Source organism: Bombina bombina, chromosome 3 (genome assembly GCF_027579735.1).
Source record: "Bombina bombina isolate aBomBom1 chromosome 3, aBomBom1.pri, whole genome shotgun sequence".
NCBI lineage: Eukaryota > Metazoa > Chordata > Amphibia > Anura > Bombinatoridae > Bombina > Bombina bombina.
In genome coordinates this window covers 1,000,750,569-1,000,894,747 of record NC_069501.1, presented here as the reverse complement: position 1 = coordinate 1,000,894,747, position 144,179 = coordinate 1,000,750,569, and the positions used below count along the sequence as shown (strand labels likewise).

Here is a 144,179-nt window from a genome sequence, read left to right as displayed (position 1 = left end):
GTCACCAACTCCTCTGCAGAGCCACGCATTCCATGCTTGGCAGCCATCAGCAGGTTTACCCAATGCGCAGTGTAGGTGTATCAGGTATCAGTGGTCAGATGGACCCTTGCCCCAACACTGTGTGCCAGACATGCCATTACTTCCTTTTGCACAATCGAGTACAGGTTGGGGATTGCCTTTAGTGCAAAGAAATTTTGGCCAGGTACCTTCCACTGCGGTGTCCCAATAGCTACAAATTTTTGGAACACCTCAGACTCCACCAGCTTGTATGGTAAAAGCTGGCGGGCTAAGAGTTCAGACAAGCCAGCTGCCGGGCAAGGGGGTGACTTTGTGACATTGGCTTCTTACGCTCAAACATGTCCTTGACAGACACCTGACTGTGGGCAGATGAGCAGGAACTGCTCAAGGTGAGAGACAGAGTGGTGGATGTTTGAGAGGGGGCCTAGGAGGACAGCAGTGGTTGACATGGCTGAAGATGCTGGACCAGGAGGAGGATGGCGGCTTTGAGTTTGTGTGCTGCTTGTACTCATGTATTGATCCCATAGGCGTTTGTGATGTGTGATCATGTGCCTTCGCAAAGCAGTTGTACCTAGGTGGGTGTTGGACTTCCCATGACTCAGTTTCTTTTGGCACAGGTTGCAAATGGCATCGCTGTTGTCAGAGGCAGACACACAAAAAAAATGCCACACTGCTGAGCTCTGCAATGACGGCATTCTGGTGGTGGCAACAGCATGCGTTGATTGGTGTGCTGTCTGGCTGACCCCGGGTGCCGATGCATGCTGTCTGACTGTGCCACTAGCTCCTTGCGACGACCTCCCCCTGCTTCCAACTCGTCTCCTCCTCCTCTCTGTCTCCCCATCTGAACTTTCCCCCTGTTCTTCTTCTCTTCTAGCGGGCACCCACTTGACATCCATGGACGCATCGTCATCATCAACCGCTTCACTTGTATCTGACAACTCAGCAAAGGAAGCAGCAGCGGGTACAACATCATCATCATCACACCGTACGTCCATGTGTGTAATGCTGCCTGACTGAGACATGTCCCTGTTTTCTACATCCTCTGGGAATCATGGTTGCGCATCACTCATTTCTTCCAACTTATGTGTAAATAACTCCTCTGACAGATCAAGTGAAGCGGCTGTGGTGCTAGTGTTGGTGGTGGCGGCAGGCAGGCGAGTAGTAACTTGAGAGGTGCCCAAATCTAAGCTGGAGGAGGATGGTGCATCAAGGTTCCGAGCGGAAGCTGTAGAAGATTGGGTGTCCTGTGTTAGCCAGTCAACTATGTCCTCAGAACTTTTCGAGTTCAGGGTACGTGGCCTCTGAACACTGGGCGTTATTCTAGGGCCAAAGGGAATCACAGCACCACAACCACGACGGCCCCTGCGGGGTGGCCTGCCTCTGCCTGTAATTTGTTTTTCGATTAGTGGTACTATGCGTGTAAGCTACTGTGACAACAGATATGAGTGGCACTGTGCACTGGCAGAAGTTGGCAGAGTAGACGCTGTAGGCCTGACACACACGCTTGCAGACAACTAACTGCTATTCAATCTATTACAGTCAAAATTGTAATTTTTTTTTTAAATGTACACTACTGTTACACCAGATATGAGTTGCACTGGGGTGACACTGTGCCCTGGCAGGCCCTGAAACGCACATGCATGAAGGAAACTGGCTGCTATTATTTCACAGTCAAATTTCTAGTTTTTTTTAATGTACACTACTGTTACACCAGATATGAGTTGCACTGGGGTGACACTGTTCCCTGGCAAGCACTGAAACGCACACATGTGAAGGAAACTGACTGCTATTATTTCACAGTCAAATTTCTAGGTTTTTTTTTTAATGTACACTACTGTTACACCAGATATGAGTTGCACTGGTGTGACACTGTGCCCTGGCAGGCCCTGAAACGCACATGCATGAAGGAAACTGGCTGCTATTATTTCACAGTCAAATTTCTAGTTTTTTTTAATGTACACTACTGTTACACCAGATATGAGTTGCACTGGGGTGACACTGTTCCCTGGCAAGCACTGAAACGCACACATGTGAAGGAAACTGACTGCTATTATTTCACAGTCAAATTTCTAGTTTTTTTTTTTAACGTACACTACTGTTACACCAGATATGAGTTGCACTGGTGTGACACTGTGCCCTGGCAGGCCCTGAAACGCACACGTGTGAAGGAAACTGACTGCTATTATTTCTCAGTCAAATTTCTAGTTTTTTTTTTAATGTACACTACTGTTACACCAGATATGAGTTGCACTGGTGTGACACTGTGCCCTGGCAGGCCCTGAAAAGCACACGCCTGAAGGAAACTGACTGCTATTATTTCACAGTCAAATTTTTAGTTTTTTTTTTTAATGTACACTACTGTTACACCAGATACGAGTTGCACTGGTGTGACACTGTGCCCTGGCAGGCCCTAAAACGCACACGTGTGAAGGAAACTGACTGCTATTATTTCAAAGTCAAATTTCTAGGTTTTTTTTTAATGTACACTACTGTTACACCAGATATGAGTTGCACTGGTGTGACACTCTGCCCTGGCAGGCCCTGAAACGCACACGTGTGAAGGAAACTGACTGCTATTATTTCACAGTCAAATTTCTAGTTTTTTTTAATGTACACTACTGTTACACCAGATATAAGTTGCACTGGTGTGACACTGTGCCCTGGCAGGCCATGAAACGCACACGCGTGGAGGAAACTGACTGCTATTATTTCACAGTCAAATTTCTAGCTTGTTTTTTTTTTTTGTTTTTTTTTAAATACATTTTTTATTGAGGTTATAATAAAAGTTACATAACATATTCATCCAATGACAATTAGGTCTTACCTCTGAAAGATACATCTCTGTAATATAAACGTAGTCATACAGCAAAGAAATAGCGAATTTTGGGTTAAATACTGTATGCCTTTGGAGAGAAACGTGCACAATAGTCATGGAAGATACATTCATGTCTCGTATTCATAACCCCCCTATGGAAGAATAAATAATAACAACAAACAAGGGGCATATGAGATTATTAAATTTAACCGGATAGCATAGGGATGTCAATAATAGAATATGTGTTCACGCATGAAATTATGGAACCTCAGTTTTATATTTTATATCTAATAAATGGGGCCCATACCTTACCATATAGAGAATTTATCGGTTTACCTATTCTGAAAGAGTCAAGGCAGGTGTGGGGCAGTATTTGTTTGAACGCATACAGACCAGAGTGGTCTAGAAAAGAGAAGAAAAAAAAAAAAGAGTTCAGCGGGCAAGAGCCGCTTGTATTAGAAGAGGAGGGGGATAGAAGGGAATGGAATGGGGGGGGGAAGCGGAGCTATCTAGAATGTCGATTTAGTAATGTGAACGGGACTGTTGGAAGGCTTATCATCTAGTTGCTGATTTACCGGTAAAGTTATGCATAGGGGAGACAAATATAGAAAGATATGGTGTAGTAGCTATGGGCGAGATCATTCCTTTTCCGAAAAATAAAATTAGGATAGTTAGGGCTATTCAACAAGTAATGGGGGACTATACCATTTTCAGCCTGAGGATATCAATGAGCATTAGTGACTAACCTGTCTATTTAACTAGCAGCCCGTAAAAAGCTCTACATAAATGCAGCATCAAAGCATTAAGCATAAAGCAACTATAAGATTTCATAAGCACAAGAAGTAATGTATGGGACTCCTATAAGCTAATGGTCAGTCTTATACCCAATATCCAGTTATAGGCAATCAGGAGGCCATTTGACCACTAAGAAGGCTGTAAGCTAAATATTAGATGTGTTAGGGGATTTATAGAACCAGATGTAAGTGAGATAAATATTGGCCCGGTTAGTAAGTTCTATCGATCACTACTACATTATGTGGACAGCTTATAATATTTTGGTGAGAGCTAGGGCTAAACCAGTCAGAGGAGATAGACATAGACCTATGCACATGCCCCCAAATATATATGCAAATATATACGCAAATGTAATATACAACTGAGCCCGTCATAGACAAGCATAGAGATAAAACTTGGGAGTGCATACATATTTAAATCTGTATAGTAGAGGTTTCATAAAGGAGTGAGATATGTCTAGGGAACTGGGACAATATATGTGAATGAACGATAGCTTGTGCACACATAGAGTACATATCACACCATAGCATTCAAAGAGGGTAAACCGTTTTTAAAGGTGTATGAGTAGGCAGGCATGAAGTACATCCTGTATAAGTGCGATAAACATTATACCTGTCATGCAGTTTGCTATATTAAGTGATAACTGTTATGAGACTGGACATTTCTGTTGTGCAAATCTAGGTCTCCTGCTTGTTATTGGATGGTTATGAGCTGTGTACACTGTCAAACATCTACTAGAACAAACCCCAGGATGAGCGTATGCATAGCTAGGGGCCTCCAGATATAAAGTCATGCTCATGAATAGGCTAATATACAAAAGGAAATGAGCGAATACAGAACTCAAGCACTAAAAGTAAACAGTTACTGACTTGGAAAACAAGCTAGTTATTATAAACCCTTATGTAGGGAGATGTTAGGTAGCTGTAAAAGCTTGCCTATGGTATGAACAGGGTGTCATGCAATAGACACAATTAAATATGCACTCATGACTAGGGCTATCTGTTTAAGCAATGTGGCATGTATCTGTAGACCGGAAATAGAGGGATCAAGCTAAATGTGGGACTGAGCTCATCAAGGCTATTGTGAGAAACTGAGCTCTAAGTGCATAAACATGTATATGTTTTAAGAGAGGGAGGTAATTTTTGTTAAAACGAAGGAGTAACTATACTCTGGCTAGGACCTTGTGTATTATAGTTTAACCACCTAGGTGTAGTGTCTTGTATTTATGAGCCTATCTCATGGATTCTAAGAGAGACTGAGCAGAGTGCGTATAGGGAGGAGAAAGGAAAGGGAGTCACTGGAGTGACCAAGACGTTATGAACCATATACATGACATCATTAATTAATATAATAACTTAAGAAACTTAACAATAGAGATACGATTATGCTATGAGTTATATGCTTAAATGCAAGAAATTTGTATGTGTAAATATTTGCAAACATATGACATTAGGCAGAGCTTCTCCAGTAAAAGTGGTATGGTATAAAACATATTAGTAAGTCCTCTATAATTAACTCTTGCTCGGTTTCTAACAAATCTTAGTAAATTTAACACCTTGTAATAACTAAATAGGAACCTGTGTATAAATCATCATGCCATATAACTAAGAAATCCAACAATTTAGAAACTAGGTGGTAAAACTTGCAGCGCAGAGAGAAAACATGAAGTCTCAAATAAAGTTATTCTTTCCCCGATTCCTAGCCTGCAGCATGATGTGATCCAAATGACTCTAGGATCTCTCACCCCCAATACAGGTGGCTGTCTCAGGCTTCTTGAGGCTGTGGTGAGACTTGAGAAATGTGCTGCTGCTAGGAGGCTCAAACTGTGTCGGGACTGCAGCGGCCACAGGGAAAACTCCCCCGTGGGTAACATATCAATCCGGAGCTCCATACAGGCGTTTATGACCGAGGAGCTAGGTGACAGTGATGCTTCCGCAGGATGTGTGGAAGTGTTGAGATGAGCGGTCTCAGACATAAGTAAGGTGAGCGCATCCCGCTCCACATAAGTGCCGGCTCCTGAAGAGATGTCCGCTTGCGGTCTCAGCCCGCGTTCTAGGGCATAGCTGGGTGAAATGGCGGTGATCTTTCCACTTGTACCGCCAACTAGGAGCCCCACTGTTTCTTCCTGCTCTGCAGGATGTACGCCTCTGCTTGAATTAGAGTTTAGAGCCAGTGTGGGGGAAGGTGTGTTCCGTTCAAGCCAGGTGGCCTCTTTCAGATGAGTAGGTTGATGAGCCGTCATAGTTGGATGAGTGAGGCCCGTGTCAAGCTCCGACCCTCGTGGTTGAGAGGAGGAGGTGGCGGCAGAGAGATTGCTAATAAACAGAGGCGGCTTAATGTAGGGGCAGCTTTCTCCTCCTGCGGTATTTTTCTCTAGGACTAGCTCCTCCTGCGGTATTTTTCTCTAGGACTAGCTCCTCTCGCAGCTGAAGGAAGTGAGAGTCTAGTTTGGCTGCAAGCTGTTGTAGTAAGCGTAGGGGTGTCGCCATTTTGAAAGAGTTTCAGCTCTCGTGCTTGTCCCTCAGAAAAATTGTAAATTCTCCTCTAGACCACCGAATCCCCCGCTGTTCCTCAGCCCCACAGTTCCTGTTATCCCTTCTGGGGTGAACGTGAAAAATTTGATGCTAGTATTTGGGGATAATAGCTAATGTATAGTAAAAAATGTCAGGAGCTTCATCGGAACATATCCTGCTTCTTCAGTGGCTAGCTCCGCCCCCCTAGTTTTTTTTTTAAAATGTACACTACTGTTACACCAGATATGAGTTGCACTGGGGTGACACTGTGCCCTGGCAGGCACTGAAACGCACACGTGTGAAGGAAACTGACTGCTATTATTTCACAGTCAAAAAAGTGTTTTTTTTTTTTTAAATGTACACTACTGTTACACCAGATATGAGTTGCACTGGTGTGACACTGTGCCCTGGCAGGCCCTGAAACGCACACGCGTGAAGGAAACTGACTGCTATTATTTCACAGTCAAATTTCTAGTTTTTTTTTAAATGTACACTACTGTTACACCAGATATGAGTTGCACTGGGGTGACACTGTGCCCTGGCAGGCCCTGAAACGCACACGTGTGAAGGAAACTGACTGCTATTATTTCACAGTCAAATTTCTAGGTTTTTTTTAAATGTACGCTACTGTTACACCAGATATGAGTTTCACTGGTGTGACACTGTGCCCTGGAAGGCCCTGAAATGCACACGTGTGAAGGAAACGGACTGCTATTATTTCAAAGTCAAATTTCTAGTTTTTTTTTAATGTACACTACTGTTACACCAGATATGAGTTGCACTGGGGTGACATTGTGCCCTGGCAGGCCCTGAAACGCACACGTGTGAAGGAAACTGACTGCTATTATTTCACAGTCAAATTTCTATTTTTTTTTTAATGTACACTACTGTTACACCAGATATGATTTGCACTGGTGTGACACTGTGCCCTGGCAGGCCCTGAAACGCACATGTGTGAAGGAAACTGACTGCTATTATTTCACAGTTAAATTTCTAGTTTTTTTTTTTTAAATAATTTTTATTAAGGTTGAAAAATAAAAACAGTACAGAAATGCCGTGTATACAGCCATTGCAAAACATACAGGGGCCTAGTTATCAAGCCGTCAACCTCAAATACGCTGGAATTCCGCAGCGTATTTGTGGCGAGGCTGATTCGCCTTAGTTATCAATGGCTAGAGACCGGCAAAAGTAGAATTTTGTGACGTAAGCTTCGATCCGCCAGACTCAGTCCAACACAGATCGATTCTTACGTCACTCCAGATGTTCCGCACACAAGTGCGGCACAATCTGACTACTTTTGCTAGTTATCAAAAAACTAGCAGATACGCTCGGCACTTTTACGGCCCAGCGTACCTGGTTTTCAATCCTCCGCCCTGGAGGCGGCGGATCCCATAGGAATCAATGGGAGTCTGACCATAGCGAAAGTACAAGTTCGCTGCTGACAGACATCCCATTGATTCCTATGGGAGCTGTCTACACCTAACACCCTAATATGTACCCTGAGTCTAAACACCCCTAATCTGCCCCCTACACCGCCACAACTAAATAAAGTTATTACCCCCTAAATCGTTGCTCCCAGAGCCCACCGCCACTATAATAAATATATTAACCTCTAAACCGCCGCTCCCGGAGCCCACCGCCACTATAATAAATATGTTAACCCCTAAACCGCCGCTCCCGGAACCCACCGCAAGCTACTCTATACATATTAACCCCTAAACCGCCGCTCCCTGACCCCGCTGCAACTATAATAAATGTATTAACCCCTAAACCGCCGCTCCCGGACCCTGCCGCAACCTATATTAAATTTATTAACCCCTAATCTGCCCCCCCCTACACCGTCACCACCTATAATACATTTATTAACCCCTATCCTGCCCCCCACTACACCGCCGCCACTGTAATAAAATTATTAACCCCTAGACCTAAGTCTAACACTAAACCTAACACCCCCCAACTTAAATATTAATTAAATATATCTAAATAATATTTATATTATGAACTAAATTAATCCTATTTAAAACTAAATACTTACCTATAAAATAAACCCTAATATAGCTACGATATAAATAATAATTATATTGTAGCTATGTTAGGATTTATTTTTATTTTACAGGTAACTTTCAATTTATTTTAACCAGGTACAAAAGCTATTAAATATTTAAGTTACAATTACACCTAACACTACACTATCATTAAATAAATTATTCCTATTTAAAACTAAATACTTACCTGTAAAATAAACCCTAAGATAGCTACAATGTAATTAATAATTACATTGTAGCTATTTTAGGATTTATATTTATTTTACAGGTAACTTTGTATTTATTTTAGCTAGTAAGAATAGTTATTAAATAGTTATTAACTATTTAATAACTACCTAGCTAAAAGAAATACAAAATTACCTGTAAAATAAATCCTAACCTAAGTTACAATTAAACCTAACACTACACTATCATTAAATAAATTAAATAAATTAAATACAAATAACTACAATTAAATACAATTACATAAACTAACTAAAGTACAAAAAATAAAAAAATAGGTTACAAACATTTAAAAAAATATTACAACAATTTTAAGCTAATTACACCTAATCTAAGCCCCCTAATAAAATAACAAAGCCCCCCAAAATAAAAAAATTCCCTACCCTATTCTACATTAAAAAAGTTCAAAGCTCTTTTACCTTACCAGCCCTTAAAAGGGCCTTTTGTGGGGCATGCCCCAAAGAATTCAGCTCTTTTGCCTGTAAAAGAAAAATACAACCCCCCCCTTAACATTAAAACCCACCACCCACATACCCCTAATCTAACCCAAACCCCCCTTAAAATAACCTAACACTAATCCCCTGAAGATCATCCTACCTTTAGTCGTCTTCACTCAGCCGAGCCACCGATGGAACTGAAGAGGAGATCCGGAGCGGCAGAAGTGATCCTCCAAGGGGCGCTGAAGAAATCTTCCATCTGATGAAGTGATCCTCCAGGAGGCGCTGAAGAAGTCTTCTATCCGGGCGATGTCATCTTCCAAGCGGGGTCTTCAATCTTCAATCTTCATCCTGCCGACGCGGAACATCCTTCTTTCCCAACGGACTACCGACGAATGAAGGCTCCTTTAAGGGACGTCAATCAAGATGGCGTCCCTTCAATTCCGATTGGCTGATAGGATTCTATCAGCCAATCGGAATTAAGGTAGGAAAAATCTGATTGGCTGATTGAATCAGCCAATCAGATTGAGCTCGCATTCTATTGGCTGATACGATCAGCCAATAGAATGTGAGCTCAATCTGATTGGCTGATTGGATCAGCCAATCGGATTGAACTTCAATCTGATTGGCTGATTCAATCAGCCAATCATATTTTTCCTACCTTAATTCCGATTGGCTGATAGAATCCTATCAGCCAACCAGAATTGAAGGGACGCCATCTTGGATGACGTCCCTTAAAGGAGCCTTCATTCGTCAGTAGTCCGTCGGGAAAGAAGGATGTTCCGCGTCGGCGGGATGAAGATTGAAGATTGAAGACCCCGCTTGGAAGATGACATCGCCCGGACAGAAGACTTCTTTAGCGCCGCTTGGAAGATGACATCACCCAGATAGAAGACTTCTTCAGCGCCGCCTGGAGGATCACTTCATCGGATCGAAGATTTCTTCAGCACCCCTTGGAGGATCACTTCTGCCGCTCCGGATCTCCTTTTCAGTTCCATCGGTGGCTCGGCTGAGTGAAGATGACTAAAGGTAGGATGATCTTCAGGGGATTAGTGTTAGGTTATTTTAAGGGGGGTTTGGGTTAGATTAGGGGTATGTGGGTGGTGGGTTTTAATGTTGGGGGGGTTGTATTTTTCTTTTACAGGCAAAAGAGCTGAATTCTTTGGGGCATGCCCCACAAAAGGCCCTTTTAAGGGCTGGTAAGGTAAAAGAGCTTTGAACTTTTTTAATGTAGAATAGGATAGGGAATTTTTTTATTTTGGGGGGCTTTGTTATTTTATTAGGGGGCTTAGATTAGGTGTAATTAGCTTAAAATTGTTGTAATATTTTTTAAATGTTTGTAACCTATTTTTTTATTTTTTGTAACTTAGCTTTTTTTATTTTTTGTACTTTAGTTAGTTTATGTAATTGTATTTAATTGTAGTTATTTGTATTTAATTTATTTAATTTATTTAATGATAGTGTAGTGTTAGGTTTAATTGTAACTTAGGTTAGTATTTATTTTACAGGTAATTTTGTATTTCTTTTAGCTAGGTAGTTATTAAATAGTTAATAACTATGTAATAACTATTCTAACTAGCTAAAATAAATACAAAGTTGCCTGTAAAATAAATATAAATCCTAAGATAGCTACAATGTAATTATTAATTACATTGTAGCTATCTTACGGCTAGATTTAGAGTTTTGTCGGTAACGACCCGCGTAGCTAACGCATGCTTTTTTCCCCCGCACCTTTTAAATACCACTGGTATTTAGAGTTCACAGAATGGCTGCGTTTTCAGTGCGTTAGGCTCCAAAAAGGGAGCGCAGAGCATAATTTATCGCCACTGCAACTCTCGATACCAGCGGTGCTTACGGACGCGGCCAGCTTCAAAAACGTGCTCGTGCACGATTCCCCCATAGGAAACAATGGGGCTGTTTGAGCTGAAAAAAAACCTAACACCTGCAAAAAAGCAGCGTTCAGCTCCTAATGCAGCCCCATTGTTTCCTATGGGGAAACACTTCCTATGTCTGCACCTAACACTCTAACATGTACCCCGAGTCTAAACACCCCTAACCTTACACTTATTAACCCCTAATCTGCCACCCCCGCTATCGCTGACCCCTACATATTATTACTACCCCCTAATCTGCCGCTCCGTACACCGCCGCAACCTACGTTATCCCTATGTACCCCTAATCTGCTGCCCCTAACACCGCCGACCCCTATATTATATTTATTAACCCCTAATCTGCCGCCCCCTACGTCGCCGCCACCTACCTACAATAATTAACCCCTAATCTGCCGACCTGACTGCACCGCTACTCTAATAAATGTATTAACCCTTAAAGCTAAGTCTAACCCTAACACTAACACCCCCCTAAGTTAAATATAATTTAAATCTAATGAAATAAATTAACTCTTATTAAATAAATTATTCCTATTTAAAGCTAAATACTTACCTGTAAAATAAATCCTAATATAACTACAATATAATTTATAATTATATTGTAGCTATTTTAGGATTAATATTTATTTTACAGGCAACTTTGTATTTATTTTAACCAGGTACAATAGCTATTAAATAGTTAATAACTATTTAATAGCTACCTAGTTAAAATAATTACAAAATTACCTGTAAAATAAATCCTAACCTAAGTTACAATTAAACCTAACACTACACTATCATTAAATAAATTAAATAAACTACCTACAATTATCTACAATTAAACCTAACACTACACTATCAATAAATTAATTAAATACAATACCTACAAATAAATACAATGAAATAAACTAACTAAAGTACAAAAAATAAAAAAGAACTAAGTTAAAAAAATAAAAAAATATTTACAAACATTAGAAAAATATTACAACAATTTTAAACTAATTACACCTACTCTAAGCCCCCTAATAAAATAACAAAGACCCCCAAAATAAAAAAATGCCCTACCCTATTCTAAAATTAAAATAGAAAAGCTCTTTTACCTTACCAGCCCTGAAAAGGGCCCTTTGCGGGGCATGCCCCAAAGAATTCAGCTCTTTTGCCTGTAAAAAAAAAACATACAATACCCCCCCCAACATTACAACCCACCACCCACATACCCCTAATCTAACCCAAACCCCCCTTAAATAAACCTAACACTAAGCCCCTGAAGATCTCCCTACCTTATCTTCACCACACCGGGTATCAGCGATCCGTCCAGGCTCCGATGTCTTGATCCAAGCCCAAGCGGGGGGCTGAAGATGTCGTGATCCGGCTGAAGTCTTCATCCAAGCGGGAGCTGAAGAGGTCCATGATCCGACTGAAGTCTTCTATCAAGCGGCATCTTCAATCTTCTTTCTTCCGGATCCATGTAGTTCATCCCGCCGATGCGGAACATCCATCTTCACCGACGACTTCCAGACGAATGACGGTTCCTTTAAGGGACGTCATCCAAGATGGCATCCCTCGAATTCCGATTGGCTGATTGGATTCTATCAGCCAATCGGAATTAAGGTAGGAAAATTCTGATTGGCTGATGGAATCAGCCAATCATATTCAAGTTCAATCCGATTGGCTGATCGGAACAGCCAATAGAATGCGAGCTCAATCAATAAGAATGCGAGCTCAACCAATAAGAATTTTCCTACCTAAATTCCGATTGGCTGATAGAATCAGCCAATCGGAATTCGAGGGACGCCATCTTGGATGACGTCCCTTAAAGGAACCGTCATTCGTCGGGAAGTCGTCGGTGAAGATGGATGTTCCGCGTCGGCGGGATGAACTACATGGATCAGGAAGAAAGAAGATTGAAGATGCCGCTTGATAGAAGACTTCAGTCAGATCATGGACCTCTTCAGCTCCCACTTGGATGAAGACTTCAGCCAGATCATGGACATCTTCAGCCCCCTGCTTGGGCTTGGATCAAGACATCGGAGCCTGGACGGATCGCTGATACCCGGTGTGGTGAAGATAAGGTAGGGAGATCTTCAGGGTCTTAGTGTTAGGTTTATTTAAGGGGGGTTTGGGTTAGATTAGAGGTATGTGGGTGGTGGGTTGTAATGTTGGGTGGGGGTATTGTATGTTTTTTTTACAGGCAAAAGAGCTGAATTCTTTGGGGCATGCCCCGCAAAGGGCCCTTTTCAGGGCTGGTAAGGTAAAAGAGCTTTTCTATTTTAATTTTAGAATAGGGTAGGGCATTTTTTATTTTGGGGGTCTTTGTTATTTTATTAGGGGGCTTAGAGTAGGTGTAATTAGTTTAAAATTGTTGTACTATTTTTCTAATGTTTGTAAATATTTTTTTATTTTTTGTAACTTAGTTCTTTTTTATTTTTTGTACTTTAGTTAGTTTATTTCATTGTATTTATTTGTAGGTATTGTATTTAATTAATTTATTGATAGTGTAGTGTTAGGTTTAATTGTAGATAATTGTAGGTAGTATATTTAATTAATTTATTGATAGTGTAGTGTTAGGTTTAATTGTAACTTAGGTTAGGATTTATTTTACAGGTAATTTTGTAATTATTTTAACTAGGTAACTATTAAATAGTTATTAACTATTTAATAGCTATTGTACCTGGTTAAAATAATTACAAAGTTGCCTGTAAAATAAATATTAATCCTAAAATAGCTACAATATAATTATAATTTATATTGTAGCTATATTAGGGTTTATTTTACAGGTAAGTATTTAGCTTTAAATAGGAATAATTTATTTAATAAGAGTTAATTTATTTTGTTAGATTTAAATTATATTTAAGTTGGGGTGTGTTAGTGTTAGGGTTAGACTTAGCTTTAGGGGTTAATACATTTATTATAGTAGCGGTGTGGTCCGGTCGGCAGATTAGGGGTTAATAATTGTAGGTAGGTGGAGGCGATGTTGGAGTATGGGACCTAATCCCCCAGTGTCGGTTGAAAACAAGTGGTTCTCATCATACCTAGAGGAGCTGTTTCTATTAGTGAAGGACAGCTGGTTCTATCCCACTCCAAGTCGGGGAGGCAGGTCAGCATTATCTTAGCTTGTTCGCGTTCGCCGCGGCGGGCGAACATATGCGATGTTCTATCCGCCCCCTATTCGTCATCATTGAGGAAACTTTGACCCTGTATCTCACAGCCTGCAGACACATTTGAGCCAATCAGCAGCAGACACTCCCTCCCAGCTCCTGGGCAGCAGCCATTTTAGATTCATTACGATCTTGCATTGTTAGTGAGAGGAGGTTTAGTGCTGCTGCTGCTGATATTATAGGGAAATAGATAGCTAGGCTAGTGTATTTAGTGTCCACTACAGTCCTGAAGGACTCATCTAATCTCTGCTGTAAGGACAGCACCCCAAAAAGCCCTATTTAGGGCTAGAACTTCAGCCCAAAAAGCCCTTTTTAGGGCTAGAACTTCAGTCGTTTTTTTTTTTTATTTGTAATTTTATTTGCATTTGCCTGGCTGTCAGCCTGTGTGTGAGGCTCACAGCATATACTGTGATTAGTGCCACCACTGATATCTGCTTAACTTTAGTGTAAATTTTAAAAAAAAACTTTTACATCATTTTGCTAGTGCAATCTAATTTCATTTTCTATCAGGCCTGTGTGTCAGGCTCACAGCATATACTGTGATTAATTGCTCTGTGCCACCACTGATATATGGTGTAATATTAGTGTAAAATAAAAAATAAAAACTTTTACATCATTATGCTAGTGTAATCTAATTTCATTTTCTATCAGGCCTGTGTGTCAGGCTCACATCATATACTGTGATTAATTGCTCTGTGCCACCACTGATATCTGCTGTAACATTAGTGTAAAATTAAAAAAAAACATAATTTATGCTTACCTGATAAATTCCTTTCTCCTGTAGTGTAGTCAGTCCACGGGTCATCCATTACTTATGGAATATATCTCTTCCTAACAGGAAACTGCAAGAGAATTACCCAGCAGAGCTGCTATATAGCTCCTCCCCTCACCTATCATACTCAGTCATTCGACCAAAGCAGACGAGAAAGGAGGAACCATAGGGTACAGTGGTGACTGGAGTTTAATTAAAATTTAGACCTGCCGTAAAAACAGGGCGGGCCGTGGACTGACTACGCTAAAGGAGAAAGGAATTTATCAGGTAAGCATAAATTATGTTTTCTCCTGTTAAGTGTAGTCAGTCCACGGGTCATCCATTACTTATGGAATACCAATACCAAAGCTAAAGTACACGGATGAAGGGAGGGACAAGGCAGGAACATTAAACAGAAGGAACCACTGCCTGAAGTACCTTTCTCCCAAAAATAGCCTCCGACGAAGCAAAAGTGTCAAATTTGTGAAATTTTTAAAAAGTGTGAAGCGAAGACCAAGTCGCAGCCTTGCAAATCTGTTCAACAGAGGCCTCATTTTTAAAGGCCCAGGTGGAAGCCACAGCTCTAGTAGAATGAGCTGTAATCCTTTCAGGAGGCTGCTGTCCAGCAGTCTCATAGGCTAAGCGTATTATGCTACGAAGCCAAAAAGAGAGAGAGGTAGCCGAAGCCTTTTGACCTCTCCTCTGTCCAGAGTAAACGACAAACAGGGAAGAAGTTTGACGAAAATCCTTAGTTGCCTGCAAATAAAGAATTTCAGGGCACGGACTACGTCCAGATTATGCAAAAGTCGTTCCTTCTTTGAAGAAGGGTTAGGACACAGAGATGGAACAACAATCTCTTGATTGATATTCCTGTTAGTAACTACCTTAGGTAAGAACCCAGGTTTAGTACGCAGGACTACCTTGTCTGAATGAAAAATCAGATAAGGAGAATCACAATGTAAGGCAGATAACTCAGAGACTCTTCGAGCCGAGGAAATAGCCATCAAAAACAGAACTTTCCAAGATAACAGCTTGATATCAATGGAATGAAGGGGTTCAAATGGAACACCTTGGAGAACATTAAGAACTAAGTTTAAGCTCCACGGCGGAGCAACAGACTTAAACACAGGCTTAATCCTAGTTAAAGCCTGACAGAAAGCCTGAACGTCTGGAAATTCAGCCAGACGTTTGTGTAGAAGAATAGACAGAGCAGAAATCTGTCCCTTTAACGAACTAGTAGATAAGCCCTTTTCTAAACCCTCTTGTAGAAAGGACAATATCCTAGGAATCCTAACCTTACTCCATGAGTAACTCTTGGATTCGCACCAATGTAAATATTTACGCAATATCTTATGGTAAATTTTTCTGGTAACAGGCTTCCTAGCCTGTATTAAGGTATCAATAACGACTCTGAGAAGCCACGCTTTGATAGAATCAAGCGTTCAATCTCCAAGCAGTCAGCCTCAGAGAAATTAGATTTGGATGTTTGAAAGGACCCTGAATTAGAAGGTCCTGTCTCAGAGGCAGAGACCACGGTGGACAGGACGACATGTCCACTAGGTCTGCATACCAGGTCCTGCGTGGCCACGCAGGCGCTATCAGAATCACCGAAGCTCTCTCCTGTTTGATCTTGGCAATCAAACGAGGAAGCATCGGGAATGGTGGAAACACATAAGCCATGTTGAAGACCCAAGGGGCTGTCAGAGCATCTATCAGCACTGCTCCCGGGTCCCTGGACCTGGATCCGTAACAAGGAAGCTTGGCGTTCTGACGAGACGCCATGAGATCCAGATCTGGTTTGCCCCAACGACGAATCAGTTGAGCAAAGACCTCCGGATGAAGCTCCCACTCCCCCGGATGAAAAGTCTGGCGACTTAGAAAATCCGCCTCCCAGTTCTCCACGCCTGGGATGTAGATCGCTGACAGGTGGCAAGAATGAGACTCTGCCCAGCGAATTTTCTTTGAGACTTCCAACATCGCTAGGGAACTTCTGGTTCCCCCTTGATGGTTGATGTAAGCCACAGTCGTGATGTTGTCCGACTGAAATCTGATGAACCTCAGAGTTGCTAACTGAGGCCAAGCTAGGAGAGCATTGAATATTGCTCTTAACTCCAGAATATTTATTGGGAGGAGTTTCTCCTCCTGAGTCCATAATCCCTGAGCTTTCAGGGAATTCCAGACTGCTCCCCAGCCTAGAAGGCTGGCGTCTGTTGTTACAATCGTCCAATCTGGCCTTCGAAAGGTCATCCCCTTGGACAGATGTGGCCGAGAAAGCCACCATAGAAGAGAATCTCTGGTCTCTTGATCCAGATTTAGTAGGGGGGACAAATCTGAGTAATCCCCGTTCCACTGACTTAGCATGCACAATTGCAGCGGTCTGAGATGCAGGCGCGCAAATGGTACTATGTCCATTGCCGCTACCATTAAGCCGATTACTTCCATGCACTGAGCTACTGACGGGTGTGGAATGGAGTGAAGGACACGGCAAGCATTTAGAAGTTTTAATAACCTGGCCTCTGTCAGGTAAATTTTCATCTCTACAGAATCTATAAGAGTCCCTAGAAAGGGAACTCTTGTAAGTGGTAATAGAGAACTCTTTTCCACGTTCACCTTCCACCCATGCGACCTCAGAAATGCCAGAACTATCTCTGTATGAGACTTGGCAGTTTGAAAACTTGACGCTTGTATCAGAATGTCGTCTAGGTACGGAGTCACCGCTATGCCTCGCGGTCTTAGTACCGCCAGAAGTGATCCTAGAATTTTTGTAAAGATTCTTGGAGCCGTAGCTAATCCGAAGGGAAGAGCTACAAACTGGTAATGCCTGTCTAGGAAGGCAAATCTCAGATACCGGTAATGGTCCTTGTGAATCGGTATGTGAAGGTAGGCATCCTTTAGATCCACTGTGGTCATGTACTGACCCTCTTGGATCATGGGAAGGATGGTTCGAATAGTTTCCATTTTGAATGATGGAACTCTTAGAAATTTGTTTAGGATCTTTAAGTCCAAGACTGGCCTGAAGGTTCCCTCTTTCTTGGGAACCACAAATAGGTTTGAATAGAATCCCTGCCCGTGTTCCGTCCGTGGAACTGGGTGGATTACCCCCATTAGTAAGAGGTCTTGTACACAGCGTAGAAACGCCTCTTTCTTTATTTGGTTTGCTGATAACCTTGAAAGATGAAATCTCCCCCGTGGAGGAGAAGTTTTGAAGTCCAGGAGATATCCCTGAGATATGATCTCCAACGCCCAGGGATCCTGGACATCTCTTGCCCAAGCCTGGGCGAAGAGAGAAAGTCTGCCCCCCACTAGATCCGTTTCCGGATAGGGGGCCCTCTCTTCATGCTGTTTTGGGGGCAGCAGCAGGTTTCTTGGCCTGCTTGCCCCTGTTCCAGGACTGGTTAACTTTCCAGCCCTGTCTGTAACGAGCAACAGCTCCTTCCTGTTTTGGAGCGGAGGAAGTTGATGCTGCTCCTGCCTTGAAGTTACGAAAGGCACGAAAATTAGACTGTTTGGCCTTTGATTTGGCCCTGTCCTGAGGTAGAGCATGGCCCTTACCTCCCGTAATGTCAGCAATCATTTCTTTCAAGCCGGGCCCGAATAAGGTCTGCCCTTTGAAAGGAATATTAAGCAATTTAGATTTAGAAGTCACGTCAGCTGACCAGGATTTAAGCCATAGCGCTCTGCGCGCTTGGATGGCGAATCCGGAGTTCTTAGCCGTAAGTTTGGTTAAATGCACAACGGCATCAGAAACAAATGCGTTAGCTACAGGTAAAAATATCCCAATAAAGGGATATAAAAGAGCGCTGATATTATAAAGGAAAACAAAAAACAATTTAAAACTAGTTATTGTACTTTGAATATAGTAGATCAGGTCTACCGTATTAGTCCTGTTTAATGTCCATATATTGGTGGTAAATAAGGGGTACAGATGTCCTCTTGAAAGAGATGATGATGAATCAGGCTGCTCCTCTTGATCCCAGAGAGTATGGAACAACTGTTGAAGAAGAATAGAAAGAGGGCGCCACAATAGCGTGATATCGTCTGGAATGCAGGTATAGATAAAGGTAGATATTTATGCTTACCAGATGGTGTGGCACTGTACTGTGACCAGTGCAAGAGAGCAGGCTAGCACTTAACAGTGGCTAGTACACTGTAGGAGTCAGGCTCCAAAGGCACTTGCTCTGGTTGCAACTTGGTGTTTGTCTCCTGATGTCTGGACTTCAGGTGCTGCAAAGGAGTGATCTTATGTGTGTTGTTCAGTGGATATATATGAACCACAACACAGACAACTTCAAATAAAAAAGACTTTTAATATTTTATGACGCGTTTCTCAACCTACAAGGGTTGTTTCATCAGATAAAACAACCCTTGTAGGTTGAGAAACGCGTCATAAAATATTAAAAATCTTTTTTATTTGAAGTTGTCTGTGTTGTGGTTCATATATATCCACTGAACAACACACATAAGATCACTCCTTTGCAGCACCTGAAGTCCAGACATCAGGAGACAAACACCAAGTTGCAACCAGAGCAAGTGCCTTTGGAGCCTGACTCCTACAGTGTACTAGCCACTGTTAAGTGCTAGCCTGCTCTCTTGCACTGGTCACAGTACAGTGCCACACCATCTGGTAAGCATAAATATCTACCTTTATCTATACCTGCATTCCAGACGATATCACGCTATTGTGGCGCCCTCTTTCTATTCTTCTTCAAATGCGTTAGCTAGCTTAAGTGTCTTAAGCTTGTTGATTATTTCATCCAATGGAGCTGAGCGAATGGCCTCTTCCAGAGACTCAAACCAGAATGCTGCCGCAGCAGTGACAGGCGCAATGCATGCGAGGGGCTGTAAAATAAAACCTTGTTGAACAAACATTTTCTTAAGGTAACCCTCTAATTTTTTATCCATTGGATCTGAAAAGGCACAACTATCCTCCACCGGGATAGTGGTACGCTTAGCTAAAGTAGAAACGGCTCCCTCCACCTTAGGGACCGTCTGCCATAAGTCTCGTGTGGTGGCGTCAATAGGAAACATTTTCCTAAATATGGGAGGAGGGGTAAAAGGCACACCCGGTCTATCCCACTCCTTGCTAATAATCTCTGTAAGCCTTTTTGGTATAGGAAATACGTCAGTACACACCGGTACCGCATAGTATCTATCCAACCTACATCATTTCTCTGGAATTGCAACCGTGTTACAATCATTCAGAGCCGCTAATACCTCCCCTAGCAATGTGCGGAGGTTCTCTAGCTTAAATTTAAAATTGGAAATCTCTGAATCCAGTCTCCCTGGATCAGATCCGTCACCCACAGAATGAAGCTCTCCGTCCTCACGTTCTGCAAACTGTGACGCAGTATCTGACATGGCTCTCATCTCATCCGCGCGCTCTATCCTTAACCCAGAGCTATCGCGTTTGCCTCTTAATTCTGGCAACTTAGATAATACTTCTGTCATAACAGTAGCCATGTCTTGCAAATTGATTTGTAAGGGCCTCCCTGATGTACTTGGCGCCACAAAATCACGCACCTCCTGAGCGGGAGGCGAAGGTACTGACACGTGAGGAGAGTTAGTCGGCATAACTTCCCCCTCGTCGTCTGGTGATAATTTCTTTACATGTAAAGATTGACTTTTATTTAAAGTAGCATCAATGCAATTAGTACAGAAATTTCTATTGGGCTCCACATTGGCCTTTAAACATAGTGAACAAAGAGATTAATCTAAGTCAGATATGTTTAAACAAACTAGCAATGAGACTAGCAAACTTGGAAATACTTTTCAAAATTAATTTACAAGCAATATAAAAAACGTTACTGTGCCTTTAAGAAGCACAGAAAAACTGACACAGTTGAAATAACAATGACCAAAATAGTTATAGCAACCAAATTTTCACAGTAAATGTATTAAATTAGCAAAGGATTGCACCCACCAGCAAATGGATGATTAACCCCTTAGTACCCAAAAACGGATAACAATTATATAATTAACGTTTTTCTCACAGTCAAATACACTGTCACAGGACTGCTGTGCCTGATTACCTCCCTCAAAATGGATTTTGAAGACCCCTGAGCTCTCTAGAGACGATCTGGATCATGGAGGATGAAGTAGACAGATTGTGACTGAATTTTTACTGCGCAAAAAAAGCGCTAAAATAGGCCCCTCCCACTCATATTACAACAGTGGGGAAGCTCAGAAACTGTTTCTATGCAGAAAACAAAAATGGCCATGTGGTAAAAATCATGCCATAATAAGTTTTATCAACAAGTACCTCACAAAAACGATTAACAAGCCAGTAAACGTTTTAAACATACATTTGAAAGTTATGTATTATTATTAATAAGCCTGCTACCAGTCGTTTTTACTGCAGTTAAGGCTCATACATTATTTCAGTATTAACAGTATTTTCAGAGTCAATTCCATTCCTTAGAAAAATACATTCAGTGTACACACACACACACACACATCAGCCTGATACCAGTCGCTATCACTGCATTTAAGGCTGAACTTACTTTACAATGGTATCAGCAGTATTTTCTCAGTCAATTCCATTCCTCAGAAAATAAATTACTGCACATACCTCATTTGTTGCAGGGGGCCCTGCATGCTATTCCCCTTCTCTGAAGTTACCTCACTCCTCAGATGAGAACAGCCAGTGGATCTTAGTTACGTCTGCTAAGGCCATAGAAAAAAACCCAGGCAGATTCTTCTTCTAATGCTGCCTGAGAATAAACAGCACACTCCGGTGCCATTTAAAAATAACAAACTTTTGATTGTAGAAATAAACTAAGTTAAAAAACACCACAGATCTCTCACAGCTTCCTTTTTAGTTAGGCTGCAAGAGAATGACTGAGTATGATAGGTGAGGGGAGGAGCTATATAGCAGCTCTGCTGGGTAATTCTCTTGCAGTTTCCTGTTAGGAAGAGATATATTCCATAAGTAATGGATGACCCGTGGACTGACTACACTTAACAGGAGAAAAAACTTTTACATCATTTTGCTAGTGTAATCTAATTTCATTTTCTATCAGGCCTGTGTGTCAGGCTCACAGCATATACTGTGATTAATTGCTCTGTGCCACCACTGATATCTGCTTAACTTTAGTGTAAATTAAAAAAAAAAAAACTTTTACATCATTTTGCTAGTGTAATCTAATTTCATTTTCTATCAAGCCTGTGTGCCAGGCCCACATCATATTCTGTGATTAATTGCTCTGTGCCACCACTTATATCTGGTGTAACATTAGTGTAAATTTTTTTAATTTTTTTTTTTTACATCAGTCCTCTTCTAGTGTTATTTAATTTTAGTTGCCAGGCCAGCCTGCCACTAGTGCCAGCCTGTGTGTCAGGCTGCCAGCATATACTGTGCCTACTTCCATCCTCAGTGCCACCACTCCTATCTGTTGTAACATTAGTGTAACTTTTTTTAAAAAAAACTTCTGCTAGTGTTATTTAATTGCAGTTGCCTGTCTGCCAGCGTGTGTGCCAGGCCCACTTTCCAACTAGTGCCACCAATCATATTTGTTATAACAGTAGTGTAAATATTTAAAATAAAAACTTTTTTGACTGTGAATCATCAGTCTGCTAGAGCAATTAAATTGCAGTTGCCTGCCTGCCAGCGTGTGTGCCAGACCCACTTGCCAACTAGTGCCACCAATCATATTTGTTATAACAGTATTGTAAATATTTAAAATAAAAACTTTTTTGACTGTGAATCATCAGTCTGCTAGTGCAATTGAATTGCAGTTGCCTGCCTGCCAGCGTGTGTGCCAGGCCCACTTGCCAACTAGTGCCGCCAATCATATTTGTTATAACAGTATTGTAAATATTTTTTTTAAAAAACTTTTTTGACTGTGAAACATCAGTCAGCTAGTGTAATCTAATTGCAGTTGCCTGCCTCCCAGCGTGTGTGCCAGGCTCACTTGCCAACTAGTGCCACCAATCATATTTGTTATAACAGTAGTGTAAATATTTAAAAAAAACTTTTTTGACTGTGAAACATCAGTCTGCTAGTGTAATCTAATTGAAGTTGCCTGCCTGCCAGCGTGTGTGCCAGGCCCACTTGCCAACTAGTGCCACCAATCATATTTGTTATAACAGTTTTGTAAATATTTAAAATAAAAACTTTTTTGACTGTGAATCATCAGTCTGCTAGTGCAATTGAATTGCAGTTGCCTGCCTGCCAGCGTGTGTGCCAGGCCCACTTGCCAACTAGTGCCATCAATCATATTTGTTATAACAGTATTGTAAATATTTAAAAAAAAAAACTTTTTTGACTGTGAAACATCAGTCAGCTAGTGTAATCTAATTGCAGTTGCCTGCTTCCCAGCGTGTGTGCCAGGCTCACTTGCCAACTAGTGCCACCAATCATATTTGTTATAACAGTAGTGTAAATATTTTTTAAAAAAACTTTTTTGACTGTGAAACATCAGTCAACTAGTGTAATCTAATTGCAGTTGCTTTCCTCCCAGCGTGTTTGCCAAGCCCACTTGCCAACTAGTGCCACCAATCATATTTGTTATACCAGTATTGTAAATATTTAAAATAAAAACTTTTTTGACTGTGAATCATCAGTCTGCTAGTGCAATTGAATTGCAGTTGCCTGCCTGCCAGCGTGTGTGCCAGGCCCACTTGCCAACTAGTGCCACCAATCATATTTGTTATTACAGTATTGTAAATATTTAAAATAAAAACTTGTTTGACTGTGAATCATCAGTCTGCTAGTGCACAGTCTGCTAGTGCAATTGAATTGTGTCAGACTCACAGCATATACTGTGATTAATTGCTCTGTGCCACCACTGATATCTGCTTAACATTAGTGTAAATTTTTTAAAAAAACTTTTACATCATTTTGCTAGTGTAATCTAATTTCATTTTCTATCAGGCCTGTGTGCCAGGCCCACATCATATACTGTGATTAATTGCTCTGTGCCACCACTTATATCTGGTGTAACATTAGTGTAAATTTTTTTAAAATTTTTTTTTACATCAGTCCTCTTCTAGTGTTATTTAATTTTAGTTGCCAGGCCAGCCTGCCACTAGTGCCAGCCTGTGTGTCAGGCTGCCAGCATATACTGTGCCTACTTCCATCCTCAGTGCCACCACTCCTATCTGTTGTAACATTAGTGTAACTTTTTTAAAAAAAAACTTTTTTTACATCAGTCTGCTAGTGTTATTTAATTGCAGTTGCCTGTCTGCCAGCGTGTGTGCCAGGCCCACTTTCCAACTAGTGCCACCAATCATATTTGTTATAACAGTAGTGTAAATATTTAAAATAAAAACTTTTTTGACTGTGAATCATCAGTCTGCTAGAGCAATTGAATTGCAGTTGCCTGCCTGCCAGCGTGTGTGCCAGGCCCACTTGCCAACTAGTGCCACCAATCATATTTGTTATAACAGTATTGTAAATATTTAAAATAAAAACTTTTTTGACTGTGAATCATCAGTCTGCTAGTGCAATTGAATTGCAGTTGCCTGCCTGCCAGCGTGTGTGCCAGGCCCACTTGCCAACTAGTGCCACCAATCATATTTGTTATAACAGTAGTGTAAATATTTTAAAAAAACTTTTTTGACTGTGAAACATCAGTCAGCTAGTGTAATCTAATTGCAGTTGCCTTCCTCCCAGCCTGTGTGCCAGGCCCACTTGCCAACTAGTGCCACCAATCATATTTGTTATAACAGTAGTGTAAATATTTTAAAAAAACTTTTTTGACTGTGAAACATCAGTCTGCTAGTGTAATCTAATTGAAGTTGCCTGCCTGCCAGCGTGTGTGCCAGGCCCACTTGCCAACTAGTGCCGCCAATCATATTTGTTATAACAGTTTTGTAAATATTTAAAATAAAAACTTTTTTGACTGTGAATCATCAGTCTGCTAATGCAATTGAATTGCAGTTGCCTGCCTGCCAGCGTGTGTGCCAGGCCCACTTGCCAACTAGTGCCACCAATCATATTTGTTATTACAGTATTGTAAATATTTAAAATAAAAACTTTTTTGACTGTGAATCATCAGTCTGCTAGTGCACAGTCTGCTAGTGCAATTGAATTGCAGTTGCCTGCCTGCCAGCGTGTGTGCCAGGCCCACTTGCCAACTAGTGCCACCAATCATATTTGTTATAACAGTATTGTAAATATTTTTTAAAAAAACTTTTTTGACTGTGAAACATCAGTCAGCTAGTGTAATCTAATTGCAGTTGCCTGTCTCCCAGCGTGTGTGCTAGGCTCACTTGCCAACTAGTGCCCCAATCATATTTGTTATAACAGTAGTATAAATATTTAAAAAAAAACTTTTTTGACTGTGAAACATCAGTCTGCTAGTGTAATCTATTTGAAGTTGCCTGCCTGCCAGCGTGTGTGCCAGGCCCACTTGCCAACTAGTGCCACCAATCATATTTGTTATAACCTTAGTGTAAATATTTAAAATAAAAACTTTTTTGAATGTGAATCATCAGTCTGCTACTGCAATTGAATTGCAGTTCCCGCCTGCCACTCTGCCAGCATGTGTGCCAGGCCCACTTGCCAACTAGTGCCACCAATCATATTTGTTATAACAGTATTGTAAATATTTAAAATAAAACCTTTTTTGACTGTGAATCATCAGTCTGATAGTGCAATTGAATTGCAGTTGCCTGCCTGCCAGCGTGTGTGCCAGGCCTACTTGCCAACTAGTGCCCCAATCATATTTGTTATAACAGTAGTATAAATATTTGAATGTGAATCATCAGTCTGCTACTGCAATTGGATTGCAGTTCCCGCCTGCCACTCTGCCAGCGTGTGTGCCAGGCCCACTTGCCAACTAGTGCCACCAATCATATTTGTTATAACAGTATAGTAAATATTTTTAAAAAAACTTTTTTGACTGTGAAACATCAGTCAGCTAGTGTAATCTAATTGCAGTTGCCTGCCTCCAAGCGTGTGTGCCAGGCCCACTTGCCAACTAGTGCCATCAATCATATTTGTTATAACAGTAGTGTAAATATTTAAAAACAAAAACCTTTTTGACTGTGAAACATCAGTCAGCTAGTGTAATCTAATTGCAGTTGCCTGCCTCACAGCGTGTGTGCCAGGCCCACTTGCCAACTAGTGCCACCAATCATATTTGTTATAACAGTATTGTAAACATTTAAAATAAACACTTTTTTGACTGTGAATCATCAGTCTGCTAGTGCAATTGAATTGCAGTTGCCTGCCTGCCAGCGTGTGTGCCAGGCCCATTTGCCAACTAGTGCCACTACTCATATTTGTTATAACAGTAGTGTCAATATTTAATAAAAAAACTTTTTTGACTGTGAAACATCAGTCTACTATAGTAATCTAATTGAAGTTGCCTGCCTGCCAGCGTGTGTGCCAGGCCCACTTGCCAAGTTAGTGGCACCACTCATATTTGTTGTAACAGTACTTTTAATATTTAAAAAATAAACATTTTTGACTTTGAAACATCAGTCTGCTTTTTTGTGTCAGGCTCACAGCTTATACTGTGAACACTTGCCCAGTGCCACCACTCATAATTTGTTTAATAGTACTGTAAGTGTACATTTAAAAAAAAATGACAGGCAGAGGCAGGCCACCCCGCAGGTGCAGTCGTGGTTGTGGTGCTGTGATTCCCTTAGACCCTACAACTATGCACAGTGTTCAGAGGCCACGTGCCATGGACGCGAAAAGTTCTGAGGAGGACCTAGTTGAATGGCTAACACAGGACACCTAATCTTCTACAGCTTCCTCTCCTAGTCCTAACCTTGACGCACCATCCACCTCAGCTTCGGGCACCTCTCAAGTGACCAGTGCCACTCGCCCACCTGCCGCCACCACCAACACTAGCACCACAGCCGCTTCACTTGATCTGTCAGAGGAGTTATTGACACATCATTTGGAAGAAATGAGTGATGCGCAACCATCATTGACAGAGGATGTAGATAACAGTGATATGTCTCAGTCAGGCAGCATTACAGACATGGACGTACAGTGTGATGATGATGATGATGATGTTGTACCCGCTGCTGTTTCCTTTGTTGATTTGTCAGATACAAGTGAAGCAGTTGATGATGATGTGTCCGTGGATGTCACGTGGGTGCCCGCTAGAAGAGAAGAAGAAGAGGGGGAAAGTTTAGATGGGGAGACAGAGAGGAGGAGACGAGTTGGAAGCAAGAGGAGGTCCTCGCAAGGAGCTAGTGGCACAGTCGGACAGCATGCATCGGCACCCGGGGTCAGCCAGACAGCACGCCAATCAATGCATGCTGTTGCCACCACCAGAATGCCATCATCGCAGAGCTCAGCAGTGTGGCATTTTTTTTCTGTGTCTGCCTCTGACAACAGCGATGCCATTTGCAACCTGTGCCAAAAGAAACTGAGTCGTGGGAAGTCCATCACCCACCTAGGTACAACTGCTTTTCGAAGGCACATGGTCTAACATCACAAATGCCGATGGGAAGAACACATGAGTAGAAGCAGCACACAAACTCAAAGCCGCCATCCTCCTCCTGCTCCAGCATCTTCAGCCACGTCAACCACTGCTGTCCTCCTTGCCCCCTCTCAACCATCCTCAGTCTCTCTTACGTAGCAGTTCCTGGTCATCTGCCCACAGTCAGGTGTCTGTCAAGGACATGTTTCAGTGTAAGAAGCCAATTTCCCAAAGTCACCACCCTTGCCCGGCGTCTGACAGCTGGCTTGTCTAAACTCTTAGCCCGCCAGCTTTTACCATACAAGCTGGTGGAGTCTGAGGCTTTCAAAAAATTTGTATCTATTGGGACACCGCAGTGGAAGGTACCCGGCCGAAATTTCTTTTCACAAAAGGCAATCCCAAACCTGTACTCGATTGTGCGAAAGGAAGTTATGGCATGTCCGGCACACAGCGTTGGGGCAAGGGTCCATCTGACCACTGATAGCTGATCTGCAAAGCATGGTCAGGGCAGGTATATCACCTACACTGCGCATTGGGTAAACCTGCTGACGGCTGCCAAGCATGGAATGCATGGCTCTGCAGAGGAGTTGGTGACACCACCACGACTTGCAGGCAGGCCTGCTGCTACCTCCTCTACTCCTCCTACTCCATCCTCTTCCATAACCTCTTCCTCAGCTGAGTCCTCTTCTGGGTCTTGCTCCACATCAACGGCACCCCCAAAGCCCCCCAGGTACTATTCAACATCCCAGATACTTTTCTGAAAACCGAGAGTCACACCGCACCAGCACTCCTGTCTGCCCTGAACGCACAGGTGGATCAGTGGCTGACTCCGCACCAACTGGAGATTGGCAAGGTTGTTTCTGACAATGGAAGTAATTTGGTGGCAGCATTGAAATTGGGCAAGTTTACACATGTGCCGTGCATGGCACATGTGTGTAATCTGATTGTACAACGCTTTGTGCATAAGTACCCAGGCTTACAGGACGTCCTGAAGCAGGCCAGGAAGGTGTGTGGCCATTTCAGGCGTTCCTACACGGCCATGGCGCACTTGTCCGATATCCAGCGTCGAAACAACCTGCCAGTGAGGCGCTTGATTTGCGACAGCCTGACACGTTGGAATTCAACACTCCTAATGATCGACCACCTGCTCCAACAAGAAAAAGCTGTTAACGAGTATTTGTATGACCGGGGTGCTAGGACAGCCTCTGGGGAGCTGGGGATTTTTTTCCAAATTAATGGACGCTCATGCACAATGCCTGTAGGCTCATGCGTCCTTTTGAGGAGGTGACAAACCTTGTCAGTCGCACCGAAGGCACCATCAGCGACATCATACCATTTGTTTTCTTCCTGTAGCGTGCCCTGCGAAGAGTGCTGGATCAGGCCGTAGATGAGCGTGAAGAGGAAGAGGAAGAGTTGTGGTCTCCATCACCACCAGAAACAGCCTTATCAGCATCGCTTGCTGGAACAGTGGCAACGCAGGAAGAGGATTGTGAGGAAGAGGAGTCAGAGGAGGAATGTGGCTTTGAGAAGGAGGAGGAAGATCAACCACAACAGGCATCCCAGGGTGCTCGTTGTTGTCACCTATCTGGTACCCGTGGTGTTGTACGTGGCTGGGGGGAAGAAGATACCTTCAGTGACATCAGTGAGGACGAGGAACGGGACATGATTAGCTCGGCATCCAACCTTGTGCAAATGGGGTCTTTCATGCTGTCGTGCCTGTTGAGGGACCCTCATATAAAAAAGCTGAAGGAGGGGGGGCGGAGCCTAGCCACGGAGCTGAATGGCAGCAGATAGTTAGAGCTCCTAGGCCTGGCATATGTAGAGGGCCAAATATAATAGTAATGTGGCTGAAAATTATAAATTAATAAGTGTGCAAACAACCTGAATACCGGTACAATATAGTAGAGGCAAGTGCTAACACACACGGGAGTGACTCACCATCAATCATACCTAACGATCATCCAGAGGGCCGGGAGCGGTCCGGGCGCAGGTAAAAAAAGTGCGCAACAAGCGCGGCTACATCCTCTCCCTTTTTTATCTCAAACAGGACACTGCCACAAAAAGAGGGTAGCAAAGACACATTTGACCGCAATTTTAATATTGTGACTTACCGGACACCTGTGAAAGGAAGACTGTGTGTGGGGAATGAAAGACTATCTCCTCTCCTGCCCTCAGTGATCCCAGTGTTACAGATATCAGTGCTTCTACACCTGACATAAACTTACATGGTCCCAGATAAAAGATACAGAACACACAATTACTCTGAGGACTGATATGCCACTAAGGAAGGGACAGAAAATGGATAAGGGGGCTAGTAACAAAACGATGGGGCATTATCTGAAGCCTATAGAGCATACTACACCTCTTCAATCTGAAGTATCAGAAGAAAGGCAGATAACATTAATTGCTCAAGAACCCATAATAGAACCATTGCCAACAGACTATGTAACTAAAGCTGATCTGAGCTTACTATCCTCTAAAGAGGACATAAGAGTAGCAATGCATGAGGTCAGAGTCTTGTATAAAGATCTTCATAAAGACATATCCAATCTAAAAGGCAGAGTTATGACGATAGAGGAGCAAACTACCTCGAATACCTCTGAACTCAAACAGTTTACTAATACAGTGTCTTCACAAGAGAATTCTATTGAAATACTACAAGAAAAGATAGAAGACTTAGAAAATCGCAGCCGCCGTAACAACTTGCGGATTAGGGGGACCCCAGAAACCATAGCCCCCAATGCGATTTTGGGATATATACAAGATCTGTTCCGGACTATTAAAGGGACACCTGGGGCCCCAGATGTTCCTGTTGAAAGGGCCCATAGGGCAGTCCGGGCCAAGCCCCCGCCTAAAGCACCCCCTAGGGACATTATCGTTAAACTTTTACATTTCCCTGACAAGGAAGAAATATTACGAAACTCGAGAGCCAAGCAAAGTATCCGCCACACGGGGATTAACCTCCAAATATTTAGTGACATCAGCCCTACAACTCTGCAAAAACGCAGGTCACTTTTCTTTCACACAATGCTCTGCAAGCAAGCAAAATACCCTACAGGGGAGGATTTCCCGTTTCTATAATAGCAAACAAAGATAACAGGACAGCGATATACAAAACTAAAGAAGACCTCGTCCGGTTTTGTTCTCAACTTTCCATTGAGATACCATCATCACCACAGAGGTTAGAAGAGATAACAAGTGATGTACAGGGGGCAGCAGGCGAGGAGGATGGCCCCTCTGTGCAGGCTACACCTGCGCCAACAGGGACAGAAAACTAGAGCAGACTGGATAACGAAGGCTTTCTCAACAGCCCTAACGTCAGCCCTCAGAAGAAACCCAACACTGCTCTGGAGTCGCAAGTATCTTGTTTAATTAAAAAATGTATAGTTTGTTTGCTTAGATAAACTAAGTTTGACATAGAGACTATGAACATTATGGTGACAACAGCACCCCATAGAACAGAAACTTACAGAGTAACAAATCTATGTATTGACTGTCATCTGGGAGACCAGATAGAATAGAAGCTAATCATGGGCCAGCTGGAAAGGGCACCAACCCAGTCATCTTTATTGTTGTTCATACTGTTATTTTAGTTAATATTAAGTTAATTTTTGAGATATTAGAATCGAATTGATGTTGCACCTCACTGTACAATGTTAAGTTAATATGCGGTTATATTATTTGCCTTGCAATGTTATTTTGAACTGATTAATGTACCTTTATAGTGCTGGAATATGAGCGAAATGGTAAACAGGACTTATAGGGTTAATAGCTGCAACTTTTTACGAAACATACCAAGGTGACACTGAGAAATTGGCTTAGGTACCCCGCTAACCGTTTAGTCATATATAGATAAGCGCCAGAAACAGATATTGTACTACTAGTATGGTATGTAAACAAATAACGAACATATTACATTAGCAGCCAAAGATAGGTTTTACACCTTAACTACACACTATAGAATAGAGCAATTCATTGTAAAAATGCGCGAAGCCACATATTAAACAAAACTTAAACACATAGTTAACGGCCCTCTAATGTTGCCAGGACACATCCCCAGTAGTGTACCACCCTTCTTAGTACACTCTAGCAAGGAGAGTATCCTTTGCTCACTTGCACTATCATCCTTTTGGATAGTTTGATAGGTAGACCAGATCGTTAATTTAGCTAACACCTTTACAACGCCTGGTTACCAGGATTAGAGGCTACCTGCTTTTTCTTCTTATTTCTTCTACTTTCTATTAACCTTTTTACCTCTCCTCTTCTCCTGCTACTCCCCCTTCTCCCTTCCTCCTTCCCTTTGTTTAACTCCTCCTTTTTTTTTTTTTTCTGTTTTGTTTTGTAGAATGAGTGCACCTAACACCTGTAAACGGGACCACACCCTGACTTTATTAACAATCAATGCACACGGACTGAACAACTCTGGAAAGCGCTCTATAGCAATTTGTGAGTTTTCTAAACTACACAGCTCAGTGGTCTTCATACAGGAGACACATTTTCAACGAGGTAGGGAGGCTAAATGGCTCACACAGAAATACCCCACAGTTTTTTTTGCATCAGGTTCCCAAAAAAAGAATGGGGTTGGCATTTTTTTGCACAACTCCATAGATTTTCAACTGTCATCTATACACAAAGACACAGACGGCAGGTACATACTAGTGGTGGGCCTCCTTTTTGGGAGACCAATCATGCTTCTAAATGTTTATGCGCCTAATGTGCAGCAACATCTCTTTTTTAAAAAGATCTCTGGGCTAATTCTGGACAATGCAAAAGGTACTGTCTTGCTTGGGGGTGACTTTAACATCCCACTCCACCCAACACTATACACCGCAAACTCTAACTCTAGTGTCCCCACAACGATACTAAAATCGATTAAAACATCTTTGTCAAATCTAAACCTCCATGATGTGTGGAGAACGCTGCATCCAACAGGGAGGGATTACACCTACCTCTCCAATGTACATCATAAGTATTCACGCATTGACTACTGGTTCACAGACTCAATCAGCCTCCCAGTCATACGGTCATGTCACATAGGGTCTATCACTTGGACAGACCATGCGCCAGTGATGTGTGAAGTGGTCTGGCCAGAAGCACCACTAACTGACTATATATGGCGACTAGACAATTACATTCTATCTGATCCTATAGCGGCGAGTACACTAGACAAAGCCTTAAAATAATTCTTTTTATTTAATGACCACAATGATACATCCCTTCTTACAAACTGGGAGGCTCACAAATGTGTTCTTCAAGGGGAATTTTTAAAGATAAAGGCAAACAAGATGAAAGAGAGGCGGTCTCGGTATGAACAAATACACGCCACAATAGCCACACTGGAGAAAACGCACAAAACAAACCCACAAGATAAAAACACCACCAACAACTTACGTCGAGCTAAGACTGAGCTTAGGGATCTCCTGACAGTTGAATCACAGCAGCAAGCCCTATACTTGACACAGATATATTATGACCAAGGGAACAAGCCAGGTAAAATACTGGCAAGATCAATAAAACGTAGAAGGCTTAAAACTTTTATTCACACAATTGTAGACAAAAAGGGAGTAGCAGTCCAGGATAGTAAGGGGATAGCAAACACACTACGTGACTTCTATCACAGTCTATATAACCTAGACCCCCCAATATTAACATCTGACACCAAAAGCAACATAAGCACTAGAGAAATGCTAATAAAAAAATATCTCTCAAACTTACCATTACCTACACAGTCAGCGGAGGACTCTGGCTATCTGGACTCTCCCATTACTTCAGAAGAGATTGGCGCAGCGATAAAAAATTTACCAACCGGGAAGAGCCCGGGTCCAGATGGCCTAACTCCCAAATATTACAAAGTATTCAAGGAAACCCTGGTCCCCCATCTACAGGCCTTATTTAACGAACTAACAGAAACCAAAACCCTTCCTTCAACAATGCTTGAGGCACATATAACAGTACTGCCGAAGCCCGGAAAGAAACCAGACAAACCAGAGAATTTTAGACCAATATCTCTTTTAAACACGGATGTTAAAATATTGGCAAAAGTGTTAGCGACCAGACTCAACAAACACCTACCCAATCTCATATCCACTGACCAAGCGGGGTTTGTTCCAGGCCGTGAGGCCAGGGACAATACCCTACGAGTCCTCCAATTGATCAGTTACGCCAAACAAAACTCTATCCCATTAACATTATTTTCGTCGGACGCCAAAAAGGCGTTCGACAGAGTTAATTGGCAATTCCTTAGAGAAGTATTAATTAAAATGAATTTTGGCACCCCCTTCCTCAATATGGTATTCTCCTTATATTCCAATCCCAATGCAAAAATTAAGACTAATGGCACGCTATCAGACTCATTTGTTATCACGAACGGTACACGACAGGGATGTCCCCTTTCCCCATTATTGTTTGTCCTATCCATTGAAGCCCTGGCTGTCTCGATACGGCTTAATCAGAACATATCAGGCATTACGGTAGGGGACAGGGAACATAAAATGATTATGTATGCGGATGACATACTATTTACAATTTCCAAAACAGAATCTACCCTCCCAAATATCTTAGCAGAACTCCAAAGATACGGACAAGTCTCAAACTTCCATCTAAATGTCACAAAGTCCGAGCTATTAAACATATCAGATACCCCACAAACCATTGCACAGGTGGAGAACACCCTTCAGATACAGATAGCGAAAACACATACGAAGTACCTTGGGATTAACCTAGCTAGTAAGGAAAATGACATTATTTTCCACAACTATCATAAGCTTAGAAAGGAGATAGCAAATGACCTGCAACTATGGAGCAACAAGCCTATATCATGGCTGGGTAGATTAGGCATAATAAAAATGAATATCCTACCACGGATTCTATATATATTTCAAACTCTGCCTATACCATTACCCTCAGCATATCTCACCCAGCTACAAAAAACTATTGACAACTATATATGGCAAGGAAGGAAAGGAAGAGTAAGTAGGCAAACATTGTATCTACCCAGACATGCAGGGGGATTGGGGCTCCCTAATATCAAATTTTACCGCAGAGCAATTATACTACAACACATAGTAGACTGGAGCCACAACAACACACAAAAGGCTTGGGTACATCTGGACAACCAGATTTTTTCTAAAGGTAACATGGCCACACTCGTGTGGATAGAGCCACATCATAGACCCCTGATCCTGAAACCCTACTACATCACGCAGGAAACACTTAGGGAATGGGACAAAACCATCTCCACTTCTAATAACATTTCTACACTGTACTCCTCACTGATGCCCCTAAGAGAACATCCCGGTATCCCATTAGCCTATCAAAAAATAGCACATAGACAGAGGTACAGGTTAAGAGATGGGATCCTACACTCAGCGCTAGACAAAGGAGTTATAGCCTCTAGGGAGTTTTTCCAACAGTGGGATGGGACCCTATTTTCATCTTGGTTTGCATACTCACAGGTCAAACATTTCATTATTACGCACAGACACAAAGACAAATTAAATAGGGAACTCACCCCTTTTGAGCAGTTGTGTGTTCAGCAGTGTCTACCAAGGCATACTATATCTCTTATTTATAAACTGTTGTTGGTAAGAGATGACCAGGTACTGCCCACCTACACACAAGCATGGGATAGAGAAACTAATGCAAACACCCAACCCGATGACTGGAGACTGGCTTTCCGGATTGCAGTAAAGACATCCTCATCTGCAAGCACTCAGGAAATGCACTTTAAAATGTTAAGCAGAGGTGGTATCTTACCCCTGCGAGACTACACAGAACTAATCCACAGATTTCAGATTCATGTTGGAGGGGCTGCGGCCAGGGCGGGACAATGCACCATATCTGGTGGACCTGCCCGGTAATAGCGGCCTACTGGGAGGCAGTGTTCTCGGCGATCTCAGAGATCATAGAAGCTACCTTACCCCATCAAATGTATATTTTGATGTTTCAGGGTCTTCCTAAACTTCAAAATAAAGCTCTGAGGGCATTGCTTCCATTGATGCTCAACGGAGCAAAAATGCTTATCCCAAAAAGATGGAAATCAATAACACCCCCGACGGTTGATGACTGGCGGGCGCGAGTGTCGGACCTTCTTGTATTAGAATGTTACCACTTTATGAAAACTAACAAAACAGACTTGTATTACCTGATAGTGGAGGTGTGGAACCGTTACCATCCTTAAACACGACTGGCAGCAGACCATCAAACGTGTCATGCACCAAGAGATTAGTGCACATATCGGGGGGCCCCCTAGGCAGATGAGTCAAGGGGAATTAACATCATTAATATCATTATTCTTAGTTTTTTTTTTTTTCCCCCTTTACCTCACCCTCCCTCCCTCGCTCCTCAGTATGTCTTCCCCCTCCTCTAGTCAACTCTTTTCTTTCTACTTTATTCAGTCTTGAAATAATTAGGCGCAATCCATGTTTTTACTTATGTGAGAAATGCAGTATATCCTACAACACCTAAGGACCACAACATATCTTATACATTACCATCAATTATTATGTCACTAAAATGTGTTGGATAATTTTGTATTTGTTGAACATGGCACTGCGCAATTGTTAATTTTCTCAGTTTGTATATTGTATCTTTGAAATTCTTAATAAAAACTATTAAAGAAAAAAAAAGCTGAAGGAGAACGACCTGTACTGGGTGTCCACGCTACTAGATCCCCGGTATAAGCATAAAGTGACTGAAATTTTACCAAATTCCCGCAAGTCGGAAAGGATGGAGCAGTTCAAAAATAAATTAAAATCTATGCTTTACACAGCATATAAGGGTGATGTCACAGCACAACGGGAATCTAACAGGGGAAGAGATTAAAGTAATCCTCCTGTTCCTCCCACGACCACGCCGGCAAGGACAGGATGCTTTCCAGACGTGTTGTTGATGGAGGACATGCAGACCTTTTTAACTCCTATGCATCGCCACAGCCCTTCGGGATCCAGCCTCAGAGAAAGACTCAACTGACAGGTAGCAGACTACCTAGCATTAACTGTGGATCTCGACACTCTGAGGAGCGATGAACCCCTTGACTACTGGGTGTGCAGGCTTGACCTGTGGCCTGAGCTATCCCAATTTGTAATCGAACTTCTGGCCTGCCCCGCTTCAAGTGTCCTGTCAGAAAGGACCTTCAGTGCAGAAGAAGGTTTTGTCACTGAGAAGAGAAGTCGCCTAGGTCAAAAAACTCTTGATTATCTCACCTTTATTAAAATGAATGAGGGATGGATCCCGAAGGGACTGACATTGGGCGATACATTTGAGTAAAAAAGGCCTGATGAGCTGAGCTGCCTTGGGCTACAAATGGTACACACGCTGCTGTATTTTATCTTCGAATGCCGAATGACTTGCGTGACTTATCCGCCAACAACTAGTGTTCAAGCCGCAAAGTTTTAGTGTACTTTCTAACTGTTTTACAAACATACATTTTTCTGGCCGCTGCTACAGCAGTGGCTGCAACAATACCTAATTTTTCAGGCATTTGGACATGCCTAATTTTTCTGGCCTCTGGTGCTGCACTGTGGCTACAAAAACCAAACAAAAAAAAGGCACATAACAGTGGTGAAACTGTTAAGAATAGTACTCATTAGCACACCACTCATATCTAGTGGCACAGTAGATTGCACGCGCAGTGCCCCAAATTTGAAGTAGGAGGACCGACCAAGCATCTTTTTCCATCTCCCGGTTCCGAAAAATTATCTCCGTGTTCCTAAAAACAATGCTATACCTGTACTCGATTGTGCAAAAGGAAGTGATGGCATATGGGGTCTTTCATGCTGTCATGCCTGTTTGAGGTCGTGGACCCTCGTATAAAAAGGCTGAAGGAGAACGACCTGTACTGGATGTCCAAGCTCTTTTTCCATCTCTCGGTTCCTAAAAATTATCTCCGGGTTCCTAAAATCGATGCCATACCTGTACTGGATTGTTCAAAAGGATGGCATTTGTGGTGTTTCATGCTGTTGTTTCTGTTGAGGGTCCGGGACCCTCGTATAAAAATTCTGAAGGAGAACGAACTGTACTGGGTGTCCAAGCATCTTTTTCCATCTCCTGGTTCCTAAAAATTATCTCCGGGTTCCTAAAATCGATGCCATACCTGTACTGGGTTGTTCAAAAGGATGGCATATGTGGTGTTTCATGCTGTTGTTTCTGTTGAGGGTCCTGGACCCTCGTATAAAAAGGCTGAAGGAGAACGACCTGTACTGGGTGTCCAAGCATCTTTTTCCATCTCCTGGTTCCTAAAAATTATCTCTGGGTTCCTAGAGTCGATGCCATACCTGTACTGGATTGTTCAAAAGGATGGCATATGTGGTGTTTCATGCTGTGGTTTCGGTTGAGGGTCCTGGACCGTCGTATAAAAAGGCTGAAGGAGAAAGACCTGTACTGGGTGTCCAAGCATCTTTTTCCATCTCCCGGTTCCTAAAAATTAACTCCAGGTTCCTAAAATTGAAGTCATACCTGTACTGGATTGTTCAAAAGGATGGCATATGTGGTATTTCATGCTGTTGTTTCTGTTGAGGGTCCGGGACCCTCGTATAAAAAGGCTGAAGGAGAACGAACTGTACTGGGTGTCCAAGCATCTTTTTCCATCTCCCAGTTCCTAAAAATTATCTCCGGGTTCCTAAAACCGATGCCATACCTGTACTCTATTGTGCAAAAGATGGCATATGTGGTGTTTCATGCTGTTGTTTCTGTTGAGGGTCCGGGACCCTCGTATAAAAAGGCTGAAGGAGAACGAACTGTACTGGGTGTCCAAGCATCTTTTTCCATCTCCCGGTTCCTAAAAATTATCTCTGGGTTCCTAAAATCGATGCCATACCTGTACTGGATTGTTCAAAAGGATGGCATATGTGGTGTTTCATGCTGTTGTTTCTGTTGAGGGTCCTGGACCCTCGTATAAAAAGGCTGAAGGAGAAAGACCTGTACTGAGTGTCCAAGCATTTTTTCCATCTCCCGGTTCCTAAAAATTATCTCTGGGTTCCTAAAATCGATGCCATACCTGTACTGGATTGTTCAAAAGGATGGTATATGTGGTGTTTCATGCTGTTGTTTCTGGCTGAAGGAGAACGAACTGTACTGGGTGTCCAAGCATCTTTTTCCATCTCCTGGTTCCTAAAAATTATCTCCGGGTTCCTAAAATCGATGCCATACCTGTACTGGATTGTTCAAAAGGATGGAATATGTGGTGTTTCATGCTGTTGTTTCTGTTGAGGGTCCTGGACCCTCGTATAAAAAGCCTGAAGGAGAATGACCTGTACTGGGTGTCCAAGCATCTTTTTCCATCTCCCGGTTCCTAAAAATTATCTCCAGGTTCCTAAAACCGATGCCATACCTGTACTCTATTGTGCAAAAGGATGGCATATGTGGTGTTTCATGCTGTTGTTTCTGTTGAGGGTCCGGGACCCTCGTATAAAAAGGCTGAAGGAGAACGAACTGTACTGGGTGTCCAAGCATCTTTTTCCATCTCCCGGTTCCTAAAAATGATCTCCGGGTTTTGAAAATCGATGCCATACCTGTACTCTATTGTGCAAAAGGATGGCTTATGTGGTATTTCATGCTGTTGTGCCTGTTGATGGTGGTGGACCCTCGTATAAAAAGGCTGAAGGAGAAAGACCTATACTGGGTGTCCAAGCATCTTTTTCCATCTCCCGGTTCCTAAAAATTATCTCCAGGTTTCTAAAATCGATGCCATACCTCTACTCGATTGTGCAAAACGATGGCATATGTGGTGTTTCATGCTGTTGTTTCTGTTGAGGGTCCTGGACCCTCGTATAAAAAGGCTGAAGGAGAACGACCTATACTGGGTGTCCAAGCATCTTTTTCCATCTCCCGGTTCCTAAAAATTATCTCCGGGTTTCTAAAATCAATGCCATACCTGTACTCTATTGTGCAAAAGGATGGCATATGTGGTATTTCATGCTGTTGTGCCTTTTGATGGTGGTGGACCCACGTATAAAAAGGCTGAAGGAGAATAAACTGTACTGGGTGTCCAAGCATCTTTTTCCATCTCCCGGTTCCTAAAAATTATCTCCGGGTTTCTAAAATCGATGCCATACCTGTACTCGATTGTGCAAAAGGATGGCATATGTGGTGTTTCATGCTGTTGTTTCTGTTGAGGGTCCTGGACCCTCATATAAAAAGGCTGAAGGAGAACGACCTGTACTGGGTGTCCAAGCATCTTTTTCCATCTCCCGGTTCCTAAAAATTATCTCCGGGTTCCTAAAATCGATGCCATACCTGTACTCTATTGTGCAAAAGGAAGTAACCTTACCATGGGTCGCAGACCACATGTCTTGTTGTTATATTTTGTCAGGGTAATCGGGCAGGCCATATAGACCTCCCCCGATAGGGGGAGTAAAAGGGATTAAAGTGCTAAGAATAGTACTACTCAACACAACCTTACCATGGCTCCCAGACCGCATGTCTTATTGTTATACTTTGTCAGGGTAATCAGGCAGGCCATATAGACCTCCCCCGATAGGGGGAGTAAAAGGGATTAAAGTGCTAAGAATAGTACTACTTAACACAACCTAGTTACCATGGGTCCCAGACCGCATGTCTTGTTGTTATACTTTGTCAGGGTAATCATGCAGGCCATATAGCACTCCCCCGATATGGGGAGTAACAGATATTAAACTGCTAAGAACAGTACTACTTAACACAACCTAGTTACCATGGGTCCCAGACCGCATGTTTTGTTGTTATACTTTGTCAGGGTAATCATGCAGGCCATATAGACCTCCCCGATAGGGGGAGTAACAGTTATTAAAGTGCTAAGAATAGTTCTACTTAACACAACCTAGTTACCATGGGTCCCAGACCACATGTTTTGTTGTTATACTTTGTCAGGGTAATCATGCAGGCCATATAGACCTCCCCCGATAGGGGGAGTTACAGGGATTAAAGTGCTAAGAATAGTACTACTTAACACAACCTAGTTACCATGGGTCCCAGACCGCATGTCTTGTTGTTATACTTTGTCAGGGTAATCATGCAGGCCATATAGCACTCCCCCGATATGGGGAGTAACAGATATTAAACTGCTAAGAACAGTACTACTTAAAACAACCTAGTTACCATGGGTCCCAGACCGCATGTCTTGTTGTTATACTTTGTCAGGGTAATCATGCAGGCCATAAAGAACTACCCAGATAGGGGGAGTAACAGGTATTAAAGTGCTAAGAACAGTACTACTTAACACAACCTAGTTACCATGGGTCACAGACCGCATGTCTTGTTGTTATACTTTGTCAGGGTAATCATGCAGGCCATATAGACCTCCCCCGATAGGGGGAGTTACAGGGATTAAAGTGCTAAGAACAGTACTACTTAACACAACCTAGTTACCATGGGTCCCAGACCACATGTTTTGTTGTTATACTTTGTCAGGGTAATCATGCAGGCCATATAGACCTCCCCCATTAGGGGGAGTAACAGGGATTAAAGTGCTAAGAATAGTACTACTTAACACAACCTAGTTACCATGGGTCCCAGACCGCATGTCTTGTTGTTATACTTTGTCAGGGTAATCAGGCAGGCCATATAGACCTCCCCCAAAAGGGGGTGTTACAGGGATTAAAGTGTTAAGAATAGTACTACTTAACACAACCTAGTTACCATGGGTCCCAGACCACATGTTTTGTTGTTATACTTTGTCAGGGTAATCATGCAGGCCATATAGACCTCCCCCATTAGGGGGAGTAACAGGGATTAAAGTGCTAAGAATAGTACTACTTAACACAACCTAGTTACCATGGGTCCCAGACCGCATGTCTTGTTGTTATACTTTGTCAGGGTAATCAGGCAGGCCATATAGACCTCCCCCAAAAGGGGGTGTTACAGGGATTAAAGTGTTAAGAATAGTACTACTTAACACAACCTAGTTACCATGGGTCCCAGACCACATGTTTTGTTGTTATACTTTGTCAGGGTAATCATGCAGGCCATATAGACCTCCCCCGATAGGGGGAGTAACAAGTATTAAAGTGCTAAGAATAGTACTACTTAACACAACCTAGTTACCATGGGTCCCAGACCGCATGTTTTATTATTATACTTTGTCAGGGTAATTATATATCTATCAAATCGATCTATTTATCTTCTATCGATTCTATCTAACTATCAATCTATGTATATCTTTCTATCAAATCTATCTATCTTGTGGCCGGACTGATTTGAGACAGCCACTTGTGTTTAGGCCAAATTTGAAGTAGGAGGACAGACCAATCATCTTCTTCCATCTCCCTGTTCCAAAAATGCAGGCCATATAGACCTCCCCCGATAGGGGGAGGAACAGGTAGTAAACTGCTAAGAATAGTACTACTTAACACACCATGGGTCCCAGACCGCATGTCTTATTGTTATACTCTGTCAGGGAAATTATATATCTATCAAATCTATCTATTTATCTATCGAATCTATGTAACTATCAATCGTATCTATCAAATATAAATTGCATCTATTGATCTATGTAATTCGTATCTATCAAATGTATATTGCATATATTGATCTATGTAATTTGTATCTATCATATGTATATTGCATCTATTTATCTATGTAATCTATGTATCTATCTATCAAATCTATCTATCTCGTGGTTGTGCAAATGGACTGTTTGCAGTTGTTTGCGGTGCGTTAGACGGGGAGTTTGGTCTGTCACTGTGAAGCGGGCGTAACCCTTACGCTACCTGATTGATACAACATCATACCTGATGTTTTAAAGCACGTTATTCAAAAAAAAATTAGGAATGTTAGGTGATTAAGGCCCTTTATGGGTTAAAACCAGACTCTGCATCAACTATGTAATTTTCCATGGGAGTTTTGCCATGGATCCCCCTCCGGCATGCCACAGTCCAGGTGTTAGTCCCCTTGAAACAACTTTTCCATCACTATTGTGGCCAGAAAGAGTCCTTGTGGGTTTTAAAGTTTGCCTGCCTATTGAAGTCAATAGCGGTTTGGGCGGTTCGCAGGTTCGCAACATCACTAATGACAAATAGCTGACAAATTCACTTTCCAAAAGCTGAAGTCAAACTGATTTAAAATGGGTGAGTTTCCCATAGTCTCCCACCTCCCTATGCAAGGTTAAAAGTGGATTGGACAAACTTGTATGGGAGTAAATGCCTGACTTGCCTTAACATCAATATTTAGTGATACTCTGTCAGGATTGGACAGGGAAGTTGGAAACAAGAAAGGTCATACTCCCTGAGCATCACTAAGTCAGCAAATGAAAGAGCTAGTTAGCCAAATTATTTCAGCCCCTTTTCTCTGCTTTGTTCCCCCTTTTTTTTGCAAAAAAACAAAACAAATGCAACCGACTAACAAACATGCAAATTTGAATTTCTCATCAGTGTTGTTCACTGATTCATTTACCTATTTGGGATTTTAACAAACGCCTGAATCGGCCAAAATTTTGTATGAATCCATTTTCATCTGCAGCCAAATGCAGGTCGTCTTCACAATTATAGGTCTTTTGTTTTAAATCATCTCTAATTTGCATCCAAAAGACATGACGTTTTGACACCACTAACTTGCAACTACCATATAAAACGTTGTCATGCCCACTCTCTTGCATTTTCTCTTCTTATCATCCAAGCTTTAATTTCCTCTCACCCAACCTCTCACTGATTCTCTCTCTCTCACTGCCCCTTCACTCTCTTTATTTCTCTCCAACTCTCACCCAACCTCTCACTGATTCTCCCTCTCTCACTGCCCCTTCACTCTCTTTATTTCTCTCCAACTCTCACCCAACCTCTCACTGATTCTCCCTCTCTAACTGCCCCTCCACTCCCTTTATTTCTCTCCAACTCTCACCCAACCTATCACTGATTCTCCCTCTCCGACTGCCCCTTCACTCCCTTTATTTCTCTCCAACTTTCACCCAACCTCTCACTGATTCTCCCTCTCTCACTGCCCCTTCACTCCCTTTATTTCTCTCCAACTCTCACCCAATCTCTTACTGATTCTCCCTCTCCAACTGCCCCTTCACTCCCTTTATTTCTCTCCAACTATCACCCAAACTCTCACTGATTCTCCCTCTCTCACTGCCCCTTCACTCCCTTTATTTCTCTCCAACTCTCACCCAATCTCTTACTGATTCTCCCTCTCCGACTGCCCCTCCACTCCCTTTATTTCTCTCCAACTTTCACCCAACCTCTCACTGATTCTCCCTCTCTCACTGCCCCTTCACTCCCTTTATTTCTCTCCAACTCTCACCCAATCTCTTACTGATTCTCCCTCTCCAACTGCCCCTTCACCCCCTTTATTTCTCTCCAACTCTCACCCAACCTCTCACTGATTCTCCCTCTCTCACTGCCCCTTCACTCCCTTTATTTCTCTACAACTCTCACCCAATCTCTGACTGATTCTCCCTCTCCGACTGCCCCTTCACTCCCTTTATTTCTCTCCAACTCTCACCCAACCTCTCACTGATTCTCCCTCTCTCACTGCCCCTTCACTCCCTTTATTTCTCTCCAACTCTCACCCAATCTCTTACTGATTCTCCCTCTCCGACTGCCTCTTCACTCCCTTTATTTCTCTCCAACTCTCACCCAACCTCTCACTGATTCTCCCTCTCTCACTGCCCCTTCACTCCCTTTATTTCTCTCCAACTTTCACCCAACCTCTCACTGATTCTCCCTCTCTCACTGCCCCTTCACTCCCTTTATTTCTCTCCAACTCTCACCCAACCTCTCACTGATTCTCCCTCTCTCACTGCCCCTTCACTCCCTTTATTTCTCTCCAACTCTCACCCAATATCTTACTGATTCTCCCTCTCCGACTGCCTCTCCACTCCCTTTATTTCTCTCCAACTTTCACCCAACCTCTCACTGATTCTCCCTCTCTCACTGCCCCTTCACTCCCTTTATTTCTCTCCAACTATCACCCAAACTCTCACTGATTCTCCCTCTCTCACTGCCCCTTCACTCCCTTTATTTCTCTCCAACTCTCACCCAATCTCTTACTGATTCTCCCTCTCCGACTGCCCCTCCACTCCCTTTATTTCTCTCCAACTTTCACCCAACCTCTCACTGATTCTCCCTCTCTCACTGCCCCTTCACTCCCTTTATTTCTCTCCAACTCTCACCCAATCTCTTACTGATTCTCCCTCTCCAACTGCCCCTTCACCCCCTTTATTTCTCTCCAACTCTCACCCAACCTCTCACTGATTCTCCCTCTCTCACTGCCCCTTCACTCCCTTTATTTCTCTACAACTCTCACCCAATCTCTGACTGATTCTCCCTCTCCGACTGCCCCTTCACTCCCTTTATTTCTCTCCAACTCTCACCCAATCTCTCACTGATTCTCCCTCTCTCACTGCCCCTTCACTCCCTTTATTTCTCTCCAACTCTCACCCAATCTCTTACTGATTCTCCCTCTCCGACTGCCTCTTCACTCCCTTTATTTCTCTCCAACTCTCACCCAACCTCTCACTGATTCTCCCTCTCTCACTGCCCCTTCACTCCCTTTATTTCTCTCCAACTTTCACCCAACCTCTCACTGATTCTCCCTCTCTCACTGCCCCTTCACTCCCTTTATTTCTCTCCAACTCTCACCCAACCTCTCACTGATTCTCCCTCTCTCACTGCCCCTTTACTCCCTTTATTTCTCTCCAACTCTCACCCAATCTCTTACTGATTCTCCCTCTCCGACTGCCTCTTCACTCCCTTTATTTCTCTCCAACTTTCACCCAACCTCTCACTGATTCTCCCTCTCTCACTGCCCCTTCACTCCCTTTATTTCTCTCCAACTCTCACCCAACCTCTCACTGATTCTCCCTCTCTCACTGCCCCTTCACTCCCTTTATTTCTCTCCAACTCTCACCCAATCTCTTACTGATTCTCCCTCTCCGACTGCCCCTTCACTCTCTTTATTTCTCTCCAACTTTCACCCAACCTGTATATGTATAGTATGTATAATGTATAGTAGAACTATGATGTGAAGTCATCTCTCATGCCTCAGTTTTCTATTGGCTGTTTATGATTTCAATTCCGTGAAGGTTTGCTAAAGGTTTAAGAATGCCATGAAAGTATGAGATAAACCACTTAAAGGGACATGGCAGTCAAAATTGTTATATTATGTATGTAACGCTAAAATGTATTACAAGTATTTTTTGCTTGAAAAATGTTCTTTCATTTTATATGAAACTAACAGGAAATGAATGTGTGTGTTCAACTGAGTCACGGTACTCTAACGCTCATTGGCTAATAGGGACCCCTCACACAGAAAAAGTTGGTTTGATTCAGCACAGGAACTTCTATTTTTAAACAAACAAACAAACCTATGTAATTTTGAAAACACAAACATTTCTGAGCATCACGTGCCTTTAATGCAAACATATACCTGTTTTTTTTTTTTAAAAGAACCATTGTAGTAAAAAAAATTACATGCTCTAATTCATTAGAACATGTAATTTTAAAACTAGTGACCCAGTGATTGTATGTGTTTAACTCCGACAAATGGGTTAAGGACATAGAATCCACAAAGAAAATGTCACTGACCCAATCAGCAGCATTTGTTACTTGACCCAGCTGTGCGACTAGTGCTACTAATTCAGACAACGGCAATTTCCTCATGGAACCAGCAGTGCTCTGCGGCTAATTTATTTTTACTTTTTTATTAGCGTTTTGACAAAAATACAAAATATAATTTAAATATTACTTAGTCTATATTTCATGTTTGTTACATTTCCAGCCAACATAGCATAAGTCATTATATCATTAAAAATAATAATAGATGTGCTTTATTATCACAATAGGATATGCTGACCCTGTCAGGGTACCAGGAACCAGACAGAGACGTGAAATGCAAAATTAATCAAACCTTTATTAAAACATAACAAAAAATTATAAACATAAGTCCAAAAGCCAAATGACAAGCCAGGGATGAAGCCAGAGCAGATAGTCAGACGAGCAGGGTTAGGAACCAAAGCGAGTAGTCAGATGAGCCGGAGTCAGTAACATGAAGATCAGCGAAGTCAGAAACAAGCCAGGGATCAGGAACCAGAAGGGACATCAAACATGCGAGGTTATACACAGAGACAGGAATTTACAGAGAAGTCAAATACAACGCAAGGGCAATGGCAAACAGGACTAAGGCAGTTAAATAGGAAAGGATGACATCATCATTCTGGGACTGCGACCTCTCTCTGATGATGTTTTGCATTTTGGCCATAAGAGGGAGTCTGGGAGTAGTAAGCAGTGTTACACACTCTGCTATAGGCAAGGAGAAGACACAGGTAAGTCTAAAATGGCAGCCAAGATAAAAAGCTGCAAATAACTTGTAAAGTCAGGGTGAAACCCTGACAGTACCCTCCTCTCAACAAACCCTCACATTCTTTATGGTTGCCTATAGAAATCGAACGGGGCAACACAGTGGTAAAACAATTGCAAATCAATGGTTTCAGTAGGGAGACATGAAAAACATTGGATATGCGCATTGAAGAAGGAAAGTCAAGAGATCAAGCAACCCGATTGACTAGTAGTGGTATTCGAAAATGCCCAACATAATGGGGAGAAATTTATTGGAAGGCACAGCCAAACCCTCTTCCTGACCAGTTAGGTAGGCACGGGTAGATGCCTACAGTCAGTCTTTTGGTGCTGCTTTGACCGACAAAGGCAATCCTGAATCTGCACCCAAGTGGAATGGAGATGCTCCTCCAAAGCCGGAATACCCTGAGACATGAACGAATCCGGCAACAAGGATGGTTGAAACCCATAGTTGCAAGCACTATTATGTGTGAACTCCGCCTAAGGTAACAGGTTAGACAAGTTATTGTGGTGATCTGAAACATAGCAACAGAGGAACTGTTGCAGAGCTTGGTTAGATCGTTCTGAAAGCCCCATTGGATTGAGGAGAAGGAAAGCTTGATCCCTATTTGGGCACAAAAGTTGCACTAAAATCTGGAGACAAACTGGCTACCCCCTCCTTGAGTAACCTATGTAAACGGAAGGCCCTAACGCACAAAAATTGAAGCAAACTCCTGAGCGGTAGGCAGCTTCTTCTAGGGAATGCAAAGTGATATTTTGGAAAAACGGTCTACAATCATTAGGATAACAGTATTGCCATTGGAAACAGGAAGGTCGACAATGAAGTACATAGATAGAGGTGTCCAAGGATGCTTTCCATTGGCAATAGATTGGAGATTTTTTTAGGAAAATGGTGTGTGTGATGCGCTAGGCTGTGCCCACCTTGCCTTTCTACAATTACCGTCTCCTTCCTAGACAGTATAAGCTAGAGATAAATTAGAAAATGTGTGTGGCGTAGAGGCGCTTACAGCTGTGGGTAAATGTTCTGATGTTTATAGATTGTATCTTTGTAAAAAATATATATAATAGTTACACTGTAGGGATTATTCAAGTTTAGTTCCAAACTATAGGATAGTAGATCATATCGTTCAAATTCTATAAAAATATTCTCTTTCCTGACAAAGTTAGTATCACATAGAATTATTTATTATAACACAGTATATAATAAAACAATACAATAGTTCATTAACACTTCACATTCATACTCTCATTCATAAATAACGTATCTAAAACCGGCTATATCCAAATCTCTGTGCTACTATTCAAATTTATGGCAATGTCTATTATAAAATGCAGCAATATGTCACAACAGATAAAATATATAAGGAAATATATAAGGAAAGTCCCAATATTAACTCCAAAATCTCGCTATTTAAGCGTTTGGCAAAAAATGGCTTATCTGACCGTGGTTTTAAATGTATATTTCCTTTAGTCTTTAATGCTTAAAACCATTTCTTTTCAACATTCAGGTCACAGTCTTTGGTCTGGTAAACCAGCTTTAGGCTCACTGATCAAAAGTTCAGTTGTTGTTTATTGCACTAAATTGTACAGGTGTTACCTTATACTGGATTATGTCAATCTCCAAAGGCTTTCTTACCGCCTTGGTTCAATCTTCTGCCTGCTGCTCTCGCTCGCAGGTCTCAACAGATGCAGCTTCACACTCACCGGGATTCTTCACGCTTTTAGTTTCAGCGTCTGACGTCACCGGTTACCCTCAGCTGTGGATTCTTGAATTCCAATATACTTGCGCAAGTATTGTTTCCTCTGGTAGCCCTCCGCAATTTCACTCTGCTCTTAGTACTCCGTACGCAGAGATCACTCGGGCTCAAAACTTTATCCTCCTTCTGTTATGTAAATCAAATGTGCAGTTTAAATCCGTGCAGATTACACCAAGTGTTCAGTATTTCTACGCGTTTCACCCCACTTTTACCAGGGCTTTCTCAAGATACTGTTTACACTCACACCTGCTCCTTAAATACCTGTTTTCAGATCTGGTGCAAATTAGGAGATAATTAACTTCCTTAGGTTCTATTTCGTGGGAACCTTATGGGTCTTTTTCGCCATTTCTTGCCATACTTATTTCTTTGGAATTTTAGACATAAAAAATATAAAAAATTTAAAAAATTTAAAAAAATCTATGATATTATAATAATTCCTTTCGTCTTTAACTATAAGACTAAGTGATTATATATACACTGATTATATTGTCAGTCTAAACATATTATAAACAACTATTTTTTATAAAGACTATCTGTATCGTCTCACATCCATATTAAATCTTATTAAATAGCCTAAAAAACATTAATACAATTAAAATTACAGTTACTAGTTTAAAACACAATCAATTCTAAAACCACAATCAATTTTTTAAAAATATTATAATGTATCGTATGTATATATGTAAATTCTTCCTATACCAGTGCTTGCTAATTTAATACCCCTACTATAACTAATCTCTATCAATGGGATAACAGAACTCCTATTGAAGTCGTCTTCATACAGGGGGTGTATAAAGTGTGTATAAATTAATCAAATTAACACTATTAACTATATACACTACTATTATTGTACTTTCACTATTGCAATATCCACTTATATATAATTTTCTACAGGGCTTCCTAATCTGGTCATTTAAAACTTTATTTTAAAAAACTTAAAAAACAACTTAAAAAACTTTTCATGGTCCTATCTATTGTATTATTTCAAAGGTTAACTATTTGCATTAATCTTCCATATTTCATAAAAATGGTGTAATTTCTATCTCAGAATTAAGTCCATGGGGGTACAGTGAATTAAAATTGTAAATCATTTCTGCTTCTTTTCTTAGGAGTTTATTTTCATAGTCTCCCCCTCTCCAGTCTCCCTTCACTTTACATAGACCCCAAAATTTAAAGTCTTTAAGATTATTATGGTGGACTTCTCTAAAATGTTGATAGAGGTGGGTTTCTAGTTTCCCTTTTTCAATATTCCACAGTATCCCTACAGTGTAATTATTATATATATTTTTTACAAAGATACAATCTATAAACATCAGAACATTTACCCACAGCTGTAAGCGCCTCTACGCCACACACATTTTCTAATTTATCTCTAGCTTATACTGTCTAGGAAGGAGACGGTAATTGTAGAAAGGCAAGGTGGGCACAGCCTAGCGCATCACACACACCATTTTCCTAAAAAACATCCTTTTATCTTCCACAGTGTGAGTGCAGCAGGGCTGTAGAATGGAGATTTTCTCATATAGGGATAAACTGCTAACAGAACTCGCAAAGAAAGACTTCCAGAAACCGATGGAAGAGGTTAATAAAGCAGATATGCAGAAACTAGTAGGAGATTTAGAAAAAGCCCTAAATAGAGAATTAAAACAGAAAATGGAGTTAATTTTCCTAGAACGGTATCTGGACAAAAACATCCTACCTAGGGGCCTGAAATTAAAGAAAAAATGTTCCTTCAAAGTAAGTGACATTCTACAGACAGAATGGAATGATGTCTTAAGTGAGGCTTCAAGAAAATTAATAGGGATTATTAAAAAATCACGTAATAACAGCTTAGAACAAATTGACAATGAGATATTAGAAATTAAAGAAAAATTGGAGATTGTGAAGGAGGATAAAAGTTTTAAAGAAAAACAAAAAGTAGTGATCGAAAGGTTAGAAAATATCAAAAAAGATATTCTGGTAATAAAGTATAAAAAATTGGAAAGAGATACGAACGAAGCCTCAAATGTACAAATAGAGGACACAGTAATAATTGAAAGAACAAACACAAATACACATAAGAAAGAAAATTTTGTTCAAGAACACAATGATAGAAGGTTCAATGCACAAAATAGACCCTATAATCAAAGGGAGGGATGGCACGAGAACCAATATAGAAACTATGGGAATAGGAACCACAATAGAGATTGGTCTTAACAAAATAGAGATTTCCACCATAATAGGGGCTTTTATCAAGAGAGAGGAAATAATGGATACAATAGAATGAATTATTGGAATAGAAATGACCATTATTATGGCAATTGGAGACAAAATACCTACCCCAATAGAAATAAAATTGATTATAGAAGAAATGGAAATAAAAATACATATCAGCACAATGAAAATATGTATAGGAACACAGACCACTTAGAAAGAACTAATGGAGAATTTAAACACCAAGATAATTATCAACATTCCAGTGATAGAAGGGATAACAGGGGGGACAATAGGCAATGGTCAATTCCAGTTAAAAATAAATTTCTACCACTTGAAAATGAGAAAGAGGTACAGCTAACTAGAGAAGAAAGTTCTTTTTTAGGACTGAACTCCCCAACGGAAGGCCCATCATTAAAGAGTATAAAAGGGCAAGAAAAAGAAATAAAAGGACCAAGATTAGGAAAAAGACAAATAGAGGAGTCAGAAGAGGAAGAAGAAAGAATGGTGTCAAAAAGACAGAGGTAATAAATGATAGAACTGGAATATTCAATTTAAGTAAAAAAGTTTTAAAGAAAGAGGAGGAAAGGGTCCTAAAATTAGGCCTATCGTTTGCTCCATCCAAGCCCATGAACAGGTTCAAAACACATATAAACATCAAAAAATTTGTACGTAATCAAACATTAAAAAGACACTTTCTAAAAAATCCAGTGGAGAGATATATAAGAGCTGAAACTATTAAGAATGAGGAAGATAACTATAAACACACTAATTTAAAGTTAAAATCAAAATTTTACCCCAAAAATGACAGGGGGAGTAATTTAGAGACATTCGAAAAGGTAATTTTAGCTGACTTAAGAAAGAGTGAAAATACAAAAGAAACATGGAAGAAGAATTTAACTAGAAAGGATAGAGAAATATTGAAAGGGCTCCAAACAGATTCAAACATAACAATTAAAATGGCGGATAAGGGAGGAGGTCTAGTACTGATGTATACTGAAAAGTATATATTAGAGGCGGAAAGACTGTTAAGTAAAAAGAAAACATATAAAAGATTAGATCTAAACCCTACAGACAAATACCAAGTGAAACTTAAGAGAATCCTAGACAAAGGTAAGGAAAAAGGTATTATAACTGATAAAGAATATGCCTACATTATGCCATCATTCCCAAAGATACCGGTATTTTATTATTTACCGAAAGTACACAAGAGCCTTACCAATCCACCAGGTAGGCCAATAGTTTCAGGGATAGGGTATCTCACAGCGAACCTCTCTGAATATGTCGACAAATTTTTGCAAAAATATGTTGTAAAATTAGATTCCTATTTAAGGGATACCACCAGTGTCCTTAGAATTATAAGTGACTTAGAATGGAAAAAAAGAACATCTTTTAGCAACTTGTGATGTTACGTCACTTTATACCAATATCAACCATCAATTGGGACTTGAGGCAATAGAAAATGTTCTAGAAAGAGATAAAGATATACCGAAAGAACAAAAAGAATTTATTCTGGAATGTATCCAGTTTATACTAGAGCACAACTATTTTACATTTGATAGTAAATATTACCTGCAGGTTGAAGGAACAGCGATGGGCACGAGATTCGCACCGAGCTATGCAAATCTATTTATGGGAGAGTGGGAACATAGTTTCCTATCCCATGCAGAGCTCGGTGCGAATCTCGTGCTATTTAAAAGATATATCGATGATATTGTAATTATATGGAATGGTAGCGAAGAGTCCCTTAAAGACACCTTTGGTTTAATGAATAATAATGATAGGGGTTTGACATTTACTTATCAAATTAGTCGAGAGAATATATCATTTTTAGATTTAGAGATAATGGCAGATAAGAACAAATTAGTCACCAAAACATATTGTAAACCCACAGATGCAAACAACTACATACATGCCACCAGTTGCCACTATTCCAAATGGAAGAGCAACATACCTGTAGGCCAAAGCCTTAGAATAAGGAAGAATTGTACGGAGCTAAAAGATTTTGAAGAACAAATAAAAACTGTGGAAAACAAATTTAAAGATAGAGGCTATAAAGAGGATAATATAAAACAAGCAATAGTAAGAGCAAGGAATACAGATAGGGCCTCACTCTTGAGCTATAAAGTAAAAAATCAACAAACAGAGGATTTCAGCATACCATTTGTTACTGAATATAGCGATAATCACAACATAATTAGAAAAATTTTACGTAAACACTGGCACATAGTAAAAAATGACCCTATTCTAGGGGATAAATTACCACCCTACCCCAAAATAGTATATAAAAAAACCAGAAATTTGAAAACACTACTGGCACCGAGTGAGTTCAAAAGAAATAAAGATAAAGATCTATGGGGGAAAGAAGTAAGAGGATTCTTCCCTTGTGTAACATGTAGATCATGTAAATATAGCTCAAAAAAGAAAATTCTAAAAGTCCCAAGGATGAATATAGACTTTGAAATAAAGGATACTATTAGGTGCAATAGCAAGGGTGTGATTTATGCGATACAATGTTCTTGTGATATGATCTATGTAGGAGAAACTACCAGGATGCTGAGGGATAGAATGAGGGAACACCTGTGGAATATTGAAAAAGGGAAACTAGAAACCCACCTCTATCAACATTTTAGAGAAGTCCACCATAATAATCTTAAAGACTTTAAATTTTGGGGTCTATGTAAAGTGAAGGGAGACTGGAGAGGGGGAGACTATGAAAATAAACTCCTAAGAAAAGAAGCAGAAATGATTTACAATTTTAATTCACTGTACCCCCATGGACTTAATTCTGAGATAGAAATTACACCATTTTTATGAAATATGGAAGATTAATGCAAATAGTTAACCTTTGAAATAATACAATAGATAGGACCATGAAAAGTTTTTTAAGTTGTTTTTTAAGTTTTTTAAAATAAAGTTTTAAATGACCAGATTAGGAAGCCCTGTAGAAAATTATATATAAGTGGATATTGCAATAGTGAAAGTACAATAATAGTAGTGTATATAGTTAATAGTGTTATATTTGATTAATTTATACACACTTTATACACCCCCTGTATGAAGACGACTTCAATAGGAGTTCTGTTATCCCATTGATAGAGATTAGTTATAGTAGGGGTATTAAATTCGCAAGCACTGGTATAGGAAGAATTTACATATATACATACGATACATTATAATATTTTTAAAAAATTGATTGTGGTTTTAGAATTGATTGTGTTTTAAACTAGTAACTGTAATTTTAATTGTATTAATGTTTTTTAGGCTATTTAATAAGATTTAATATGGATGTGAGACGATACAGATAGTCTTTATAAAAAATAGTTGTTTATAATATGTTTAGACTGACAATATAATCAGTGTATATATAATCACTTAGTCTTATAGTTAAAGACGAAAGGAATTATTATAATATCATAGATTTTTTTTAATTTTTTACATTTTTTATATTTTTTATATCTAAAATTCCAAAGAAATAAGTATGGCAAGAAATGGCGAAAAAGACCCATAAGGTTCCCACGAAATAGAACCTAAGGAAGTTAATTATCTCCTAATTTGCACCGGATCTGAAAACAGGTATTTAAGGAGCAGGTGTGAGTGTAAACAGTATCTTGAGAAAGCCCTGGTAAAAGTGGGGTGAAACACGTAGAAATACTGAACACTTGGTGTAATCTGCACGGATTTAAACTGCACATTTGATTTACATAACAGAAGGAGGATAAAGTTTTGAGCCTGAGTGATCTCTGCGTACGGAGTACTAAGAGCAGAGTGGAATTGCGGAGAGCTACCAGAGGAAACAATACTTGCGCAAGTATATTGGAATTCAAGAATCCACAGCTGAGGGTAACCGGTGACGTCAGACGCTGAAACTAACAGCGTGAAGATTCCCGGTGAGTGTGAAGCTGCATCTGTTGAGACCTGCGAGCGAGAGCAGCAGGCAGAAGATTGAACCAAGGCGGTAAGAAAGCCTTTGGAGATTGACATAATCCAGTATAAGGTAACACCTGTACAACTTAGTGCAATAAACAACAACTGAACTTTTGATCAGTGAGCCTAAAGCTGGTTTACCAGACCAAAGACTGTGACCTGAATGTTGAAAAGAAATGGTTTTAAGCATTAAAGACTAAAGGAAATATACATTTAAAACCACGGTCAGATAAGCCATTTTTTGCCAAACGCTTAAATAGCGAGATTTTGGAGTTAATATTGGGACTTTCCTTATATATTTCCTTATATATTTTATCTGTTGTGACATATTACTGCATTTTATAATAGACATTGCCATAAATTTGAATGGTAGCACAGAGATTTGGATATAGCCGGTTTTAGATACGTTATTTATGAATGAGAGTATGAATGTGAAGTGTTAATGAACTATTGTATTGTTTTATTATATACTGTGTTATAATAAATAATTCTATGTGATACTAACTTTGTCAGGAAAGAGATTATTTTTATAGAATTTGAACGATATGATCTATTATCCTATAGTTTGGAACTAAACTTGAATAATCCCTACAGTGTAACTATTATATATATTTTTTACAAAGATACAATCTATAAACATCAGAACATTTACCCCCAGCTGTAAGCGCCTCTACGCCACACACATTTTCCAATAGATTGGAGAAGACCCACAAGAATATGTTGAGGTGTCTAATTAAGTGCACAAACTGAGCAAGAGGCAACATATGCAGCAACTTTAGAACAAAGACTTGGCCACCAGAATTGTAGAGTGACAGACCAAATCATTTGGTTCTTTGCTTGGGCGACCTGCTGCTTTAGGATAGTGGAAAGTCTGCAAGTTTGGTGCGAAGATTCTCAGTTACAAAGCACTTGCCACTAGGTTTCTTTCAAGGAGCATTGGTTTGTGCAGCCAGGATCTCCTCCCCCCAAGGAAGAAGACAATTTGATATGCATGGTGGCCAAAATATGGTCAGGAGGTATAACTGGAGTGGGTGCAGACTCCTCCTTGGACAGAGGAGAAAATTGTCAAGAAAGGGCATCAGCCCTAACATTCTTACTACCAGGCAGGTAGGAGACCACATAATTGAATTGAGACAAAAATAGCGCCCATCTGGCCTGTCGGGGCAACAAAAATGTAGCTTTGGATTAGTAAGTCAAATTCTTGTGGTTATTGAGGATGAGCACTGGTACGCTAGTACCTTCGAGAAGGTGCTTCCATTCCTTGAGTGTTAAAATTATGGCCAATAATTCCCTGTTGACAATTTCATAATTGCATTCTGCTGGGGACAATTTCTTAGAGAAAAAAATGCACGGATGCAAGCAAGCGTAGGACGTTAATATAAGAGGGCGCCTTCTCCTGTCTCAAATGCAACAACCTCTAGAATTAAAGGCAGAGCAGGATTAGGATGAGCCAGAACCGGGGCAGCAGAAAAGTCAGTTTTAAGACTCTCAAAGGCCTTAATTGCAGTAGGTGACCAATGAAGTGGATCGTTCTCTTTACGGGTCATGTAATTGGCGAACTCCAAAAAACGTTGAACAGACTGAAGACCAACTGGGTGAGGCCACTGCAGAACTGCAGATAGCTTTTCAGGATCCATGGAGAACCCTGTAGCAGACATTACATAACCTAGGAAGGTGACTTGAGTTTGATGAAACTCACATTTCTCGAATTTGCAAAACAGGCCGTTCTCCCGTAGTTTCTGAAGTACCAGTGTGACATCAGAATGATGAGTCTCAAGTGTGGGTGAGTGTATGAGTCTAAGTACAACACAACACACTGTTGCAAAATATCTCATAGGACATAATTAATAAATTCCTGGAAAACAGCTGGAGCATTTCTTAGGCCAAAGGGCATTACAAGATATTCATAATGAATTTTTATTGTTTCATAAACAGGAGTAGGTATACAAATGACTAAGTTTTGGGTCACATACCCTTAGTCATGTCAATTATACATGTGCAAAATAACACCTTTAAATACCTTAACATGGTGGACTAACTCCTCCCCTTTAACTCTTCCTTCTCTGCTTTACTCTTAGGTCATGCAATCTCCCTCTGCTGGAAGGAAAGTGAATTTACTATTAAATTAAAAACATACACAAATATATTCAGATATGTAGCAGGTTATCTATTACAAAATTACAAATGAGGCAATATTGTTATAAAATATCCTATGCATAGACCTATTACACAAATATACCTAGGTTAAAATCTCTATTTATGCCTTTTGGGTTTAGAGAATTTAAGGTAGAAATCCAAAACATTTATTTTCTTTTTAATAACAGCTCCCTATTACCCCCTCTCCTGGGTATAGGGACCCAGTCTATTATTTGAAACCTTAACTGTAAAATTTCGTGGCCTGCCTCTAGAAAATGACAGGCGACAGGGGCTTCTTTATCTCCCCTTCTAATGCTAGATTTGTGTTGTACCCTCCTCTCTCTTACCCTTTGTGTCGTTTCACCAATATACATTTTGGTACACAGCGTTTAATTAGGTATACAACAATTGTAGCATTACAGGTGAAATACCCATTGATTTTAATTTTTTTACCTGTTGTTGGATTAAAGAAACTGTCCCCTTTAATTGCACTATTACAACTAGAACAGCCTAAACATGGAAAACAGCACTTATTTTGTGTACTAAGATAGCCAGGAGTATCTCTCCTTAGACTACCCAGTAGGGTCTCTTCCCATTGGGTCTCAATGGACTTTTGTAGATATTCAACTGTGAGCACTATTATATCTAAGGGGCACTTATTTAATATCTGTTTGAATTTTGTGCAGTATTCCTTGTTGTTTGCTAGTTCTTAGACCTTTTGTCATGCAATCCTCTTCTTTCATCAGAGATACTGGTGATTTTTTGTTAAAAATGTATGAACTATCAGGGAATTATGAAAAATGCATCCTCTACAGTCTTGATATTGTCAGTCTATATACATCAATTACTCACACAAAAGGGATGGATGTTATTAAGACTTCCGGCTGGAGGAGGGGTGTACAGGTGACTGCAGGTAGCTGCAGGTGTATCTGGAGCTCCGCGCCTCTTTGAGTGGCTAATTACATCACCAGCCTATGTTGTTACCCTTGGCCGGTTCTAGGCTCGGGTTCTAAGGACGTTTTGATCCTACATTTGGAAGTCTGAACATTCAGCCTAATTGTGCACGCTGGCTGGTGCACACCATTTTTTACCCGGTGTTTTACAGAGCTGGGCTATTCAATACCTGATTACCTTACCTATCTAAAGTACTCTTGCACCGGTTTATGGCTCCCGGGCACAGCTCTAACTTGCTATTCTAACAAGGACTGTGCGGACATTGAAGCTCCTGCCCCCCGCCAGGGAGCCATTAGATGCTGAGATATGCCTAGTCCATCGCTAAACATACCTGCCTGAGTGGGGACGTTGCCGGTGCTCATGACTGCCTGGGGGTTCCGGTTTGCACTTTGAATTGCCCCTCCGGTTGCTGGCGCTGCCGCGGATGGTGTGGTCCGATTCTGTGGTCGCATTGGTCGGAGCTATGACGTGGTGGTTCGGCGGTGCCCGAACATGAATCTGGCCTGACTTCTGTGCTGAGTGTGCTGGCGTTGGGGGAGGGCCCCCCGGCTACATCAGCGATTCGCCTGGAAGGCGGGTTACGTTTGCCTAGGGGTGCCTGGTTATACCCACAGAAGAATCGGTCTGTCAGCCTACCTGGTTGGGCTATGCGGAAAGTAGTTCCGGCCGCTGATTCTAACCTAGAAGTGCCTGAAGTCTGACTTGCCTGGTCTTTACTTTCTTGCGTCTGGTGATCTCTGGCTCTGTGGGTCCCGTAGTACATCAGGAGACAAGACAAGACGTCAAGTGCCCATAAGCCATCCCAACAAGCAGGCAGGAGAATGTGGAGTATAAGGTTCAATGCGGTTCCTGCCCGGATAGCAAGGTACTTTACGGCCCCAGGTAAGATTTGTATGGGGCAGAAGTCATTAGAGAGAATCTCAAAGGACACTTTATAGGTGGACTTGGGTGATCTGACTCTCTTGGTGTCCAGTGGGAATAATTGGAATACGGCAGAGGGTGCCTAAATATAGCACAGGAGTCGGCTATAAGCAAATGTTGGTTACTTTGCTTTGGGAATATGATAAAGCCATTTTGATAGAACTATGTGCAGGACTTATTTCTATTTTTCAGAAGTGACATTAAAGTTATTTGCCTAAATATAGGGTCACTCTCCTGGACGGTTTTTCTTTCCTTTTGGTTTTTTCTCCTGTGATGGGACAGACAGCATATCAAATATAAAATACAAGCTATTCTTTGAAATAATACGTTTATATTAGACTGGCTAAATATTTATCTGTCTAACCTTGCTTTTTTTTCTGTTTCTTTTTTTTCTCAGTTTTTTCTGGTTTCATTTTTTGGCTTCTGTTATAAGGATAGACACTGTATATAAGTGAGTCAGTTATTTAGTTGTATTTATTGTTTTTGTGCTGCTTGCCCCCTTTTTTTCTAATACTGCATACCAGCAGCAGTTATTATGAGTACTGTTTTATTGCATAAAATATTACAACATTGATGAGGATGTTGAATTAGGGGGATGAGTTATCACCTGAGTAAGAGAAACTGAAGTTGCCTCTTAGTGTATTAGGTGTAGCCATTTGTAATTGGGTGCTTCACATCAGGTATAACCAGTTGCAACTGACTGTTCCGTGAGTCTCATCTTGACTTATTATATTATTTGGAGCTATTTTGGGCATAAACTTCGAAACCTCTATTATTCTGACTTAGCTGGGTCCCCTTATGTACTAGGTATAGGCCACATTTGTAAGCTAACGCAAAAAACAATTATTGTCACACGTACATTCGAATGTTAGAATAGGTAGTTTTGCACAATCTGTAAATTATTGATGTGTTAGCTGTAATTAAGGTTCACACAATATTAAAGTATAAGCACTTTAGATTGCACGTGATTAGGGCGTTCTTTTTCAGGGTTGCCCCTGAATTAAAGTGACACTAACAAAGTGCCAGTTGATCCTTTGTCAGTTTTGTTGTGACATAATTTTGTACTTTAAAGGGAGAAAAAAGGAAATAAAAGCACAGGCACTTTAGATATCATTATATTAAACTTAAGTTCACCCCGCTTAGGACTAGGTAAGAATATAGCCAATACCACAGTATAATTACTATAAGAAGCACCCTCTTTTGTCCCTCTTTTTTACGGGGTCAGTCAGGGTAAAATAGCACCTTTTCCTTTTTTTTTTTTTTTTTCTTTGCTAGAAGTACATGCTCTGGTTTCAGTCTATTTTTTTTTTTTTACTGGATAACCCAGAATTAATCTAATATTAATAGCTGTAATACTCCCAACATACCCTATAGCTGCTTCTCTGAATTACGCTAGAGCAGCACCACTTTTTTTAATAGCAGTATAAGTAGGAGTCTTTCTCCTTTTTTTTTTTTTTTTTTTTCCCTCAAGCTTAGAGACCTGAGGTAGTTTTCTGTTTCATGGACAGATACTTACTCCAAAAGAGATCGCCCTCCAACATGCCTCCTAAGTCTAAGGACAAGAAAGGGAGCAGCAGGACTATGGATTCTAGCATTGAGTCATCATATGACAAGGGTACTGCTAGTCCCTCCCATAATAATATGGCAGAATATGCTGCTGAAGTAGCCAAAATTTTATCCCCCCAATTTGATCTAATTAAACTTGAGATCAGGAATGAGATATCCAATCTTACGGGTGAGGTCAGACAGTTCTCAACAAGATTAGACGAAGTCGAAAATAGAGTTTCAGATCTAGAAGACAGACTCAATGTTCAAGATCCAACGATAGATATACACAGTAAAACGATCCCTGCACTACAGGCTAAGATCGAAGATCTTGAGGATCGCTCAAGACGTAATAACTTAAAAGTGATCGGTCTCCCTGAATTACCAGAATTCCAAGACTTAATGGCCTTTGTGACAATTACTTTACCGCAGGCGTTGCAGATACCAGCTCCTGCTGCTCCCTTTCAGATAGAGAGGGTACACAGGCTAGGACACCGTAGGGACACCAGTGAAGGCTCTAGACCACGGCCAGTGATATTTAAATTTGTTAACTTCCAAGACAAGTTACTGTACCTCAAGCACTATAGAAAATGTAATCCCTTTGTCTTTGGTTTACACAAATTATTCATTTTTCAAGATTTTTCCTCTGAAACGCTGACCAAGAGAAGGGACATGTCATTTTTCTATGGTAGATTACAGAGAGAGAGTTACAACATTAAACTGATATACCCCGCTAAGCTAATTGTGATGAGAGAAGGAATCTCTCGCATACTAAATAATGTGATGGAAGCTGAGGCTTTCTGTAAAGAAGCAGGTGTCCCATAATTCACTAGGGAACAGTTTATTTTATATCTTTGAATTAACGGATATGCGGATATTACTGTTAAGAGGTTTTATAGGTACTTTACACTGTTACTGGCTTATGATCGTGTATTGCTTAGCTTATTATGTGATGTATGATATATTCAAAAATGGATTCGTGGGTTTAATTAAGTGTTGTGTTGTATGTGTTTTTTTCCCTTTTTTTTTGTCTTTTTTTTTTTTTTTCTCTCTGTCGGTCCCCTCCCTTCAATTCAGAAAGTAAGGTCTGACAACTCCTAATCTTAATTTAATTTCATGGAACGTGGGCGGCATAACCTCCCCAATTAAAAGAAAATCCATAATAAAACACTTGGGGAAATTTAAGCCTGACATAGTTCTCCTCCAGGAGTTACACCTTAAGCCCCCGGAAATCCCCAAACTTAAAACCAAATGGGTTGGGGAGGTTATTGCCGCCCCGTCTCCATCTAGGAAGAGGGGGGTCGCTATTCTAATGAATAGGAATTTGGAATATCGAATTGTTAATACTGAACTAGACCCCGGTGGGCGCTTTTTAATTTTGGAAATGGAGATTAACAATTTCAAATATACAGTTTGTAACATTTATGGGCCTAATCAAATTGACCATAATTTTTGGGATGTATTATTAGTGAAGCTACACAGGTTTATAGGCCAGAATTTAATTATTGCAGGTGATTTTAACCTGACAGCAGATGCCATTCTAGATAGCTCCAAAAAAAGATCACTGTACAATAGAGGTAAAAAAGTACGGATCTTCCAGAAGATATGTTCGCAGTTAGGTCTTGTGGATATATGGAGGGTACAGAACCCAGATTCTCGTGAATACACATGTCTATCTCAAGTGCATCAAGCACTCTCAAGGATTGATTACTTCCTCATCTCAGATGCATTGCTTAAATGGGATTGGGTACCTAAAATTGAGGATATCTTAATCTCTGACCACGCCGCCATTTCGCTGATCTGTAAACCTGTTTTTAGGCACTCAGACAATAATTATGTTCATTTTCCCAGATTCCTAAGTAACAATACTAGTTTTCAGAATTGGTTACGACAGAAATGGGCAGATTATTATAGAAATAACGGGAATTATTTAGATAAAATCGAAGTGTTTTGGGAGACATCCAAGGCTGTTTTACGAGGGGAGATTAAATCTTACATGGTATATTTGAAAAAGAAAAATAGTCAGGAGGCTAGACAACTTGCTAATCATGTAAAAAATGCCCCTATTACGGAAGACGAAATCATATCGGCAATTAAATACACCAAACCCAATAAAGCGGCCGGACCAGATGCACTTCCTATTGAATTCTACCGGGTTTTACAGACCCAGGTGACCCCCTTATTGACCAGGTTATTGACCAGGTTATACAATTTTTATTTTTCATAAAACACCAGTTGTTCTTCATGTTTTGCAGCCGCAAATATTTCGTTAATTTTAAAAAAGGGTAAGGATCCTGAACTACCAAGTTCCTTTAGACCCATCTCAGTTCTCAATACTGACTATAAACTTCTAGCAGCTATTTTAGCTACTCGATTAAAACCACATAGAGGTGATTTAATACATGGTAATCAATCTGGCTTTATGCCCGGACGGAATCCGGTTAAAAATACAAGAAAACTTTTAGTGCTCATTGAATCTCTTTGGCACAGGTATAATGTTTCTATCTCACAGGAGCTCCCCGAGAATGCCATTTTAACGATTGACGGCGAAAAAGTCTTTGATCGGGTAAGCTGGGATCATCTGTTCTTTTCCTTGGACCAATTTGGGCTTACAGGGTTTTTTAATAATTATGTACGTTTAATTTATAGCGCTCCTTCAGCGGCCATCATTGTTAACAATGTAACTTCCTCAAGATTTGTTTTAAACAGAGGGACTAGACAGGGCTGTCCACTCTCGCCCTTGTTATTTAACATCAGTCTGGAGCCTTTTGCCATATTATTGCGTCAGGAGTTGGATGGCATCTCTCTGGAGGGGGAGAAATTGGTCCTGCTTTTGTATGCGGACGATTTGTTACTATTTCTTTCTAATCTGAGGACTACGCTGCCAAAGTTACAGAGTATTATCCAAGACTTTAGTGAGATTTCTGGTTTTAAGGTTAATACCACGAAATCAGAATTAATGTGGCTACACAAACGCCCCTCACTTGTTATTGAACATCCCTTCTTGGAAGGATCACAAATTAATTACCTAGGCTTGCGGTTAACCAGAAACCCGGAGGAATGGTACAAGAATAACTACGGGTTCGAGTTGGCACACTGTAGTAAAAAACTAGAAGAATGGTGCATGTTACCTCTCTCTCTATCTGCCCACGTGACATTGATTAAAACAGTTATTTTTCCTAGATTGTTGTATATTTTTCAAAATATACCGTTGTTTATACACAAAAAGGATATTGTTGAGTATAATAGGGCTTGTTCTAGATTCCTATGGAAAGGTGCCAAACCGCGGATTGCCTGTCATCGTTTGATGAACTCCAAATTGGCGGCAGGCCTAGCCCTCCCTAATATACAAATCTATAATTTAGTTATTCTTGCCAGATTCGCTCTGGACTGGGTAACTGAAAAAGATCAAATCTCTTTGTGTGCCTGGGAATCGTAGATAGTGGCACCCTTCCAGCTAACGGCTTTACTTCATTGCCCGTTAACGTCACTCCCTTCAAATGTATTTCTTTTTCTTACATTTAGAAATATTATAGTGGCGTGGCAAAGACTTTGTACAGAATTGGATTGCTCTCCATATGTTTCGCAATATTTACCAATATGCGGTAATCCGAATTTTAGCCCGGGTCTTTCCAACCCGATATTCAAAGATTGGGCATTAAAAGGTTTAAAAACTATGCATCAAATTTTGGGTACTGATGGCTACCCACTACCTTTTTCCGATATAGCGAACAAATTTGACCTCGGGCCTCGTGAATTTTACGCTTATCTTCAAGCCAGACATTATCTTTACGAGTTACTTAAAAACTATGGAAAGAACTGGTCAACAGGTGAATTACAGCCAAGGATATCTATTTATGCAGCAGGACTGTACCCAATTTCCCCATTATATCTACTTGTACTCCAAAAGTCCTCTAGTTCACAGGTCAGCGAAATGGTAGTAAAATGGTCCACCCAATTCCCTGAGATAAACGAACAAACTATAGTCGGAAGTTTTAAATTAATCCAACAGAGTAAAAATTGGGCTTCAGAGGTATTTTACCCCCGGTGCTTTATCTAAATGGTACAATACAAAGGTTCTGTGCCCTAGATGCTTGTCAACGGATGCTGACCTAGTACATTGTCTTTGGGGTTGCCCCAAAATTTTTCAATTCTGGAAAAAGATTTCTTATTGGATGAATACAGTTGTGAAGCTGGAACATGATTTGTTACCCATTGAGATTTTTTTCCTGGTACAATTCCAAGGCATTAGTAAAAATTTTAGTCTTTTAAACACAATTATATTAATAGGACGTAATCTGATCCTCAAATTATGGAAGGCCCGTGAAGCACCTAAATTTGTACATTTTAAAGCGGCCCTAATTAATCAATTTACGACGGAACAGTTTAATATACCATATCCACAAGAAGAGCATTTAGGGTCCTTTTTCAGAAAATGGGAATTGTTTGTTCTTTCCTTGCCCTTGATACTCCAAAAAAAAATGATAAAAAAATTCATTGACTCCGAGTTTGTTGTAATTAATATCCTCTCAGGTCGCTTTCCGCAAGAATGGGCACTGGATGGTGAGTAATAGGGTTCGGGGGGGCCCGACAGAGTTTTTTTTTTTTTTTTTTGTGTGTCTCTTATGTTTTGGTTTTGTTGTGTCCTGTTTTATTGTTTCAGTTTGCTCTATGTGTGGTTCTGGTTAACCAGATTTTATTTAATAATTGAAAATGGGGAATAAGATAAAAACAAGATTCTACCGTAGGGTAACGGTAATCCAAATTTTCGATTTGTTCTTTCTCGCTTACTCATATTGGTTTAACTGTTACCGACTTCTTAGAATTGTTCATTGATAGCTAATTCGCTAATAATGGTTTGTATTCTTTTTATAACATACTGTTATTGTATTTTTTTTTTTGGATTGTCATTATTTTTCCCTCATTATACAAATAAATATTAAAAAAAAAAAAAAAAAAAAAAGAGTGTCCTGGCAGCCAATGTTACCCCTACATATGCCAACATATATATAAATTGGTACAAGAACACTTACGCCTAGATTTGGAGTTTTGTCGGTAAAGACTTTTGCGTTGCTAACGAGCCTTTTTTTTCCAGCGCTCCCTTAAGACAACGCTGGTATTACGAGTTTTCTGAATGGCTGCGTTAGCCTCAGAAAAGTGAGCGTTGAGCCAAATTTAGCTCCATTTCAACCCGCAATACCAGCGTTGCTTACGGTAGCGGTAAACTGGAAAAACGTGCTTGTGCACGATTTCTCCATAGGAAACAATGGGGCTGAGCTGGCTGAAAAAAAAACAACTGCAAAAAAGCAACGTTCAGCTCCTAACGCAGCCCCATTGTTTCCTATGGGGAAACACTTTCTAAGTCTACACCTAACACCCTAACATGAACCCCGAGTCTAAACACCCCTAACCTTACACGTATTAACCCCTAATCTGCCGCCCCCGCTATTGCTGACACCTACATTATATTATTAACCCCTAATCTGCCGCTCTGGACACCGCCACAACCTACATTATAGCTATGAACCCCTAATCTGCTGTCCCTAACATCGCCGACACCTATATTATATTTATTAACCCCTAATCTGTCACCCCCCCAACGTCGCCGCCACCTACCTACACTTATTAACCCCTAATCTGCCGACCGGACATCGCCGCCACTATAATAAATGTATTAACCTCTAAACCGCCGCACTACCATCTCTCAAACACTATAATAAATTTTATTAACCCCTAATCTGCCCTACCTAACATCGCTGCCACCTACCTACAATTATTAACCCCTAATCTCCCGCCCCCAACGTCGCCGCTACTATAATAAAGTTATTAACCCCTAAACATAAGTCTAACCCTAACCCTAACACCCCCCTAAGTTAAATATAATTTAAATAAAATGAACTAAAATTACTATAATTAAATAAATTAATCCTGTTTAAAACTAAATACTTATCTATAAAATAAACCCTAATATAGCTACAGTATAAATAATAGTTACATTGTAGCTATTTTAGGATTAATATTTATTTTACAGGCAACATTTTATTTATTTTAACTAGGTACAATAGCTATTAAATAGTTATTAACTATTTAATAGCTACCTAGTTAAAATAATTACAAAATTACCTGTAAAATAAATCCTAACCTAAGTTACAAATACACCTAACACTACACTATCAATAAATTAATTAAATAAATTAACTACAATTATCTAAATTAAATACAATTAAATAAACTATACCATAATACAAAAAACAAACACTAAATTACAAAAAATAAAAAAAAATTACAAGAATTTTAATCTAATTACACCTAATCTAAGCCCCCTAATAAAATAAAAAAGCCCCCCAAAATAATAAAATTCCCTACCCTAAACTAAATTGCAAAGTAATCAACTCTTTTACCAGCCCTTTAAAGGGCTTTTTGCGTGGCATTGCCCCAAAGTAATCAGCTCTTTTACCTGTAAAAAAAATACAACCCCCCCAACATTACAACCCACCACCCACACACCCCTACTCTAAAACCCACCCGATCCCCCCTTAAAAAAAACCTAACACTACCCTCCTGAAGATCACCCTACCTTGAGCCGTCTTCAGCCAGCCGGCCACCGATGGGACAGAAGAGGACATCTGGACCAGTAGAAGTCTTCATCCTATCCGGGCAGAAGAGGACATCTGGACCGGCAGACATCTTCATCTAGACGGCATCTTCTATCTTAATCCTTCCGGAGCAGAGCAGAGCGGAGCCATCTTCTATCAAGCCGACATGGAGCCATCCTCTTCTTCCGATGTCCTAACGCAGAATGAAGGTTCCTTTAAATGACGTCATCCAAGATGGCGTCCCTCGAATTCCGATTGGCTGATAGGATTCTATCAGCCAATCGGAATTAAGGTAGGAAAAATCTGATTGGTTGATTTAATCAGCCAATCGGATTGAAGTTCAATCCGATTGGCTGATTGGATGAGCCAATAGAATTGACCTCACATTTTATTGGCTGATCCAATCAGATTGAACTTCAATCCAATTGGCTGATTAAATCAACCAATCAGATTTGTCCTACCTTAATTCCGATTGGCTGATAGAATCCTATCAGCCAATTGGAATTTGAGGGACGCCATCTTGGATGACGTCAATTAAAGGAACCTTCATTCTTCATTAGGACATCGGAAGAAGAGGATGGCTCCTCGTCGGCTGGATAGAAGATGGCTCCGCTCCGGAAGGATGAAGATAGGAGATGCTGCCTGGATGAAGATGTCTGCCGGTCCGGATGTCCTCTTCTGCCCGGATAGGATGAAGACTTCTGCCGGTTCGGATGTCCTCTTCTGTCCCATCGGTGGCCGGCTTGCTGAAGACGGCTCAAGGTAGTGTGATCTTCAATGGGGTAGTGTTAGGTTTTTTTAAGGGGGGATCGGGTGGATTTTAGAATAGGGGTGTGTGGGTGGTGGGTTGTAATGTTGGGGGGATTGTATTTATTTTACAGGTAATTTTGTAATTATTTTAACTAGGTAGCTATTAAATAGTTAATAACTATTTAATAGCTATTGTACCTAGTTAAAATAAATAAAATGTTGCCTGTAAAATAAATATAAATCCTAAAATAGCTACAATATAACTATTAGTTATATTGTAGCTATATTAGGGTTTATTTTATAGGTAAGTATTTAGTTTTAAATAGGATTAATTTATTTAATTATAGTAATTTTAGTTCACTTTATTTAAATTATATTTAACTTAGGGGGGTGTTAGGGTTAGGCTTAGACTTATGTTTAGGGGTTAATAACTTTATTATAGTAGCGGCACGTTGGGGGCGGGAGATTAGGGGTTAATAATTGTAGGTAGGTGGCGGTGATGTTAGGGAGGGCAGATTAGGGGTTAATAAAATTTATTATAGTGTTTCCGAGGCGGGAGTGCAGCGGTTTAGGGGTTAATACATTTATTATAGTGGCGGCGATGTCCGGTCGGCAGATTAGGGGTTAATAAGTGTAGGTAGGTGGCGCCGACGTTGGGGGGACAGATTAGGGGTTAATAAATATAATGTAGGTGTCGGCGATGTTAGGGACAGCAGATTAGGGGTTCATAGCTATAATGTAGGTGGCGGCGGTGTCCGGTCGGCAGATTAGAGGTTAAATAATTTTACTATAGTTTTTGCGATGTGGGGGGCCCTCAGTTTAGGGGTTCATAGGTAGTTTATGGGTGTTAGTGTACTTTGTAGCACTGTAGTTAAGAGCTTTATGTTACGGCGTTATCCCATAAAACACTTTTTTATGCTGTAGGAGTCTTGGAGGTAGAGGCTCTACCGCTCACTTCTTCCAAGACTCGTAATACCGGCGTTAGGCAAATCCCATTAAAAAGATAGGATACGCAATTGATGTAAGGGGATTTGCGGTAGCCAAAAGTCGTGGAAGAAAAGTGAGCGGTACACCTGTACCTGCCCAACTCGTAATACCAGCGGGTGTTAAAAAGCAGCGTTAGGACCCCTTAACGCTGCTTTTTAAGGCTAACGCAGAACTCTAAATCTAGGTGTTAGTTTTTTTAAAATGAATTATTTCTTCTATATGATGCCACCTTGTGGCGATATATAGACAATATTTTTGGCATATGGTGGGGTGACATTGGATCCCTAAAATATTTTGTACATACTCTCAATCTTAACTCTAGATACAATAACTTTACCCTTACATGGAGTGAGGAGAGTGTTCATTTTTTGGACACAAAGGTGTATAAACATAATGGATCATTATTAACAGATCTTTTTCGTAAAGAAAAAACCGCAACACTTTGTTGCATTATACCAATGCCCATCCTCCTTCATTAAAAAAATCCTTATCTAAGAGTCAATTGTTGAGAGTTAAAAGGATTGTGAAAGATGATACATTAGTTGAGACTAGACTAACCGTGGAAGGCATGCGCTTTATGGAAAGGGGTTACCCTGTAGAACTGATTAAAAAAAGCATAGAAAAAGTGAATAGGATTCCATGTCAAAAAACACTTGAACTTATGAAAAGAAAGGATAGGGATGAAAGAATGGTATTTGTCTCAGTATTTAACACAAATAGCTCTAAGATATAAAAAATAATCAGACAACACTGGCATATCATTAAGGATTGTCATCCTGAAGTTAAAATCTTTAAGGATCCCCCTATGCCGGCGTATATACACGTCCATCAAATTTAAGGGACATGTTAGGACAGATGTGGGTATTCTAAAAAGAGACACTACTGGCTATCTTAGTACAGAAAAGAAGGGCTGTTTCCCCTGTTTAGGCTGCTCTAGTTGTAATAGTGTAATTAAAGGGGACAGTTTATTTCATCCAACAACAGGTAAACGGTTTAAAATCAATGGGTATTTCACCTGTAATGCTGCATTTGTTTTATACCTAATTAAATGCCCATGTGCCAAAATGTATATTGGTGAAACGACACAAAGGGTAAGAGAGAGGATGGCACAACACAAATCTAGCATTAGAAGGGGAGATAAAGAAGCCCCTGTCGCTTGTCATTTTCTAGAGGCAGGCCACGGAATTTCACAGTTAAGGTTTCAAATAATAGACTGGGTCCCTATACCCAGGAGAGGGGGTAATAGGGAGCTGTTAATAAAAATAAATAAATGTTTTGGATTTATACCTTAGATTCTCTAAACCCAAATGGCATGAATAGAGATTTTGACCTAGGTATATTTGTGTAATAGGTCTATGCATAGGATATTTTATAACAATATTGCCTCATTTGTAATTTTGTAATATACCTGCTACATATCTGTATATATTTGTGTATGTTTTTAATTTAATAGTAAATTCACTCTCCTTTCAGCAGAGGGAGTTTAAATGACCTAAGAGTAAAGCAGAGAAGGAAGAGTTAAAGGGGAGGAGTTAGTCCACCTGGTTAAGGTATTTAAAGTTTAAAGGTGTTATTTTGCACATGTATAATTGACATGACTAAGGATATGTGACCCAAAACATAGTCGTTTGTATACCTACTCATGTTTATGAAACAATAAAAAGGAAGATTTTTGCATACTTCATGTGGTGCTGCCTATTGATTGAATTGTGGACTTATTGCCTCAGGTGTTTGCAGTAACCTGTTGGCGTGCACGGTGCTCTGACAAAATGCCAAAGGACATTTGGCAGACGGACATTTGGCAGACAGCCTTCTGTCAGACGGACATTTGGCCGACGGACAGAATGCCGAAGAATGTTCCAATTTCGGCCAATGGCAGATACGTTTCAGAGTGCTCTGTTCTAATCAGAGCCTCGGGCGCCGCAACTGCCTCTGGGAACCTTACCATGGGTCGCAGCCCGCACATCTTGTAATTCTCTGTCTGGGAAATTATCTATCTATCAAATTTATCTATCTATCTATCTATCGTATCTATCAAATTTATCTATCGCATCTATTGATCTATCTATCTAATCTATGTATCTATCTATCAAATCAATCTATCTAGTGGCCGGACTGTTATCTGACAGCCACTTGTGTTTCAGCCAAATGTCCGTCTGCCAAATGTCCGTCTGCCAAATGTCCGTCTGCCAAATGTCCATTGGTTAAAAGTCCGGCCACGGGTGTGCACACCTGCCTACTCTTTGTGCTAGATTACATTGGACATAAGATATTCATAATGCCCGCTCTTAGTGTTAAATGCTGTTTTCCATTTGTGGTCCTCTTTGATTCTACAAGATTGTAAGCTTCTCTCAGAACGAGTTTAGAAAAGCCAGTAGCTCCATTGAGGCTGTCAAAAGTGCCATGATGAGCGGAATAGGGTAAGCATTTTTAATGGTAAGATGATTAAGACCACTATAATCGATACAAGGTTTTAACTCGCCACCCTTCTTATTCCCAAAGAACAATATAATAAGAAAAAAGTGGCTATGAGTGGTATATAGCATATACCACAAAATAGACACCAGGGGGCGCTCTCAATACAAATGAGTACAATACATTAATGATTCTAATAATAAAAACAGAATGTCAAAAAAATAACAACCAAAGTTCTTATAAAATTCTGACTAGTCCATCTGCTGCTGGGAAGGGTTTTGTAGCATCAGAAGACAGAATTAATTTTCCCTGGATGATGTGTCAGTAATAATATACTGATAAAAAAAGCTACCAAGGCTGCAAAGATTGCATGAAAATTATTAATTTGTCCTGGGATATTTACAGCTAAACCTTCTTGTTATATTATAAGCAGCGGGATTTCCTACAAGTTTGGATTCCCACATCCGATATACCAACCGGACCTATTTTGCCAGTGCTCAGTCTGCTGGACGACTACAAGGTTCCAGCCTGCACTCTAAGCGCCTCTGTTGGTGCTCTCCCATATGTGAGTAGTGAATCTGCCTTACAATTATCCTGGGTAGCCTGACTGTACTAGGCCATTTTGGCACATTTGTGTTCTTTTCTCCATATTCCTGAAGAAGCCAGCCCCTGCTGGAGAGGAGGATTTGCGGATGATCTTCCACAATAGGGAATTGGCAACATACTTCTCCAGGGCTCTATTCTCCACAATAGACATAGGGTAAACCCAGCCAGAGGAGGAATGGCTCCAGGTTTCAAGTCAATGGTACAATCACAAGACCGGTGAGGAGGCAACATACCGGCCTGCACTTTGTCAAAAACATATTGGACTCTCGGTACTCCTCTGGCAGTTGAGATACTGAAGTGCACAATACTTTGATTGGTCTCTGGAGACAAGTGGAAATTTATTCCGGGACCATGATAATATTTCTGACCTACTAAAATTGTGTTTTTGGAGCCAGGGATAACCCAAAAAAACTGGAAAATGCAGAGAGGTTATCACCTGGAACCGGACAGTTTCATTATGGAGAGCCCAAACAGCCATGGATTACGGAGAAGTTTCATGAGTAACGAGTGCTGGCTGAAGGGGCCTGCCATCATTGGCTTCAAAAGCAAGTCAAGAGGACTGAGGATTTAATGGAATGGAGTACTGTGATACAAAAGCACTGGAGTCTACAAAAGTCTGAGTAAGTATGTAGGAGTCCACCCAGGAAAGGACAACAGTGAACAAAGTTTTCTCTTTTTGAGGTTCCGGGGATGAGGATAAACCACTCAAGGTCTGTCCCTGACAGAAACTTAGGTGCGGGAGTTTCCCAGACGTGTAGGACAAGACTTTAAAGGATGGCCTTGTAGCCCACAATAGAGGCAGACAGAGTCACTACCTCCTCCTAAAGGCCCTCTCTGCCATGGAGAAGCACGTGAATCCCAGCTGCATAGGCTCAGCAGTATCTGGTGTCTCTGAACCAGGAGGCATGGGAGGTGAGGGAGGCATGGGTGGGAATGAAAACTTAGGAGACAACTGGACAGGAGGCTTCCAAAAGCCTTCTTGAAGGAGGGTTTCTGAGTCTGATATAATTTTTTGTTACACTTGCTTTATACGTCATTATATCACCTTTTGACTATAGTGACATAGCTTTCTCAGAAATATTGGGTGTTGCAAAAAAAGACAATATAATCATACCATAATATCCCCTGTAACATAGAATAACCTGGAGATTTCTGATTCATAGAGACCTATGAATAAGCATAGAAATATAAAACAAAAAAATAAACGAAAAACTTAAAAAGAAAAGAAGCAACTGTTCTGCTGAACAATAATTCTCCTGATTATTGGGTGTCAAAAAAACAAACACCTAAAACCTACATTGCCCTGTTGTTTACCTTGGCTAAAAAATAAAATATATTTAGATACAATGGGAAGCAAAAGGTTAAAGCAAATTCCCTTTATAAACCTTCATGAAATAACAACACTATTTACTTTATATCATGTAGTATCCAATAAAACCACACCTTGTGGAAAGTTGCTACTGATTCCTGTATCCAAGCATCTTGCTCAGACATGTTATAAATGCAAAAAAGGAAAAGGTTGTAAGTCAGCACTCCTAAAATATCATACTTTATTTCTTCAAAGTTAAAACAAACACTATAAATGGAGTAGTCACAGATGATGACAGGATACAGAACGCAGCAAAAATGAACATCTGACCGGTTTCGGTCTCACAGGACCGTAATCATAGACTTGATATGATACACCTGTAGTTACCTTTAAAAAGAATTAAAACCACACTGATTGGTTAATAACAATGGCTACGTAATGACACACTCAATTGAAAATAACAGATTGAGATACATATGCATAAAATTACACACTAACTTACAAATAAGGACTGTATAAAGACCCTGATAATGTTAAAAGGTTTGGACACTGAAGGTTAATACTTAGAACTTGGGTAATGACAGACAGCATGAATAGTACATAACAATTTATTCCCAAAAGCCTAAAGTAAACAGTGAGGGACAAACGGATAAGGGAGATAGGGAAAGAGATCCCCAGTTAACCCCTTGTGGTTTCAACCCTAGGGCAAAAAATTATAATTAAAGGTGTATACACATTTTAGTAAAATATGCATATACCATAATAAGATCAAAGATTAATATAAACCCTGCTGCCTAAATCTAGCGCAAGTCTCCAACAATTTGTATTCCTATACCTAGTTTAGTAGTTCCAATTGAGGGTATGAACAGAATGTATTTTAATTAATAAAGATATATATAATGGAAGTGAAAAACAGCATATAAGAAATACAAATTAAACCTAAGAGGAGAAAATGAAATAATTAAACGTAGTTAGTACTCAAACACACCATGATTAATAGAATATGGCTAGGATAAATTACAATAAGGGCAGATAAATACTGAACGCCAATACATGTATGGAATTTATAAGATAGCAAATAAAGGGGACATAAAGTAATGAACCAATTTAATGTACCCCTATAACCACACTTGATGATAACCCTATCTGTGCCAGAAATTAAGGATATCATGTTCAGAATTGAAACCCACTGGCACCAGGCATTTAAACCTGAATATCCAGTAGGTCTCTTGTCTGCATAAATTGGACAGCCTATCTCCTCCCCTCGGTGTTCTAGGTATCTGCTCAATCGTTTGCCATTTGAAGGTTGTAACATCTCCATGATGAGATTCCAAAAAATGTCTGGAAAGGGCTGAACAAGGTTTCTCCCCAGAGATATAGGATAGATGCTCCCTAATCCTGGTTCCCACATCTCTTGTAGTTCTTCCTACATAGGACTTGAAACAACTTGTACATTCAATGAGATATACTATGTAGGTACTTTTACAGTTGATGCAACCCTTTGTATTACATCTTTCTCCAGAGTGGCCAGACTCAAAAGACCTGCCCACCCTAATGTGATCACATGAGGTGCATACACGTCTGCCACATTTGTAGGTGCCCTCATTGGGTTAGCCAGGAGCTAGTGGCAGTTGGTTCTTTCAGGAGACTCGGCGATAGTATGTTACCCAGCGTGGCAGCACGTCTCGCTACAAACATACATCCACCTTCCACTTTGCTCCTTAACTTCTTGTCGCCCATCAGTATTGGGAGATTTTTAGCAATAATATCGCAAATCTCCCCATACTGATTGGAAAATTGAGTGACAAATCTAGGTTTATTACTGCCGGGCAACTGTTTCTTTGTCATTGTGGTACCTTTTAGCAGGGATGCTCTATCCATTTTGACACCTCTGGTTGGGCTTTGAACAGCACCTCTCTGGGATAGCCCCTTTCCCTGAGTCTTCTGCTCAAATCCTTACTCTCCTTACTGAAAGCCTGTTGTTGAGTACAATTATGCTTCACCCTCATGAACTGGCCCTTGGCAATCCCGCCAAAGACATGTCTAGGGTGCTTACTCCTGGCATGTAACACAGTGTTACCAGCTATGGGTTTCCTATAGAGGGAGGAAACAACCTGATTTTCAAGGGGAATACCTCTGAGGGTAATGTCCAGAAAAGAAATTATACTTTTGTTCCACTCAAAGGTAAACCGTATGCCAACATCGTTTACATTAAGGTTTTCCACAAATAGTTCTGAGGTATAGTCCCCTGACCAGATCATAAGGAGGTCATCTATGTAACGCACATATTTGATGACATAATCATTGGGGTCTCCCTCACCACCTCCATAGACGTGGGACCTCTCCCACCACCCAATAAAGAGATTGGCGTAGGAGGGGGCAAATTTTGCCCCCATTGCAGTCCCAGGCCTCTGGAGGTAGTAGCGGCCCTGGAACATAAAGAAATTATGCTCCAAGAGAAACTTTACGGAGCCCACTATGAATTCCTTAAGCCCTGCAGACAGATCTGTATATAGATCCAGATAGAATTCAATTGCTCTCAGACCATGTGTGTGAGGGACCTTTATGCTCATCTCTTTTTTCATGTTATAAATGCATTTGATTTTATTAAATATTTACTTCCGTGTAGGCGCCCCTTCTTTCCAATGTTTCGCTATACAAGTTATAGTCACTGTACACATTATTTTATTAAAGTGATTGATATGAGTGTTGTATTCTTTCATGTGTTCATGAAGTAGGGCTTGTGGCATTGTAGTGTTAAAGCATTATTCAGAAGCTTGGTTAAAAAATCTAATTAAAAGACTATTCCATATGCGTCTAACCCCCGGGCAATCCTAGCACATATGTATATATTTGCCAATGAAATGCAGTTGTAACAGTGTTCTCTCTCATATCTGTACTTAAAAGGCATTTACAAATACCATAAAGAATATTGTCCCATCTTTCCTTATCATATTCTTTTCCCAGTTCCCTTTTCCATCTAATCGTTAATTTAGATTTAGTTCTATTTCTAACAGTTTGTATTGCTAGATATAATAGGGATTCTGATTTTCTTGGTCTCGAACTTGAACTACATATAGTTTAAAGTGTGGTCGGAGCTTGAATCTGAGATTGTGTAAAATACCTCAAGGTTAGTGGGTTGAGTTTCTCCTGCAGCTGCACAATTGTGAGAATTTTACCTTTTTTCCATAATACCAGCTACCCTATAAAGACCTTTATTCTCCCACTTGTCCAGTTTTTTTACTAGATATCATTGTCCATAGACATTAAAGATAGTTTTAGAGAATTATTTGGAAGTAATGAAATAGATTTGGTTGAGGAGGCCCATAATTGTATAGTGAGAGTAATAGTTGGATATTTTGCTAGTTGGATGTCTGATATGTACCCCATAAAATAGAATCTTATGACTTAAAGCCTCCCATCTCTGCTTCTAGCTTAGTCCATCTAACCTCTTCAGCCATTGTAGGCAATAATGCTGACTGCACCAGTCTTGCAGCCTGATAATAGCCTAGTTGTCTATGTCTAATAAAAATGTGTTTAGAGATTCTTGCTTTTTTGTTAGTTGTGATTGATAAAGAAAACAAAAGAAATTGGCTCCTTTATTGTTGCATATCAGGGTCCAAACAAAAAGAACAGGGTTTTTTTTTTTGTTTGTTTGGATCCTGATATGAAACATGAGCCCAGCTGACTGATCCTTGGTGGTACACAAGTTATACTCCAAATCCACAGATGATGCAAGAACAAAGTCCAGAATACAGCAAGTGTATATATCAAATAAAAACAATCTTTAATAAAATAACAATGCATTTCCTTATGCTATTATCAAAAAAAAGAAACGCGTTGCTTTTTATTAAACATTGTTTTGATTTTATATGTACACTTGCTGTATTGTGGACTTTGTTCTAACATTATCTGGGGATTGGAGTATAACCTGTGTACCACAAAAGATCAGTCAGCTGTGTGGCTGAGAAGCTCCAGCCCGTTTGGATTATACCTGGAGGTGCTTTTGATGATGTAAGTGTGACCTATAACATTGCACTGAATTGAGTCAAACTGTGCTGGGCTATGTTGGTTCTTTTATTTTTATCTATATAGGAACACACTGGTGGCCATTTTGGATTTGACGTCTGAAGCTGCTTTCCTTTATACAGTTAGCTGGACAACTATGAAGTGCCAGCCTGCCCTATTAGCACCATCTTGTGCCATTTGCTTGTAAGTAGCTACTTGCTATATTTGTATCATTTTTGTTTGATGGTACTAGGTCATATGGCACCTCTGTGTTTTATTCTTCCTGATTGTTTGCATCATCAAGATCCTGACCATCCTATGACCCTATGACATAGAGCTGCCTTATCTTCCTTATGAGTGCTTTTGGACTTTTATTTATTTTGCACATTTTTTATTGTTGACCACTAGTTTGTTTCCTTTGTTTTATCATATATTTTATGTTTAGTTTTTTGAGAGCGCCCTCTAGAAGAAACTTGTGTATGCACATTTTTTCCTTTTATCCATATATGTATATACTTATATGCATAGATATCTATGTGTTTATATGTGTATTTACACATATTAACATATAAATATATATTTACATAAGCATATATATATTTACAGTAAAAACACATTCCCCATAGACCACAATGTAAATGTCTGACCTCTGGTTAATTGTGGTAAGAGCAAATTGCTCCCAAGAGCTCATGGGAGCATTAAAGGGACAGGCTAGGCCAAAATAAACTTTTATGATTCAGATAGAGCATATTTACTTTTCTCACTAATTTTGCTTTGTTCTCTTGGTATTCTTAGTTGAAAGCTTAACCTAGGAGGTTCATATGCTAATTTCTTAGACCTTGAAGCCCACCTCTTTCAGATTGCATTTTAACAGTTTTTCACCACTAGAGGGTGTTAGTTCACATATTTCATATAGATAACACTGTGCTCGTGCACGAGAAGTTATCTGGGAGCAGGCACTGATTGGCTAGACTGCAAGTCTGTCAAAAGAACTGAAAAAAAGGGGCAGTTTGCAGAGGCTTAGATACAAGATAATCACAGAGGTTAAAAGCATATTATTATAACTGTGTTAGTTATGCAAAACTGGGAAATAGGTAATAAAGGGATTATCTATCTTTTAAAACAATAAAAATTCTGGTGTAGACTGTCCCTTTAACCAGTCACTTGTAATGGCTGGTTATTTAACGAGTGCCCGTAAACGGGAAAATATGACATACATTAAAATAGCGCTGCTCTTGTAATCTAACCCATAGCATTACAGGGTCTCTAGTTTTAAACTAGCTCTGCAAATTGGGGCAGCAATTCCCTCACAGGACTAGCAGTGTTCTGGGGCTCCCAAGTGTTATTTTACTCAGATGTAAAAATTGTTCATGACCCAAATATATTGTATCGTATTTGTTTTGTTTTTTAAACTCGATTCTATACTAACAGGCAGGGACGCCGTCAGGGGGTGAAAGGGGTGTCTCCTGTCAGAGGCCCTCTGGGCCATGGGGCCCCATCAGGCAAGCACAACTATTTTAAAAAATATTGTTTTTTTTAAAAAAAAAAAATTGTCAGCAACCAGAGGGCACTACAGCAGAGTGCTATTGAGCATGGAAAATGTCATTATAAGTAGTAAAGCATTAGCATTTGAGAGGATTTCTTAGTGTGCACTAAACCACTATGCACAGTGTGAGACAGACTTGGCACTTCAGTTTGTACAGTGTGAGTCAGACGGCAGATCACTTTCATGTACAGAGGAGGTAGGACTTAGTAAATGTTTTTTATTTCTTTATGCAATTTCGGATTGTAACTTCAGTTCAGAGTGGTAGTTGTATGGTGGGGCCAGGGGTCCATAAAAACACATTTTTTTTAGCAATATGCAGCAGTGTATTTATGATTATTTGACAGCGCTGTAGAAATTCTATAGTTAAAACCATGCATAAATGTTTCCACCTCAATACACAAATGGTAGGTGCCCTTTTGGCAGATATGATTTTTTTTAATATATATATATATATATATATATATATATATATATATATATATATATATATATATATATATATATATATATAGTAATTACATTCCAGTTTACTGCCTCTTTATGCAAGGACTTTCCAGATGCCATGAGGCATTTCTTCTAAGATTTTTACATCTGAATAAATTGTTATACTCTCAGGCTAAGATTGCTCAGTGTTTGAAATGAGACAGGTTAACTTAACACTGTTTAGTTTACACTACAGCTAACTTAATTTTGAAATATATACAAACAACCCTAAATTCTGCATTTAACCAGATCTAATGGTATGAGACTGAGTACCACAGCTTATGGTTCCACTAAGACTATATAGAGTACATAAATTTCAAAATGAATACGTACAGCTGACAGATGGGAACATTTGTACTCCAGGGGATGATTTGTTATAGTGCGAGTGGACATGATACGATGTAGCTTATCATGTCCGCCGCACAGCGATAAATACCGACAGCATACGCTGTCTGCATTTATCATTGCACAAACAGTTCTTGTGAACTGCTTGTGCAATGCTGCCCCCTGCAGATTTGCGGTCAATCGGCCACTTGCAGGGGTGTCAATCAATCTGATTGTATTCGTTTCGGTTGATTTCTGTCTTCAGAGCAGGCGGACTGTTTCCGGTGAGCCTGAAGTCCACCTTTCAAAAGTACTTTTCTTAATCTACCCATTCTGACAGATCATTAATGTACAATATTAAATTCACAGAAGTATTTTTGTTTGCACATTTACAAATATGATTCTTTAAAAAGTGATCTCTTAATTTCTGCTATTTTTTTTATCATGCATGTCACACACTGTTGTTTTAGGGGATGGCAATGTGTAGAAATGTTACCTCCTGTAAGTGTTTCTGTGGGTGTCTGTGTTTATGTCTTTGTGCTTTTTTTGGTGTCTCTATGAGTGTGTATGTATTTTTTTTCTGTGGGTCTCTCTGTAAGGGTGTGTGTTTGTCTTTGTGCATTTTCTGTGGATGTCTCTGTGAGGGTGTGTATTTCTTTGTGCATTTTCTGTGGATGTCTCTGTGAGGGTATGTATTTCTTTGTGCATTTTCTGTTGATGTCTCTGTGAGGGTGTGTGCATATGTCTTTGTGCATTTTCTGTGGATGCCTCTGTGAGGGTGGGTGTGTATGTCTGTGTGTTTTCTGTGGATGTCTCTGTCAGGGTGGGTGTGTGTATGTATGTCTGTGTTTTCTGTGGAAGTCTCTGTGAGGGTGTGTGCTTATGTCTTTGTGCATTTTCTGTGGGCGTCTCTGTGAGGGTGTGTGCATATGTCTTTGTGTGTTTTCTGTGGATGTCTCTGTGAGGGTGTGTCCGTATGTCTTTCTGCATTTTCTGTGGGTGTCTCTGTGAAAGTGTGTGCGTGTATATCTTTGTGCATTTTCTGTGGATGTCTCTGTGAGGGTGTGTGCGTATTTCTTTGTGTATTTTCTGTAGGTGTCTCTGAGTGTGTGTGTGTGTGTGTGTGTGTGTGCGTGTGTGTATGTCTTTGTATATTTTCTGTGGATGCCTCTGTGAGGGTGGGTGTGTATATCTTTGTGTGTTTTTTTCTGGATGTCTCTGTGAGGGTATGTGCATATGTCTTTGTGCATTTTCTGTGGGTATCTCTGTGAGGGTGTGTATGTTTTTGTCTGTATGTCTGTGTGTTTTCTGTGGATGTCTCTGTGAGGGTGTGTGCGCATATGTCTGTGTGTTTTCAGTGGGTGTCTCTGTGAGGAAATGTGCATATGTCTGTGTGTTTTCTGTGGGTGTCTGTAATAGTGTGTGCATATGTCTGTATATTTTCTGTTGGTGTCTCTGTGAGGGTGTGTGCATATGTCTGTGTGTTTTCTGTGGGTGTCTCTGTGAGGGTTTATGTGTGTGTATGTCTTTGTATGTTTTCTGTGGATGTCTCAGTGAGGGTGTTTGTATATGTATCTCTGTGTGTGTTTTCTGTGGGTGCCTCTCTGTATGTGTATGTCTTTGTGTGTTTTCTAAAGGCTGTCTCTGTGGAGTCTTTACTTGGGTATATGTGCAAAGTTTGTGTTTGAGTTTGCGTGTCCATTGTCTGTTCCTTTTTAGGACATTTTTACCTTACTACTGATTATTCACATCTTTCTACAGACTTTGAGACTAATAAGACCTTTCCAGGAAGTCACCAATCTACTACTTAACTTTTAAATTATTTTAGTTTAGGCAGTCCAGGGCCTTTCCTTTCAGTCACTGCATGCTGTTGTCATCATATAGTTGCCATCTTCCTTGACAAAAAGATAATCAGAACTCCATATGTTGTCTTGTAAATCTGCTTTTTTGACAAAACTGTAGTCTACCTCATTACTTGTCAGGTCAATGTAAACAAGTGCTGAGTGTCTGTTTGGGTATCTGTGTCTGAGTGTGTTTGTGTGTTTCTTTGTCCGCTAGAGTGTCTATATGTGAATCCGTATGTGTAAGAGTGTGTTTCAGTGTATGAGTGTGTCTGTGTGTTTCTGTGTTTGTGTGTTACTACCTTTACAACATTTCCAAGTTTGACTACACTTAAGAATAAAGTGCATATATGTTTTAGTCACTTGTTCAAAAATGACACATGTCAAGGGGGGGCTGATCAATGGTTAAGTAAGGGGCCCCAAAATTTGTAGTGGCAGCCCTGCTAACAGGAATATCTTAGAAACAAAAACACCTGAAAATCACATGGATTTCACATATAACAAGTATGTCCCTTTAACATGAGCTTGATTTTTTAAGTTAATAGGACATAAAACACCACTTGCTGTTGTGTAATAATTTTCCCACATTCCCTAGAGAGAATAAAAAGCAGCTTATGTAACCTGCAAATGCTTCACAAAATATAACAGGTTTATGCAATTTGCAGCATTTGGAAAACCTAGGTTACAGATGTTGCATTTTTGGGTTTAGTAACCTGAAATGCACTGTTGACAATTTGGAACCTTTAGCTCCAAGAACTTTTTTTGATCTCTGATTTCATAATTTCCTTTCCCTCCTACCATAAGGGGGAGGCAGCATTCTGCAGTTCAGTGTGCCAGTCTATTCTAGCAGCACAACTGCTCTGTGTGCATTTATTTCTTTCTAAACAGAAAGCCACGTTGCCAGTGGCACATTTCTGTATAGTCCATTCTTAAAAAAGGTGAGTGATTTTATACAACTATTTTTACTTATGCATATAGATTTATTAATGAGGAGACTTACATTGAGAGCCAAATTAATCAGACACCTGTGTTGTATTGCCAAACTAGAGAGTATGTAAACAGAATGCAATGTTTTACTGGTGTAGAAGTACAGCAGGAATAATTATATCACAATACAATTGTTGGTGAACGTGTTAATTAACATCTGTCACCATATTTGCTAAATAATTCCTAAGTCTGTTGAACCTTTGCACTGCTTTTATACCTTGTTGTCTCAATAAATATATTATTGTCACTACTGGTATTTTCTGAGCACAGAATTGTTATGGTAAAAAGCAGCCACAGTAAAAAATAAAATAAAAAAAATGTATAGTATTTTTGTGAAATTCTCAGAAAAGATGTTATTTTGAAACTTAGGGGGTATAGATTTAAGACAATGATGCATTTTAGATTTATAGAAACATACAAAGTTTGGCCAGTGTGAAACTGGCTAATACACAGAGATGTCTCCAGGAACCATATGTATGTGGGAGCACACAGTAAAAAGTAGAGGGCTAACGCCCTACTAATTAAATAATGAAGCATTCCCTCATATGCAGAGGCTAAGCTAATATGGATTGCCTTTTCTGGATAAGATATATGCCTATGAAAATGTCATTATATTTGACAAAGTTTCTTCATAAGGGAAAATAAATTTGGTTTTAACAATTGCATTATGCAGCCTGTTTCTTAACAATGACACCTTATATAGAACTGTGTGCAATATCTGTAGTTCTGAAGATACATCCTTAAAGGCACATTAAAACCATTAGGAATGTGTGAATCTTTCTTATAAGCCAGGGAGCTTCTATGCCATAGACAAGTTCTGTTCAGAACTATATTTGGGTTTCATAATTCAAAATAAACTGCTTTCATTTCATAATTTCATGCATTAAACAGTTGTGGTTTAGATATGTAAAACACAAACTAATGATAATCAAGCTTGTTTACATTTAATTATTCATAAATTATCTTAAAGGGACAGTAAAGTCAAAATTAAACTTAAATGTATTGGATAAATCAAGAAGTTTTAAATAACATTTCAATTAACTTATTTTATCAGTTTTGCTAAATTCTCTTGGTATCTTTCCTTAAAGACTAATCCTAGATGAGTTAAGGAGCGTGAATGTGTCTTTAGCCATTTGGCAGAAGTGTTGGCAACATTGTTTATAGCAATGCTATACATAGTTCCAAATCCTTATGGCATAGACTGCTAAATGCTCATGTGCTCCTACTGTCCCTTTATTACACATTTTCATATGTCAGTTCACTTTAAAGTATTGCTTTTTTTTTGCTTTTTTTTTAAAATCTCATAAAACACATACGGCCAGATTACGAGTTTTGCGTTATGAGGGGTGTGCGTAGCTAACTTGCACGTTATTGTCACCGCTCACTTACCTACAGCGCTGGTATTACAGGTTTTTACAAACCCGGCGTAAAAAGGCAAGAAGTGAGCGTAGAGCAAAATTGAGCTCCATACCACACTTCAATACGAGCGCTGCTTAAGTCAGCGGTAAGCTGGTTGTACGTGCTCATGCACGATTTCCCCATAGACATCAATGGGGAGAGCCGGATGAGAAAAAGTCTAACACCTGCAATAAAGCAGCGTAAAGCTCAGTAACGCAGCCCCATTGATTCCTATGGGGAAACACATTTTATGTTTTACACCTAACACCCTAACATGAACCCCGAGTCTAAACACCCCTAATCTTACACTTATTAACTCCTAATCTGCCCACTGACATCGCCGACACCTACATTATATTTATTAACCCCTAATTTGCCACTCCGGACATCGCCGACACCTACATTATACTTATTAACCCCTAATCTGCTGCCCCCAACATCGCCGACACCTACATTATATTTATTAACCACTAATCTCCCGCCCCCAATGTCGCCGCAACCTGCCTACACTTATTAACCCCTAATCTGCCGCCCCAACGTCGATGCCACTATAATAAACATATTAACCCCTAAACCGCCGCATTCCCGCATCACAAGCACTAAAATAAAATTATTAACCGCTAATCTGCCGCTCCGGACATCACCGCCACTAGAATAAACATATTAACCCCTAAACTGCCATACTCCTGCCTCACAAACACTAGTTAAATATTATTAACCCCTAATCTGCCGCCCCTAACATCGCCACCACCTACCTACAATTATTAACCCCTAATCTGCCGTCCCTAACATCGCTGCCACTATATTAAATTTATTAACCCCTAAATCTAAGCTTAACCCTAACACCCCCTAACTTAAATATAATTAAAATAAATCTAAATAAAACCTACTAATAATAACTAAATAATTCGTATTTAAAAATAAATGCTTACCTGTAAAATAAACCCTAAGCTAGCTACAATATAACTAATAGTTACATTGTATCTTTATTATGTTTTATTTTTATTTCAAAGTTTGTATTTATTTTAACTAGGTAGAATAGTTACTAAATAGTTATTAACTATTTAATAACTACCTAGCTAAAATAAATACAATTTTACCTAACACTACACTACAATTAAATAAATTACCTAAATTAAATACAATTAAATAAATTAAATACAATTAGCTAAATTACAAAAAACAAACAAACACTAATTTACAGAAAATAAAAAACAAATTACAAGATATTTAAACTAATTACACCTAATCTAATAGCCCTATCAAAATAAAAAAAGCAGACCCAAAATAAAAAAAAAACCCTAGCCTAAACTAAACTACCAATAGCCCTTAAAAGGGCCTTTTGCGGGGCATTGCCCCAAAGAAATCGGCTCTTTTACCTGTGAAAAAAAATACAAACACCCCCCCAACAGTAAAACCCACCACCCACACAACCAACCCCCCAAATAAAACCCTAACTAAAAAAAACCTAAGCTCCCCATTGCCCTGAAAAGAGCATTTGGATGGGCATTGCCCTTAAAAGGGCATTTAGCTCTATTGCAGCAGGGTGAAAACTTCTGCCCGTCTGGAGGACCACTTCTGCCGGTTTCGTTGAGGACATCTTCGGGGGTTAGTGTTACGATTTTTTTAAGTGTGTATTGGGTGGGTTTATTTTTTAGATTAAGGACTTTGGGCCGCAATAGAGCTAAATGCCCTTTTAAGGGCAATGCCCATACAAATGCCCTTTTCAGGGCAATGGGGATCTTAGTTTTTTTTAGTTAGTATTTTATTTGGGGGGTTGGTTGTGTGGGTGGTGGGTTTTACTGTTGGGGGGTGTTTGTATTTTTTTTTTACAGGAAAAAGAGCTGATTTCTTTGGGGCAATGCCCCGCAAAAGGCCCTTTTAAGGGCTATTGGTAGTTTAGTTTAGGCTAGGTTTTTTTTTTGGGGGGGGGCTTTTTTATTTTGATAGGGCTATTAGATTAGGTGTAATTAGTTTAACCCCTTAACGACCGAGGACATGCAGGGTACGTCCTCAAAAAAAAGGCAGTTAACGCCTGAGGACGTACCCTGCACATCCTCAGTGTGGAAAGCAGCTGGACAGTGGCATTTAGCAGCCTTCTAATTACCAAAAAACAAAGCCAAAGCCATATATTTCTGCTATTTATGAACAAAGGGGATCCCAGAGAAGCATTTACAACCATGTATGCTATAATTGCATAAGTTGTTTATAAATAATTTCAGTGAGAAACCTAAAGTTTGTGAAAAAATTTGTGAAAAAGTGAACAATTTTTTTTATTTGATCGCATTTGGCGGTGAAATGGTGGCATGAAATATACCAAAATGGGCCTAGATCAATACTTTGGGATGTCTTCTAAAAAAAAATATATACATCTCAATGGATATTCAGGGATTCCTGAAAGATATTAGTGTTCCAATGTAACTAGCGTTAATTTTGAAAAAAAGTGGTTAGGAAATAGCAAAGTGCTACTTGCATTTATGGCCCTATAACTTGCAAAAAAAGCAAAGAACATGTAAACATTGGGTATTTCTAAACTCAGGACAAAATTTAGAAACTATTTAGCATGTTTTTTTTTTTGGTGGTTGTAGATGTGTAACAGATTTTGGGGGTCAAAGTTAGAAAAAGTGTGTTTTTTTTCAATTTTTTCCTCATATTTTATAAAAAAAAAATTATAGTAAATTATAAGATATGATGAAAATAATGGCCATATAATGGCGAGAAAAATGGTATATAATATGTGTGGGTACAGTAAATGAGTAAGAGGAAAATTACAGCTAAACACAAACACCGCAAAAGTGTAAAAATAGCCTTGGTCCCAAACGGACAGAAAGTGGAAAAGTGCTGTGGTCATTAAGGGGTTAAAGATCTGTAATTTGTTTTTTATTTTCTGTAATTTAGTGGGGGGGGGGGGGGGTTTGATTTAGCTAATTTAATTTATTTAATTGTATTTAATGTAGGAAATTTATTTAATTATAGTGTAAGGTTAGCTGTTATTGTAACTTAGGTTAGGTTTTATTTTAGGTTTTATTTTAGGTTTTATTTTACAGGTAAATTTATATTAATGTTAGGGGCAGCAGATTAGGGGTTAATAATATTTAGTGTTTGCGAGGCAGGAGTGCTGCGGTTTAGGGGTTAATATGTTTATTATAGTGGCGGCGATGTCCGGAGCTGCAGATTAGGGGTTAACATTTTTATTATAGTAAAATGCAAAGGAGATATGGGGGAAATGTAACCAGCGCTAAAATCAGGAAGCCAATATTAAAATAAGATGAAAATTATGTATAAAAATATAACACAATTACATAAGGTTATCTCATATAGATGAAAAACAATAAAGCCATAAAATCTTAAACATACATAAAATGCCACACATAGATATCAGGGTAAAGCATATACAATGAAAAAGCAGTCTCAGCGAGGTGTGTGTATGTATATATACACGTTAAAGTGAAAAGAGAGTCCCGAAATAGGAAATCCCAATTAGTGCCAATAGGGTGTATTTGTAGAAGTATGAGCCATCTAGATTTAGTCCCTCAAACTTTAAACACCCTCCAATAGGTGAACAATACTCCACATGAGCCCTTTAGGGTATATACTCACAAGAGCTACCCTCAATCTATATGAGGTAAGGGTAAAGCGTGAATCCTCCGTGCAGCTCTGTGTATAAAATCCGTTGTGTATATGCCCCCTCACACAGGCTTCCTGTCAGGCTCGGGCAGTGCAGGCAGTATGCAAGAGAAGAAAGGAGTGCAAAAACTAGTGCAATATTGTCGAACACAAATTTATTAAATAACAAGCACTCTGCACATAAAAATTATTAAAGTTTGCGCTCACATTTATAACCCTCAATGATATGAGGTGACTATAGGCACGTAGGTAACAATGGCAGCATTACAAACATGATTAAATAAGGTAGTCTGCGGTGTGTCAATCCAATAATACTGTTCAATATGATGCCTTACGCGTTTTGAAGGTGTATTACAGAAAATTCATTCTACCTTCTTCCTGAGAGGCTAAAATATTAACATAATAATATTATAACATCATATAAACATCATAATATTTTAGCCTCTGAGGAAGAAGGTAGAATGCATTTTCTGTAATACACCTTCGAAACGCGTAAGGCATCATATTGAACAGTATTATTGGATTGACACACCGCAGACTACCTTATTTCATCATGTTTGTAATGCTGCCATTGTTACCTACGTGCTTATAGTTACCTCATATCATTGAGGGTTATAAATGTGAGCTCAAACTTTTATCATTTTATGTGCAGAGTGCTTGTTATTTAATAAATTTGTGTTCGACAATATTGCACTAGTTTTTGCACTCCTTTCTTCTCTTCCATACTGCCTGCACTGCCTGAGCCTGACAGGAAGCCTGTGTGAGGGGGGATATACACGACGGATTTTATACACAGAGCTGCACGGAGGATTCACGCTTTACCCTTACCTCATATAGATTGAGGGTAGCTCTTGTGAGTATATACCCTAAAGGGCTCATGTGGAGTATTGTTCACCTATTGGAGGGTGTTTTTGAGGGACTAAATGTAGATGGCTCATACTTCTACAAATACACCCTATTGGCACTAATTGGGATTTCCTATTACGGGACTCTCTTTTCACTTTAACGTGTATATATACACACCTCGCTGAGACTGCTTTTTCATTGTATATGCTTTACCCTGATATCTATGTGTGTAATTTTATGTATGTTTAAGATTTTATGGCTTTATTGGTTTTCATCTATATGAGATAACCTTATGTAATTGTGTTATATTTTTATACATAATTTTCATCTTATTTTAATATTGGCTTCCTGATTTTAGCGCTGGTTACATTTCCCCCATATCTCCTTTGTATTTTATTATTTTTATTAGAAATATTTGGAAAAAGATATTTCGCACTTTGGGGGGTATTGTTCCTAGCAGCTTTTTTAGGGAGCCAAAGTGTATGTGCTATATGATTACATTGTATTTCTCTACCTATACACTATCCTCATAATTGGATAGTTTTTTATTGGGAATTTCTAAGGTGTTTTTCTATTTACTTATTATTATATTACTTTCAAACATCTTTCCTGTTCATTTATTTATTTATTTATATATATATATATATATATATATATATATATATATAATTTTGGAATTCTTTTATAGGATTTTATTCTATATATATTACTGCACATGTGTATATATAATTTATTTATTTTACATTTATACATAGTATCTATATCTATATTTAGAATTGTGTATTCCCCCTTAGCTTTGCGCTTGATTAGTTCCAGAGCTTATACCACTACTGGTTAGTGGCATATTCTACTTGTGCATAGTTAACATTTTTATTATAGTGTTTGCAATGCGGGAGGGCCTCGGTTTAGGGGTTAATAGGTAGTTTATGGGTGTTAGTGTACTTTGTAGCACTTTAGTTATGAGTTTTATGTTGTAGTGTAAAACTCACATCTACTGACTTTAGTATGCGGTACTAATCTTGACGGGATAGGGTGAACCGCTCACTTTTTGGCCTCCCAAGACAAGCTTGTAATACCGGCGCTATGGAAGTCCCATTGAAAATATACTATACGCAATTTGCGTAAGTTGATTTGCGGTAAGGCCAAAAAAGTGTGCGGTGCCTCTAAATCTGCAAAACTCGTAATACCAGCGGTAGTAAAAAAGCAGCATTATGAGGCTTAACGCTGCTTTTTTACTCATAACGCAAGACTCATAATCTAGCCAATAGCATTTATAAGTATTTAATCACTGCATTCAAGGGCGTAACAGTAGGGGTCTCTTTTGAGACTGGGCCTGCGCCTCTAGGGGGCCCATTTGGCATTTGGCCCTGAAATTGGTTGTGGCATTGCTATAGGTCTTACATTTTAAGGAATGACCAAGGATTTGCCTTTACAATATGGTGGCAGAGTTTCTAAGAAGGCTACCACAGTGTTGCTATACAGAAAATCCTGCCAAAATATTTTTACAGATAGCCTGACAAATTCCAAATCCTCAGGTGTAGACTAACCAAAGGGAATGGATAGTTACAGAGAAGCAGTTCCTTTATTCCTATATCGCTGCTGGCCTAGCTTCTACTTATTACAGCCAACCAGAAAAGACACAGTTGAAATATGCCTAAGTGCTGAAACTACCAAACAGCTCATCCACTCCCTGGTAATTTCCTGACTTGACTACTGTAACAACTTACTAACTGGCCTCCCTCTCTCCCGCCTCTCTCCCCTCCAATCCATCCTAAATGCATCTGCCAGGCTAATCCACCTCTCTCGACGCTCTGTTTCTGCTGCACCTCTCTGTGAGTCCCTTCACTGGCTCCCCATTCACAAAAGAGTTCAATTCAAAATTCTCACCCTGACCTACAAAGCCCTCACCAATGCTGCCCCACCCTACCTGTCCTCACTCATCAACAAATATACTCCTGCCCGTCCCCTAAGATCCAACAACGACCTGCTTCTTGCATCCTCTACCATCACCTCCTCTCATTCTAGACTACAGGACTTCTCTCGTGCAGCACCAACCCTCTGGAACGCACTTCCTCGAGATGTCAGACTTGCCCCTAACCTCTCCTCCTTTAAACGTTCCCAAAAGACCTTTCTGTTCAGGGAAGCTTATCACCCAACTTACCAACATACTAACTTCACTTAACTAACAGTTGCCCTCTATCTCCTCACTAATATCATTCTCACCTCTGCAGTCCCCACCTCCTGTTTCCAATCCTCCTACCCGTCTAGATTGTAAGTTCCCACGGGAATAGGGCCCTCAATTCCCCCTGTATTTGTCTGTAAAATTTTGTGTCTTATCGTATTGTTTCTCCACTGTACTGTTATCCTTGCACCCATGGGCAGCACTGCGGAATCTGTCGGCGCTTTATAAATAAAGAATAATAATAATAAATATGAGTGCCATCCCCAATCTTTGCCCTTGGGCATAGATCTAGTTCTGCCCCTTACTGCAATACAAAATAAGTGTTTTAAAAGCATTTTTCGTATTGGAATCTTAATTTAAAAGATTTTTCATATCAATAGCAAGCTCAGGTAAATGTATTCATACTCTGTCAGGGACATCCTAAAACATTTAATGTGAAAATGGCTTAATGTAGCTTAATGAGTAAAAAAGTGGCCAAATGTTGATCAATTGCTGCATAATTTTGCACAACCCAAGATTTCCACTATCCAAGCCTATCCTAGAAGTTTCATGGATTTTGGTTTCCCACAAGGCAAATGAGTGACATTAGGCTTGAAGATCACCCTACAGTGAGACGTCTTCACCCAGCCGGGCACAAGTGGTCCTCCAGAGGGGCAGAAGACTTCATCCGATCTGGGCAGAAGAGGACCTCCAGACGGGCAGAAGTCTTCATCCAGGCGACATCTTCTATCTTCATCTATGCGGAGCGGGGCCATCTTAAAGCCAGCCGACGCGGAGCATCCATCCAGACCGACGACTACACGACAAATGCATATTCCTTTAAATGACGTCATCCAAGATGGCATCCCTTGAATTCCAATTGGCTGATAGGATTATATCAGCCAATCGGAATTAAGGTAGGAAAAATCCTATTGGCTGATCCAATCAGCCAATAGGATTGAGCTTGCATTCTATTGCCTGTTCCAATCAGCCAATAGCATGCAACCTCAATCCTATTGGCTGATTGGATCAGCCAATAGGATTTTTCCTACCTTTATTCCGATTGGCTGATAGAATCCTATCAGCCAATTGGAATTAAAGGGACGCCATCTTGGATGACGTAATTTAAAGGAACCGTCATTCGTCGTGTAGTCGTTGGTCTGGATGGATGTTCCGCGTCGGCTGACTTAAAGATGGACCCGCTCCGGATGGATGAAGATAGAAGATGCTGCCTGGATGAAGACGTCTGCCCGTCTGGAGGTCCTCTTCTGCCCAGATCGGATGAAGACTTCTGCCCCTCTGGAGGACCACTTGTGCCCGGCTGGGTGAAGACGTCTCACAGTAGGATGATCTTCAAGGGGGTAGTGTTAGGTTTTATTAAGGGGGGATTGGGTGGGTTTTAGAGTAGGGTTGGGTGTGTGGGTGGTGGGTTTTAATGTTGGGGGGGTATTGTATTTTTTTTACAGGTAAAAGAGCTGATTACTTTGGGGCAATGCCCCGCAAAAGGCCCTTTTAAGGGCTATTTGTAATTTAGTATAGGGTAGGGATTTTTATTTTTTTGGGGGGCTTTTTTATTTTATTAGGTGTAATTAGTTTAAAATTCTTGTAATTATTTTTTTTTTTTTTGTAATTTAGTGGGGGTTTTTTACGTACTTTAGTTTATTTAATTTAATTGTAAATAATTGACGGTAATTTAGTTAATTTATTTAATTGTTATTGTAACTTAGGTTGGGGTTTATTTTACAGGTAAATTTGTACTTATTTTAACTAGGTAGTTATTAAATAGTTAATAACTATTTAATAACGATTCTACCTAGGGTGCAATAAATATTCAGCGCTATCTATTAGATGGAGGATTATATATATATATATTAGATATAATAGGTATATATATATATATATATATATATATTTCAAACAATGGTGTAAGTGCACTCTCACCAACTCTTGCAGCTTGTCAGGGTGCTATAAGGTTAATAATATAATGTAGCAAAGAAGCACTCACTGAACAGTTCCAACTGTGACAAAAAGTTTTAATTCAAATTGTGACGTTTCGGGACGCCAGAGGAAGGGACTGTTGCTGTCCCGAAACGTCACAATTTGAATTAAAACTTTTTGTCACAGTTGGAACTGTTCAGTGAGTGCTTCTTTGCTACATTATATATATATATATATATATATATATATATATATATATACCGGCCTGAGAGTGCTGACCCCACCCGTGTTTTGCATATGTTTGGGGAAATTACATAAGCCTGTGCACCCTCCATTTTTTCACAGTTGTTTGATTGTGAGCCTGCATTGTGTGGCTGTTTACGGACCCAGGTTTATTTGGAAGAAACCTTGACGAGGTACCTGGGCTTTTCCCATTTGGCCAGATGCGGTAACTAATTCTTCCATTGCTGCTTTTTATCTTAGTTGAGCGCTTGTGAGTGAGTGCTGGACTTTTTCTGTGTGTTTATATTAAAATATATGTTTGTTTTTTTAATTTTCCCTGTTTGGGCCATGCACCCAGGCGGGGTTAACTGCCTGTGGCTCTGGTGACAGTGCAGCTTCCTGAGAGTGCTGGTTTGCACTCAGGGCTGTGCATGTTGCAGGGTTATAGGATGTGTACCCAGGCCGGCCTGAGAGTGCTGACCCCACCCGTGTTTTGTATATGTTTGGGGAAATTACATAAGCCTGTGCACACTCCATTTTTTCACAGTTGTTTGACTGTGAGCCTGCATTGTGTGGCTGTTTAGGGACCCAGGTTTATTTGGAAGAAACCTTGACGAGGTACCTGGGCTTTTCCCATTTGGCCAGATGCGGTAACTAATTCTTCCATTGCTGCTTTTTATCTTAGTTTGAGAGCTTGTGAGTGAGTGCTGGACTTTTTATGTGTGTTTATATTAAAATATGTTTTTTTGTAAATTTCCCTGTTTGGGCCATGCACCCAGGCCTGACTGGGGTTAACTGCCTGTGGCTCTGGTGACAGTGCAGCTTCCTGAGAGTGCTGGTTTGCACCCAGGGCTGTGCATTTGGCAGGGTCATGGGATGTGTACCCAGGCCGGCCTGAGAGTGCTGACCCCACCGTGTTTTGTGTGTATATATATATATATATATATATATATATATCACCTATATACTATAAAAAAAAAAGCAATACAGAATTTGGTAGATTAAGAACACTGTGAAAAACACTATGAAATTATAATTGCAACCTATATAACCATTATGTATGTGTATGTGTATATATATATATATATATATATATATATATATATATATATATATATATATATATATATATATATTCAAAATATGATACTGTCCTTATTTGTAATCCATGGATATCCCCAAGGTTGCACAATGACAATTTGTTCTCCAGGGGTATGGTAGAGGATAAGGTGTTATGCCGCTCTTCTAGGGGAAGCTTTCCCAAAAACGATCCACCGGGGTTAAGAAATTGCAGTATGTGAAAGAGAAGCGCAAGACACCAGATCTCTGTGCCATATTAAAAACAACTTTATTAAGCCCCTAACATAAAATATAAAACTCACAAGATAAATAACATATATTTGCAGGTAGTGCATATAATGAGCACCAACATATATCACCAGATCTCCTGTTATCCTCCGTATCTTTTCCTTTTTCCTTTCTGGGAACCACAGGAAGGTTGAATAATGTCCGTATAAATATAGTGAAATATAATTCCCAAATCAGTTCAATATATCCAAATGATATATGCAAGCAAAAACTTACTGAGAGATCTTTTACGGAATCGTTACCCTCGTCCCTCTCGCGCTCTGCGTATTCAATCTGCAGGGTACGGAAGCCTCACTGGGACACAATTCCTACTAAAGCGGAAGTTCCGACCTAACAGCCGAAAACACCAGCTGATTGTAGCTCGACGCACGTTTCGTTCCGTACTCGTCAGAACTTTTTCAAGAGTCTACAGCTTGCCCTCTGTGTAGAGATTTTATATACCTGGGTACTCCTATGTCAGGTGTTATAGAGAGTGCTAATTACAATATGCATTCTGTTAACAGAGTTTGTATGGCTCAGGCTTTCACCTTTTGAAAGCTTATTCATAAGTTAAAACTCATTTGTATATACAATACTTGTTCCTACTAAATGACTAAATAATTATTAATAATACAAGAAAATGTTCACACACTTATAATACATAGATAACTATAACATATTTTCCTAAGAACACATTATAATAAAATTAATGTCCAAAAACATATATTAAAATATATATATGTAAAACATAAAATATTAATATAAAATATCTATCTAAAAGCGGATTTTTTTTTAAAAAAAAGTCAGTTAAATATTTTATGGAATAACATAATTATAAATGAATTCATATAGACATAATATACCATAAAGTTTATAGATACCTAGAAAGATCAATCATAGTATCCTCAACCTATATAAATATATGTCCAATTTTCCGAATAATTTATATAGTTACCAAAATAAATTTGACAACGTTATATAAGTTAAAACATTCCTATATGGTGCTTCTTAACATAACCTCTTTAAAATATCTCTTTAAAATACCCATAAAACAATAATTTCTTGTATAATAAATGCATAATTCCAATTGATATGATGATCAAATAGTATTAGACCTATACTGATAACTTTAATACAAAGACTAACCTAAAAACTACCCTAAAAATGTCTGTATATCAATATCGATATTTAATCCCCTATGTGATAAAGAATCCAATTTTTTTATCCAAAAAGTCTCATGTTGTCTCAATTTTAATAGTCTATTCGTATCCCATTTATTAATAGGTATTTGTTCTATAATTCTAATTTCTAGACTTTTTGGATCTTGATTATGGACTCTTTTGAAGTGTGCTGGGACACTATGGTTCTCCATACCTGTAGTGATATTTGTAAGATGTTCCCTCAACCTATATTTTATCTTCCGTTACGTCCTACCTATATAAATTAGATTACATGAACAGTTTATCTGGTACACCACATACGAGGATTCTTTATCACCTAGGGGATTAAATATCGATATTGATAGAAGTTTCATGGATTTTGGTTTCCCATAAGGCAAATGAGTGACATTAAGTTTGTTTTTTGGGGAGCTTAATGTGGCTTAACGTACAAAATTGAACTTAGATGTCAACCAATTTTGCCCAAACTTCTCACAATACATTAATCTATCTATTCAAACATATTCAGAAAATTTCAGGACATTTGATAAAACATAACAAAAATTATTCACATTTAACTATTTTTTTACAATCCTAAAACATTTCATGTGAATGGCTTAACGTAAAAAAGGGCTTAATGTATCAACATTCGCCTAAACATCAATCAATTGCCTTGAAACTTGGCACAAACTCAGTTTGTAACTTTCCAAACCTATCCTAGAAGTTTCATGGATTTTGGTTTCCCACAAGGCAAATGAGTGACATTAAGCATATTTTTGGGGGAGCTTAATGTGGCTTAACGTACAAAATTGAACTTAGATGTTAACCAATTTCCCCCAAACTTCTCAAAATACATTAATCTATCTATTCAAACATATATTCTGAAAATTTACGGACATTTGGTAAAACATACCAAAAGTTATTCACATTTAACTATTTTTTTACAATCCTAAAACATTTCATGTGAATGGCTTAACGTAAAAAAGAGCTTAATGTACCAAAATTCACCAAAACATTAATCAACTGCCTAGAAACTTGACACAAACTCAGTTTGTCACTTTTCAAAACCTATGCTAGAAGTTTTAGGGATTTTGGTTTCCCACAAGGCAAATGAGTGGCATTAAGCTTGTTTTTTGGGGAGCATAATGAGACTTAACGTACAAAATTGAACTTAGATGTTAACCAATTTCCCCTCAAACTTCCCACAATACATTCATCTATCTATTCAAACATATTCTGAAATTTTAAGGACATTTGATAAAACATACCAAAAGTTATTCGCATTTAAATATTTTGTTTACAATCCTAAAACATTTAATGTGAGCAGCTTAATGTCACTCATTTGCCTTGTGAAAACCAAAATCCATGAAACTTCTAGGATAGGTTTGGAAAGTGACAAACTGAGCTTGTGCCAAGTTTCAAGGCAATTGATTGATGTTTAGGTGAATTTTGGCACATTAAGCTCTTTTTACATTAAGCTGCTCACATTTAGAGGCCTAGTTATCAAGCTGTCAACTTACTTGCATTCGACGGCACCAATACGCTCGCTTAACATCGCTGCCGCGGACCTGAATACGTTCTCCATATTTACCAAAAAAGCTGTCAAAAAGCCGCGCACCAAGTACGGGGCGATGAGCAGCGGACTGTTAACTGACAGTCATCGATCTCACTGCTATTCGGCTTTTTCACAGCTTTGTATACTGTCACTAAACACCCACACTATACTACACTGTTTCACCCCTATCCCGCTGCTCCCGGACCCCACCGCAACTAAATAAAGTTATTAACCCCTATCCTGCCGCTCCCGGAGCCCACCGCCACTCTAATAAATGTATTAACCCCTATCCTGCCGCTCCCAGAGCCCACCGCCCCCTACATTATGTTATTAACCCCTAATCTGCCACCCCCTACACCGCCACCACCTACATTATGTTATTTACCCCTAATCTGCCACCCCCTATACCGCCGCCACCTACATTATACTTATTAACCCCTATCCCGCCGCTCCCGGAGCCCACCGCAACTAAATAAAGTTATTAACCGCTAAACCAACAGCCCCCCACCTCGCCATAAACTAAATTAACCTATTGACCCCTAAACCTAACAACCCGCTAACTTTATATTAAATATTAACTCATCCCTATCTTATAATACATTTAAACTTAACTTTAGAATTAAATTAAATGTAATGTAATTTTAGTATAGCAGTTAGTGTAGATTAATTATTAATTTAATATAGTTTAATGTAATTTTAGTATAACAGTTAGTGTAGAGTAATTATTAGTTTAATATAGTTTAATGTAATTTTGTTATAAAAGTTAGGGTAGGTTAATTATTAGTTTAATATAGTTTAATTTAATTTTAAAGGTAAGTTTAAATTGATTATAAGATAGGGATGAGTTAATATTTAATATAAAGTTAGCAGGTTGTTAGGTGTTAATAACTTTATTTAGTTGCGGTGGGTTCCGGGAGCAGCAGGATAGGGGTTAATAACTTTATGTAGGTGGCTGCGGGGCCGGGGCGGCAGATTCGGGGTTAATAAGTATAATGTAGGTGGGGGCTGTGTAGGGGGCGGCAGATTAGGGGTGTTTAGACTCGGGGCTTATGTTAGGGTATTAGGTGTAAACATAACTTTTATTCTCCCATAGAAATCAATGGGATATCGGGCAGCAGCGAACATGAGCTTTCGCTGCTTTCAGACTCCCATTGATTTCTATGGCATCCACCGCCCCCTGGGCCGGAATAGTGGGGAGCGTATCTGGTAGAAATTTGATAACTAGCAAAAGTAGTCAGATAGTGCTGAATTTGCATTCGGTACATCTGTAGTGACATAAGCATCGGACTGAGACCGGCGGTTCGTATGTTACGTCACAAATTTCTACTTTTGCCAGTCTGTAGGGTTTGATAAATAAGGCGAATCAAGCTCTCCACAATTACGTTGCGGAATTCCAGCATATTTGAGGTTGACGGCTTGATAAATAGGTGCCATAGTCATCTGCTGTGGAATTCTTCTGCTGCTTCGAAAACCATTGTAGAATACAACAACTGTATTATCATTCATTATTCTATCATTTTTTTTAAATTTCATCAGTATTCTTTTTAAAACACAAAAAAAATAGATACAGTAGTCTGTAGACTAAATACGATATAATCAAATAAGGAACTACAATGGTCTACTTTAAGTAAAATAGGCAATGCAAAATATAGCACTGCAGAACATAAACATTTTTGTTGCATTTACATATGGGGGCTGATTTAACACGAGGCGAATGCAACAGTTTCTGCATGAGCTGTCAGGTTTGCAGGAAACAGGAGTTAAGAAGTAGCGGTCTTAAGACTGCTGCTCCTTAACTTGTTCTCTACGTCTGAGGCGGCGGACAGCATTCAGCCTGATCAGATACACTCGGGTTGACTGACACCCCCTGCGAATGTGCAATGATAAATGCCGACAGCGCATGCTGTTGGCATTTATCGATGTGTGGCGGACATGATCCATTACAGAGGATCATGTCCGCCCGCACATTAGTAAATCAGCCCCATAGACTTTTTTTTTTTTTTTTTTTGGGTGGGGGGGTTAGATTTGTACATTCCTTACATTTAAGAATATTTCTTTTTTTTTGTTTTTGTTTAATTCATTAAGATTTTGAACACACCAATGTTTTACATATTCTGATTGGGCATTGAATATTTGTGTAATTTTAACAAATTAGGATTATACTATCTATATTTCTGTGTGTCTTTTACAAATTGCATTGCATTCTGTATTGTTTCTATGTACCATTATTATATTCTCTAAGAACTTTAAACTTGCAGGTGTCACTGATTTATCTCACTAATTAAATGATGGTGACGTTTGCTTAACATTCTCAAGGCACTTATTTAGCTAATAGTAAAGTATCCTAAACTATAAGCAAATACAAGTTACTCTGTAGTTACACCATTTCAGTTTAATTTGTATTTGTTGTAAACTGAACATTTATAAGAATGTCAGGTGCTCGGGTGTTAACTTACACTTGTGGGATTCACCATCCCAGAGAGGTTTATTAATTACTATGGGAGGCATAACATATCTGAGGGACTTTCAGGTTCAGTCCTTTTTGTTAGATATCATTTCTCTCCCTGCTGGAATGTTTTTGAGAATTGGGCTCTGAGTCTATATAGTTATGGGACAAGAAAATACTAATCAACAGTCTCTTATTATGTAAATGGATATTAGTGATTAGCTGTTCTGTCACAGTCTTACACTGAGGCAGATGGGATATCTACTGTAGGTGCCTTAGATGAAGAGAATTAGAATATATAAATTTTAGCTAGTAATATACATTATTCCATTACAGAAAAAAAACCTGCTGCCTCAGACATGTGGCTCCTTCTGTTATTACTTCTGTTAAGTTAAAACATTCCTATATGGTGCTTCTTAACATAACCTCTTTAAAATAGCTCTTTAAAATACCCATAAAACAATAATTTCTTGTATAATAAATGCATAATTCCAATTGATATGATGATCAAATAGTATTAGACCTATACTGATAACTTTAATACAAAGACTAACCTAAAAACTACCCTAAAAATGTCTGTATATCAATATCGATATTTAATCCCCTATGTGATAAAGAATCCAATTTTTTTATCCAAAAAGTCTCATGTTGTCTCAATTTTAATAGTCTATTCGTATCCCATTTATTAATAGGTATTTGTTCTATAATTCTAATTTCTAGACTTTTTGGATCTTGATTATGGACTCTTTTGAAGTGTGCTGGGACACTATGGTTCTCCATACCTGTAGTGATATTTGTAAGATGTTCCCTCAACCTATATTTTATCTTCTGTTACGTCCTACCTATATAAATTAGATTACATGAACAGTTTATCTGGTACACCACATACGAGGATTCTTTATCACCTAGGGGATTAAATATCGATATTGATAGAAGTTTCATGGATTTTGGTTTCCCATAAGGCAAATGAGTGACATTAAGTTTGTTTTTTGGGGAGCTTAATGTGGCTTAACGTACAAAATTGAACTTAGATGTCAACCAATTTTGCCCAAACTTCTCACAATACATTAATCTATCTATTCAAACATATTCAGAAAATTTCAGGACATTTGATTAAACATAACAAAAATTATTCACATTTAACTATTTTTTTACAATCCTAAAACATTTCATGTGAATGGCTTAACGTAAAAAAGGGCTTAATGTATCAACATTCGCCTAAACATCAATCAATTGCCTTGAAACTTGGCACAAACTCAGTTTGTAACTTTCCAAACCTATCCTAGAAGTTTCATGGATTTTGGTTTCCCACAAGGCAAATGAGTGACATTAAGCATATTTTTGGGGGAGCTTAATGTGGCTTAACGTACAAAATTGAACTTAGATGTTAACCAATTTCCCCCAAACTTCTCAAAATACATTTAATCTATCTATTCAAACATATATTCTGAAAATTTACGGACATTTGGTAAAACATACCAAAAGTTATTCACATTTAACTATTTTTTTACAATCCTAAAACATTTCATGTGAATGGCTTAACGTAAAAAAGAGCTTAATGTACCAAAATTCACCAAAACATTAATCAACTGCCTAGAAACTTGACACAAACTCAGTTTGTCACTTTTCAAAACCTATGCTAGAAGTTTTAGGGATTTTGGTTTCCCACAAGGCAAATGAGTGGCATTAAGCTTGTTTTTTGGGGAGCATAATGAGACTTAACGTACAAAATTGAACTTAGATGTTAACCAATTTCCCCTCAAACTTCCCACAATACATTCATCTATCTATTCAAACATATTCTGAAATTTTAAGGACATTTGATAAAACATACCAAAAGTTATTCGCATTTAAATATTTTGTTTACAATCCTAAAACATTTAATGTGAGCAGCTTAATGTCACTCATTTGCCTTGTGAAAACCAAAATCCATGAAACTTCTAGGATAGGTTTGGAAAGTGACAAACTGAGCTTGTGCCAAGTTTCAAGGCAATTGATTGATGTTTAGGTGAATTTTGGCACATTAAGCTCTTTTTACATTAAGCTGCTCACATTTAGAGGCCTAGTTATCAAGCTGTCAACTTACTTGCATTCGACGGCACCAATACGCTCGCTTAACATCGCTGCCGCGGACCTGAATACGTTCTCCATATTTACCAAAAAAGCTGTCAAAAAGCCGCGCACCAAGTACGGGGCGATGATCAGCGGACTGTTAACTGACAGTCATCGATCTCACTGCTATTCGGCTTTTTCACAGCTTTGTATACTGTCACTAAACACCCACACTATACTACACTGTTTCACCCCTATCCCGCTGCTCCCGGACCCCACCGCAACTAAATAAAGTTATTAACCCCTATCCTGCCGCTCCCGGAGCCCACCGCCACTCTAATAAATGTATTAACCCCTATCCTGCCGCTCCCAGAGCCCACCGCCCCCTACATTATGTTATTAACCCCTAATCTGCCACCCCCTACACCGCCACCACCTACATTATGTTATTTACCCCTAATCTGCCACCCCCTATACCGCCGCCACCTACATTATACTTATTAACCCCTATCCCGCCGCTCCCGGAGCCCACCGCAACTAAATAAAGTTATTAACCGCTAAACCAACAGCCCCCCACCTCGCCATAAACTAAATTAACCTATTGACCCCTAAACCTAACAACCCGCTAACTTTATATTAAATATTAACTCATCCCTATCTTATAATACATTTAAACTTAACTTTAGAATTAAATTAAATGTAATGTAATTTTAGTATAGCAGTTAGTGTAGATTAATTATTAATTTAATATAGTTTAATGTAATTTTAGTATAACAGTTAGTGTAGAGTAATTATTAGTTTAATATAGTTTAATGTAATTTTGTTATAAAAGTTAGGGTAGGTTAATTATTAGTTTAATATAGTTTAATTTAATTTTAAAGGTAAGTTTAAATTGATTATAAGATAGGGATGAGTTAATATTTAATATAAAGTTAGCAGGTTGTTAGGTGTTAATAACTTTATTTAGTTGCGGTGGGTTCCGGGAGCAGCAGGATAGGGGTTAATAACTTTATGTAGGTGGCTGCGGGGCCGGGGCGGCAGATTAGGGGTTAATAAGTATAATGTAGGTGGGGGCTGTGTAGGGGGCGGCAGATTAGGGGTGTTTAGACTCGGGGCTTATGTTAGGGTATTAGGTGTAAACATAACTTTTATTCTCCCATAGAAATCAATGGGATATCGGGCAGCAGCGAACATGAGCTTTCGCTGCTTTCAGACTCCCATTGATTTCTATGGCATCCGCCGCCCCCTGGGCCGGAATAGTGGGGAGCGTATCTGGTAGAAATTTGATAACTAGCAAAAGTAGTCAGATAGTGCTGAATTTGCATTCGGTACATCTGTAGTGACATAAGCATCGGACTGAGACCGGCGGTTCGTATGTTACGTCACAAATTTCTACTTTTGCCAGTCTGTAGGGTTTGATAAATAAGGCGAATCAAGCTCTCCACAATTACGTTGCGGAATTCCAGCATATTTGAGGTTGACGGCTTGATAAATAGGTGCCATAGTCATCTGCTGTGGAATTCTTCTGCTGCTTCGAAAACCATTGTAGAATACAACAACTGTATTATCATTCATTATTCTATCATTTTTTTTAAATTTCATCAGTATTCTTTTTAAAACACAAAAAAAATAGATACAGTAGTCTGTAGACTAAATACGATATAATCAAATAAGGAACTACAATGGTCTACTTTAAGTAAAATAGGCAATGCAAAATATAGCACTGCAGAACATAAACATTTTTGTTGCATTTACATATGGGGGCTGATTTAACACGAGGCGAATGCAACAGTTTCTGCATGAGCTGTCAGGTTTGCAGGAAACAGGAGTTAAGAAGTAGCGGTCTTAAGACTGCTGCTCCTTAACTTGTTCTCTACATCTGAGGCGGCGGACAGCATTCAGCCTGATCAGATACACTCGGGTTGACTGACACCCCCTGCGAATGTGCAGGGGATGGCATTGCACAAGCATTTCACTAGAAATGCTTGTGCAATGATAAATGCCGACAGCGCATGCTGTTGGCATTTATCGATGTGTGGCGGACATGATCCATTACAGAGGATCATGTCCACCCGCACATTAGTAAATCAGCCCCATAGACTTTTTTTTTTTTTTTTTTTGGGGGGGGGGGGTGGTTAGATTTGTACATTCCTTACATTTAAGAATATTTTTTTTTTTTTGTTTTTGTTTAATTCATTAAGATTTTGAACACACCAATGTTTTACATATTCTGATTGGGCATTGAATATTTGTGTAATTTTAACAAATTAGGATTATACTATCTATATTTCTGTGTGTCTTTTACAAATTGCATTGCATTCTGTATTGTTTCTATGTACCATTATTATATTCTCTAAGAACTTTAAACTTGCAGGTGTCACTGATTTATCTCACTAATTAAATGATGGTGACGTTTGCTTAACATTCTCAAGGCACTTATTTAGCTAATAGTAAAGTATCCTAAACTATAAGCAAATACAAGTTACTCTGTAGTTACACCATTTCAGTTTAATTTGTATTTGTTGTAAACTGAACATTTATAAGAATGTCAGGTGCTCGGGTGTTAACTTACACTTGTGGGATTCACCATCCCAGAGAGGTTTATTTATTTATATTGGAGGCATAACATATCTGTGGGACTTTCAGGTTCAGTCCTTTTTGTTAGATATCATTTCTCTCCCTGCTGGAATGTTTTTGAGAATTGGGCTCTGAGTCTATATAGTTATGGGACAAGAAAATACTAATCAACAGTCTCTTATTATGTAAATGGATATTAGTGATTAGCTGTTCTGTCACAGTCTTACACTGAGGCAGATGGGATATCTACTGTAGGTGCCTTAGATGAAGAGAATTAGAATATATTAATCCATATAAATTTTAGCTAGTAATATACATTATTCCATTACAGAAAAAAAACCTGCTGCCTCAGACATGTGGCTCCTTCTGTTATTACTTCTGTCTATTCTGATCCTGGTGTACAGATGGTACAGACAAAGTCAGATACTAGAGAATCTCTCAGATAAATATGTGATGATCACAGGATGTGACTCTGGCTTTGGTAACCGAGCAGCAAAACAACTGGATCGCCGTGGCCTAAAGGTGCTGGCAACTTGTCTGACTGAGAAAGGTGCTGAGGAGCTGAAGAAGGAGACATCCAGCAGACTGCAGACTGTGATCCTGGATATTAATGACAGTCAGAGAGTAAAGTCTGTTGCAGAGTGGGTCTCTAGTATTGTTGGAGATGCAGGTGAGATCACCTTTATGTATCAATGCTGAACTGATTTTAGGGAATGGTAGACAACCAGTGACAGGGACATATTACAATGCAATTACATTGATGGCTTTGATGTATGCTCTTTGAAAGGTTAAAGAACATTGGCAGCTTGGCTGAACAGATGACGATCACCCAACTTTTAGTCATGGGTCACCTAACATATAAAAGAGGATTTATATACATTGTAATATTGGCTGGTTTAGATTGTAGCCAATAATCACATATACAGATGACATACCCCAGTACAGCTCACTCATGCACATGCAAGTTAATGCACAGCTATATTCCTTTTTGAGTCATTGGCCCTACAGAGGTTTAATGTGTCCGTTTAGTATGTTTTAATCTGTGCTGTTTATTTTAATAGACTTTAATGAAATAGTGTTTTTAAGTTAAGGATTGAGTTGATCTGGATTTTCTTTTGATTATTCAAGAACTAATTAAATGCCACATTTTAGTTTAAGGAAAAATAACTTCAATATGCAATTTAACTTGATAAAATATTAGCTTCTTAAAGGTATACAACATGAATTATATGAAACCCCACATTATATCTTCTTCCATGGAGATACTTATTCAGAAATTGTCTTTAATGATCAGTGCTTTTGCTTTAACCACAGCCCCCTCTGCCTGTATCAACACCAACTGATGCCCTGGGAGCAAAAATATTATTATTGGAATGTGTGTTCATTCTAGATTTTAAACATATAGATATTACTGTAAAATAACTAATTCTGCTTGACCAAAATATTGGCCTGAATTCAAGAAAACGTATTTGTGAAACTAATATCTCGCAGGAAAAACTTGCCATAACTTTGCCTCATATTTGCAGAATAACATAGAGATATATTTGACCCTTATAAGTGCAGTGAGTGGTGCATTCTGCTCCATTAAAATCAATAGAAATAGGTATCACAGAAGGGCATTCAAAATCTTACAAAACAAATAGATAAAAAAGAAAAAAAAATGACACCCTCTATAAAACAGTCTAGTCTAACATATGCACAAAAGAGCACTTTTTAAAAAGAGAAATAAATTAAATATAAAAAAGAGACAACCTAGTCAGCTTTGATGAGATGCTTCACAAGTGCAATCACATATGTTTAAAGGGACAGTAAACTGCTGGGTACAACTATAGTAATATGGTTACTACTCATCATGCTATTGTTTTCTCTCGTACCTGCAGCTCTCTTTAACCCTTTCGAGTCAGGGCTAAAGTTCCTACATCGGAACAACTGTTCCGATGTAGACAAATTGAAACCACGCGATTTGTGCACACGATCGCGAGATTTCAATTATTGGATCACGTCTGGGGGCATCCCTACAACCCTAGGAATGCCCCCAAGACCACAATCAAGTCCTGACAGCACAGAAGGCTTCAGGACAGCCGTTAGCTATGACGTTCTATTCCATCATAACGGCTTTAAAGCCCAGTCTAATTATGACGGAATAGAACAGCATAACGGATTTAAAAGGTTAAAATTGTACTCTTATTTTAACTCTTTACAGAATTCAGTTGGTAAAGCTCTGCATCTTACACTGGGCGCTGCCATCGTGTAGATGTGTTGTGTTGCATCTTGTGACAGAAGCAATGCACTGTAATGTTACTGGTTTTTGACAGTTGTACCTTTTTACTTTAGGCTAGCTCACATAATAGACAACGTAAGAGTTACATTTTAGCTGTTTTTTAAACAACTAACCCATTTTCACTGTTAGGACATTCCATGCAGTCCTAATGGTGCTGGACTTTAGCGTCATTAGGACGGCAGGGAACGTCCTAGCCGTTTGGCTGTACTGAAGCCATAGCGGCTTGGTAAATTTGATCGCAGGCTGGAGGGAATACCTAGCATCATAGGCACTCCCCCCTAACCCGATCCCATCATTGATATCACGTGATCGCATGAATGATCGGTTGATTTCAATTTGTTTACATCAGAACTTTTAGTCCCGACAGGGAAGGGTTAAAAAAATTACATAACAAATATAAGCTCCAGGTTTGCAGAGCTCAGTGTGAAGATACAGAACTTCAGTAACTAATACTTCTAAAGGGTTAAAAAAAGAGAATTAATTTGAAGACAGCTGCAGGCATTAGAGGAAAAAAGACAATAGCAGGGTGAGTAATAACCAAATTACTGTAGTTATACTCAGCAGTTTAATGTCCCTTTAAATTATGCATGCTGAGTCTTAGGTGAAAAATCCAGTCCATGGGGCCGAATTATCAATGTGCTGTAGCTGATCATGTCTGCCACACATCAATAAATGCCGACAGCATACGCTGTCGGCATTTATCATTGCACAAGCATTTTACTAGAAATGCTTGTGCAATGCCGCTTCCCCCGGCATGTTCGCGGCCAATTGGCGGCTAGCAGGGGGTGTCAATCAACCCAATGATATGCGATCGGGCTGATTGCTGTCCGCTGCCACAGAGGCGCCACAGAGCCTGAAGACTCATGCATAAACAGAGGCATGGGGGCCCATACGGGGCTTGATAAATAGACCCCCTGAATTGAGAGTGCCCTGGAACACCCTGTAGCTTTCATGGTCAGCCTCTTGTTGGTATCTGCAAGATTACCAAGACAAATTTTGTTCTATCAATCAAGACTACTTTACTATAATATAAAAAATAGACTTGCAAATATTTACCAATTACATCTGTTTACAGAACCTGTTTCACATCCAGTATGTTAATGTCTGGATCCCCCCCCATCAATAGATTTAAATGTTAGGTCTCAATGAATTTCAAATATAATTTCACTTACAACGAGACTCTATGACAGCCTAACAAGCAATACTGGATATACACCACCTGTGAGTGCCCATGAGCACCCAGGACTGAGCATGTTGCAGGGTCAAGGGATGTGTACCCGGTCCGGTATGAGAGTGCAGTCCCCTTCCGTGTTTTGTATATGTCTAGGGTGATTACATAAGCCTGTGCACCCTTCGCTTGTTCCCAGTTTGTTTGGATTTGAGAGCTTGCATTGTGTGGCTGTTTTAGGGTCTCAGGCATTGGAAAGGACCTTGATGTGGTACCTGGGCTTGTCCCATTTGGCCAAATGCAGTAACTAACTTTTCCATTTTTGCTTTTAAATCTTAGCTGAGAGCTTGTAAGTGAGTGCTGGACTTTCTCTGTGTGTTGCATTAATTTGTTTTGTAATTTTCCCTATGGTTCTTGCACCCAGACCTGTCTGGGGTTAACTGCCTGTGACTCTGGGGACAACACAGCTTCCTGTGAGTGCCCGTACGCCACTCCTGGCTCTACTGAGCAGATCTTTCTTTTCATAAGCGCTTTGCGGGCACGCTGTCTATTCACAGTGTGCCAGATCGTGCCATGACAAGATATCATACCCGTGAATCGCTTATGAAAAGGAAGATCCACTCATGAAAAGTAGAGTCAGGAGCGGTGTTCAGGAAAAATGAACTTTGGAATAAAATATCTCTGCAATCCTTTGATGTATAAAGTTGGTGCTAAGGTAATGGTATATAATTCTACACTATGTGCAGAATTATATAACATTATTTTATATGTTTACTGTCCCTTTAATTGGGTCAGGATTGTCAAGAACAAAAGGGAAACTTATGTACTTATTGTCTGGCCTAGTAATCAATTAACTAACAACAACACTAATGGATTGTTATTAAATATTGTAACACTGAAATTTGGAAGCCTTTCTCAACCAAATGTCTGTGTTGTATTGTGTTCTCAAATAAATGCAAAGAATACAGCAATATTAGTGATTTTATTTGTCCGAATCTGGATGCAAATGAAAAGAATGATTTCTGAAAGAATTTACAAATAATAAATAGCATAAAAATACCTTTACATTTTATATTTTATATTTTAATATGTTGCAGGACTCTGGGGCTTGGTAAATAATGCTGCATTTGGCTTTGCACTGGGGCCAAATGAGTGGCAAACTAAAGAGGATTTTGCTAAAGCGCTGAATGTGAACGTACTTGGAACAATCGATGTGACATTGAATCTGTTGCCACTCATCAGGAAAGCCCATGGGCGCATTGTTAATGTTGCTAGTGGTGCAGGAAGATTGTCTATTGCTGGTGGAGGATATTGTATTTCTAAGTTTGGAGTGGAGGCTTTCTCAGACAGTTTGAGGTGAGTCCTGCTTCAGATTGGTGTCTTCTACATAACTGCATAGAACACGAAATCCAGATTAATAATTTATAAAACTTTTAGAAACTGTATTAATAACCTGTTTCTCAAATGTTGCACTGAATAGATCATTGTATAGCCCATCTTCACATCCCCCACAGTAAACATGAGCTACCAGTTTTTGTACTGGAGCAAAGGAATCTGGGAAATGATATGCAAATGAGATACACAATTACCCACCTTTTTATTAAACTTGTAGAGGAGGAGGGGTTTTGCCTAATATTTGTACACTCACCATCATTTAGATGATGCAAAAATAAATATAATGTTTTGCCGCTTCCTAAAAGGAGAAGGAAAGAAAAGGTAAATAAGTTATCATAAAAGCAAAGAAGGTGCCTCATAGTATAATAATGTTTGCCAGTACTGTTTACTGTCTGAGAGAACTGACATCCTCTTAGCTGGTTGAGCCCAGTCACTGAAACAGGATCTTTTTTTTAATGAAAAACATCAGCATACTCTCTATACTCCTTGAGTGCAGTAAGTTGAGCCTCAATATTGGTTACATGCTGAGGACATGGAACAACAGTACGACATGCACACGTTTGTACACAAGAAACTCCACAGGATGTAAAATCACCAGTAGTCTATTAGATCTGTTATATTAGCCAGGGAACCCAAGGTTGAATGGACTAGCAGCTGTTGCAATGAGTAAAAGGACAATATGTTCCTTCAACTCTGGTTAGACTCTCTCCTTTTACTGGACGAGTGGAGCAAGTAGAAAGTAAGTGACCCTTAAGGCCACAATTTAGGCAGAGACCAAGGGAGCACCTTCTAAACTTTTCAGATTTAGGCAGTCGGAGGTTAATAACCTCCATAAGTACTTCTGGTACTGGCTGGACAGTAGACACAGGTCAAGGAGGAGGCAGAAAAAATGATGTGCCAGATGGATATTGGAATGAGATGCCCTGCTACGCCTCTCCTGCTCATGTTTTTCATTGAAATAGAAATCAAGATGGACACACAAGATGATAAGCTCTTTAAGGAATTTTGGCAGATCTTTAAATATAAGATCACGTTTTAAGCGGTCAGAGAAAACTTTTATAAAAGCAATGCTCAGTGTTCTCTTTTTTAGCTGCTACAATGCAAATATACTGCATAAAGTGCTACAGTTAATTTACTCTGAATAATTGTCGAGAAGAGTGCATTCAGCTGCTGATGAACTGCAGAGAAGAAAGAGACCTGTTTCCTTTAAAATGAGGATTATCCTTTTCCAGAAATGGAGAGATCTGTGCCAATGCCTTTCCTTTTAGGAGAGAAATGACAAAAGTCACTTTGGTATCAGAGGTGGCAAACATAACAGGGTTGTTAAAAAAAATGAAGGAAACAGACATACATGAAGAAAACCCCTATATTCCAAATGTTTCAGGAAGAGGACGTTTGGGCAGCATATAGAGCATAGGCATTACTATTGTTAAAATCGGACCAATTTTCGGTAGCGAAGGAGTTAAACATTTCAATTTACTTCTATTAGCAATTTTTATCAGTTCTCTTGGTATCTTCTGTTAAAAAGTAATCCTACGGAAGCTCAAGAGCGTGCACGTGTTTAGCCATCTGGCTGCAGTTTTTGCAACAATATTTAGAGAAATAGTTGCGAACACTGCTGCCATGAAATACTAAAGATACAGGCACATTCTTAAAGGGACAGTCAACCATAGAATTGTTATTGTTTTAAAAGATAGATAATCCCTTTATTACTCATTCCCCAGTTTTGCATAACCAACACAGTTATATTAATGTACTTTTTACCTTTGTGATTACCTTGTATCTAGGAACCTTCTTCCAGCCCCCTGATCACATGACTGTGACTGTTTACTATCTATTGTCTTAAATTTAGCATTGTATTGTGCTAGATCTTAAATAACTTTCTGTGCCTGAACACAGTGTTATCTATATAGCCCACGTGTACTTTCTGTCTCTTTGTGTTGAAAAGAGATTTAAAAAGAATGTGATAAGAGGCAGCCCTCAAAGGCTTAGAAATTAGCATATGAGCCTACCTATGTTTAGTTTAAACTAAGAATACCAAGAGAAAAAAGCAAATTTGATGATAGAAGTAAATTGGAAAGTCAATTAAAATTAAAAGTCCTATCTGAATAATGAAAGTTTAATTTATACTTGACTGTCCCTTTAAGCTCCTATCAGCCTACCTAGGGTGTATAGAATTATTATACATTGTTACAAACACTGCTGCCATAGAATGCTAAAGACACGTACACTTCTATGCTTTTATCAGCCTACCTAGGTTTACTCTTTAACAAAGGACACCAACAGAACAAAGTGAATTTGATAATATTTTTTTTTTTTTTTAAAGTTGTTTAAAATTGCACGTTCTATATGAATCATGAAAGTTTAAAGGGACATAAATGGTTTAGATCTGTGCATATCCTAAAAAGGGCTAATTAATTAAAAATAGTTTGCATAAAAAATTTGTTTAAAAAGTGCTGGCAAGTATACAGCACACAGGAAACTAGTCCTATAAGGCTGGATTAAAACAGTCTGCGGTAAATTGCTAATCAGATGCAGGTAGGTGGTGCCAGAAGTTAAAAAAAATCAGTTTGCAACAACAACAGTCTAGCAAACTGCAGACACCAGTTCAACTCCCAGGGCTGTGACATATATATAAATAATGCAAATATATCAGATAGATAAGCTAAGGAGGCCTTTGTTAATATATAGAGAGGTATCATAAGGAGGTCTGCTCTTCCTAAAGGTTGAGTTAATTTAAATGGTCAATTTCTTGAGAACAATGGATTGAGATTTCAATGAGCAAACATAGGCCTAGATTTAGAGTTTGGCGGTAGCCGTGAAAACCAGCGTTAGAGGCTCCTAACGCTGGTTTTAGGCTACCGCCGGTATTTGGAGTCAGTCAGGAAAGGGTCTAACGCTCACTTTTCAGCCGTGACTTTTCCATACCGCAGATCCCCTTACGTCAATTGCGTATCCTATCTTTTCAATGGGATCTTTCTAACTCCGGTATTTAGAGTCGTGTCTGAAGTGAGACAAAACTCCAGCCGCAGAAAAAAGTCAGTAGTTAAGAGCTTTCTGGGCTAACGCCGGTTCATAAAGCTCTTAACTACTGTGCTCTAAAGTACACTAACACCCATAAACTACCTATGTACGCCTAAACCGAGGTCCCCCCACATCGCCGCCACTCGATTACATTTTTTTAACCCCTAATCTGCCGACCGCCACCTACGTTATACTTATGTACCCCTAATCTGCTGCCCCTAACACCGCCGACCCCTATATTATATTTATTAACCCCTAACCTGCCCCCCACAACGTCGCCGCCAGCTACCTACAATAATTAATCCCTAATCTGCCGACCGCCACCTACGTTATACTTATGTACCCCTAATCTGCTGCCCCTAACACCGCCGACCCCTATATTATATTTATTAACCCCTAATCTGCCCCGCTCAACGTCGCCTCCACCTGCCTACACTTATTAACCCCTAATCTGCCGAGCGGACCGCACCGCTCCGCTATTATAATAAAGTTATTAACCCCTAATCCGCCTCACTAACCCTATAATAAATAGTTTTAACCCCTAATCTGCCCTCCCTAACATCGCCGACACCTAACTTCAAACATTAACCCCTAATCTGCCGACTGGAGCTCACCGCTATTCTAATAAATGTATTAACCCCTAAAGCTAAATCTAACCCTAACACTAACACCCCCCTAAGATTAAATATAATTTAAATCTAACGAAATAAATAATCTCTTATTAAATAAATTATTCCTATTTAAAGCTAAATACTTACCTGTAAAATAAATCCTAATATAGCTACAATATAAATTATAATTATATTACAGCTATTTTAGGATTTATATTTATTTTACAGGTAACTTTGTATTTATTTTAACCAGGTACAATAGCTATTAAATAGTTAAGAACTATTTAATAGCTAAAATAGTTAAAATAATTACAAAATTACCTGTAAAATAAATCCTAACCTAAGTTACAATTAAACCTAACACTACACTATCAATAAATGAATTAAAGACAATACCTACAATTATCTACAATTAAACCTAACACTACACTATCAATAAATGAATTAAATACAATATCTACAAATAAATACAATTAAATAAACTAACTAAAGTACAAAAAATAAAAAAGAACTAAGTTACAAAAAATAAAAAAATATTTACAAACATTAGAAAAATATTACAACAATTTTAAACTAATTACACCTACTCTAAGCCCCCTAATAAAATAACAAAGCCCCCCAAAATAAAAAAATGCCCTACCCTATTCTAAATTACAAAAGTTCAAAGCTCTTTTACCTTACCAGCCCTGAACAGGGCCCTTTGCAGGGCATGCCCCAAGAAATTCAGCTCTTTTGCCTGTAAAAAAACACATACAATACCCCCCCCCAACATTACAACCCACCACCCACATACCCCTAATCTAACCCAAACCCCCCTTAAATAAACCTAACACTAAGCCCCTGAAGATCTTCCTACCTTATCTTCACCTCACCAGGTATCACCGATCCGTCCTGGCTCCAAAATCTTCATCCAAGCCCAAGCGGGGGCTAGACATCCATCATCCGACGGCTGAAGAAGTCCAGAAGAGGGTCCAAAGTCTTCATCCTATCCAGGAAGAAGAGTAGATCCGGACCGGCAACCATCTTCTTCCAAGCGGCATCTTCTATCTTCATCCGATGAGGACCGGCTCCATCGTGAAGACCTCCAGCGCGGACCCATCTTCTTCCGACGACGTCCAACTGAAGAATGACGGTTCCTTTAAGGGACGTCATCCAAGATGGTGTCCCTCGAATTCCGATTGGCTGATAGGATTCTATCAGCCAATCGGAATTAAGGTAGGAAAATTCTGATTGGCTGATGGAATCAGCCAATCAGAATCAAGTTCAATCCGATTGGCTGATCCGATCAGCCAATCAGATTGAGCTTGCATTCTATTGGCTGATCGGAACAGCCAATAGAATGCGAGCTCAATCTGATTGGCTGATCAGATCAGCCAATCGGATTGAACTTGATTCTGATTGGCTGATTCCATCAGCCAATCAGAATTTTCCTACCTTAATTCCGATTGGCTGATAGAATCCTATCAGCCAATCGGAATTCGAGGGACGCCATCTTGGATGACGTCCCTTAAAGGAACCGTCATTCTTCAGTTGGACGTCGTCGGAAGAAGATGGGTCCGCGCTGGAGGTCTTCACGATGGAGCCGGTCCTCATCGGATGAAGATAGAAGATGCCGCTTGGAAGATTATGGTTGCCGGTCCGGATCTACTCTTCTTCCCGGATAGGATGAAGACTTTGGACCCTGTTCTGGACTTCTTCAGCCGTCGGATGATGGATGTCTAGCCCCCGCTTGGGTTGGATGAATATATCGGAGCCAGGACGGATCGGTGTGATACCCGGTGAGGTGAAGACAAGGTAGGAAGATCTTCAGGGGCTTAGTGTTAGGTTTATTTAAGGGGGGTTTGGGTTAGATTAGGGGTATGTGGGTGGTGGGTTGTAATGTTGGGGGGGGTATTGTATGTGTTTTTTTACAGGCAAAAGAGCTGAATTTCTTGGGGCATGCCCCGCAAAGGGCCCTGTTCAGGGCTGGTAAGGTAAAAGAGCTTTGAACTTTTGTAATTTAGAATAGGGTAGGGCATTTTTTTTATTTTGGGGGGCTTTGTTATTTTATTAGGGGGCTTAGAGTAGGTGTAATTAGTTTAAAATTGTTGTAATATTTTTCTAATGTTTGTAAATATTTTTTTATTTTTTGTAACTTAGTTCTTTTTTATTTTTTGTACTTTAGTTAGTTTATTTAATTGTATTTATTTGTAGATATTGTATTTAATTAATTTATTGATAGTGTAGTGTTAGGTTTAATTGTAGGTAATTGTAGGTATTTTATTTAATTTATTTATTGATAGTGTAGTGTTAGGTTTAATTGTAACTTAGGTTAGGATTTATTTTACAGGTAATTTTGTAATTATTTTAACTATTTTAGCTATTAAATAGTTCTTAACTATTTAATAGCTATTGTACCTGGTTAAAATAAATACAAAGTCACCTGTAAAATAAATATAAATCCTAAAATAGCTATAATATAATTATAATTTATATTGTAGCTATATTAGGATTTATTTTACAGGTAAGTATTTAGCTTTAAATAGGAATAATTTATTTAATAAGAGTTAATTAATTTCGTTAGATTTAAATTATATTTAACTTAGGGGCGTGTTAGTGTTAGGGTTAGACTTAGCTTTAGGGGTTAATACATTTATTAGAATAGCGGTGAGCTCCAGTCGGCAGATTAGGGGTTAATGTTTGAAGTTAGGTGTCGGCGATTTTAGGGAGGGCAGATTAGGGGTTAATACTATTTATTATAGGGTTAGTGAGGCGGATTAGGGGTTAATAAGTGTAGGCAGGTGGAGGCGACGTTGTGGGGGGCAGATTAGGGTTAATAAATATAATATAGGGGTCGGCGGTGTTAGGGGCAGCAGATTAGGGGTAAATAGGGATAATGTAAGTAGCGGCGGTTTACGGAGCGGCAGATTAGGGGTTAATAATAATATGCAGGGGTCAGCGATAGCGGGGGCGGCAGATTAGGGGTTAATAAGTGTAAGGTTAGGGATGTTTAGACTCGGGGTACATGTTAGAGTGTTAGGTGCAGACGTAGGAAGTGTTTCCCCATAGCAAACAATGGGGCTGCGTTAGGAGCTGAACGTGGCTTTTTTGCAGGTGTTAGGTTTTTTTTCAGCTCAAACAGCCCCATTGTTTTCTATGGGGGAATCGTGCACGAGAACGTTTTTGAAGCTGGCCGCGTCCGTAAGCAACTCTGGTATCGAGAGTTGAAGTTGCGTTAAATATGCTCTACGCTCCTTTTTTGGAGCCTAACGCAGCCATTCTGTGGACTCTCAATACCAGAGTTATTTTAAAGGTGCGGCCAGAAAAAAGCCAGCGTTAGCTACGCGGGTCGTTACCGACAAAACTCTAAATCTAGCCGACAGATTTTTCAAATGCAAACATAAACCAAAAGGAGCATTGAATGGAGGGAAGAAAGGAGTTCAAAGAAAAGGAACTGCATCTCAAGGATTATTTAAACTGTATTGGGCTACCTTTTGTGGCTATTTGATAGTGGTAGTATGATCATATGGGTATCCAAAAAAAAAGTAATGAGTGACAATTCCTAAACCCTAATTATACAAAGATATGAAATGTGCAAGGGTCAAGATCCTACTCCATCCAGATCATATTATATCAAACTTTTTAGATTGTGAGACCCTGAACACTTGCAAAAAAATATAATAAAAAGCCCAAAAAGAAAAAATACAAAATTCTTTATTATACCAACATCCAATGTCCTTGCTAACATTTATAAAACAATACAAGGATTGGTAGCATTTTAAAATAATTTTAAAAAATAAGCAAAATTAATTACATAGTTAAGCTGCCTGGAAAAGCCAACTCCACCCCCATTATCAGTGTTTAGATACAAGCATTGTATTTCAACTGCGTTCACAGCTTCTAGGCATGCTCCAGCAGATAATCTCTATGCACTTTTGCATTCTACCATAACAACAATAGATATAGATACAGCCATAGAAGGAAATGTGTGTGCGGAGTTAGAGCTTTACAATTCAGAAACTAAAAATAAAGGGTTAATGGTGAGGCACTGCAGTATAAATTTGCAGGTAAAGTAGTTAAAGTACATATTATTATATTTTGTCTCTATCCCAACTTGCTTTATGTCCCTTTACTTTTTACTTTTCTGACCCTTTAAAGTGCCATAAAACATGTTGAGATCTGTGTATATCCTAAAAGGGCTAATAAAGTAAAAAATAGTTTGCATAAAAACATTGTTTAAAAATTGCTGGCAAGTATTTAAAAATAATATTCAAAAATAAGCAAAAATAGTTACATAGCCATGCTGTCTGGAGTAGTCTGATCCAACCCCCTTATCAGTGTTTAGCATCAGAAACACAGGCATTGTATTTCAACTGAGTTCACCGCAGCTTTTTTGCTTCTAGGCATGCTCCAGCAGATGTTAAAGTCCTGCAATCTACCAAACGAAGGGTGGCAACCCTAAAGGTGGATATAGATACAGCCATAGAAGGAATTGTGTGGGGGAGAGCTGGAAACTTAACCCCTTAAAGACCAGCGCCGTACCCTGTACGATGCTGCAGTCCTGGGCTTCCCTCTGCCGCGATCTGTGGCCCTCTCTGCTTCGCAAAGCGGTGGTGTCGATCATTAGTGGGTAGGAGCCATAGAAGGGAGGCGGGTGGGCAGCCCATCGCTGGAGCTGTGTCCGGTCCAGCGGGGATCTCTGCCGGTAATGCGCGGGAGCGTTGCGAGGGGGCCGGAGTGCGCGCGTGCCCGCTTCAGATGAGATCACAGTAAAGTGATCGTGTGAAGAAAGGTGGTTGAGGGAAGGTGGGAGAGGGAGGGGGATAAAGGTTGGGAAAGGGATCTGGGTGGGTGGAAGAGGATAAATGATGGGGGTATAAAATAAAAAAGCCCAAATGTATGGCAAAGTGGGTACTGACAGACAGCTGCCAGTACCCAAGATAGCGACAATTAGGTAGAGGAGGGAGGGTTAGAGAGCTGTTTGGGGGGATTAGGGAGGTTGGGGGCTAAGGGGGATCCAACACTGCAGAATAATATATAAAAAATTAAAATATATTACTATAGCTATTATAGCAAATCAGAACATTTTAGTAACATCCATTTTTTGTGGAGTCAAAACTAAATACCAAAACCTAAATTATAGAAATGAAATTTAATTTCCCAGACAAAGTACTGAGGAAGTCTGTGTTTATCCCTGTAACTTCACCCCCCCACCTTTTTTTTTTTGTTTCTCCACTTACCTCCCGCCCTTCCCTTGTTTTAATTATATGCAGTATGCAAAATGTATGAACAACTATATTTCCATCTCTAATATTTCACTAATAGAATCTTACTAATGGAAAATACTTAAAGATGAAACCCAAAAAGTTCATGTGTGAGTAATATTATCTGTTATTCTACTTTTCTTGTTATGTTTGTTATACCTAGTTTAACTTGTTAAAGTTATTTATTATAGTTAGTTATTATTTTGCTGGAAAATGTGACATAATACTTGAATATCTGTATTCTGACATATATTGAATCAATAAAAAAGATTTGAAATAAATTAAAAAAATATATATATATATATATATATATATATATATATATATATATATATATAAAAACCTTTTATTTTAGTACTGGCAGACTTTCTGCCAGTACTTAAGATGACGGCAACAATTGTGAGGTGGGGGAGGGCAGAGACCTGTTTTAGGGGTGTCAAGGAGGGATCAGGAGGTGGGATGCATCAGGTGGGAGGTTGATCTCTACACTAAAGCTAAAATTAACCCTACAAGCTACCTAATAAACCCCTTCACTCAGTGAGAAACCTAAAGTTTGTGAAAAAGTTAACCATTTTTTTTATTTGATCGCTTTTGGCGGTAATATGGTGGCATGAAATATACCAAAATAGATCAATACTTTGGGTAGTCTACTACACTACACTAAAGCTAAAATTAACCCTACAAACTTCCTACAAGCTCCCTAATTAACCCCTTCACCGCTGGACATAATACAAGTGTGGTGCGCAGCGACACTTAGCGGCCTTCTAAGGGATTCCTGACAGATATCAGTGTTACAATGTAACTATCGCTAAATATGAAAACCAAAATGGTTTGGAAATAGCAAAGTGCTACTTGTATTTATTGCCCTATAACTTGCAAAAAAAACAAAGAACATGTAAACATTGTGTATTTCTAAACTCAGGACAACATTTAGAAACTATTTAGCATGATTGTTTTTTGGTGGTTGTAAATGTGTAACAGATTTTGGGGGTCAAAGTTAGAAAAAGTGTTTTTTTTTTTTTTTTCATAATATTTTATACATGTTTTACAGTAAATTTATAAGATATGATGAAAAAAATGGTATCTTTAGAAAGTCAATTTAATGACGAGAAAAATGGTATATAATGTGTGGGTACAGTAAATGAGTAAGAGGGAAATTACAGCTAAACACAAACACTGCAGAAATGTAAAAATTGCCCTGGTCCTTAAAGGGACAGTCAAGTATAAATTAAACTTTCATTATTCAGATAGGACGTTTAATTTTAATTGACTTTCCAATTTACTTTTATCATCAAATTTGCTTTTTTTCTCTTGGTATTCTTAGTTTAAACTAAACATAGGTAGGCTCATATGCTAATTTCTAAGCCTTTGAGGGCTGCCTCTTATCACATGCTTTTTAAATCTCTTTTCAACACAAAGAGACAGAAAGTACATGTGGGCTATATAGATAACACTGTGTTCAGGCACAGAAAGTTATTTAAGATCTAGCACAATACAATGCTACATTTAAGACAATAGATAATAAACAGTCAGTCATGTGATCAGGGGGCTGGAAGAAGGTTCCTAGATACAAGGTAATCACAAAGGTAAAAAGTACATTAATATAACTGTGTGGGTTATGCAAAACTGGGGAATGAGTAATAAAGGGATTATCTATCTTTTAAAACAATAACAATTCTATGGTTGACTGTCCCTTTAAGGGTAAGACATTTAAAAATGGTCTGGTCCTTAAGGGGTTAAAAGAACGGGTTAATGGCGAGGCACTGCAGTATGCATTTGCAGTAAAAGTAATTAAAGTACATATTATATTTTGTCTCTATTCCAAATTGTTTTATATCCATTTAACAAATGCAGAAAAAAGGGAGGTTAACCCTGGTGCTAACCTCACTGCCTGTAAGCTTATATGAAAAAAATAGAGTTAACACCTATAACTCAAATAGATACCCAAAAAGAAAAAAAAATCTCAGAAAAGCAATAAACAGCAGCAGACAGTACTAATAACAAACAGTAAAAAAATACTCTAAATTAAAACTCAAGGTTTATTCACTTTTATAGAAATATACAGTTAAAAAGTTCAATAAAAAATGCAATAACAAAATTGAATAAACCTTGTGCTTTAATTTAGATTATTTTTATCGCACTTTCTTTACTGTTTGGTATTAGAACTGTCTGCTGCTGTTTAGCACGTTACTGAGATTTTTTTTCCTTTAAAAAAATGCAGGCACATGACATACATGATGTAACAAATGAGATGGGGGTTAGCAGAAAAAAAGGGAACAGTGTTCCAGCTCTATTCAGTTATGTCTTATGATGGTGCCTTTGGCACCCTGGGCAACTACCCAGATCTCTCCCACCCCTTAAAAGAGCCCTGGTATTATGTGAGTTCAAAGCATGACCCCTGTCTGTAACTGGAAACTCTGGCTTGAGATAAGAGATCACACAGCCAAATAGCCTCATGTTTAGATAATATACGGCTAGATTACGAGTTTTGCGTTATGAGTAAAAAAGCAGCGTCCGCTGCTATTACGAGTCTTGTAGGTACAGCTGTCCCGCACACTTTTTTGGCCGTACCGCAAATTAACTTATGCAATTTTCGTAAAGTCATTTGTCAATGGGACTTCCATAGCACCGATATTACAAGCTTTTTTTTGGAGGCCAAAAATGGAGCGGTACAGCCTATCCCACAAGATTCGTAACGTATTCTAAAGTCAGTAGTTATGAGTTTTACACTACAAAGCTGTAGCATAAAACTCATAACTGAAGTGCTAAAAAGTACACTAACACCCATAAACTACCTATTAACCCCTAAACCGAGACCCTCCCGCATCGCAAACACTATAATAAAATTATTAACCCCTAATCTGCCGCTCTTGACATCGCCGCCACTATAATAAACATATTAACCCCTAAACCACCAGACTCCTGCATCATAAACACTAGATAAATATTATTAACCCCTAATCTGCTGTCCCTAACATCGCCGCCACCTACCTACATTTATTAACCCCTAATCTGCCGTCCCCAACGTCGCCGCAACTATACTAAATTTATTAACCCCTAAACCTAAGTCTAACCCTAACACCCCCTAACTTAAATATAATTAAAATAAATCTAAATAAAATTACTATCATTACTTAAATAATTTCTATTTAAAACTAAATACTTACCTATAAAATAAACCCTAAGCTAGCAACAATATAACTAATAGTTACATTGTAGCTAGCTTAGGGTTTATTTTTATTTTACAGGCAAGTTTGTATTTATTTTAACTAGGTAGACTAGTTATTAAATAGTTATTATCTATTTACTAACTACCTAGCTAAAATAAATACAATTTTACCTGTAAAATAAAACCTAACCTGAGTTACACTAACACCTAACCTTATACTACAATTAAATCAATTACCTAAATTACAAAAAAACAAACAAACACTAAATTACACAAAATAAAAAACAAATTATCAGATATTTAAACTAATTACATGTAATCTAATAGCCCTATCAAAATAAAAAAGCCCCCCCCAAAATAAAAAAAAACCCTAGCCTAAACTAAACTACCAATAGCCCTTAAAAGGGCCTTTTGTGGGGCATTACCCAAAGAAATCAGCTCTTTTACCTGTAAACAAAAATACAAACAACCCCCCCAACAGTAAAACCAACCACCCACACAACCGACCCCCCAAATAAAATCCTATCTAAAAAACCTAAGCTCCAGATTCCCCTGAATAGGGCATTTGGATGGGCATTTCCCTTAAAAGGGCATTTAGCTCTATTGCTGCCCAAACCCTAACCTAAAAATAAAACCCATCCAAAACCCTTAAAAAAAGCCAATCGGAATTCAAGGGACGCCATCTTGGATGACGTCATTTAAAGGAACCTTCATTCTAAGTTAGACGTCAGAAGAAGAGGATGCTCTGCGAAGGATGTCTTGAAGATGGACCCGCTCCACGCCGGATGGATGAAGATAGAAGATGCTGTCTGGATGAAGACTTCTGCCCGTCTGGAGGACCACTTCTGCTGGCTTGGATGAAGATTCTGCCGGCTTTGTTGAGGACTTCTTGCCGCTTCGCTGAGGACTTCTCCCGGCTTCGTTGAGGATGGATGTCCGGTCTTCAAAACTGTAAGTGGATCTTCGGGGGTTAGTGTTAGGTTTTTTAAAGGTTTATTGGGTGGGTTTTATTTTTAGGTTAGGGTTTGGGCAGCAATAGAGCTAAATGCCCTTTTTAGGGCAATGCCCACCCAAATGCCCTTTTCAGGGCAATGGGGAGCTTAGGTTTTTTTAGTTAGGTTTTTATTTGGGTGGTTGGTTGTGTGGGTGGTGGGTTTTACTGTTGGGGGGGGGTGTGTGTATTTTTTTCTACAAGTAAAAGAGCTGATTTCTTTGGGGCAATGCCCCGCAAAAGTCCTTTTTAAGGGCTATTGGTAGTTTAGTTTAGGCTAGGTTTTTTTTTTTTTTTTGGGGGGGGGCTTTTTTATTTTGATAGGGCTATTAGATTAGGTGTAATTAGTTTAAATATCTGATAATTTGTTTTTTATTTTGTGTAATTTAGTGTTTGTTTTTGTAATTTAGTTAATTGTATTTAATTAATGTAATTTATTTAATTGTTTTGTAATGTTAGGTGTTAGTGTAACTCAGGTTAGGTTTTATTTTACAGGTAACATTGTATTTATTTTAGCTAGGTAGTTACTAAATAGTTATTAACTATTTACTAACTATTCTACCTAGTTAAAATAAATACAAACTTGCCTGTAAAATAAAAATAAAACCTAAGATAGCTTGTAGCTATCTTAGGGTTTATTTTACATGTAAGTATTTAGTTTTAAATAGGAATTATTTAGGTAATTATAGTAATTTTATTTAGATTTATTTTAATTATATTTAAGTAAGGTGGTGTTAGGGTTAGGGTTAGACTTAGGTTTAGGGGTTAATCAATTTAGAATAGTGGCAGAGTCGTTGGGGCGGCAGATTAGGGGTTAATAAATGTAGGTAGGTGGCGGCGATGTTAGGGGTAGGAGATTAGGAGTTAATAAATATAATGTAGGTGTCGGCGATGGGGGGGGTAGCAGATTAGGGGTTAATAAGTATAATGTAGGTGGTGGCGATGTCCGGAGCGGCATTTTAGCGGTTAATAAATGTAGGTAGGTGGCGGCGATGTAAGGGGCAGCAGATTAGGGGTTAATAATATTTAACTAGTGTTTGTGATGCGGGAGTGCGGCAGTTTAGGGGTTAATATGTTTATTATAGTGGCGGCGATGTCCGGAGCAGCAGATTAGGGGTTAATAAGTATAATGTAGGTGTCGGCGATGTCGGGGGCGGCAGATTAGGGGTCAATAAGTGTAAGTTTAGGGGTGTTTAGACTCAGGGTTAATGTAAGGGTGTTAGGTGTAAACATAAATTTAGTTTCCCCATAGGAATCAATGGGGCTGCGTTACGGAGCTTTACACTGCTTTATTGCAGGTGTTAGGCTTTTTTTCAGCCGGCTCTCCCCATTGATGTCTATGGGGAAATCGTGCACGAGCACGTACAACCAGCTTATCGCTGACTTAAGCAGCGCTGGTATTTTAGTGCGGTATGGAGCACAATTTTGCTCTACGCTCACTTCTTGCCTAATAACGCCGGGTTTAGGAAAACTTGTAATACCAGCGCTGTAGGTAAGTGAGCGGTGACAATAACGTGCAAGTTAGCACCGCACCCCTCATAACGCAAAACTCGTAATCTAGCCGATAGTGAAGTTTGAAAACACAAAGCAGCTGATTGCAGCAAAAAAAAAATTGCCTCCTCTTGGCCCAGTAGCAAATTACAGTGTAAAGGTAAAATGTTAGGTTATATTATGCAGCTAATATGAGCGTTGGATAAAAATGTTTCATCCACAATAAAACTGAGTGGTAATGTGCAAATTATTGATGTCCCAGCATTTTCCTGATGGGTAACAGAATAGCCCTAACTTCAGGTGTGAGACATTACTGCAAACAGAGGATTTACTATACAGTAGACTTGAGATAAACGTTTTATTATAGTTAACTAGATAGCTATTGGCTATTTACAGAATAAAAATTACTTAAAAAGGAATGTTCATGAATTGCAATTCAGCAGCAGTATAATTATCTCTATGCAAAGTGAAGGGACTTGAATATCGTTTGATAATCCAAGTTTTGGACTAGTTTGGAAACATTTAAAATTTTACAAACCTGTAAAAAGTCATAGGAAGCATTGCTATTCCGATTCATTACCCAATAGACGGCTAGATTACGAGTTTTGCATTATGAGCGGCGCGGTGCTAACTTGCAAGTTATTGTCACCGCTCACTTACCTACAGCGCTGGTATTACAGGTTTGCAAAAACCCGGCGTTAGCAGGCAATATTGCAGCGTAAAGCTGCGGTGAGCTGGTTTTACGTGCTCGCGCACGATTTTCCCATAGACATCAATAGGGAGAGCCGGCTGAAAAAAAGACTAACACCTGCAATAAAGCAGCATAAAGCTCCGTAACGCAGCTCCATTGATTCCTATGGGGAAACTAAATTTATGTTTAAACCTAACACCCTTACATTAACCCCGAGTCTAAACACCCCTAATCTTACACTTATTGACCAATAATCTGCTGCCCCTGACATCGCCGACACCTACATTATACTTATTAACCCCTAATCTGCTGCTCCGGACATCGCTGCCACTCGACGGTGAAACAGAGATACTAGTCTTGGGGCTGAGAGATTAACTGAAGGCTCCCAGGAATCCTCCTCATGGGGATAGCCCTTCCAGTGGATCAAATACTGGAGTCTACCAGATACTTTACAAGAGTCCAGGATGTTTTCAACCTCATACTCTACTTCAGGAGCTAGAGGGGGTTCATCCACGGAAGATGGTGAATGATTCCTAAGTGCCTGATATGGCTTGAGAAGAGAGACATGAAAGGTTGGGTGGATACGATAATGTGAGGGTAGAAGTAAGGTCACAGCGTTGTCATTGATGACCTTAGTTACAGGAAAAGGTCCAATAAATAGCTTGTTGAACTTGCGGCTAGGCACAGTGAGACGTAGGTTTTTCATGGATAGCCATACCAAGTCGCCAGGATTGTAGGTAGGGGAGGCTCTATGTCGGAGGTCATAATAATGTTTATGACGTGCTTGGGCCTTTTTTATGTTTTCTGAGAGTAATATAAAGGATTCCGAAATGGAGTTAGTGAAATCATTAATTATAGGACAATCACTTTCCCTTTCGAGGGGTAGGCAAAATGACGGGTGGAATCCGTAATTGGCATGGATGCGTTAGCAGGCAATATTGCAGCGTTAAGCTGCGGTGAGCTGGTTTTACGTGCTCGTGCACGATTTCCCCATAGACATCAATAGGGAGAGCCGGCTGAAAAAAAGACTAACACCTGCAATAAAGCAGCATAAAGCTCCGTAACGCAGCCCCATTGATTCCTATGGGGAAACTAAATTTATGTTTAAACCTAACACTCTAACATAAACCCAGAGTCTAAACACCCCTAATCTGCCGCCCCTGACATCGCCGGCACCTATATTACACTTATTAACCCCTAATCTGCCGCCCCCGACATCGCGGACACCTACATTATACTTATTAACCCCTAATCTGCCGCCCCCAATGTCGCCGCCTTTTAAGGGCAATGCCCATACAAATGCCCTTTTCTAGGCAATGGGGAGTTTTTTAGTTAGGATTTTATTTGGGCAGTTGGTTGTGTGGGTGGTGGGTTTTATTGTTGGGGGGTTGTTTGTATTTTATTTATTTTTTTTACAGGTAAAAGAGCTGATTTCTTTGTGGCAATGCCCCGTAAAAGGCCCTTTTAAGGGCTATTGGTAGTTTAGTTTAGGCTAGGGTTTTTTATTTTGGGGGGGCATTTTTTTAATTTTGATAGGGCTATTAGATTAGGTGTAATTAGTTTAAATATCTGATTTATTTTTTATTCTGTGTAATTTAGTGGGGGTTTTTTTGTAATTTAATTAATTGTATTTATTTATGTAATGTATTTAATTGTAGTGTAAGGTAAATAAAAATAAAACCTAAGCTAGCTACAATGTAACAATTAGTTATATTGTAGCTAGCATAGGGTTTATTTTATAGGTAAGTATTTAGTTTTAAATAGGAATTATTTAGTTAATGATAGGAATATTTAATTAGATTTATTTTAATTATATTAAAGTAGGGGGTGTTAGGGTTAGACTTAAGGTTAGGTTTAGGGGTTAATTACTAGTATAGTGGCGGCGACATTGGGGGCGGCAGATTAGGGGTTAATAACAGTAATGTAGGTTGCGGCGATGTTAGGGACATCAGATTAGGGGTTAATAATATTTAACTAGTGTTTGCGATGCGGGAGTGCTGCGGTTTAGGGGTTAATATGTTTATTATAGAGGCGGCGATGTCCGGAGCGGCAGATTAGTGGTTATTAATTTAATTTTAGTGTTTGCGATGCGGGAGGGTCTCGGTTTATGGGTTAATAGGTAGTTTATGGGTGTTAGTGTACTTTTTAGCACTTAAGTTATGAGTTTTATGTTACAGATTTGTAGCGCAAAACCCATAACTACTGACTTTCAGTTTACGGTATGGATCTTGACGGTATTGGCTGTACTGCTCACTTTTTGGACTCCCAGGCAGACTCGTAATACTGGCGCTATGGAAGTCTCATTGAAAAAGGACTTTTTGAAAGCTGCGGTAGTTACACTGCGTTGCGGTCAAAAAAGTGTGCAGTGCAGAAATACCTGCAAGACTCGTAATACAAGCGGTAGTGAAAAAGCAGCGTTATGAGGCTTTTTCAGCCATAACGCAAATCTCTTAATCTAGCCGAGAGATTATTATTAGTAGTAGTATTTGAATTGTATTCCCAATAGAGTTCTAACAAAAAAAATAATAGAGAGAAAGAAAACTATTTTGTGAAATTAAGGGTGTTCCATATTCTTTAGATTTTTATTTTATTTAATTAAGCAATTTGTGTGTTTTAAACTTGCAACTGTCTTTTCTAGTATTGTATACTGCCCATATACATTACTGTATGTATGCTAAGCTACTAGCCACCTTTTTAATAACTTGCAAATATTTTGCATCAATGATTTTAACATTCAATAAACCTATTTAGGATTTTTAAAGTTGTTGCTTTTATAATTAGATATTTTTATCTTCTCTGCTACAGAAGAGAAATGTGTAATTTCGGGGTAAAAGTGTCCATTATAGAACCAGGTGCTTTTAAAACTTCAATGTGTGTCTATGAACCTCATTTTAAGTACTTGGAGAGACTGTGGAACAATCTTCCTCCTGAGATCAAGAAAAGCTATGGAGAACAGTATTACCAGCAATGTGAGTAGACTTATCTATTATCTATAGTTGGTTCAAAAGTATATAGGTTATGAAAAGTGTTCTCTGTCATTCTGCCCAAGAGGCTTTTTTATTTTTTTAAGTTGCCCTGGACACACAGAAATCTATATGGTTTTTTTGTGTGTTTTGCTGTCAGTTTGCCTTATATATATTTATATCACAACTGGGCAATTATGAACTCTATTTCACCATATAATACATATCCCCTTTGTTTAACCTAATAGAGGTGTTCCAGAGAAGTATTTAACTAACCTAATAGCCTTTTTTTTGCCACATTTATAGCAGTAAAATATTTACTTATTTTATCAGCTATATGGTGCTAAATCTTGTTCTCTTAGCCTCCTACAGAGCAGTGATTTAATTATCAGTTTGTGCTGATCTTTGCATCTTCCTTTTTACACACATATAAATAAAATTGCCCCTAATAGCTTCTGGAGTCTAGAGAGGGGCACACATGATAAACTTCCTAAATCTTACCACAGATGGAAAATACCTCCCTACTCCAATGGTAAGTAAACAGATCCAATATGATAGAGATACATCTAATTAAAGTAGCATTTGTATTTAGTTTCAAAACTATTGGTAACTATACAAAGATAAATAGCAGAGATATTCTTTTGGTGCTCTGCTTCTTTTATAATTTAATATCTGGCACAACAAACACTAAAGTTTCAGGTTATTGATGTGCTTAAAGTTAAAAACTCTTATTGTTTTAACTTGTTTTCATTTATTCTAAACAGCTGTTAAAGCCATAGAACATTTAACTGTATCTGGAAGTTCTAAGTTACACATGGTCACTGACTGCATGGAACATGCCCTGACTGCTGTTTATCCGTGGACACGATACTCCCCTGGATGGGACGCCAAGCTGTACTATATCCCTGTCTCATACTTACCTACTGTAGTATCTGATTATATTGTCTCTATTGGTGGACCAAAAGTAGCTAAAAAAGCATAATAAACCCACAAATTAAATGTTTGATCGACACATTAGATCATGTGTATTTCAATTAAATATTGATTCCATCTACAAGTAAACCCTCATTTTACAATGGTTAATTTTACACTGATTCATAAGCACACCATTACAGCAATTATAACATGCAGTTATAATGAAGTGTAACATAAGAAAATTACATATTGTACATTATACAAATGTATGTAAATGATTATTTTAAATGTTATCATGGTTATAACAATAAGGATATGTATTAATGTCCAAGAACGTTGTTATCCCAAAGAACCCTCAATAGGAGAAGGCGTAACACAGGAATAAGGTCTCTAATGATCTTCACGAAACCTCTCAAGGAATAGAGAATAATATAGTGAAGTCTGTTAGGCACATAACAGGTATATCAGAAGGATGAGTACTCACACGTCAGAGAGCTATTACTCAGCTCCTAGTGAACAGGCAATTTGGTACAAAGCCCCACGACTATCAGCTACCTTTTGCTCTTGCACAAGAAAAAAAATGTACATTGCTTAAAACTGTATATATCATAAATCAATAAATCTATTAAAGGACTAATATCTGTTTTTTCTTTCTTTTAGTAAAGCAAATTATTTTATGCTAAACATAAGGAAAATTATACAAATATATATTGAAAATAAAAAAAAACATAGTAAAGGCATAACGGTTAAATCGCCATTACTTCACTCCCACCTTATCCCAATAAACACACAATGTCAGAAAAAAGGTGTGGAGGGTCTTCAGTCATGCAAAAAAATTCCTTTATTACAAAGTTATGCCCATCACTGGATCAAAAGAAGGATCAAAAGAAGCACAACAGATACACCTGTTTAAATAGGCACCTGGGATTAACCATTACATTCTATGCTACTAGCTATCTATTAATTACACAGTGCCATCTAGTGGCATTTACAAGGTGAATCTAATACAAGAAACAGCTATGAAGCCTCCAAAAAATAACAGTACATCACACTAAAAAGCACACATGTCATACCGTGATAAAAAATCAAATTAATACCCAAAGAACTGCTTAATTTTTCCTTGAATTTTTCTAAGTGATACAGGTAATGACCCAAATCAGCTTGAAATAAATATTTCTCTTGTAAATGTCTTATAAGCAGATGTTAAACACCTAAGCAAAAAAAGAAGAAAAATAGAACAAGATCAATATATATGCATTAAAAAAACATTCTCAATATGTGTAACACACACTAACTTTAAGTTAGAGTTTTAGGACAAATATGTGCAAAACAATAGTTATAGCAGACCATAAAAATCAAGGTAGTGTCTCACATAATCTATAGTGGGTATTTATCTGAAAATACACACATATAAATTGAGTGAGTGGAGTTTAATATGAGAGCTAAAACTGTTGTGGCCAATATAAGTGAGTTAGATTGTGGTTCTCACCAAAAGGAGTAATTGAATGGTTAACAGTTTTAGGTCTAGTGGTTTAGGACTGCATAACAAAAAAAAGTAAAAAGTATAATAAAAGGAAAAAATAGGATTGTAGCAAACAATAAGTATGAGACAAAAATACAAAAGCGATAATGTCCAGCAAACAAAAGAAAAAGTAACGTTTTTGTGAAAAAATGAATATAGTAACAAAATGATTTTATGACAAAAATACTTAGGAAGAAGTGTCCAGCAAAGACTCACCTCCGGAGGGAGAAAAGGTTAACAATGGTGGTTCAGTGGTTGTATTAGACAAACCGCTGGAGTAGATTGAGGGGAGAGCAGCTTACAGAGCTGCAGCGTCCTGGTCTGTGTAACCCGGAAGTGCGGAGGTCCGTGAAACCGGAAGTGGGGAGATGACACGCAGACAGCGTGTGATGTGCAGCACAGAGGGAAGTCAGAGTCCTCAGTGAGAGCGGCTGTGCAGGGAAGCATGCAACTTCAATACCAAGCAAGGTATTGAATGTTGCAGGCTCCTTTATAGCCAGGACTCAGTTAGAGAAAATGTCTCCTTAAAGAGACAGGCTTTTGTGTTTATGACAGGGTACCCCCTCTAAGGAACCACTCCGTGGTTCATGGTTTCGGTCTGGATGGATGTCGACGGTGAAACAGAGATACTAGTCTTGGGGCTGAGAGATTAACTGAAGGCTCCCAGGAATCCTCCTCATGGGGATAGCCCTTCCAGTGGATCAAATACTGGAGTCTACCAGATACTTTACGAGAGTCCAGGATGTTTTCAACCTCATACTCTACTTCAGGAGCTAGAGGGGGTTCATCCACGGAAGATGGTGAATGATTCCTAAGTGCCTGATATGGCTTGAGAAGAGAGACATGAAAGGTTGGGTGGATACGATAATGTGAGGGTAGAAGTAAGGTCACAGCGTTGTCATTGATAACCTTAGTTACAGGAAAAGGTCCAATAAATAGCTTGTTGAACTTGCGGCTAGGCACAGTGAGACTTAGGTTTTTCGTGGATAGCCATACCAAGTCGCCAGGATTGTAGGTAGGGGAGGCTCTAAGTCGGAGGTCATAATAATGTTTATGACGTGCTTGGGCCTTTTTTATGTTTTCTGAGAGTAATGTAAAGGATTCCGAAATGGAGTTAGTGAAATCATTAATTATAGGACAATCACTTTCCCTTTCGAGGGGTAGGCAAAATGACGGGTGGAATCCGTAATTGGCATGGAAAGGTGTGTCTTTGATTGAAGTGTGATATGTGTTGTTATGTGCAAATTCTGCGATAGGGAGCAAATCATTCCAATTATCCTGTTGTTGTGTAGAGAAACAATGGATATATTCCTCCAACCACTGGTTGGTACGCTCCGTCTGCCCGTTGGTCTGGGGGTGAAAAGCAGATGATAACCTTTGATCAATCTCAAGGGTTTTACATAGCTGTTTCCAAAGGCGCAAGGTAAATTGTGTCCCTCTGTCAGTCGTGATAGAAGAGGGTACTCCATGTAATTTGATTATATTTTTAAGCAATAATGTCACTGTTTCCATGCTGGTGGGCAGCTTATGGAAAGGGACAAAATGGGACATTTTCATCAATAGATCAACCACTACCATAATTGTGTTGTTACCACCGGATTTGGGTAGTTCAACAATAAAATCTATGGCTATTTCACTCCAGGGTCTTTTGGGTATTGGAAGGGAAAGAAGATAACCTGGAGGGTGTCTTCTATCTTTTTTACATGTGGTACATATCTTACAGGTAGAGATGTGTTTTTGTACATCAAAAATCATTCTGGGCCACCAGTACAATCGCTTAAGCAGTCTGTGAGTCTTGTTAACTCCTGGGTGTCCAGAGAATTTGGAATCATGTACCTGTTCAAGTATAAACAATCTCATGTTTGGAGGGATATATGCCCTACCCTGATAACAAAGTAACCCATCAGTTTTAGGAGTTAGATTATATGTATCTTTTGTTGCGTCGATGGCTTGTTCACTTTTTAATTTATCTGAGAAATCTACGATACCACCTATAATGAATTTAGGGGAAATAAGAGTACCTGTGTGAGGAACCTGATGGGGTTTTGGAGGCAGCCTGGATAGGATGTCTGCTTTTGTGTTTAGGGAAGCTGTCCTATAGGTAATGATGTAGTTGAACCTTGAAAAGAAAAGACTCCATCTGACCTGTCTAGATGTGAGTGTTCTGTTGGCTTTGAGATACTGTAAGTTTCTATGGTCAGTATAGATAATGATAGGTTCAGCGGTTCCCTCTAATAAATGTCTCCAATTAACTAAGGCACTCTTCATGGCGAGCAGTTCTTTCTCCCCTACGTGATAGTTTAGTTCAGAAGATGTGAGGACACTGGAATAATATGCTATTGGATGTAATTTATTGGTGGTTTTGGATCTTTGGGAGAGTACAGCCCCAATTGCATATTCAGATGCATCTACTTTAAGAGAGTACTGAGAAAGAGGGTCAGGATAAGCAAGAATAGGAGCTGTAATAAACGCATTTTTTAAATAATTAAAGGCATCATTAGCTGAGGGGGACCACACAAAAGGTATATGATCTTTAGTAATATTAGTTAGGGGTTTAGCAATGTGAGAGAACCCTTTAATAAACTTTCGATAGAAATTCGAAAACCCTAGAAATTTTTGTACATTCTTTTTATTGTGTGGTATGGGCCAATCAATTATTGCTTGAACTTTTGAATTTTCCATCTGAACCCCTTTTGATGAGATATGGTACCCCAGGAATGTGATATCATTACTATGAAATATACATTTTTCAGCTTTCACATAGAGTTTATGTGCTTGTAGACGTGCCAAGACTGTTCTTACGTGTTTTACATGTTCTGTCAAAGTGTTAGAGAAGATTAATATGTCATCAAGATATATTACTAGGAAGGTGTCCAATATATCCCTAAAAATGTCATTTATATGACGTTGAAACGTTGCAGGGGCATTACAAAGCCAGAATGGCATTACCGTGTACTCAAAAAGTCCGTACCTCGTACGGAACGCCGTCAGCCACTCATCGCCTGAAGGCATACGGATAAGGTTGTAAACACCTCTGAGGTCGAGTTTGGTGAAGATAGATGACCCATTCAATCTTTCTATAAGTTCAGGGATGAGCGGCAGAGGGTAACGGTCTTTCACAGTACGTTTATTGAGCTCACGGTAATCCACAATAGGCCTGATGGTTTTGTCTTTGTTGGTCACAAAGAAAATGCCTGCACCTGCAGGAGAGGTGGAAGGTCTTATGAATCCTTTTCTTAGGTTTTCATTTATGTATTCTTGTAATCTCACTAATTCGGTTTGGGATAGAGGGAAGATGTGCCCGTATGGGATGTCTGACCCTGGTATAAGTTCTATGGGGCAGTCATACTCTCTATGGGGTGTTAGAGATTCTGCCTCTACTTTATCAAAAACTAATGAAAAATCATGATACTGATGGGGTATTAACCCTTCATCTTGGTTAATGTGGAGTATAGAGTGAGGAAGTAGACAAGTAGAATTACAGTAGGATTAGTTAAATTCTATTGTATTTTGTTTCCAATGAATCATAGGTTGGTGTTGTCTTAACCAGTGTAGCCCGAGTATGACTGGGAACATTGGAGAGGTGATTATATCAAAGGAGATGTATTCTTGGTGGTTATTGTGAATGTTAACAAGTATGGGAATTGTTTGGTGTGTGATGGGACCTGTAGATAAACAATTACCATCAATCAAACGTACTGCAACTGGATTTTCTTTCACAACAAACGGTATATTTTTATTTTTTACTATAGAGATATCAATGTAATTGGCATAAGCGACAGAGTCCACAACGGATTCAAGGTTTAGTCGCTGTCTTTCCCACTGTAACGAGATGGGAACTAATAAGTAAGTTGGTTTATGAGTAGAAAGTGTAAAATTGTGTAGAGTACAAATTGACTCACCAGATTTCTGTCTCTTCAGAGATGGGCAGTCCGTGACTGAGTGGTCCTTGGAGGCACAATACATGCAGAGAGCATGTTCCTTGCGATGAGATTTTTCCTCTGGGGTTAGCGGTCCTTTAATGAACCCAATATCCATGGCCTCTGCATTACCCCTTGGGCTATATGTCACAGGGCGGGATGGATGATATCTGGCTACTGTGTCATGTGTTTGTTTCTCTAATCTCCTCTCTCTGAATCTCCTATCAATCTTAATTGTAAGGGCCATTAATGCCTCTAGAGAATCTGGGAGATCAATTCTAACTAATTCATCTTTTATGGGGTCTGATAGACCTAATCTAAATTGATTTATTAATGAAATTTGGTTCCATTGTGTGTCTCTTTGCCAGATCTTGAATTCAGATATATAGTCTTCTACATATCTTTTATTCTGCTTTAGACTACGTAATGTATTTTCTGCTGTCAATTGTTTATGAGGATCCTCATACAGTTCAGACATTGCTCTAAAGAATTCATCAACTGATTCAAGTATGGGGTCATTAGATTCATACAGGGAGTCCGCCCAAGCACGGGGTTCTCCTTTTAGATAGGATATTATTGTCAGAATTTTAACTCTTTCAGTAGGAAATGTTTTTGGTTTTAATGTAATAAACATTCTGCAGGCATTGTAAAACTGTCTAAAAGTTTTTCTATCGCCTGAGAAGTGTTCAGGGGGGCTGATAGGTGGTTCAGGAGGAACAGGAGGAGAGTTAAACCCTTCTTTTATAATCCCTTTTAGGGTTAAATTCTCTGAGTGTAGTTCTCTAAGACCCTGTGTCAACTGATCTATTTTATGGGAGAGTTCCATGACATGAGCCTGTAGGTCAGCAGGGTTCAGCATTCTGTTTTTAAGGCTTGGTATTCTGCAACACACACTAACTTTAAGTTAGAGTTTTAGGACAAATATGTGCAAAACAATAGTTATAGCAGACCATAAAAATCAAGGTTGTGTCTCACATAATCTATAGTGGGTATTTATCTGAAAATACACACATATAAATTGAGTGAGTGGAGTTTAATATGAGAGCTAAAACTGTTGTGGCCAATATAAGTGAGTTAGATTGTGGTTCTCACCAAAAGGAGTAATTGAATGGTTAACAGTTTTAGGTCTAGTGGTTTAGGACTGCATAACAAAAAAAGTAAAAAGTATAATAAAAGGAAAAAATAGGATTGTAGCAAACAATAAGTATGAGACAAAAATACAAAAGAGATAATGTCCAGCAAACAAAAGAAAAAGTAACGTTTTTGTGAAAAAATGAATATAGTAACAAAATGATTTTATGACAAAAATACTTAGGAAGAAGTGTCCAGCAAAGACTCACCTCCGGAGGGAGAAAAGGTTAACAATGGTGGTTCAGTGGTTGTATTAGGCAAACCGCTGGAGTAGATTGAGGGGAGAGCAGCTTACAGAGCTGCAGCGTCCTGGTCTGTGTAACCCGGAAGTGCGGAGGTCCGTGAAACCGGAAGTGGGGAGATGACACGCAGACAGCGTGTGATGTGCAGCACAGAGGGAAGTCAGAGTCCTCAGTGAGAGCGGCTGTGTAGGGAACCTTTATAGCCAGGACTCAGTTAGAGAAAATGTCTCCTTAAAGAGACAGGCTTTTGTGTTTATGACAAGATGTTACAAACAACTAAATACCTCCTAATAAAATGCAGACTAATTAATTTCTCTGTTCATTCCCTTCGGGTTCCAGAGTATATAAATGGAATATCCAGAAGGTCTCACGCTGTTTCAGCAATAGATCCCTATTGCCACCCCTCCTGAGGGTTTTGACCTGGAACCAAAAAGAACCAAAGTTGGCTGATTTGGTGAGCTACAGGGGCCATTACAACCTTACACCTGATGTTACTCTTGTGTTCTGTAATGCAATCACAAATGCGTCTTGAGGATTCCCCAACATAGACACGCCTACATGGACACTTGATTATATAGATCACATAATTAGTATTACATGTGAAATGATCCTTATATTGATATTTGTGTCCAGTATGGGGGGTAGAAAATATGGGCTTTTGATGATTGAACTACAATTGCCACATCCTAAACAAAGGAAGCAGCCAACATTTTTCTTAGTTATAAATTGTTGAGATAAATTTTTGCAGAACCAATGTCAGCTTTAAATAATACATCTCTTAAGTTTTTGCTACGTTTAAATGCCGGCATTGGAAATTGGCAAAAATCCTCAGTATTGGGATTACAACTGTTTAAAACATCCCAATGTTTACGTATAATTCTGGATACATCCTGACTTTGTCTAGAGAACTCAGATGCAAAAGTAATTATTTTGTTTGTATTTTTAGTTCGCTGTGATTTCAGAAGAGTATCCCTATCCAAAGGTAATACATTATGAATGATGTTTGTTATTAAATCATTGGGATACCCCTTTCCAGAAATTTATGTCCCATTTCAGTAAGTCTTTAAGGGACTATAGACTCATCTGCTACTATGGGTTTGACCCGCAACATTTGACTTTTAGGTAGTGATATAATGAGTAAAGGGTGGTGGGCACTATTGTAGAAGATTATTTCTATCAGTATCCTTTCTAAAGATATCGGTCTTAAAACCGGATCCATCCTTCAATACGGATACATCTAGAAAATCAATTTGGACCTCGCTATAAATAAGTTTAAATTTAACATTAGTCATGGAGCTATTTAACTCTAAAATAAACAACTCAAGAGCTCCAACGTCACCCAGCTATATGCCAAAAATATCGTCAATATAGCACCACCACGTGGCAGCATGTTGACGAAACAAAGGATTTTCAAAAACAAATTTCTCCTCAAATTAGTTCATAAAGATGATGGCGTAATTTGGGGCAACGTTGGAGCCCATGGCAGTCCCCTGTAACTGTTAATAAAAAGTGTCCTCAAACAGAAAATAATTGTTGTACAAAATGATCTCAAGTAATTGCATAATGAAAAAATATTTGTATCCCAGAATGGGCACCTGCAGAGAACAGAACATGTTGAACAGCCCCCAAACCACTTTCATGTGTAATTGATGCATACAGACTTGTCAGTCTGAAGTTGCAAGTCATTTATTTTTAACAAAAAAGTTATTTGTATCCTTTACAAATGTACTTGACTGCTCCACCAGGGGTCTCAATATTTTGTCCAGAAATATAGAAATATTTGAAAAGACTGAATTAGTCCCTGCCATAATAGGACATCCTGGTGGAGCAGTCAAGGATTTGTGGATCTTAGGCAAGATATAAAGCACAGGTGTTATGGGGTCTTTAACTTGCAAAAATGTGGCAATTTTGGCACCAATAATAGCATTATTCAATGCAAATTTTATGGTCATTTGGATCTCTCTGTTAATTTTAAAAATGGTGTTACCTGTAATGTCAACATATACATTTTTCATATTTAACTGTTGATCTATTTCCTTCTTATAGTCAGATTTGTTAAGAATAATGGTAGCCCTGCCCTTGTCAGCTGGCTTCAAAATAAGCTTGTCATTAGTTTTAAGAGCTTTTAAGGTCATCTGATCAGCTGATGTTAAGTTTACCAACTTAACCTGATTCTTAAATTTTTGGTGTCTAACCCTGGACTGTAATTTTTCTACATCTGCCAACACCAATTGTTCAAAAGTTTCTATACTGTGATGAGTATTAGAGGGGCAAAAAGAGCTCTTATTAAAATAAATCCAAATCTTTAATATTAATAGATTTATGTGTTGATAACACAGTATTAGCCTTATCACAAACTTTTTTACCCCTTAGATGATCAGATGAAATCAATGAACATTGCTTACTTAAATCCATTTTAGAGGGATAATCCATTTGGTTATTAGCATGCCAGTATTTTAATCTTATATGTCGAAAAAAGCTGTGGATATCCCTTCTCAGATTAAAAAAGTTGCAATCACTATAGGGACAAAAAGATAGACCTTTTTGTAGGATTGCAGACTCTCTCTCACTTAGAGGACAGTCAGAGATATTAACAACTATGTCTTGCTGAGGGACCTGGTCGTTCTGTTGGATGTCAACTTGACAGTTTTTCACGCTTCCTGAGCACCTTTGCTGGTGACTGCGATGTTTACGGCCCCGCTGCCTGGACTGCCTTCCCCTTCTCCCTGGGAAAAATCCACTGATGAATCGGTGTTGCTGCCTGAAGTTGCACCCTGGCGATACCGTCTCCTCTGTAACCCGGAAGAGGCATGACGTTCTTTGCCTTGGGGGTCAAAGACCCAACGATAAACCCTATTGGATGAATAGTCCTGTTCGTCTCTGTGAATCAGACAACTGATTGGAGGTAAAAGATCATGGAGCAAGGTCACGTTTATTAAATAACCAGGCACAAATTACTTTTAAGTTTTTAAGTTTTCTCAACGCTTAAAGCTTAACTCTAGGTGGCGGCATCTGAGGTCCTAACATATATAAATAAATTAATATTTACAACAAGTCTTTTGAGATCAACAGCCACAAGTTGAGTGCTGCAATGCTCCTGCCGAGCATTGCCCTTCAGGGATTGGCATCATCCGACAGGGATTTCTAGGTCAGCAGGCCCGTGGGGAGAGGCGTTACAAACTGCGACTTGCAACATCATGCCCCTCCCATTAGCTCGACCACGCCCTTACGGAAGCCAGAAAAATTATTAGGCTGTGACCCCACCACACCAGTTGGCAATATTCTTTACAATACCAAGCTTCAAACCTTAAGGGCCCTGATGATATAAGATGCCTCAACAAACATCAATGAAGGGAAGCAAAACTTTACCACTTTGGTCTTACAATCAGCTAGCCTGAGTAGACATGCTCCCGCCAAAGTCCTAAAGCCATCTTAATGGTTGCCGCTTCCTCAGTGCCGCCCCACCTGTAAACAAAATTAAACATTAACCACAGAAAAGAGAGGGGAGGGATTTAGTGGGAAAAAACTGCTCATGATCAGCGAGGAACAAAAAAGGGAGTGATCAAGCTATCCATGCATTTATATAAGGTAAGGAATCTCCACCCCAACATTGGCAAGAATGTTGCACACTCACTCCCAGCAAAAGATTTACGTTTCAGTCAGGTAGCATAACCCTTAAGACGTTTCAAGCACAAATTTGTTCTACACTAGTCTAAGGGTGAAATCGCCATTACTTTACTCCCTCCTTACCTCAATAAACACACAGACAACTGATTAGAGGTAAAAGACCATGGAGCAATATCGTGTTTATAAAATAACCAGGGGCAAATTACTAAACTTTTCTCGAAGCTTAAAGCTTAACTCTAGGCAGCGGCATCTGAGGTCCTAACACATATAAATAACTTACAAGAATTTAAAACAAGAATTTTGAGGTCAACGGCCACAAGTCGAGTGCTGCAATGCTCCTGCCGAGCATTGCCCTGCAGGGGTTGGCATCATCCGACAGTGATTTCTAGGTCAGCAGGCCCTTGGGGAGAGGCATTACAAGCTGCGGCTTTCAACATCTTGCTCCTCCCATTAGCTTAACCACACCCTTACGGAAGCCAAAATAATTATTAGGCTGTGACCCCGCCACAAGAGATGCATTACTATACCCCCTAAAATGGAGCTCTTGCCACCAACCCCAACTATATCTAGGACATAATTACAGGACATAGCATCTAAACGCCTCTTTTAAATTTGCCAAAAACAAATCTAAGCCCTCATCTGCTAAGTGCACTCTATCAGGTCTATATAGGCACTTGCAGCCCCCTATAATATTTTCATGCCTGATCACAAACCCGCTTAACTCCATGATCAACCTCCCTACATCCCTGTTCAGCTTCTACCTGATCTGATAACCTGACCTATGCACCCTCACATTCCTTCACTGCAAGCAGGCAACGACGTTAGACCAAGTCACTCTCACACCTGGAAATCGCACTTTCACCCAACAAACATCCGACTGTATAATGGACGCTAATTCAAGCACAGGCATGCTTCCCACGTCACCCCCCCCCGATGAAACACAATTAGAGAAGGCCTTCCCCAGTGGAGAAAGGCTTCTTCAAGACACCCCAGCAAGTCTTGACAAAGCATTCCCTTCATCCGCACAAACACTCTGCAACACTGCCAACAAAGCCTCTAAACTTTGAACTGTAATCGGTTCACGCCTGTCAACTGACCAAACCTCAATTCTACCCCAGCCTTTTATCACTTGTGTGACCAGGAAAGTACCGTTCAATCCGGAAAGCCCCATCATTTACAGAAAATTGCCACAGCTGCCAGCTTCCCTTGCATCTCCCCCTTTCTGGATCCACACTCCTTCAACTGCACCATCCATTCAAGTAACAATGCTGGAGAGCCAGCAGCAAAAGGAACACCCTTACCCATCAAGAAGGCTTCCCGCTCGGCCCAGTTTTTTACATAGGTCCACCAAGTAGCAGGGGTTAATGATGCTCTCCCCAGCGAACTCAGCACAACCCCCCTCTACAACCTGCCAAAGAAATGAAGGACAAGAAGAACCAACTTCATCCGCTCCCGGAACCAACTTCCTAAACAGATCCCATTGACAATGAGACAGCATGTCCGCTACCAAATTATTAGCGCCCAGCACGTGTAGAGAAGTCAATATTGTGCTGCAGACACCTCAGCACTAACCACCATATGTACCTCACAACAATTGGGGAAGAAGTTGAAAGATTGTTGATAGTGAACACAACACTCATATTGCCGCACCAAAAGATAACAGTTCTATTGGCTGACTGTTTCCCCCATAGCTCAAAATCTACTACAATGGGAAACAACTCCAGCAAAGTTAAATTCCTAATCAAACCCCTATCTGCCCACTCCCTCAACCAAGGCTCAGTGTTCCAAGTGCCATTGAAATATGCCCCATAGCCATGGACGCCTGCTGCGTCTGTGAACAAATGAAAAACTTGACTAGACATCCTACCCTACCTCCACAACAATATTCCATTAAAGTCCTCCAAGAACAACTTCCAGACTTTCAAATCTTCCCTCATCTCTTTGGAAATCCTACACTGCCTGCACTCGCAGACCCAATAATGACTGAAGCTCTCCTGCCCATCTCGCCTGTATAATTTTCGATAACCAGGAATGTTGGCAAGTCCCTGGGACTTGTCTTCCACCAAAGGAACCCCAAAGTGAGAGAGTAAGTTCCTTATTACAGACATGAGTCTTGAACATTCTGATGACCCTGCCCAACCTACCACCAAAAAGTCATCCAAATAATGTGCTATCAGGCCGCTGCCGGCCGCCAATGAAACTGCCTAGTGCAGAAATGTACTGAACACTTCAAAAAAAGCACAGGAAACCGAGCAGCCCATTGGTAGACAACGATCTACAAAGTAGGCACCCTCAAACCAACACCCTATCAGCCGAAAGGATGCTGAATGAATTGGCAAAAAATGAAAAGCCAACTCGATGTCCAGTTTAGCAAAGAGGGCCCCCTCTTGGCTGTACCAAAGCCATTGCCTGGTCAAAAGACTGGTAATGAATGGAACTAACCTCCGAGTCGATTGCATCATTCACAGATTTACCCTTCTTTATGATAAATGCTGAATCAACCAAAATTTCCCCGGTTCCTTCTTTGGCACAACCCCCAGAGGGGAGACCACCAGCCCATTTAGATGAGGTTCCCTAAATGGGCCTTCCATATGCCCCAGCTTCAACTGTTTGTCCAACTTCTCCCTGACTACCCCAGGAGGCTCATACTCTGACTTCAAGTTCCGTTTCTGCTTAGCCCCTACTACTTCAACCAAAATGGGAATGCGAAAGACTTTGCGCAAACCGTACAGCAATAAGCCTGTTGCCTCTCTGTTCGGGTAAGCTCTGAGCCAGAGCTCAAGAGTGCCCAATCTCCGTGGTGTTGGAGCTCTTTGCACCAGTTGCTCCTATACCCATACCTCTACCCATGCCTTCTTTTCTCCTCAAGCATTCTGCCTCGGGATGGGCATCCCCACAGTACAGGCAGGAGTGATGAAAGAAGCAGTTTGCCATGGGTGCCTGCTGCCGTCATTATAGTTCCAGCACTCTCTGCCTTTGTCTTCATCCCCCCAGGCTGTCTGCTCAAACCCACCCTCCCACCTGGAAGGTGATCTCTCCACTCCCAAGTGTTGCCATAGGTGAACATCCGTCATGCCAAAGGACAACAACAGGTTCCCCACCATCTGCCTCCTATAATCTGCATGGTATGATCTCCATAAGAAAAGAAAGGATCAGAGAATCCCCAAAGGTGCGCTGGTGCTGGATATGAGCTGTAAATAATCAACGTCGAGTCACAGCTGCACTCCCAGAAGTGATCCAGATGGATACTTGGCTTTATACAGAGAAGAAAAAGAGAGGCGCCAACCATAAAACAGTATCGTAGAATCAATATACCGGTGTCTCACAACAACTCCCCCCATGATGGATATACTCACAAGCGATGCGGCACACGTTTGGTGCCTAAAACCACAGGTCGGGACTGTTAGGAGTCGCCCGACAGACACGCCCAGGAGCCGGTACACGTGATCTCCAAAACTCCAATCACAGGCAAGTGGTTCTGTAGAGCTCCGATGACCCGTACGTCACTGAAGGTAATAGTGACTGGTGTCGGGTGGATGAGACGCTGTAGTTCCAATTGAATAAATGTAGAAAATAAGTGATAGAATCACAAGGCAGCAAGGTATATCATAAAAAGGTGATTTATTGTTAAAAACAATAGCAGCAATGCGTTTCTCGGCTGTGCTTTACAAAACATTATCTCACCTTAAATACCTTACATGCACCTGTCTTATTGGGCGGTTTTACAGGAAGTTCCTGTCTCTATCGTACTGATTAACTATTTCATGAACAGCTATCATTTCATTGTGACACAATTATCTAAATCCCAAAGACATAACACTTTCGCCATATATGACTATCACAAACGTCCATAGAAGGATATGTAAATCCATTCCTAAATGGAGAACAATGGTCGCATCTAAAAAATCATAAGCTTAAATACATACTCGAAGTACATAATCATATTGGTAACCATGATAATTACTTACAAACAATTCTTAAATACCTATATATAGAAAATAAAAAATAAAAGAAAATAATTACATCATTAAAAATGTTACATTAAAAATGGGTAAAAACATTTGATATATTGGAATTCATTCTCAACAAATCGGTTGCACATAGGGTTTTAAATAATGATGAAGTACCCCTAATTTATCTTAATTGATACTATGATGATGTTAGAGTATATATACAGGGAGTGCAGAATTATTAGGCAAGTTGTATTTTTGAGGATTAATTTTATTATTGAACAACAACCATGTTCTCAATGAACCCAAAAAACTCATTAATATCAAAGCTGAATATTTTTGGAAGTAGTTTTTAGTTTGTTTTTAGTTTTAGCTATTTTAGGGGGATATCTGTGTGTGCAGGTGACTATTACTGTGCATAATTATTAGGCAACTTAACAAAAAACAAATATATACCCATTTCAATTATTTATTTTTACCAGTGAAACCAATATAACATTTCAACATTCACAAATATACATTTCTGACATTCAAAAACAAAACAAAAACAAATCAGTGACCAATATAGCCACCTTTCTTTGCAAGGACACTCAAAAGCCTGCCATCCATGGATTCTGTCAGTGTTTTGATCTGTTCACCATCAACATTGCGTGCAGCAGCAACCACAGCCTCCCAGACACTGTTCAGAGTGGTGTACTGGTTTCCCTCCTTGTAAATCTCACATTTGATGATGGACCACAGGTTCTCAATGGGGCTCAGATCAGGTGAACAAGGAGGCCATGTCATTAGATTTTCCTCTTTTATACCCTTTCTTGCCAGCCACGCTGTAGAGTACTTGGACGCGTGTGATGGAGCATTGTCCTGTATGAAAATCATGTTTTTCTTGAAGAATGCAGACTTCTTCCTGTACCACTGCTTGAAGAAGGTGTCTTCCAGAAACTGGCAGTAGGACTGGGAGTTGAGCTTGACTCCATCCTCAACCCGAAAAGGCCCCACAAGCTCATCTTTGATGATACCAGCCCAAACCAGTACTCCACCTCCACCTTGCTGGCGTCTGAGTCGGACTGGAGCCCTTTACCAATCCAGCCACGGGCCCATCCATCTGGCTAATCAAGACTCACTCTCATTTCATCAGTCCATGAAACCTTAGAAAAATCAGTCTTGAGATATTTCTTGGCCCAGTCTTGACGTTTCAGCTTGTGTGTCTTGTTCAGTGGTGGTCGTCTTTCAGCCTTTCTTACCTTGGCCATGTCTCTGAGTATTGCACACCTTGTGCTTTTGGGCACTCCAGTGATGTTGCAGCTCTGAAATATGGCCAAACTGGTGGCAAGTGGCATCTTGGCAGCTGCACGCTTGACTTTTCTCAGTTCATGGGCAGTTATTTTGCGCCTTGGTTTTTCCACACGCTTCTTGCGACCCTGTTGACTATTTTGAATGAAACGCTTGATTGTTCGATGATCACGCTTCAGAAGCTTTGCCATTTTAAGAGTGCTGCATCCCTCTGCAAGATATCTCACTATTTTTTACTTTTCTGAGCCTGTCAAGTCCTTCTTTTGACCCATTTTGCCAAAGGAAAGGAAGTTGCCTAATAATTATGCACACCTGATATAGGGTGTTGATGTTATTAGACCACACCCCTTCTCATTACAGAGATGCACATCACCTAATATGCTTAATTGGTAGTAGGCTTTCGAGCCTATACAGCTTGGAGTAAGACAACATGCATAAAGAGGATGATGTGGTCAAAATACTCATTTGCCTAATAATTCTGCACTCCCTGTATGATATATAATAGTACCAATGGCATATATATAATTAAAATGACAGTGATACACAATAGAAAAAAAAACAAATATCACGAATGATCCAGATAAGTGACCAAAATGGAATATCCCTTTAAATAATTATCCTGTGGTAATATCACTATTGGAGTACCACAGGAATTATGGGTTCAAAAGCAGCAGAATATATGTGATATAAATATTCCTGAAGGAGACCCACTGGATACAGAGCTCATTTTAAAAGGCTGCCAAATCTATATTCAGATTTAAACCATTAGGATGAAGGCTCCTCAGTGTGTGTATCCAGTAGCTCTCCCTCTGTCTAAGTCTTGACTGTCTATTATACAAATGTGATACTGGAATATCTTCTATAGGACAAATACTAAAGCAAACAGTGTTGCCATTATGTGATTGGTTACAGTGTCTGGGGACACTGTGATTCCTGTAATTATTTTTCATGTTTCTTACATGCTGCTCTGACCATCTGATACTTAGTCGTCTGCAGGTCCTGCCAACGTACTGGACTCCACATACACAGGACAGCAGATATACTACATATCTGGAGGCACATGAGATATGACAAATTATAAAGAAATGTTTCCCCGTTGAATTTGATTTGAATGTCGTTTGTTGATGTGTTCTTAACACAGAGTTTGCATCTCCTATCCTTGCATCTATAAGATCCTACAGGTAGATTTCCCACTCGTTGGCGATTATTTAGGATTTTGTGTTTCACTATCTTACTCGGAGCTAACAAGGATTTTAAACTGGGTGCTTTTTTTATATACTATTCTTGGTTTATCACTTACTAGATTTCCTAAAATAGGATCTTTTTTTAATAATGCCCCAGTGTTTATTAATAATTTGACGTATTCTTTTATGATTACGATTGTATTCTGTAATAAACGGAGTAAAATTCTCCATGGAATTGGATCTATCATTATTAATTTTTAAAAAATAATTTACTCTATTGTCCTGTTTAGTTCTTTCGTAACCATTTTCTATAATCTGTAATGGATAATGTTTTTCACTAAAACGTTCTTTAAGTATCAAACTTTGGGCTTCATAATCAGCCATAGTGCTACAATTACGGTGAATTCTTTTAAATTGGCCATATGGCACATTCCATTTCCACAGAAAATGATGGTGACTGTTGAAGTCTAAATAACTATTACAGTCTACCGTC

The 144,179-nt window shown here is 39.4% G+C and overlaps 1 protein-coding gene across 1 annotated transcript; it reads left to right on the top strand.

Annotated features, from left to right (window-relative positions):
- Nucleotides 1-81,392: 81,392 nt before the first annotated feature.
- On the top strand, nt 81,393-127,457 carry LOC128654303 (retinol dehydrogenase 7). Its single transcript, XM_053708164.1, has 5 exons — nt 81,393-81,503; nt 103,210-103,548; nt 107,425-107,683; nt 125,748-125,911; nt 126,670-127,457. Exons 2-5 carry the CDS (start codon nt 103,233-103,235, stop codon nt 126,885-126,887), a joined length of 957 nt encoding a protein of 318 aa, XP_053564139.1. The 5' UTR covers nt 81,393-81,503; nt 103,210-103,232; the 3' UTR covers nt 126,888-127,457.
- Nucleotides 127,458-144,179: the final 16,722 nt, after the last annotated feature.

What these genes read in the sequence shown, in the direction of transcription:
- LOC128654303 (XM_053708164.1), top strand. Translation starts at nt 103,233, where the DNA reads ATGTGGCTCCTTCTGTTATTACTTCTGTCTATTCTGATCCTGGTGTAC. An exon ending in GCTTTCTCAGACAGTTTGAG is followed by an intron (nt 107,684 to 125,747) that starts GTGAGTCCTGCT and finishes TCTCTGCTACAG; the next exon opens with AAGAGAAATGTGTAATTTCG. An exon ending in AGAACAGTATTACCAGCAAT is followed by an intron (nt 125,912 to 126,669) that starts GTGAGTAGACTT and finishes TATTCTAAACAG; the next exon opens with CTGTTAAAGCCATAGAACAT.